At 38.8% G+C, this 144,179-nt stretch overlaps 1 pseudogene; it reads left to right on the forward strand.

Annotated features, from left to right (window-relative positions):
• The first annotated feature begins 23,324 nt into the window (after positions 1–23,324).
• On the forward strand, positions 23,325–107,352 carry LOC127677245 (40S ribosomal protein S9-like; annotated as a pseudogene).
• The last annotated feature ends 36,827 nt before the right edge of the window (positions 107,353–144,179 follow it).

The raw sequence follows: 144,179 nt of genomic DNA on the forward strand, positions 1-144,179 counted from the left end.
AGGAGATCCAGAGACAAAGTGTGGAGCAGAGATTGAAGGAAAGGCCATCCAGATACTGCCCCACCTGAGAATTCATGCCATATACTGTTACCAAACCCAAACACTATTGTGGATGCCAAGTGCTTGCTGATAGGAGGCTGATATATCTGTCTCCTGAGAGGTTCTGCTTATGTCTGACAAATACAGTGTTGGATGCTTGTAGCCATCCATTGGACTGAGCAAAGAATTCTCAAAAGAAAGGATTAAAGTAGCGGAAGGGGTATGCAGCCTGTCTTAGTGAGGGTTTCTATTCCTGCACAAACATCATGACCAAGAAGCAAGTTGGGGAGGAAAAGGTTTATTGAGCTTACACTTCCATGTTGCAGTTCTACACTAAAGGAAGTCAGGACTGGAACTCAAGCAGGTCAGGAAGCAGGAGCTGATGCAGAGGTCATGGAGGGATGTTTCTTACTGGCTTGCTTCCCCTGGCTTGCTCAGCCTGCTCTCTTAAAGAACCCAAGAATACCAGCCCAGGGATGGCACCACCCACAAGGGGCCCCCCTCCCTTGATCACTAATTGAGAAAATGCCCCACAGTTGGATCTCATGGAAGCACTTCCCCAACTGAAACTCCTTTCTCTGTGATAACTCCAGCCTGTGTCAAGTTGACACATGAAACTAGCCAGTAAAATTGACCCCTTGTCAACTTGACACACAAACACATCACTATTAAGATTCAACCCTTACTTTCTTATTTATCCCCAAGATCTAAATTACATTAAAAGTCCCACAGTCTTTACATATTAAAAGTTCAATCACCTTAAAATGTCCAATATCTTTAAAATTCAAAGTCTTTTAAAAATTCAAAGTCTTTTAACTATGGGCTCCACTAAAATACTTTCTTCCTTCAAGAGGGAAACATATCAAGGCACAGTCACAACCAAAAGCAAAACTCAAACTCCAATGGTTCAATGTCTGGGATCCAACTCACAAACTTCCAGGCTCCTCCAAGGGTGTAGGTAACTTCTCCAGCTCTGCCCTTTATATCACACAGCTTGTCTTCTAGGCTCCAGCTGCCTGTACTCCACTGCTGCTGCTATTCTTGGTGGTCATCACATGGTACTGGCATCTCCAAAATGCTGCTATCTTCCACTATAATTAGGGTTCAACAATAGCCTCTCATAGGCTCTCTTCATGGTGACAAGCCTCTGTTCCTATGCATGGCCCCTTCACATCCTGGGTCATCAATTGCAACTGAGGCTGCACCTTCACCAATGGCCTTCCATGGCCTTTCACTGTACCAAGAACCTCAGCTGCTCTTCGTGACCCCTTCATGCCTTCAAAACCAGTACCATCTGGGTGACTCTTACACAGTACCAAGTCCAGCCGCAGCACAAAATACAACTGTGGCTATCTCTGGAACACACTCTCTGTGCTCTCAGAAAACACTTCCAAGAAGATTTCATCTCAGTGATGCTGGTCTCTTCTTAATCTTAAGAGAATCTTAATCTTAAGAATCTCTGCTAAATTCTTAGCTCCAGCAAACCAGCATCAATAGTCCCAGTAACACAAAGGTTTGCTATAGTGGTTCTAGTATCTTGCTACTCACAGCTGATTCTTCAGTCAGTCCCAGCTAACCAAAACCACAGAATCTTCACAATCAAAACATGGCCACTGTAAGAGTCTTTAATCTTCCCTCTGAAATTTCACAAGCCAGGCCTCCATCTTTTGCGCTGTTCTTAACATTGTCTTCCAAGCTCCTATAGAACTTTCCACTGAGATCTTAATATTCTAATGGATTTTCTAGCTCAAAGTTCCAAAGTCCTTCCACAGTCCTCCCCAAAATATGGTCAGGTTGTCACACGAATACCCCACTATGCTGGCACCAATTTGTCTTAGTGAGGGTTTCTATTCCTGCACAAACATCATGACCAAGAAGCAAGTTGGGGAGGAAAGGGTTTATTGAGCTTACACTTCCATGTTGCAGTTCTACACTAAAGGAAGTCAAGACTGGAACTCAAGCAGGTCAGGAAGCAGGAGCTGATGCAGAGGCCATGGAGGGATGTTTCTTACTGGCTTGCTTCCCCTGGCTTGCTCAACCTGATCTCTTATAGAACCCAAGAATACCAGCCCAGGGATGGCACCACCCACAAGGGGCCCTCCCCCCTTGATCACTAATTGAGAAAATGCCCCACAGTTGGATCTCATGGAGGCACTTCCCCAACTGAAACTCCTTTCTCTGTGATAACTCCAGCCTGTGTCTAGTTGACACACAAAACTAACCAGTATACAGCCGCACAGAAGGAACAACAATATGAACCAACCTGTACCTTCAGAGCACCCAAGGACTAAACCATCAACCAAAGAGTTCAAATAGAGGGACTCATTGCTCCAGCCACATATATAGCAGAGGATGGCCTTGTTGGACATCAATGGGAGGAGAAGCCCTTGGTCCTGTGAAGGCTCAATGCCCCAGTGTAGGGAATGCCAGGACAGGGAAGGGGGTGTGTGGGTTGGTGAGCAGAGAGAGTGGGGATGGGATAGGGGGGGGATAGAGGGGAAACAAGGAAAGGGAATAATATTTGAAATGTAAATAAAGATAGTATCTAATTTAAAAGAAGAAAGAAGAGTGTTGTATTCCATAGGTGCCTGCAGCTATTAGGAACTGGGTTGCTGGAACAGAAGCTGAGGGATGGATGGGGAAGGGGCAAAAAGAAAGAAGGGCCAGGACAATGTTTCACTGATCGAGGCCAAAACTTTAATGTCAGTCAGACCTTTTAACATTTGGGCGAACCCTTCCGCCCAGACACCTGGTTGAGTTCCAGTGGAAGTTGTCTAGCTTCTCCTGGAGGTTCTTGTCTCTACCGCTCCGGCAGCTGGGTGGGTCACCTGCTTAATTCAGGAATTCCTAGATCTGGAGGAACAATGAGCTTAACCTCCACTGAGCTTCTCCAACCTAGGATAAAAATTCCTGCCTTAACCTACTTCCCTATTATGTCCAAGGGAAAATTCCTGCCCAAAGCCAGGGATTGTCCTTGACCAATGTCAAGTTCCTACCATGGGATATGACTCCCAAATATGGCTCTGTACAGAGGAGGAGGAGAAGGGGAAGGGGTAGGGGAAGGGGCGGAGAGGGGAAGGAGTAGGGGAAGGGGAGGGAGAGGGAGAGGGAGAGGGAGGGGGAGGGGGAGAGGGAGAGGGAGGGGGAGGGGGAGGGGGAGAGGGAGAGGGAGAGGGAGAGGGAGGGGGAGGGGGAGAGGGAGAGGGAGAGGGAGAGGGAGGGGGAGGGAGAGGGAGAGGGAGGGGGGAGGGAGAGGGGGAGGGAGAGGGGGAGGGAAGGGGGGAGGGGAGGGGGAGGGGGAGGGGGAGGGAGAGGGAGAGGGAGAGGGGGAGGGGGAGGGGGAGGGTGGGGGGGAAGGAGAGGGAGAAGAAGGGCTACTCCAGCTTGTTTCTTGGGGCCATTTGCTTCAAAAATTATTTTCCAGCCCTTTACTCTGAGGTAGTGTCTGTCTTTGTCACTGAGGTGCATTTCCTGTATGCAAGAAAATGCTGTGTTCTGTTTATAAATCCATCTGTTGGTTTATGTCTTTTTATTGAGAAATTGAGTCCATTGATGTTAAGAGAAATTAAGGAATAGTGATTGTTGTCTCCTGTTATTTTTGTTATTAGAGGTGGAATTATGTTTGTGTGACTATCTTCTTTTGGGTTTGTTAAAAGATTAGTTTCTTGCATTTTTCGAGGGTGTAGTTTCCATCCTTGTGTTGGAGTTTTCCATCTATTATCCTTTGTAGTACTGGACTTGTGGAAAGATGTTGTTTAAATTTGTTTTTGTCATGGAATATCTTGGTTTCTCCAACTATGTTAATGGAGAGGTTTGCTGGGTGCAGTATCCTGGCCTGGCATTTTTATTCTCTTAGGGTCTATATGACATCTGCCTGAGATCATCTGATTTTCATAGTCTCTGGTGAAGTCTGTTGGAATTCTGATAGGTCTGCCTTTATATGTTACTTATCCTTTTCCCCTTACTGCATTTAATATTCTTTCTTAGTTTTGTGCATTTGGTGTTTTGACTATTATATGACAGGAGGAATTTCTTTACTGATCCAATCTATTTGGAGCTCTGTATGCTTCTTGTATGTTTATGGGAATCTCTTTCTTTATGTTCTAAAATTTTGTTGATGATACTTACTGTCCCTTTTAGATGGGAATCTTCACTTTCTTTTACATCTATTATCCTTAGGTTTGGTATTCACATTGTGTTCTGGATTTCCTGGATGTTTTGGGTTAGGAGCTTTTTGCATTTTGCATTTTCTTTAACTGTTGTGTCAATGTTTTCTATGGTACCTTCTACACCTGAGATTCTCTCCTATCTCTTGTATTCTGTTGGTGATGCTTGCTTCTTTGAATCCTCATCTATTCCCTGGGTTTTCTATCTCTAGGGTTGTCTCCCTTTGTGATTTCTTTATTGTTTCTATTTCCATTTTTAGGTCTTGGATTTTTTTTTTAATTCCGTCACCTGTTTGGTTGTGTTTTCCTTTAATTCTTTAAGGGATTTTTGTGTTTCCTCTTTAAGGGCTGCTCCCTGTTTACCTGTTTTCTCCTGTATCACCTTTTGGGAGTTATTTACATCCTTCTTAAAGTCCTCTATCATTACCTTGAGATGTGATTTTAAATATGAATCTTGCTTTTCTGGTGAGTTAGGGTATCCAGGACTTGCTGTGGGGGGAGAACTGGGTTCTGATGATGCCAAGTAGCCTTGGTTTCTGTTCCTTATGTTCTTGTGCTTGCCTCTCACCATCAGGTTATCTCTGGTGTTGGTCTTGCTGTCTCTGACAGGAGGTTTTCCTTTCTGTGTGTCTGTGGGCCTGTGATTTGGGGTATGTTGTCAGCACTCTTCAAGAGACCAGCTCATTCCTGGCAGGATTTGTGCACAGAAGGTTGTGATATAGCCTGAGGTCCGAGTACAGATGGAAACTGGAAGGATCCTGTCCCTAGCTGCTCTGCTCTTCCTGTGCCCTGTGTGCTCCTAGTGGGGCATGCTTTGGGCAGTTATTAGGGAGAAAATGTTGATCAGGAGTGAGAGCACTCCTGGGAGACCAGTTCTCTTTTGTCAGCATTGTGCATGAAGGGCTGTGGGACAGCTTCAGGTCCAGAGTGCAGATTGAGACCAGAAGCCCACTTTAGCACTTTTATGGGAGTCCTGAGTGAGTGATCATGTATCTCTCTGTATCTTTATCTGCTTCTTGTACCTTTTCTTGGGTTGGTTTTCCTTCTGTTTGTCTGTTTTGTCATATTCCAATGTGGTAGTTTGCTCTATTATACATTACTCTGTATCATATCATATCATATCATGTCATATCATATCTTCATATTCCCAAGAAGCCCATTTGTTTTCTAATTATTGACAGAAATGGGTTGGATATAGAGAGGAGGGGAAGTTGGGAGTGACTGGAAGGAATAAAAGGAGGGGAAACTAATCATATGAGAAAAATACTTATTTTTAGTAAAAAGGAAAATTTTAAGAATGGAGAATAAGTCAAATATTGAGATTTTTACATAAACAAAAAGTTGATGAAACAATGAATTAAATGTTATCTGTATAACCATCCTATGGGTCAAAATCAGTTGAACAAAACCTGTTATCTAGACTGTAGTCTAGGATTATGTTATATTCTGAATTTTCATTTTCTTAAGTCATCATAACAATTCATGTAGGTATAATAATATCCTCATTTCAAATTACTTTAAATTTTCAGAGATGTTAGATACTTGAAAATGTTTATTTAGCAGGCCTAGCTATGATAAGTACATATGAGTCTCTATGTACTCTAATCTTATGAAGAAATCAATGTAGCATCCCATAAAATGTTTAATGACATTGATTTTCTAGTAACTTTAGATCAGAGTTGTAGCTGTATAGTTTCCAAGGATCATTTGCATGTCTAGGTGTCTGTGTGGGCTTGTACCCTTTTCATGGAGCTCACAGTGATCCCCTTCAGTTATATAGTGATGAAATCTCTGTCCCTGCTCTATTGTTTGGGACTCTTCTGCACATTTGCTGTTCTTACTTTTCCAGCCTTTACTGGAAAAGTTAAGGCTTCACATTATCTGGTAGAGCCTGTGTCTAAACTTTCTTTGTGTCAATTTCTCCTCAGTCTGATAAAAATAAAAATAAAGCCCTTATGCCCTAAAATAGATCCATCAGCAAACCCAATGTCATAAAATTTAAAACCATGGAGTGACATGAGAACAGGAAATGACAAAGTTGAATCATGGAGTCAGAATGGCCCCTGTCCTGGCTTCCTGACAGGTTCTCTTTCTATTGGATCTCAACCAGGGAGCCCTATCAGAATCCCCTATAAGGGAGCTGTCTGAGACAATTTATAGCTCACAACAATCAATCAGAAGTTTTTATTAAATGGAGCACAGGGCTTGTAAAGAATTCTTGTTGTTCTTGCAGAGAACCAGGTTTCAATTCTCAGTATCCACATAGTGGTTTACAGCTGTGAATAACATTAGTTCCAGAATGCACAGGATGCATAAATATACATACAAGAAAATGCTTATTTAAGTAAAAATAATTTAAATGAAGAACTATATTATCTATTTCACTTTTTTTTAAAAGTAAGTGTTGTGCATGTGGAGAAACATACAACTTGGTAAGTGCCAAAATAGTACTCACCTAGAAGTGTCTCCCCTAAACTATACAAAAAAGTTTAGTGCAGACTATGGGGGAAGGAATGGTAATTACAATCTCACCCAGCTGAGAACAGTCCTGGCAAAATATGCCCATGGATATAATAGTGAAACAAGCATTTTGGGTGGTAACCAACTGACTTTATTTGATTTAAGACCAGCAGCTCCCAATGGGATCCTGGCACTATGAATCTGGCCAAGAATACTTGGCTGGCAGCTCACAGATCCCAGAGTTGAACCTCCTGCACATGTATTGCTAAATCAACACTGCATCAAACTTTCTATTAAATTCATAAGTCTATATCCATAGGTTAATGTAAAAACTTGTCATAGAAAAAACATGAGCTTTCAATAAATGCACAGAACTAAATCTGTAGCATACCACTCCCCCACAAGACTCAAGGAACACTCTGAATGGCAGAGCAGAACCATGCCAAGAGCCAGTGACTGGAGAGGACTGACATGAGATAGCGTTTTCTGGACATGACAAGAAAACTGATCTCTAACTATTAGTATCAGCAGTGACTGCCTACAAAAGACTTGTACAAGATCAAACCAGTTAACATTCTGCCTTAATATAGGAGGGGGGCTCATAAGGAGCTATTGATAGTTGATGGCTGCTGGGGGAATGGGAAGAAGGAATGAGAATGAATACTATCAAAAGGTATGAAATATATATGATAATTCTAGAAGAATTAATCAAAATATTGTATTAATTCAAATTATATTATATTATATTATATTTATTATATTATATTATATTATATTATATTATATTATATTATATTATATTATATTATATTATATTATATTTTATATCACCTGTCCTAAAAAGATTGCAATCCAGTTGAAAGCTTAGAAATATTAGCTTATGAAAGCCTGGCCATTCACTGTCTCCCAATTCATACTATATGCCAAATATTTGGATAATTTTTTGTTGTTCCAAAGAGGTTCACTCTCTGTCAGACCATGTGGAAGATTTTGATTGTTTGTTTGTTGGTTGGTTGGTTGGTTGGTTTGGCATGTAATTTGTGAAATTTTGTATTTCTAACCCTGAAAGTTACATTTTATGTATCAATTACAGATGAACACAGAATATTTTAACAGAGAAATGGTGTAAGCAAAATTTTAACAACTTAAATGTGCCTACTTAAAGCATGTCTTCTAATGTATGTTTATAGAATGAGATAAAGAAAGTGTAAAGGACAGAAAAAAACAATTATAAGTATTGTGTGCTAACTATTTATAGCCTGGGATCCTTGTTGCTTCACAGTTAATTTCTGAATTTATTGCCATGATAAACATTCTAAATTTTGGGAGAAAGAATACAATAGCCCACTAACTCATATTCTACCCTCTAACAAGGAAATTCAATAAAAACTGTGTAGGGTTAAGCTAACAGCATAAACAAGACAAATAATGCATACACAGCCAAACCTAATGCTGATATCTACCTATCCTGTAATTTAACTAGAGCTGTTTATTTTGATGAATACCACAATACTGGTTTGAATCACATTTTCACATGTAAAAAGATGGAATAATACTGCAATAAACATTTGTTCTACTTTATATTCCCAGAGTTAATGACTTTGGTCTCCTATGTGTTTGATTGTATATTAAATGAGTTTATCTTGATTCTAAAGCATTAATCACTCAGATATTCCATATATGAATACAGGAAACTTCATGTAGAAATCACTTGTCATTTGCTGCATTATCAAAAGAGTCATTGCTATTTTGTAATCAGGCTGAGAAATAAATATACACTTAAATCATAACTTGTCAGAGGCATACTACACAAGCATTGAAACATTCTGTGGTCTTGGCACAACATGGTAGTTATTATTATTCCTCTGTTTAAGTGGGGGATTTCTAACCCAGACAAATGATTGTCCTACTCAGCATCCTCACTCCTTATTGCTTAGAGAAGCGGGTGCTTAGAATACAGAGTGTGCTTTTGGACTGCCTGAGACTGCTGCTAGCTATACCATCACCCATAATTCTTTCTAATTTTAATCATATTTTATTTAACTTTTTAAAAGTCCATAAGTTTACACAATGTATTTGAAATTATGTATCCACCATAACATCCTTCCATCGACAATAATACCCTAACCCTGTCTCTGCCAGCTTCAGGTTCTCCTATTTTTTTCTCATCATTAATAAATTCCTGAATTCAATTACTGCTGCCTATACGTGTATGGTAAAGGGCATCCACTTGGGCATGAGGAATCTACCAATGGCCATGCCTGCAAAGTATAGTGACTTTCCCTAACTTAAGAACCACCAAGTCCTTCCATGTGGAAAGGATGGCGTGACAAAGTTCCCACCCACGAGCAGAGCAAGCAGTGTGTGGGCCTCCACGAGTGTTGAGAATTGCTAAGCATAAGGCTTATTTGTACAATAATGTGCATATTTTCATGTTCCTTCTTTGGAAAATGTTCTCTCTGTTAAGGGTAATGACTCCATAATAATAAGAAACAGCATGAGTTTGCAAGGCAAGAATGTGTTCCTCTGTAAAATGGTGAACACTATGATCTTCAGAGGAGCCATTAAGGCTGTAGAAAAGACCTCTGAAAACATGAGTTCAAAAATATATACAATTTCTCAACTATACACACTGTAAGGATGCAATATGAATTTTATGAGAAGTTTCATGGACCCTAAAGAACAAGAATGAGACAGGAAAAGAAAAGGAATAGTTAAAAACAAGGCTCATGGTTCAAAATAAATATCAGGAAGTGAGGGAATGGTGATCTCAGAGCCAGCTCCCACACAGCTGCTTATTTTCTGTGATTACAAAAGCAGGAAGATTCCTGAGTTCAATATCAGCCTGGGACAGAGAGAGTTTAGAATCAGAAATAGTGAGAATGGTAATCTCAGGACATATTTACAATTTATTTTTTATTCTTAAAAAGGCAGGCAGATCCCTGAGTTCATTTGCTTTGTTTAAAAAATGTGCTTCCTGTCTTTTCTATGAATCAAGGGGATAACATTATAAAATACTGATTTGATAATCAAAAGGGAACCTGGTGTAATGACTGAATTGATAGGTAAATGAAAGACTTGGCTTTGGTCTGAGCTATCTACACATCTGTCTAGAGGGCCAGCTAATGTAGAACACAAAGCTGGCAGCTTATTCCCATGATTGACTTCAAGTCTTTTACTTTGCTGCTCACAAACACTCCTTCCTCAGGACACTCTCTCCAAGATGAGGCTGGTTCTTGGCAACCAACTACCAATAGCACCCCTGCCAAGAGAGAAACTACATGTGCCACTTCTCTATCAATAATGAAATTTCAATTGATTTGGTCTTATGCCGGTAACCACAGAATATATGAGTTAATGAGTGCAAACACCTATGTCATTTCTATAAGTCATCATTTCACAGCTTTCTTCTTCATTCTCTGTGCAGATTACAATACCTTCATGATGAAGTATGAGTTACCAATAAAGCATATGTGTCACACTGAAGAAATAAAGGCACTGCCTCTTCTAATCATTTAACCAAAATAGAGTTCATATTTGAATCCTCTATGTCATGCTCCTTATGCCTTCTATCCTCTCTATCTGTCCTGTGTCTGAATTGTGGCTTGCCTAAAGACTGATTTGTGAAAGTATGACCATGTATCTATGCCTATATGTATCTATTATATGAGCTCTTTGCGTGTTTGTGTGTGTGTGTGTGTGTGTGTGTGTGCACGCATGCGTGATGTCGGTCTATCTGAGAGTAATCTACAGTTTGTCCATGAACTTCAAAGAAAGTATTATATGCTAAGGAATTGGGTATTTACAGAAATCTTTGAATTTTACAAGAGATTAAGTCATTGATTCCAATTGATGCCAGCTAACAATTACATGTCTGGGATGAAGTGATCCCAAATAATAAAGATTATCATATATCAACCAATTGCCATAAATGTTTGCTTGAAACTTTACGGTAGATTTTTCAGAAGGTACTTTCAATTTTTGTATTTACTGCTTTTATCCAATGATACACATGCATTTCTCTAGGTCATAAGAATGGATAAATATGTAATTTAAGATTGAAGGTGGCCATCTTCTCCAGTGACTGAGCAGGCAGATACAGCCAGGAGCATAAGGAACACAGGAGTGGCAGAACAGCTGGGACAGGGTCAGTCCAGCCTCCACCTGCACCCAGGAGCTGGGTAGCACCTCAGCACTCTGTGCCAGGGAAGAGCCGATCACCTAGGGGTGCTGAGACAGGCTTTCAGGCACACAGGAGGAACAAGCACCAGCCAGAGACAGCAGGACCAGCTAACACCAGAGATAACCAGATGGTGAAAGGCAAGTGTAGGAAGGTTACTAACAGAAATCAAGGCAACATGGCACCATGTGAACACGATTCTCCCAAACAGCAAGTCCTGGATACTCCTACACACCAGAAAAGCAAGAATCGGATTTAAAACCACAGGTCATGATGCTGATAGAGGGCTACAAGAAGGACATAAATAACTCCTTTAAAGAAATACAGGAGAACACAGGTAAACAGGTAGAAGAACTTAAATTATTAGAGGAAAGCACAAGCAAACAGGTGAAGGAATTGAACAAAATCATCCAAGATTTAATAATGGAGGTAGAAACAATAAAGAAATCACAAAGCGAGGCAACTCTGGACATAGAAAACATAGGAAAGAAGCCAGGAATCACACATTAAAGCATCAACTACAGAATACAAGAGATAGAAGAGAGAATCTCAGATGCAGAAGATACCATAGGAAGCATTGAAACAACAGCAACAGAAAATGCAAACTGCAAAATCTCCTAACCCCAAACATGCAGGAAATCTAGGACAAAATGAGAAGACAAAACCTAGGGATAATAGGTACTTAAGAGAGTGGAGATTCCCAACTTAAAGGGCCAGAAAATGTCTTCCAAAAATTATAGAAGGAAATTTCACTAACCTAAAGAAAGAAATGCCCATGAACATACAAGAAGCCTATAGAACTCCAAATAGATTGGACCAGAAAAGAAATTCCTCCCATCACTTAATAATTAAAACACCAATCGTACTAAACAAAGAAAGAATATTAAAAACAGTAAGGGAAAAGGTCAAGTAATATATAAAGACAGACCTATCAGAATTACACCAGACTTCTCGCCCGAGACTATGAAAGCCAGAAGATCCTGGGCAGATGTCATACAGACCCTTAGAGAACACAAATGCCACCCCATGCTACAATACCCAGCAAAACTCTCAATTGCCATAGATGGAGAAACCAAGGTATTTTATGACAAAAAAATCTTTATATAATATCTTTCCATAAATCCAGCCTTTCAATGGATAATGAATGGAAAATACTAACAAGGAGGGAACTACATTCTAGAAAAAGGAAGAAATTAACCTTTTAACAAATCAAAAAGAAGAGAGACACCCAAACATAACTCTGCCACTAATAACAAAAATAACAGGAAGCAACAATTACTCTTCTTTAATATCTCCTAATATCAATGGACTCAATTCTCCAATAAAAAGACATAGACTAACAGACTGGATACATAAGCAGGACCCAACATTTTGCTGCATACAGGAAACTCACCTCAGGCACAAAGACAGACACTACCTCAGAGGAAAAGGCTGGAAAACAATTTCCAAGCAAATGGTCCCAAGAAACAAGCTGGTGTACCCATTCTAATATTGAATAAAATCAACTTTCAACCTAAAGTGATCAAAAAAGATAAGAAAGGACACTTCATACTCATCAATGGAAAAATCTACCAAAATCAACTCTCAATTCTGAACATATATGCTCCAAATAAAAGGGCACCCACATTCATAAAAGAAACTTTACTAAACCTCAAGCACACATAGAACCTTACACAATAATAGTTGAGACTTCAACAATGGACAGATCAGGGAAACAAACTAAACAGAGAAACAGTGAAACTAAGAGAAGTTATGAATCAAATGAATTTAACGGATATCTATAGAATATTTTGTCCTAAAACAAAAGAATATAACTTCTTCTTACCACCTCTCAGTACTCTCTCCAAAATTGACCATATACTTGGTCACAAAACAGTCCTCAGCAGATAGAAGAAGACTGAAATAATTCCATGCACCTTATCTGATCTCCATGGACTAAGGCTGATCTTCAACAGCAACAAAAAAGCAACAGAAAGCCCACATACAGATGGAAACTGAACAACATTCTACTCAATAAAAAATTGGTCAAGGAAGAAAGAAAGAAAGAAATTAAAGACATTTTAGAATTTAAAAAATAAAGGTATAACATACCCAAACTTACAGGAGACAATGAAAGCAGTGCTAAGAATAAAACTCACAGTTCTAAGTGCCTCCAAAAAGAAACTGGAAAGACCATACACTAAAAGATTAACAGCACAGCTGAAAACTCTAGAACAAAAGAAGTAAATATACCCAAGAGGAGTAGACAGCAGGAAATAATCAAACTCAGGACTGAAATCAATCCAGTAGAAACAAAAGAACTACACAAAGAATCAATCAAACCAGTAGGTGGCTCTTTGAAAAAACCAACAAGACAGATAAACCCTTAGCCAAACTAAGCAGAGGGCACAGAGACAGTATCCAAATCAGCAAAATCAGAAATGAATAGGGAGATATAACAACAGATACTGAGGAAAATCAAAACATCATCAGATCCTACTATAAAAGCCTATGCTCAACAAAACTGGAAAATCTAGATGAAATGGACACATATGTAGACAGATACCAGGTACCAAAGTTAAATGAGGATCATATAAATTATCTAAACAATCCCATAACCGCTAAAGAAACTGAAGCAGTCATTAATAGTTTCACAACCAAAAAAAGCCAAGGACCAGATGGATTGAATGCACAGTTCTATCAGACCTTCAAATAAGGCCTAATACCAATACTCTTCAAACTATTCCACAAAATAGAAACAGATGGAACACTACACAACTCATTTTATGAAGCTACAATTACTCTGATACCTAACCACACAAAGATCCAATAAAGAAAGAGAACTTTAGACTTATATCTCTTATGAATCGATGAAAAAATACTCAATATAATTGTTGCTAACTGAATCCAAGAACACATCAAAATGATCATCCAACATGATCAAGTAGGCTTCATCCCATGGATGCAGAGATGATTTAATATACAGATACCCATCAATATTATCCACTATATGAACAAACTTAAAGAAAAAAGCCACATGATAATTTCATTAGATATTGAAAAGCATTTGACAAAATCAAATGTCTCTTCATGATAAAAATCTTGGAAAGATCAGGAATTCAAGGCCCATACCTAAACATAGTAAAAGCAATATACAGAAAACCAGTAGCCAACATCAAACTAAATGGAGAGAAACTTGAAGCAATCCCACTGAAATCAGAGACTAGACAAGGCTTTCAACTCTCCCTACCTGTTCAATAAGGTACTTGAAGTCCTAGCCGGAGCAATTAGACAACAAAAGGAGGTCAAAGTAATTCAAATTAGAAAGGAAGAAGTCAAAGTATCACTATTTGCAGATGATATGATCGTATATTTAAGTGACTCCAAAAACTCATCAGAGTACTCCTAATGTGATAAACAATTTCCACAGAGTGGTTGGATATAAAATTAACTCAAACAAGTCCGTAGCCTTTCTATACTCAAAGGTTAAACAGGCTGAGAATAACAATTATGACAGTAGTCATAAATAATATAAAATACCTTGGTGTAACTCTAACCAAGCAAGTGAAAGATCTGTATGAAAAGAAATTCAAGTCCCTGATGAAAGAAATTGAAGAAGATCTCAGAAGATGAAAAGATCTCCCATGCTCATGGATTAGAAGGATTAATATAATAAAAATGACCATCTTGCCTAAAGCAATCTACAGATTCAATGCAATTCTTATCAAAATTCTAACTCAATTCTTCATAGAGATAGAAAGAGCAATTTCCAAATTTATCTGCAATAACAAAAAACCCAGGATAGTGAAAACTCTTCTCAACAATAAAAGAACTTCTGGCAGGATCAGTATCCCAGACCACCTGTAGTACTAAACAGCAATAGTGATAAAAACTGCATGGTATTGGTTCAAGTAGATCAATGGAATGGAACTAAAGACCCAGAAATGAACCCTCACACCTTTGGTCACTTGATTTTTGACAAAAGAGCTAAAACCATCCAGTGGAAAAAGGACAGCATTTTCAACAAATGGTGCTGGATCAACTGGCAGTTAGCATGCAAAAGAATGCAAATCTCTCCATTCTTATCTCCTTGTACAAAGCTCAAGACCAAGTAGATCAAGGACCTCCACATAAAACCAGATACACTGAAACTAATAGAAAAGAAACTGGGGAAGAGCCTCAAGAACATGGACACAGAAGAAATTTTCCTGAACAGAACACCAATAGCTTATGTTCTAAGATCAAAAATTGACAAGTAGGACCTCATAAAATTACAAATTTTCTGTAAGTCAAAGGAAACTGTCAACAGGACAAAAATGCAACCGACAAATTGGGAAAAGATTGTTACCAACCCTACATCCGACAGAGGGCTAATATCTAATATTTACAAAGAACTCAAGAAATTAGACTTCAGAGAACCAAATAACCCTATTAAAAATGGGCTACAGAGCTAAACAAAGAATTTTCAATTGCAGAATATCAAATGGCTGAGAAGCACCTAAAGAAATGTTCAACATCCTTAGTCATCAGAGATATGTAAATCAAAACAATCCTGAGATTTCACCTCACACAAGTCAGAATGGCTAAAATCAAAACCTCAGGAGACAGCAAGTACTGGTGAGGATGTAGAGAAAGAGGAACACTTCTCCACTGCTGGTGGGATTGCAAGCTACTACAATCAGTTTGAAAATCAGTTTGGCGGTTCCTCAGAAAACTTGGCATAATACTACCAGAGGACCCGGCTATACCACTCCTGGGCATATACCCAGAGGATTCCCCAGCCTGTAATAAGGACACATGCTCCACTATGTTCATACCAGCCTTACTTATGATAGCCAGATGCTGTAAAGAACCCAGATGTCCCTCAATGGCAGAATGGATACAGAAAATGTGGTACATTTGCACAATGGAGTACGACTCAGCTATTAAAAACAATGAATTCATGAAAGTCTTAAACAAATGAATGGAACTAGAAAATATCATCCTAAGTGAGGTAACCCATTCACAAAAGAACACAGAGGATATGCATTCATTTATAAGCGGATATTAGCCCAGAAGCTAATCACCCAAGACACAACTCACAGATCAAATGAAGCTCAAGAAGAAGGAAGAACAAAGTATGGTTACTTTGGTCCTTCTTAGAAGTGGGGAACAAAATACCAACCAGAGGAGAAACAGAGACCAAATGTGGAACAGAGACCAAAATGAGGGAAAGACCATCCAGAGACTGCCCCTTCTAGGGATCCATCCCATATACTGTTACAAAACCCAGACAGTATTGTGGATGCTAATAAGTGCTTGCTGACAGGAGCCTGATATAGCTGTCACCTGGCAGACTCTACCAGTGCATGACAAATACAGAGGGGGACACTCTCAGCCAACCATTGATCTGAGCACAGGGTCCCCAATGGAGGAGCTAGATAAAGGACCAAAGGAGATGAAGGGGTTTTCAGCACCAAAGGAAGACCAACAATTTGAACTATTCAGTACCTCCAGAGCTCTTAGGGACTAAACTACCAACCAAAGAGTACACATGGAGGGACCCATGGCGCGAGATGCATATACAGCAGAGGGTATTCTTGTTGGACATCAAAAGGAGGAGAGGCCCTTGGTCCTGAGAAAGCTAGATGCCCCTGTATAGGGGAATGTCAGGACAGGGAAGTGGGAGTGTGTGGAATGTTGAGCAGAGGGAGGAAGGATGGGCTAGGGGCTTGGGGGTGGGGGCGAAGAACCAGGAAAGGGCACAACTTTTGAAATGTAAATAAAGAACATATCTAATAAAAATGATCTTAAGTGACATCAGGATGTATTAATAACTCTGGCTTGAGGTCCAGCCAAAGTTCCAGTCTCTTAGAAGATAAAAGATATTTTTAGAATATTGGGATCACTACAAATCTTCAGCTCTTCCATTATTTCTAGCCCCTTGGATAGTGAGTGCTCAGGGACTAATTATAAGCTGTTAACTGTGGACAAGGCATCAGGGCTAGCTCAGTCCCAGGAACAGCCTTGAGGAGAAAGACTATTCTTTATATGTTTTCCTCTGGCTCTTCTCAAACAAATTACCCACAATGCATTCTATATGTGCCAGGCCTTGGATGAGAGAGAAAGGATCATATAGTTGTTGTCAGTGTTGTTTGTGAGGATTACTGGCTTCCATCATTTGGGTCAGAATTAACACCAAGTTACCTCCACTTTTTCATGAATGTTGTGATTTCTTAACCATGGATATATTCCAAGGAAAAAAGAGAAATTGTCCTCAATTTAATGTTACACTTTGAAATTCAGTACTAAAACAGACTTGAAGTAGAGTGGGCTCTTCTATGTTTATTCATATTTTTTGCTAAATCCCAAAATTTTTGCTAAATCCCAAAATTGTTCATCCTACTTCTAGGTTTGGAAAATGAAAATGCCATTGCATATTTTTTTTAAAAAAATGTCATACAGCGATTTAGTTTTCCTGAAGTACTAGAGGTTAAATCTAGGGCATTAAACATATTACACAAGCATTCTGCTACATACCCTGTATTCTTTGTATTCCAATACAGTCTCGGCTTACATTGCCCAGGCTACCTTGAACACAATTTGCAGCAGGGAAAGACCTTGGTCTTGCAATTCTAAGGAACAAGGATTGCAGGAATATACCATTAGACATTCTTGTTTTCACTTCTAAATATTCATAGTAGTCTGAAAGAGCCAATCCTACTTCCCAGTGAGTCATGTATACTGCAAGGCAGTAATGTAAAGCTGAGAGTGAGCCACTTGGTTTTAGAGAAGAAACTCCAAAATGTGCTTACTTGGATATTAAGGAAGATAGGTAAATATGTTTCATGGTATTTTTTAGACACTAGGCATTAAAGTGCAATTTTTAATGACAGTAATACATTTTTTTTCTGATACAGCATTCAGTCATGCATGTTGACATAAGAATTCATAGTGATAATATAGAAAACAGATGAAAACAAAACATTTATGTAAAAAAAAACTTACACCTAATATTTTCTTTCTTTTTTTTTGGAGTGGTACAACTTTAAACAAAAACTCAAAATAGAGTTGGAAGCAAAATACATGTATGTATATTGACATTTTAAGCTTCCCTTGCTCTTAAAAGATAGATATTTTCTTTTTATTCATATAAACTCCTATTTCTCCAACTCATTATAAATGCAAGAACAGAAAATATGAGGCCAAACTACCTGGAGCCTTCATTGCTTGAAAATTCACCCAAGGCTCTTATTTCAACTATATTTGTATATTAAGCCAGAAAGAAATCACAAAGAAATTTGGTTATAAAGTCCAGTAATGACAACCCACCACAAATTACCAAATGTGAAATTCATTCTTAGGGATAAAAAGGTAACAATTTTTACCATTAAGTCAGTCTTTGAAACCTAAAGAGTTTAGATGGAAGTAACTGAGCTTAAAATACCATAAGTATATCATATCCCAAACATTCAAATGAATTTTACACTATTAGCTTTTCCTCCTATGTCATTTTAATGTTTCAATATAGCTTTTGATATGTGATCCTTATTTGTTGCGGGAAATATTAAAAAGCATATCATCATCCCACACTATATACACCTACTCTCTGGCTCTGGTCTCACCATCTGTAGGCTAGCCCAGCCTGCAGTCTTCCCTTCTCAGTTTGCTCAGAGACACTTCTACCTTCTCAGCCATCTATCCCCTGTGGCTAGTTGTCACAAATCCCCTTAACCCAGTGAATCAAAATGCTAGAAGCTTATAATTAATCAGTCAGATTTATATATATCAATACATTCTCAATTCACACGATGCCCACACAATAATTTCAGAGCCAATTGATAATGATACAAGCTGCCCACCTAGATTAGACAAGTTATTCCAATTGTTCTATGCTTTTGTGATGACATTCATAGCTACCTGTGGCCACTTAAAGCCACACGGAATCTGAATCATCTTCCTCCATCTTCCTTCTCTTTCTTCTCCTTCTCTCTCCCCTCTCCTCTTTCTCCCCCGAACACCAAGTTCCCTCCCACTGCTCAATCACCAACTCTAGCCTTTATTTTACAAGTTAAGGTGGAACGGAGGTTCAAGAAGTTACCTGGGTACATTATTCACACCTTGTCTGCAGCCCCTCCTGCCCCTCCTAGGAAAGCAGAATTAGCATCAAAATACAAACAGCACCAGGACGATCCATGACACTTACTAATATTTATTATTTTTGTTTTAGCAAAGTCAGTTTATTTTGAGTGTGTAAAGGAACTGTGGAGTCAGGCTGAGATTATGTCTCAGAGAGTAGAGTATTTGCTATGTAAAGGTGAAGAACTGAGTGCCCATGCAAGTCAGGTGGAGCAGCACACACATCTGTTACCCCAGGCTTAGAGTAAAAAGTCTGGAGAATTCCTACAATCAATTGGCTAGGAAGTCTAGCTGAATCAGAATGCTCCAGGTTCAGTGATGTACTTTGTCTCAAAAAATATGGCAAAAGATGATTGTAGACATCCATAGATTCTGGCTTCCACACTCAAGTACTCACATACAAGAACACTGACACCTACACACAGAAAGAGAAAGAGAGAGGAGAGGGAGAGGGAGAGAGGAGAGGGGAAAGGGAGAGGGAAAGGGAGAGAAAGAGGGAGACGGAGAGAGAGAAATACAGAGTGATTGAGTGATCCAAGTAGAAGATAATTATCTTTTACTTTCTCTGATTTAGTACATTTTTCAGGTAAAATTCAAAAGTTTCAAACTTGCAGGGAAGAATCATTAAAAGGCTTTAATTGAAACCTGTCACCCGTAAGCATCTTCACAGTGTAGGTTAACAATGACCTAAATGCACTTTCATCTGAAAACTGTTTGGAATGTAAATTAAATTGCTGTTCACATCTTAGTTCATAATGAAAATGTATTTTCTCTTCAAAATTCTGTCACTTCCAATACTCCACATGAATTTAATGAGGATACAATAAAGTTACAGATTACATTTGCCTTTATATTTACAAGTTTTTATGCAGTATTAGAAGTATGGGCCGAGGAGCCACATATATTGACTTAACTGTTGCTGTGAACCCAAGTTGTCTGGATTTCACAAATTAGAGATTTTTTTCAAACAGCATCCATTTAACTGTGTGCTAGCTGACCACCAAGATGAACTCAAATGATCCTTCCTGCCCCTGGAACTCACACTGTTACGTATGAGCCTTATTTGTTGTCCAAGGACTGTTCTGTAAAATGACTATAATAAATGAGAAGACTTGATGAGTGGAAAGGCAGGCTCATTGCTCTCCATCACTCATGACAGTGAGCATGAGCTACTGCTTTGCAGGATGTCCAGATTACCTCGCAGAGACTTCTAAAGAACAAGAGACCCAAGGATACACTGAAGGGCCCTAACTCTGAATCATTTTGTACAATCCAGTATCTCTCTGATAAACCTGAAAGTCCTTGAGCCACAACAAATAATAGAAGCATGAGCCAATAGCTCCCTGACTCACATCAGCACAGCTACGCAATCTTATTTCAGAATTTGGAGACACAGTGAGTAGGCAAACTTGATGGTTCAGCAGGCAAAGATGCATTCAGTCAAGTCTAATAATCTGCTTTGCAACCTGGTACCCACTTAGAACTCTTAAGCCAGATCTCTCCGGTTGTCCTCTAACCTCTACACATTATCCTGTGGCATTTACTCTGTCCTTCCCACTCTCACAAACACTATATATAAATATAAAGAGAAGACGAAAAAGTGCAAGGTAACCTTTTAACTTCTAAGAATTGCAGTGTGATTTTGTCATTGGAAAGTGTAGTATAAACCCATTTTGATGTGTGCCAAACAGAAAATGTCAGAAGAACCAGAATTTTCCTTTATCTTAAAAGCAAAGCAAAAGAAAACAAAAACCTTAATGTGTAATATTCTAGAAATTTCTTTGCTCAGAAGTGAGCAGAAAGCAAGAAAGCAACATAAAGAGACTATCTGCACCATAATGCCAGGGATGGCTCGGATGGAAAAGTCTTCCCTATTCAATCCTACTGGCACGAGTTTGGATCCCCAAAATTCACATAAGAACAATATCTGGCAGGGAAAGCATTACAATTCCACTGCATGCCCTAATGGAAGAGTAGAGGCACAGGAGGTGGTGAAGAAGTTTACCAGACAATGAAGGTAAGAGAAAAATGCAAGCTGTGGCACAAATTCTCTCTCTCTCTTTCTCTCTCTCTCTCTCTTTCTCTCACTCTCTCAATCTATCTCTATCTCTATCTCTATCTCTATCTCTATCTCTATCTCTATCTCTATCTCTATCTCTGTCTCTCACACATATGCACATACACATACATCATACAAAGAAACATTTTAATGAAAAATATAAATAAACTTATGCCATAAATTTATTGAAATGTATTTGTATATCTAGAAATTTAAATAACTTTAATATTTAACAATATTAATACCTATTTTTTCACTATTTTCTCTCAAAAAAGCAATGTTGTCAGTGATTTTGAGAGTAGTTCAGTAATAATTGTATTACTTTAAAAAAAAAAAAAACAAGACTTGCAAGAATCAAGCAAAATAAAAGTGGTATGATCCCCTGTAAATTTTCACAATGATTCCTTTATGGGTATTTTTTAATTAGCATCTCATTTAAACTAGGTTTCAGGACCATACATAATCCAAAGAACTATTGAGAATTTAACACCTTTTAAAACATGCAATGGAGATGTTTCTCAAGTTTCTGGAATATAACTAAGTTGAAATATGCTTGTACATTATGGTAAACTGTCCAGTGATAAAAAAAAAAAACATTGGAGAGATATCTCAATCATTAAAAACTTACTGGGTGTGGGAAAGTGTTTGTCCTAAATGAGATGCCTTTACCACACCGCTTCTTTCAAGGTTCAGAAAGCTAAGAGAAGGTGGGGATGATAAGACTGTCAGAGACAGAGGTGGCGACCATCTTCAGGAAACAGCATTTTCCAGACAGATATGAACTCACAGAGACTATAACAGCATGTACAAGACTTTTATAAGTTGAAGCCAGGAAAACTCCAACATTGAGAAGGGAACCTATACACAAAGTTTCTCCCCTATCCAAGAAGCTATTTGCAACTGATAGATGCTGAGGCAGGAAAAGTCAGTGTTCTTTTTTTTTTTTTTGTATATATATATATATATATATATATATATATATATATATATATATATATATATATATATATAATTTTCTATATTCTTTGTTTACACTCCAAATAATTTCCCCTTTCCTAGTTCCCCCTCCCCATATGTCCCATAAGCCTTCTTCTCTCCACCCATTCTCCAATCACCTCCCTCCTTTTTCTCTGTCCTGGTTCTCCCCTACAATGCTAGATCAAGCCTTTCCTGTATCAAGGCCCTCTCCTTACTTCTTCATGGGAGTCATTTGTTATGCTAATTGTGCCTTGGTTTTCAGAGCTTCTGGGCTAATTAATATCCACTTATCAGAGATTGCATTCCATGTGTGTTCTTTTGTGATTGGGTTCCTCACATAGGATGATATTTTCCAGTTCCAACCATTTTGCCTAAAAATTTCATGAATTCATTGTTTTTAATTGCTGAATAATATTCCATTGTGTAAATGTACCACATTTTCCGTATCCATTCCTCCATTGAGGGACATCTGGATTCTTTCCAGCCTCTGGCTACTATAAATAAGGCTGCTATGAACATAATGGAGCATGTGTCCTTATTGCATGCCTGGGAATCTCTGGTTATATGCCCAGGAGAGGTATAGCAGGGTCCTCTGGAAGTGTCATGTCCAGTTTTCTGAGGAACCGCCAGACTGATTTCCATGGGGTTGTACCATCTTGCAATCCCTCCAGCAGTGGAGGAGTGTTCCTCTTTCTCCACATCCTTGCCAACACCTGCTGTCTCCTGAATTTTTAATCTTAGCCATTCTGACTGGTGTGAGATGAAATCTCAGGGTTGTTTTGATTTGCATTTCCCTAGTGACTAATGACTAATTGAGCATTTCTTAAGGTACTTCTCGGCCATCCAAATTTCTTCAGGCGAAAATTATTTTTTTTTAGACCTTTACCCCATTTTAATAGGGTTATTTGGTTCCCTGAGGTCTAACTTCTTGAGTTCTTTGTATATATTGAATATTAGCCCTCTATCGGATGTAGGGTTGGTGAAGATCTTTTCCCAATTTGTTGGTTGCAGCTTTGTTCTTTGGTCACTGTTTTTTGCCTATAGAGCAATAGTGTTAAAAACTGCATGGTATTGGCACGGTGACAGGCAAGTGGACCAATGGAATAGAGTTGAAGACCCGGAAATGAATCCACACACCTATGGTCACTTGATCTTCAACAAAGGAGCAGAAAACATCCAGTGGAAAAAAGATAGCCTTTTCAACAAATGGTGTTGGTTCAATTGGAGTTCAGCATGCAGAAGAATGTGAATGATCCATTCTTATCTCCTTGTACTAAGCACAAATCCAAGTGAATCAAGGACTTCCATGTAAAACCAGACACACTGAAATTAATAGAAAAGAAACATGGGGAAAACCATGTCCTTGAGGACATGGGCACAGGTAAAAAGTTCCTGAACAGAACACCAATAGCTTATGCTCTAAGATCAAGAATTGACAAATGGGATCTCATAAAATTACAAAGTAATTACAAAGTAAGTCAGTGTTCTTCAATGGAGCGACTCTGCATATCAACCACATTCAAGGATAGGCCCCATCAGGGAGAACTGATCAACATATAACAAAAGCTGTGTGTGTGTGTGTGTGTGTGTGTTCCGTTGTTGTTGTTTATTTGCTTTGTGTGGGTTTTGTGGGGGTTTTGGAGAGAAAGCATGAAGGTGGAAGGGTAGATATGTGGAAGATGATGTATTTGGGGTAATGGGGAGGAAAATACAGTATGGTGAAAATATATTTCATGCAATTCTCAAAAAAATTAAAAGGTAGTTTTTTAAATTAAAGTTTTTGTTTCTGAGTATAACACATTGTATTTGGTCACCAGATCTAGGTTGTTGTTTTTTGTTTTTTGTTTTAAGAAGAAAGAAGAAAAAGCTAATGCATGGTATGATCTTAGTGTGGGGAAAAGAAGCAGCAGGCTCACTGGCCAGTTAGCAGAGTTTACTTATTTACCTCCAGGACAGTAAAAGAAGCTGTCCTGGTAAATAAAATGGATATTTCCCAAGTAACAGCTCTTGAGGAATAGTCCTCTGGTTGCCACAATCAGGTGCACACACACATGCTCTACATAGATCACGCGCGCGCGCGCGCGCGCGCGCGCACACACACACACACACACACACACACACACACACACACATACCATTGTGAAAATAGCATCACAGGCCCACACACACATACACACATCCCACATATTCACACACACATATATGTACAATACCCTCATTTGCTCTCGTGCCCACAATGCCTCTACGTGCACACTCCCCACACACATGCATGCCCTCCTACATGCTCACATACTGCCAAAGACAAACCACTACACATGCACACTTAACCCCCACATGCACACATAAACACATGGACACATTAAAAAACATATACACACATTCCCTCCCACATGCACATATACCCTTCCACACCCACCTGCGCACACACAAAATAAGCACATGTGTATATACGGTAGTGCTGGTAATCTTTGGACTATACTTTTGCACTGAATGCTAAGCTTCAAAGCTCACAATATTCAAAAAATCGTGCATCTTCTATAATAATTTTAAATTCAGAAACAGGTGCAGTATAGTACTGTATATAATAATATAAACATGAATTTATTTTTAATGTATTTTGTAAAAAAAATGACAGTTATACCTAGTATTTCTTTTTTGCTTTATGTTTTGGGATTTTTCTCTCTGACTGGTATTCACATATCCTAATTATGGTGTTATTCTTCTATTTATTGTTTTAGTACACAATGAAACTTGACGTTCATGGTAATTTTGGAAAAGGGAAAACAAATTTAGAAACTGTAAAGAGCCCCCCCTTCAGAGCTGAATCTAGAAAAGCAGAACAAGATGAGGGTCAGGCTCCTCTGAAGACACCTCCCCACAGAGTTGCCAAGTGGCATGTGCAACCATTCCTGGCTCCAAAAAGTACTCTTGAGCTCAGTTTTATAAGAACAACAGAGCTGCTGCTGGAGAGGCCTGTGACAAATGTCATGGCTCTCATTGACTTGTCAGTGTTGAATAGCAGGATTCTTATCCCAAGCTTTATTGAATAGCATTCAAATATGCTTTATCAAATAACTTTCATCTCTAAATTTCATTAAGTTACATGAATTCAGATATTAATTAACCTTAAGACTGAGTATAATCTTATTTCTTAACTATTTACATTAGCTCTAATTCTCTTACATAATTTTGTCATGAATATTGAGTTCATTCATTTTTAGAAATTGACTTCATCACATATTAATTTCTCCAAATTTTTCTAGTTTTCATAGCTCATCTCTAGTAACATCAGTTTGTTGCTGGATGTAACAAATGATATGAGGGTCATCAATCCCACAAATCCATCATAAAAAACAAATTTTAAGTGCCATCAGGACCAACACCACAGAGTTAGCCAGGCCAGGTACAGGGTCTGCTCTCTTTAGTGCTAAGGCCAATGATGGGGCAGGGCTATCTCTCTAGCTCCCATGGCCCCAGGCAGGCTCTCCAGGCTATTACTCAAAATGGGCAGGAGTGGGGAGGATACCATCCCTGTGGCCACAGAATCTGGTACCAGGCAAGTGGCAGGACGAGCTCTCCTGCACTCTCACTCTCCTGGATGGCTCACTTGAGCCCCTTCAACCAGGGCCAGCAATGCTGTGGTACCCAGGCAAGCTGCAGGTACCATTCTCTAGAGTGCTACAACTGGTGAGAGGCAGGGCCAGCTTATCTGCTCTCAGGTCTCCAGGTCCAGCTTTCCCTACTACCTCAGGTGGCTAGGGGTGAGGGGGCAGAGGGCATCTCCCTTCTGCCTAGGCCACCTCCCACCAGATGAGTGGTGGGGCCAGCATACTCACGGGCACCACACACTCACACACACACACACACACACACACACACACACACACACCACCCCTGCCACCAGTGCCAGCTCCACAATACTGCCTAGAAAATATGCAGGGCCTGCTCTCTGTAATAGGGTGCTACAGCTGTCTAAGGGCAGGATCAACTCTGCCAATCTCATGACCCAGGGCTAACTTGCCTGACTGCTGCAGGTGGTGAGGAACAAAGGAGATACCAGATGAGTGATGAGTCAGATGAGTGTCAGGACTGGGTCTTACTCTTGGGCTCTGGGCTGGTTCACCTGTGCTGCTGCCATCAGGGTCAGCACTGCTACACTGCCCAAGCAAGGAGAAATTCCTGCCCCCCCCCCAAGTGTTGCAGTGTGTGTGTGTCAGTACTCACTCTCCTAAGCTCATGACCCTGTTGGGACCTTTCCCAACTGGAGAGGTAAAGGGGGTGTCACGTCTGCTCCTGTGCCTAAACATGGTAGATGAGTTCCAGGGTCAGCTCTCCCATTCTCACACCATTGAAGTCAACTCACACACACACACACACACACACACACACACCTCTGCCATGAGCCAGCTCTACTATTCTACCTGGACAAGGTGCAGGGCATGCCTACCCGAGTGCTATCACTGGTGAGAGAAGGGCTACTATCTTTTCTGCCCATGACTGATATAAGAACACCACCAATAACAAGGTATCTCTTTGCCCATCACCAGGGTGTATATGTTGGTAATATTAATGAGAACATTTATTGAAAGACACCTCCCTCCTTACATGGACCATTCTAGAAAGAGATCTCAAATCTGAGTCATAATCTTTCTCTTTTATTTATTCTCTGAGAGTTTTATATATGTATACAAAGAAGAGTTTTAAGAATTTGTTGTATGTGTATGGCTATATTTTCTCATTGATATCTGTGCATCTTACATGTCTGCAACCACCAGAGGCCAGAAAAGTTGGGTTAATCCCTTGACACAAATAACTGCAGCCATTTCAGCCTTTAAAGCACTTAAATAAAGAAAGTCTACAATATTGTTCAAGCCATAATATAGTTTATTTCTTTCAACTATGGGTCAGCTAAAATGCACAGCCTTGGGGGAATCTTTATCCACCTGATTTAATAAACTAAGAGGCAGGGTGGGAAAAGTCTTAAGTGTCTAATTCCTTAGAGGTATTATACTTTCAACTTTAACTAACCTTACAACTATTTTCAAGTACCCATTAGTTTTAGAAAAATATTACACTAAAAGAAAAAAGTGAATACACAGCATAGAGCTCATATTTACTCCCAGATTATCAACTGAAACACATGCAGAGATTTCATCTCTTACACTGGTATGTGCCCTTATTGCACCTGGGAGCCTCTATTGCTATATCATTACTAATGAGAGTGTTTTATTGAGAAGCCATTCACTCCTGCTGTGCATTCCATATTTAAGAAATGCATGATAGGTTTCTGCCCCAAAGTATCCCATGGATAGTTGCAAGTACAAACATTCCCTTTGCCGTGCTGCCTCATCCTCCTCATGACAACATCCATGACTGCAGACTGTCTTCATAGTTTTATCTATCTCAGAGTATAATGGACTTGGAAGGATACAGATGTAGCATTTCATGATTGACTTTTTGTTTTACTTGACAACTTTTAACGTTTCTAGGTGTCTAATCTCATCAGAGCACACTTCAATTCTAGTGCTAAGTAATATTCCATTATTTGAATACATCAGAGTTTATCTATTTAATCACTGTACAATATTGGTTTGGCATTCAAATGTTGGTAGTTACAAATAATTGTGTTGTGAATATTTATCTGTGTCTTCATGTTGACCTAATTTTTCAACTCTGTTAAGTAAATACTAAGAAAAATGATAATGAGTCAATAACATGGGAAGAAACAAAAGTATTTAGCACATTTCCTCATCATATCTGGGCCACTCTAGTGAAAATGTTACATCAGAAACATAGAGAAGCATGTTTATGTTGTGTGTGTGTGTGTCAGCTGTGGTAGGTGTGCTCCAAATCCTCCCTCAGATTGTCCAGGCACACACTGAACTGGAAGAATAAAGCAGAGCCCTAAAAGGGTGGGGTTTTCTGGATCCCAGTCAGTCTGGGAGAGTGTGCAGGGAGGGTTGGACTCAGGTGCTTTTCTTAGACGATCTTAGCTTGTGATCAAACACTTTATTTGAGGTGGGCTTGTACAGACTTATCTTATTCAGGATGACCAAGGCCTGTATATGAACCTTGGAAACTGAAAAGAAATATTCAGATGGACTGTAAATCATTGGTTAGAGTATAAAGTACTGGGCTTTCCCCCAAATCCCACGTGCTTGCTGGGATTCTTATTGGAAAAAAGAAGGTTGAACTTGTAGGTTTGCCAAGGACTATATGACATTCCTCAGGTAGATGATTTTGGGTTGTACTCCCCAAATCAGGAAGAAAGGAGGGACGCCCACTAAGAAAAGGGAGTCCTCAGAGTAGCTATCTGGACATGGTAAACTACAACCTTAAGTAGTAAGGTGCCAAATGCTTTCATCTTTCAGAATTTATTGGATGACAATAAATTTATAAGGGTCAGTGGTTCTACTGACAGAAAGTTGTTACAGAATGCCACCTACGCGAATATTTCTTTAACCTTAATTTAGAGTCTTTTATTCTGATCTTTTCTACTAATATGAATTTTCAGACTATGCATCACACAGTAAATATAGCTATATGCTTATGCATATAACTCATTTACAGTATAGATAAAGAATGTGAAGAGCGAGAGGTCCCAGGATTTAGCTGAGAGTTTGCATTAATAATATAACAAATTAGCCTAGTCGTCAGATTCAGCATCTCCCGGAGCTCAGGAATCTGGATTTGAAAGTGAATCTATATATCCAAGTGATGCAGGAAGGTAACTAACCATCCATCATCAGCACAGAGAGGACAGTCAGCACAGGTGAGACCTGCCCTGCAGCTCAGAGGATCCCATCCAGAACCCTCTGGCAGAAGCCCTCTGGTTTCTGTCTCCAGCTTGGGACCATCCTCTGCCACAGCACATCATACCCAAGTAGATCAGGGAGGTAGCTAACCACAGAGGAGTGGGGAGAGGCCTGACAACACAGATAGAACCACCCCCACAGCTCAAAGGACCCTGTCCGGAACCCTCTGGCAGAAGCCCTCCAGTTTCTGTCTCTGACTTAGGACTGTCCTCTGCCACAGTGCGCCATCTCCAAGTGGCACAGGAAAGTAGCTATCCACCCAGCAGTGCAGAGAGGGCAGTCAGCACAGGTGAGACCTGCCCTGCTGTTCACAAGAAACAGCCAGAAACCCTGAGGACACAAGAACCTAGAGAATTCTGGGACAGGACTCTTCTGTTCTCTGCCTGAGCCCAGAACTGATTGGGGCCACAGAGCTATATACCCAAAAACACCACAAGAGAGCAGGTCTCACAGGAGTACCTATATACCTATGTACCAGAGAGAATGGGTCTCCCAGGAGCACAGATACAAAGGCTTGCATGACAGACAAGCCACAATCAGAGACAGCAATACCAGCTAACACCAGAGATAACCAGATGGCAAAAAGCAAACACAAGAACAATACCAGAAGAAACCAAGGAAACATGGCACCATCTGAACTGAGTCCTCCCACAACAGCAAGTCCTAGTTACCCCAACACACCAGAAGAGCAAGATTTGGATGTAAAATTACATCCATTGGTGCTGATAGAGGATTTCAAGAAGGACATAAATAACTCCCTTAAAGTGGAGGCCCTAGGGAGTTTAGAGGTCTGGTGGGGTGGATGGTGGAGCCAGGGGGTGGGGAGGAGGTATGGGATGTGGAACAGTCAGAAGGTGGACCAGCGTTGTTAAAATATTTAGTGTATAAAAGTAAATTAATTAATTAATAAAAACAAAAAACCCCAACTGTTTCATATAATACTAAGAAACAGAGTAGCACTATACCCTTGTCTGAAAAACTTTGGAGCCCCACTAACAACTACATAAAGTTCCCGCTACTCTTTGTTTTTTTAGGCATCTGTGCCATTAAATGGCCCAGTTGAATTTTCTCACTCTAGCCTACATAGAGTATGTGGCTCATGCAATAATTCAGTCTCTTAATAATATGTGGTATGAGCCTCTTTCCATATATTTTTTGCTATCTATCTATTACTATCTATGACGAAAGTATGTAATATATTTTAATTAACTGTTTTTTCTTGTTGGGTTTAAGAATTCTATTTTTATTTTCAGTAACCATCTTTGTATCATACATTTTACAAATATCTTCTGTTGTTTCACTAGACTTTTTTAATTTAATACTTTTTCTTATTCTTTTAAAGAGAGTGTGAAATAGTTATTTGAGAATCATAGATTACTATGATATCTCAGTAATACATACATACATAGATATCTATGAGATCATAGATTATTATTTATCTCATTTATATTAAAACAAGTTAAGTTTTAGAAACCTGGGACTAGCACATAATGGCCTTTTTTAAACAAATTAACACTGCTGTAGTTGTCCCTTACATGCAGCTTTTACTGTTTACACTACATCAAAACATTTCACATAATATAATTCTCATGAGATGTAAGACAAATGAAATTTGATAAGTTTGTGTGACATAAACAAATCAAAAAGCACTAAAAAATGTAACATTGAGTTCAAATTAGAGAAATAACAGATGTCATCACATTAATGTAACAAAAATACCATTTCACTGACATTTAATAGCATAGTTAAGTTCTTGTATCATTTTATAAAGATAGAGCAGGAATCATTGCATTGACAATATGTTTAGAACAGGGAATCAATACATTGTTCAGAAGAGCCCAATTTTCCCTATTTCAGTTGTAACTGAACACAAAAAAATTCTATTTACTTTATAAAGGCCTTTTGCTTTATGAAGGCACTTCTGCTTTAGAAAAAAATCAGTTTTTTGTCATCTAAATGTTCATATTACAGTTCCTGAAGACCTCAACTTATTTCTGAATGCACCTATTAATGTGGATGTTCAAAAGAACGATATCAGGAAATATTTTTTTTTACTGTAGAAAATTACAGTGCCCTGCTCTGGAAAAGGACCAGAAAAATTAGATTCCTCAAGTACTTAGAAACCATCTCTGCAAAGGGTACTCACCCGTCCTTACCTGAAATGCTACGATAACAAAGCCCCTGAAGACATACTTTGTAACTTTGAATATATGCAATATTTTAATGTTTCCATACATTTTCTCTGAGATATTTTTCCACTCATTCTCTTAGTTTTGTAGAGTGAACAAGTGTCAACCACTACTCTAGAGCTACTTACCCAGCAGTGGATAGAGAGGAAAAAACTCTTTTTTTTTTTTTTTTTTTTTTTTTTTTTGCAGTTCTAGAAAACGTCAAGAAAAAATCAATTATCTTAAAACACATGAGGTTCAGTGTCAAGTGTTGCTATGAGGAATGGGTAGATCACACAGGATAAGAAACATGTGTGTCCACAGGAGGCAACGAGGAACATTGCATTTTCAATAAATTGCTTAAGGAATCCTTCAGGTATGGTAGCATTTGAATAAATGTCTGAGGGTGATTGTATGAATATGTAGAAGCAGAGGACTCCAGGAATTGGGAATACTAATATTAGAAGACCAGAGATGAGAGCCCTGGATGTTCAGATGCCAAGTTTAGAGTCTCCCTAAAAGCCCAAGCTTGCTTCAACTGACTTCAATTTTTGATCCCTCTACCTCAGCCTGCAAGTAATGGGACTGCAAATGAGCATGCCACCATTTCTGACTAAAAGCAGATGTAAAAATAAATGAATAAATAAGCAACCAAGACTAATAAACTAGAATTATTTCATGTTCTTTTTTCCTAAGTAAAGCTTTTTAGTATTGCACCATATTACCCACCCTCAAGTGTTACAAAAAGAACTAATGTATTTTGTGTTAGGCTGATCATTTCAAAGTATATCACCATAGTATAAATTCAGGGTAATAAAATATGACAATTGTCGGGGTAAACTATTATTTTTATTGTAAAGGACCAAATTTTTCTTGTTAAATATTATGTAAAGGATGAATATAGGTGGAATGAAATTAGACAGAAAATGATACTCTTATTTAGAAAGGCTACTTTAAATTTTTTGCTTATTTCCTTATGGTGTAGAATATATTAAACTGTCTCAGAGTAGAAGAATGTTACTCTGAAATATTTATGTTGTACAGAAAAAAAAGAAGAAATAGTAAAAATGGTTATAAAAGCTATCATCTTGTATGTAAGATAAGAATAGCTGATGGCTTTGTGTAAATATTTTATCAATTTACTTAAGAGAGATTTTCTATACATTTATTGCATAGTAAATTTTGCCATAAAAGAAGCTGGAGACAGTTATTTTGGTTCTCTTATTTTGTAGTCCAAGGCTGTGTAAGGAAAAGTTGGTGAGTACGCTTGTGAAAAACAAAACCCTTCTTAGAGTCTTGCCTTTAATTTTTTACATTTTAATCTTTCCTAGACTATTCGAAGTGCTCTTTGTCTTTTTTAAATTATGAGATGCTTTCTTTTTCTATTTAAAAAAATAAGAAAGCAAGCAATATAGGGTTTGTAAGCTTTATAGTCTCTGAGAAATTCTGCTTACTTAACAAGTGTGAAATGCAGATGGAAGATAAAGAAATAAGTGTGTGTTCCGATAAAACTATTTACAAAATTAGGGGAGGGTGTAGCATTGCTCCCTGGGCCACACTTTTCCGATTGTCATTTCTGACTCTAATTTCTTATCTTTTCATGACCAGTTTTAATCATTGAGACTAAGATTCTGGGACACATGACAAGACTGTCTCAGCATATGACAGAACTGGGCCAGCAGTATGTTTCTTTGAAACAGGAGTTCTAATATAATGTGATGGTATGGAAAACACCTCTGTGACTTTCTTTCTAAAGACCAATACAACCAGTTTACTCGTGTAAAAACAATCCAGGGTTGGAAATTCCGTTTCTGAGTTAAAACATGGAGCATTTTTTTAAATATAATAGTTTAACTTGCAAATGTTACTTTTAGGGGTCAAGGTCTTATGCAGCCCAAGATGACTTGTGTGATTGCTTCTGCTGTTGAATTCCTGAACTACTGACCTTTCTGTGTCCACCTACATGAGGAAAGGCATTATGGTAATGAACAGACAAACCTAAAGGTGATTTTCTCTTGCAAGATATCAGAAAACTTTCTGTTTATGTACTAAGTGAAGTTTCAGGAAGTGGAAGATATATGGATATATAGGATCTTCCACTGTGTGGTATGGTGAAACCATAGGAAACACTATCGAAAAACTTTTGAGATTCCATGTAAAGTCCCATGTTGTGTTATTTCCAAGAAACCCAGGCATTGACTTTAAAAAACATAGTCAAGGGAATAAGTGGCCATTTTTAGTTTTGAGAAATTGTTTATTTTTGCACTGGATGATTTGAGACAAGGTATTGCTGGGTAGATGATTCTAGCCTCAGGCTTGCCTTGAACTCGTAACCTTCTTTTCTTGGTCTTTCCACTTCTGGGATCATAGCATTATGCTACACGCACAGGTAGAAAACCAGTTTTGGAAAGCACCGTTGATGACACTGAACTCACGTGTCCTACTGAAGCCCACACTGGTAAAGACTGCCTTTAAAAAAACAAACAAAAACAAACAAACAAAAAACCAAAAAACACAAAAAAACAGAGGTGCTAGGAAAAAAATAAAGGTGAAAGTAGAGAATGAGAAATTAAGATGACTTCCTTCCTCTTTTTCCACCAGTAACTTAAAGTTTTATTGATATTAAAACCCAGTTGCAAGGATGAAATGGACAGCACAGTAAAGGGATGTAGAGAAAAGAGTTCTTGATCAAGAAAAAAAAAAGGCATGCTAAGAATACAGTGAGGTTGGATTTCCCTTTAGTAAAGTTGAATTTGCAGTTTTGGAGGCAAATGCAAACATGTTGTGAAAAGACTACTACCCAACTCTGAATATTTTCTGGGTAAGATTAAAAGCCAATAAATACTTTCTTTTTCTGCCAGCCAGAAACATCTTTAGTTATTTGATTTAAAAGGATATCTTAAACATCCATTTATTGAAAGTGCTAGAGATTATTCTATTATACTAACAAAGGGTTAAAAGATCCTCAACTACTAAATGGAGAAGAATATTAATACAGCGGCGCGGCTGCTCTGATCACATCCAAAGACCTTCCTGGTCGGTGTGATCTGGCTGAAATGCAGATCTGCTCTTAGTATGTGCTTTAATCCTTTTGGCCGGAATCCAAAAGTGCACCATTTTAATCTCAAACAATAACATCTAATTGAGGAGACAACGTGATGAATCAAAAAGGATTTGACATAATTCGTCAAAGATACGATATACCCAATTCTCATGTGAACAGCACTGTAAACAGAAGATGTTTAAGAGCAGTGTGAAGAGACAAGGAAAACCTGCCTCTGCACTCAATTAGAGTTCCCCTTCCCCATTTTCCTTTCCTAGATATCTATATTTGTCGAAGAGGAGGCAAACAGAGAAGCCCCAGCCTGGTGCCAGAATATTGCAATTCCCTTTTTCATGGTGGCATTCCCTTCCCCCTAACGTCTCCCCCGAAGGGGAGGCATATGCCAGCTTTGGGAACTGACAAAAAGCAACACACCCTAGCCTCTGTGTCTCTGAGACTAACGCCCACCTTGGTGGATAACCAACATTTCTCTGGTGCAGATGGCTCCTGCCTTTGATTAAGATCAAGGACTAAACAGCCTTGAAATGATAAGAGGCTCGCTCTTGGACCGTGAGGAAAAAGCAATTAAGGGTTCCCAGACCTCTGTGACCAGTTAGTAACCCCATAAAGTTACTTCCCAGGTCAGAAAGGTCCCCTCCCCAGCTGTACGCTTCTGCTCCACTCTCTGAACCAATGTTATCAGGTTTGAAGGATGGCCTTTCCTTGTCACCTCCCCAGTCACATAGCCCCAAAGTTCGAGGATCCCTGCTCGTGCATGTGTGCATGTGTATATACATATACTCCAAGCCCCTGGACACGGGCATTGCATCCTTATCCTGCGCAGTGGAAAAGCCTTGCGATCTGGGTCTGACTCGTGAAATACAGCCTCTCTTTGCTTTTTACATCGGACTTGCAATTCCTGATGTTCTTCTGGGGTTCCCGAGAACTTGGCATAACGCAGTGCAGGGAAAGAGTCAGTGAGGTGGGCGTGAGAGTAGCACCTGCAGTGCAGTGAAGTTAGGTTCCTTCGGGAGTTCATGCAGTTCAGTGCAGCTACTCAGGAGCAATGAAAGCCAGAGAATTGGAGCCAGCCGATTAGAGCAAAGTACCAGAGGCGATTTTGCCAAGCAGAACAATTCGATTTAGACAGAAGCCAGTTTGAATCAGTCAGAATTCAGAAAGAGCTAGAAAGGGTGAGCTTATTCAATAGTAAGTCTAAGATGACAGTTACGTCAGGTGAATAGAAGTTACTTTTACAATTAATGTTGTCTCAGAGACGGGAGATCAAAGCATTAGAAAAGTATGTGCACTATACTGATTTGACCAAGGAGATGGTTGGAAGAGTGAGAAGGAAAAAAATAAATCACAGATGCCTCTATGTGTCTAACATAGGCTACTGAATAAATCAATGGTGATGTTAGTTAATACAAATACCAAAATTAATTAAAATGCTCTAAAAAGCACAAATCTTAAAAACATTATTCACTATGAATTCAGGTAGTTATTTAGAATGCAAGCAAGCAATAATATATTTTTTGTATACTTTGGGCAGTACATGGAAACTGTCTTATATTTTAACTTATACATTGTAAGTACATTGAACCTATACATTGGTAAGTACAATCAATATTTGTGCATTGTAGTAATACTAATAAAATCATTAGTCAATACATACATGAAAAAATCTATTAAGATTATTTTGTTTCATCTCTTATAGCCAAATATTCTTAAATCTAACTATTTAGGACTTAAAGGCCACAATTTCCTCATTGGAATCACTGTTGAGCAAACATAGGTGACTTGCCCACCTGTCATATACAATATTTATTTCATGAGAACCAAGATCAAGCATTCTTTATGACTTACTGTCTATGTATAAGGTGTGTGAGGCACTGCTTCTACTTTCTCAGTATATCTTACAAGGATCATGGAAATCTGGTTTCAGCACATGCCTCAATGATTTTCTTATGTGTATTTTCACCATAGAAATTGCTCTTGAATAAAGAAGCGGTGTAATAGATCCTACGTTTGGAAGTGGCAGTTTAAAGTTGTAATTAAAGATTTTAAAGAATAATTCAAGATACTTTAGCTTATTTCTATTTTGATTCTTTAAATCTTTTTTGGCTTTTTTTTTCTTTTTATTGATATATTTTACATTTCAAATGATTTCCCCTTTTCTGGGTCCCCACTCCCCACAAGTCCCATAAGCCCTCTTCCCTCCCCCTGTTCCTCCATTTACCCCTTCCCGCTTCCCTGTTCTGGAATTCCCCTATACTCTTGCACTGAGTCTTTCCAGAACCAGGGGCCACTCCTCCATTCTTTTTGGACATCATTTAGTATGTGGATTATGTCATGGGTACTCAAAGTTTCTAGGCTAATATCCACTTATCAGTGATATTACTGATAAGTGATACCATGATTGATCTTTGGAGACTGGGTTACATCACTTAGTATGATGTTCTCCAGCTTCATCCATTTGTCTAAGAATTTCATGAATTCATTGTTTCTAATGGCTGAATAGTACTCCATTGTGTAAATATACCACATTTTTTGTATCCATTCCGCTGTTGAAGGACACCTGGGTTCTTTCCAGCTTCTGGCTACTACAAATAGGGCTGCTATGAACATAGTGGAGCATGTGTCCTTATTGCATGCTGAAGAATCCTCTGAGTATATGCCAAGGAGTGGTATAGCAGGGTCCTCAGGAAGTGTCATGCCCAGTTTTCTGAGGAACTATCAGACTGATTCCCAAAGTGGTTGCACTGTCTTGCAATCCCACCAGCAGTGGAGGAGTGTTCCTCTTTCTCCACATCCTTGCCAACACCTGCTGTCTCCTGAGTTTTTGATCTTAGCCATTCTGACTGGTGTGAGGTGAAATCTCAGGGTTGTTTTGATTTGCATTTCCCTAATGATTGATGATGTTGAACATTTCTTAAGGTGTTTCTCAGCCCTCGAAGTTCTTCATGTGAAAATTCTTTGTTTAGCTCCGTACCCCACTTTTTAATGGGGTTATTTGGTTCTCTGGGTTCTACCTTCTTGAGTTCTTTGTATATATTAGATATTAGCCCTCTGTCGGATTTAGGGTGGGTGAAGATCCTTTTCCAATCTGTTGGTTGACGTATTGTCCTTTTGACAGTGTCCTGTGCCTTACAGAAACTTTGTAGTTTTGTGAGGTCCCATTTGTCAATTCTTGCTCTTAGAGCGTAAGCTATTGGTGTTCTATTCAGGAATTTTTCCCCTGTGCCCATGTCCTCAAGGGTCTTCCCCAGTTTCTTTTCTATTAGTTTCAGTGTGTTAGGCTTTATGTGGAGGTCCTTGATCCATTTGGAGTTGAGCTTAGTACAAGGAGATAAGAATGGATCGATGCGCATTCTTCTGCATGCTGACCTCCAATTGAACCAACACCATTTGTTGAAAAGACTATCTTTTTTCCACTGGATGCTTTCAGCTCCTTTGTCGAGGATCAAGTGACCATAGGTGTGTGGGTTCATTTCTGGGTCTTCGATCCTATTCCATTGATCCGCTTGCCTGACATTGTACCAATACCATGCAGTTTTTATCACTATTGCTCTATAGTAAAGTTTAAAGTCTGGGATACTGAATCCCCCTGAAGTTCTTTTACTGTTGAAAATAGTTTTAGCTATTCTGAGTTTTTTGTTATTCCAGATGAATTTGAGAATTGCTCTTTCAAGCTCTATGAAGAACTGGGTTGGGATTTTTATGGGGATAGCATTGAATCTGTAGATTGCCTTTGGCAAGATGGCCATTTTAACTATATTAATCCTGCCAATCCACGAGCATGGGAAATTTTTCCATTTTCTGAGATCTTCTTCGATTTCTTGCAAATATTTCCATTATATAATTTCTGCAACTTACCTTTCCTTGACTCTACATGCTTCTTAGCATTCATTTTCAGTATGGGCTGCCTGAACCTTGATGCCAACTAGTGCTATGCCTCTTTGCTTCCAGAAATATTTCTCCAAAAAAAAAAAAAAGTTCAATCAGTCTCTTGCCTACTGAAGAGTGTGTCAAATTGGATAAACTGTGAAGAACTGGAGAAACTGAAGTCATTATCTTGCTATGACTCAGCTTTGAAATGTTTTCCTTAATAATAAAAAATGAGTAAATGCAATTCTCTTTTGCTATAACCAATGGTACATTGAGTAAGTAATAGCAGTGTCTATCCAACTCGCACTTTTCTGAGTAGTGGTTCATGATAAAAGAAGTGATGTGCAGAAGCATTGACTGAATCCTTGGTAGTTACTTAATTGATTTTCTATAAAACTGTGCATTTTTATCATTCCTCTGGAAGAAACCTGTGCCACTAAAGTAGAAAAGAAAAAAGTTGCTATGCAGTCATTGAGACTTCAATCCTGAGGATATTTCCCAACTGTAAGTTTTTGCACATTCTCTGAACAAGTACTCCTTTGCCATGGTTCATCAGAGCAGAAGTTAGGAGGCCTTAGCTGATAGAAGCCATCACTTTTCTCCGTTGCTTGGAGTATCTGCTGAAGCAATGAAGCCTCTAGTATCTTCCCTGTGGACTACATGGTCATTTCAAAGACCTGCTGTGAAGGCCTTTGCCTCGGGGACTTAAACAATCAGACTTTATTCTCCTATCAATCATATTTTACAACTGAAGTTGCACTGCAAATAAATTAGTTAAAACCTGATTGATTTAAATGACTGAACACTTATTTCAATAAAATGTTAAATATATTCTTTATAAGATTTTTAACTTTTCCTGCTTGTAAATGAAAACTGCTGTTAGATTTAACAGACAATTTCGAATGATAATGAAATTTAATAAAAGTCTTAGTATATAAGTCATATGAGAAAAATATTGCAAATTTGAACTGCAATGAAATAGCAGCTAAGTGATAATATTGGGTTGATCTTTTAATATAGTATCACCAGGGTATAGTCAGGACCTTAGAAAGAAAATGAAAAAAAAATTGTCACCTTTGTATAAATACATGCACTTTCACCTTTAAAATTATGCCATATTCTGTTTACTGCACTATGCATAAGAGAAAACACAATTATCTTTTAGTAAGAAAAAATGAAGAACCATTAAAGAAATACTTTTAGGGAGAGATCAGATTTAAGAATAAACTAGAAACTTAAGTATGTTCCTGTAAGCAAGGATTATATGCTCAAAATGAAACCTAACAGATACAGCCAGGATAAATCTTTCTTCTTTGATGCTAAAATGTGAGAATGAACTCCTCCTTAATAATAGTTATAGGGCACATGTGTTTTAGAAGAATTAAGAAAACCATAGCCAAAAATTCATGAAGATTATCATTCCCAGAAAAACTGTGAGGCATCAGCAATTTTTCTCATAAATATCTGGAATTTGGCAGAAGAAATGCAGAATTAGGGCTGTATGACCATTATTTTGTAATGAATATTCACTTTTGAACAGATGATAGTGATTACATCATACAAGAATACAGTAGAAAAGTAAGCGAACTTTTCTCATATTGAAAATTTTCTTGACATTTATTCTGAAAAATGAGAACTGAGGGCTCTGCTTCTTAGTAAATTTGAGGAATTCCAAGAAGTTCTCCACTAGAGAGCATTTTTAGCATGCTTAATATTCTAAAATGTTTTAAATCTCACACAGTTTCCTACACTGTCCTTTTAAAAAATCATTTATTTTTTAAGAGAATAGCTTTTTTGAGATTACCATAGAATTATCTAAAACATGAATTGTACAGAACATTGACAAGTACTGTCAACAAATTACTTATCTTAGAAACATTTGAAAGATCAAAATTGTTGCCAATGTCAGTGATGGATTTATTTTATTTCTCATAGATTGCTTTTAGTAGGATTGGCATGTTAGCTACATTAATCATACAAATTCATGAGTATGGGGGAATCTTTCCATCTTCTATTATCTTCCTCAGTCTCTTTCTTTATTGTCTTAAATATTTTATCATACAAGTCTTTTATTTGCATGCATGATTAGAGTCATCTCAAAATATTTTTTTGAGGTGACAATGAAAGGGATTGTGCTCCTGGTTTCTCAGTCTGCATGTTCTTTGTATATAGGAAATCTACTGGTTTTTGTGAATTAACTTTGTATCCTGCTGCTTTGTTGAAAGTGCTAATGAGCTATAACAGTTTGCTGATGGGATTTTTAGAATCATTAGTGAATATTGTATTATTTGTGAATAAGAATACTTTGGCTTCTTTCTTTCTATTTGTAATCCCTTGACCTCCCAGTTGTCTTATATTGATCTAACCTAAGGCTTCAAGTATACTATAATAAATAGATATGAGAAGAGTGGACATTCTTGTATTGTTCCTTATTTTAGAGGAAACCCTTTGAGTTTATCTTCATTAGGTTGATGCTGATGGTGGACTTTCTGTAAATTGCCACTTTATTTTTCAGTATGTCCCTAATATCTCCAGGGCAGATATCACGAATGAGTATTGGATTGTGTCAAAGTCCTTACCTGCATCTAATAAGTTGATCATGTGGGTTTTTTATTGTATATTTTGTGTAAATGGTGGACTACTTTTATTGATTTTCATGAATGTCCATGCACCTCTTGAGATGAACATGTGGATTCTGATTATATGGTGGGGTACGTTTATTGACTTATGAAGTGTGCTGAGCCATCATCCCTGTATCTCTGGTATGAAGCTAAATGATGTGCACTTGGAATATGTTCGTAAACATTTTAATGAGAGCCCTTGTATTTATATTGATAAAATGAATGGTTTATAAATCTCTTTGTTATATTTTCCTATGATTTACTTTTCAGGGTAACTGTGGCCTCATGAAATAAATATTTGGGATATTGAGGCAATTGGAATATTTCCCATAAAATTGGCAAATCTTCCTTCTGTTTCCAATTTGTGAAATAATTTGGAAAGTATTGGCATTAAGTCTTCCTTGAAAATCTGATAGAACTAAAACCATCTGTCTCCGGGATTTTCGCTGTTGCTATTGAGAGTATTCTTTGCTGGTGCACTAGGATTTTAAATATCTTCAAATTACTTAACATATTGTTATTTAAGTTTTTATTTGTTTGCTTGTGTGTTTGTTTGTTGTTTGCTTGGTTGGTTTGTTAGATTTTTCCACTTTGGTCCCAGCACTCTGAGTTCGAGTCCAGTCTGGTCTACAGAGTGAGTTTCAGGACTGCAAGAGCTATACAGAGAAACCCTGTCTCAAAAAACCCAAATCCAAAAAAAAAAAAAAAAAAAAAAAAACAAAGCAAAACAAAACAAAACAAAAAGATTTTTCCAGTTTGGTAAAGTACGGATTTTAAAGTATGTATGTTCTTATGATATTAGTTTTCTTGGGTGTGGTTAACCTTCTCAGGCTTCTTACTAGAGTATTCTGTAAAGTTGGATTTGTGGATAGATATTGATTAAATTTGCTTTAACTGTGGAATGACTTTCTTTATTTGCCTATTAGGATTGAAAGTTTTGCTGAGTATGTGGTTCTAGGATGGTATCTGTGGTTTCACAGCATCTGTAGAACATCTGTTTTTGCCCATCTGATTTTTAGAATCTCTGTTAAAATTTCAGATGTTGTATCAATAACTCTGCCTTTATATGTTATTTAGTCTTTTTCCCATGTAGTTTTTAATATTTTAATATTTAATATTCCTTCCATTCCATGACTGTACCTTTGGTGTTATTTGTCATGGCAAATTTCTTTTGTGGTTCAGTTCATTTGGTGTTCTATATGCTTTTTTAAATATTAATGCATTCAGTTTTCCAGTCATAAGACACTTGCCATCTGAATGTATTAAGGAACAAAATCCATCTATTGAAACTCTGATATACAGATGGACACTAACTTTAAGTGGAAAGATGGAAAGAATTATTCCATCAAAACAGGGTCAGAAAGCAAATAGCTGCTTCTATACTAATATCTGATAAAAGAGACTTCAAACTAATACTAATCAGAAGATACAAAGAAGGGCACTTTGTACTCATTAGAGGATCAATTATTCAAGAAAATAATACAATACTAAACATGTACATCAAAATATGGTACAATGATTTTTTTGAGAAAAATGCCTTTTTAAAGACTTATTTATTGTTATATCTAAGTACACTGTAGCTGTCCTCAGATGCACCAGAAGAGGGCGTCAGATTTCATTGTAGATGATTGTGAGCCACATGTGATTGCTGGGATTTGAACTCAGGACCTTTGGAAGAACAGTCAGTGCTCTTAAGTGCTGAGCCATCTCTCCAGCCCCTGGTACAATGATTTTAATTTCATTAAAATCATATTAGTGGAAATAATGACACAGATTAAGGCAAACCTGATAGTAATTTTTAAATATGTCCTTTCTCCAATAGATGATTCATTAGAATAAAAAGAAAAAAAGTGCGGGAAGCCAGCTATACACCCAGAGGCCAGCTAGGAAGAGGCAGCTTACACTGGTGATTCCGGCCCTGCAGAGCAGAAGATTCAGTCCAGAGGCCTCTGGCAAGAGCCTTCAGGTCTCTGCCTCTGGATCAGGAACAGCCTCAGCCACAGTGCGCCACCTCCAAACAGTGCAGGAAGCCAGGTATACACCCAGCAGACAGCTAGGAAGAGGCAGCCTGCACAGGTGAGGCAGGCCCTGCAGAGCAGAGGATCCGCCTGCACAGCCTGCATCCAGAGCTGATCGGGGCCACAGAGGTACATACCTGAATACAACTACAAGAGAGTGGGTGTCGGCTGTCATCTTTGATTCTGTGACTGTGCAGCCCATTGGTAGGCAGGTTCCACCAGAGTAGAGGATCACTTGGGACACATCACACCAGGACTCCACCTGCACCCAGGAACTCTGCAGCACCACAGCAATTTGTGCCAGGAGAAAGCAGCTCACCCAAGGTTGCTGAGATAGGCCTACAGGCACATACACAGGAGTGGCAAGCTCCTGCCAGTGACAGCAGGCCCAACTAACAACAGAGATAACCTAATGGCAAAAGGCAAATGTGGAAACGTTGCCAACAGAAATCAAGGCAATATGGGATCATCCGAACCCAATTCTCCCACAGCAGCAAGTCCTGGATACCCCAACACACCAGGAAAACAAGATTTGGATTTACAATCACAGGTCATGATGCTGATGGAGGGCATCATGGAGGGCTTCAAGAAGGACATAAATAACTCCCTTAAAGAAATGCAAGAGAACATATGTAAACAGCAAGAAGCCCTTGAAGAATTAAAGGAAAACACAACAAAACAGGTGAAGGAATTAAACAAAGCCATCCAGGATCTAAAGAAGGAGGTAGAAACAATAACAAAATCACAAAGGGAGACAACTCGGGTCATAGAAAACCTAGAAAAGAAGTCAAGAGTTATGGATCCAAGCATCAACAACAGAATATAAGAGATAGAAGAGATAATCTCAGATGCAGAAGATACCATAGAAAGCATTGATACAATAGTCAAAGTAAATGAAAAATGCAAAAGGCTCCTGACCCAAATATCCAGGAAATCCAGGACAAAATGAGAAGACCAAACCTAAGGATTATAGGCATAGAAGAGAGTGAAGATATCCAAATGAAAGGGCCAGTAAATGTCAACAAAATTATAGAAGAAAACTTTCCGAAACTAAAGAAAGAGATGGCCATGAACATACAAAAAGCCTACAGAACTCCAAATAGATTTGACCAGAAAAGAAATTCATCCCGTCATTAAAATACCAAGTGTACTAAACAAAGAAAGGATATTAAAAGCAGTAAGGGGAAAATGTCAAGTAACATATAAAGATAGACCTATCAGAATTACACCAGATTTCTCACCACAGACTATTAAAGCCAGAAGAGCCTAGGCAGACATCATGCAGACCCTAAAGGAACACAAATACCCACCCAAACTGCTATAACCAGCAAATATTTCAATTACCATAAATGGAGAGACCAAGGTTTTTCATGACAAAAACAAATTTACACAGTATCTTTCCAAAAACCCAGCCCTTCAAAGGATAATGAATGGGAAACACCAACAAAGGGAGGTAAACTACACACAAGAAAAAGCAAGAAAGTAATCTCCTTTCAGCAAACCCAAAAGAAGATAACCACACAAACATAAAAATTACATCAAAACCAGCAGGAAGCAACAATCACTAATCCTTAATATCTCTTAGCATCAATAGACTCAATTCTCCAATAAAAAGACATAAACTAACAGACTGGATTCATAAACAAGACCCAACATTTTGCTGCATACAGGAAACGCATCTCAGTGTCAAAGACAAACACTACCTCAGAGTAAAAGGCTGGAAAACAGTTCTCCAAGCAAATGGTCCCAGGAAACAAGCTGGAGTAACTATTCTAATATCAGATAAAATTGGCTTTCAACCAAAGTCATCTAAAAAGATACAGAAGGTCACTTTATACTCATCAAAGTAAAAATCTACCAGGAAGAACTCTCGATTTTGAACATCTATGCCCCAAATACAAGGGCACCTGTATTCGTACTGGAAATCTTACTAAAGCTTAAAGCATACATTGCACCCCACACAATAATTGTGGGGGACTTAAACACCCCACTCTCTCCAATGGACATATCAGGGAAACCAAACTGAACAGAGTCACAGTGAAACTAACAGAAGTTTTGGACCAAATGGACTTAATAAATATCTATAGAACATTTCATACTAAATCAAAAGGATATACTTTCTTCTCAACACTGCATGGTACCTTCTTCAAAATTGACCATATAATTGGTCACAAAACAGACCTCAACAGATATAAGACAATCTAACTAATTCCATGCCTCCTATCAGATCACTATGGAATAAGGGTCATCTTCAACAGCAACAAAAACAACAAAAAGCCCACATACACATGGAAGCTTAACAATTCTCTACTCAATGATAGCTTGGTCAAGGAAGAAATAAAGAAAGAAATCAAAGACCTTTTAGAACATAATGAAAATGAAGGCACAACATAGCCAAACTTATGGGACACAATGCAAGCAGTGCTAAGAGGAAAACTCATAGCTCTGAGTGCCTACAAAAAGAAGCTGGAGAGAGATACATTAGCAGTTTAACAGAATCCCTGAAAGCTTTAGAACAAAAAGAATACACCCTAGAGGAGTAGAAGGCAGGAAATCATGAAACTCAGGACTGAAATCAACCAAGTTGAAACAAAAAGAACTATATAAAGAATCAACAAAAGTAGGAGCTGGTTCTTTGAGAAAATCAACAAGATAGATAAACCTTTAGCCAGACTAACCAGAGGGCACAGAGACAGTACCCAAATTAACAAAATCAGAAATGAAAAGGGTGATATAACAACAGAAACTGAGGAAAACCAAAACATTATCATATCCTACTACAAAAGTCTGTACTCAAGAAAACTGGAAAATCTGGATGAAATGGACAATTTCCTAGACAGATACCAATTACCAAAATTTAATCAGGATCACATAGACCATTTAAATGGACCCATAACCCCTAAATAAATAGAAGTGTTCATTGACAGTCTCCCAACCAAAAAAAGCACAGGACCAGACAGCTTAAGTGCAGAATTCTATCAGACATTCAAAGGAGACCAAATGCCAATACTATTCAAACTATTCCACAAAATAGAAACAGAAGGAAGATTACCTAATTCATTCTATGAAGCCACAATTTCACTGATACCAAAACCACACAAAGATCCAACAAAAAAAGAGAACCTTAGACAATTTCCCTTATGAATATTGATGCAAAAATCCTCCATAAAATTCTTGCCAACCGAATCCAAGAACACATCAAAACAATCATTCACCACGATCAAGTAGCCTTCATCCCAGGGATGCAGGGATAATTCAATATACATAAATCCATCAATGTAATCTACTACATAACCAAACTCAAAGAAAAGAACACATGGTTATTTCATTAGATGCTGAAAAATCATTTGATAAAATTCAGCATCTGTTCATGTTAAAGGTTTTGGAAAGAACAGGAATTCAAGGCTGATACCTAAACATAATAAAAGCAATATACATCAAACCAGTAGCCAACATCAAACTAAATGGAGAGAAAATTGAAGCAATTCCACTAAAATCGGGGACTAGACAAGGCTGCCCTCTCTCTCCATATTTATTCAATATGGTGCTTGAAGTTCTAGCTAGAGCAATTAGACAACACAAGAAGGTCAAGGGATAGAAACTGGAAAGGAAGTAGTCAAACTATCACTATTTGCAGATGATATGATAGTATACTTAAATGATCCAAAAAAACTCCACCAGAGAACTCCTATAAACAACTTCAGCAAGGTGGCTGGTTATAAAATTAACTCAAGCAAATCAGTAGTCTTCCTATACTCAAAGGATAAACAGGCTGAAAAAGAAATTAGGGAAATGACACAATTCACAATAGCCACAAACAATATAAAGTATCTTGCTGTGACTCTAACCAAACAAGTGAAATATTTGTATGACAGGAACTTCAAGTCTTTGAAGAAAGAAATTGAAAAATACCTCAGAAGATAGAAAAATCTTACTTCCTCTTGGATTGGCAGGATTAATATAGTAAAAATGGCCATCTTGCCAAAAGCAATCTACAGATTCAGTAAAATAACCATCCAAATCCCAACTCAATTCATCATAGACTTAGAAAGAACAATTCTCAAATTCATCTGGAATAACAAAAAACCCAGGATCGCTAAAACTGTTCTCAATAGTAAAAGAACTTCTGGGGGAATCAGTATCCCTGACCTCAAGCAGTACTACAGAGCAATTGTGTTAAAAACTGCATGGTATTGGCACAGGGACAGGCAAGTAGATCAATGGAATAGAATTGAAGATCTGGAAATGAACCCACAGAATTACGGCCACTTGATCTTTGATAAAGGAACGGAAAACATCCAGTGGAAAAAAGATAGCCTCTTCAACAAATGGTGCTGGTCCAACTAGAGGTCAGAATGCAAAGGATTGCAAATTGATCCATTCTTATCTCCTTGTACTAAGCTCATGTCCAAGTGGATCAAGAACCTCAACATAAGACCAGACACACTGAAACTAATAGAAAAGAAACTGGGGAAGACCTTGAGGAAATGGGCACAGGGGAAAATTTTCTCAACAGAACATCAATAGCTTATGCACTGAGATCAAGAATTGACAAATGGGACCTCATAAAACTGCAAAGTTTCTCTAAGGCAAAGGACATCGTCAAAAGGACAAAATGGCAACCAACAAATTGGAAAAAGATCTTTACCAACACTACATCTGACAGAGGGCTTATATCCAAGATATGCAAAGAACTCAAGAAGGTAGACTCCAGAGAGCCAAATATAGCCCTTAAAAATGGGGTACAAAGCTAAACAAAGAATTCTCACCTGAGGAATATCGAATGGCTGAGAATCACCTAAAGAAATGTTCAACATCCTTAGTCATCAGGGAAATGCAAATCAAAACACCCTTGAGATTTCACTACACACCAGTCAGAATGGTTAGGATCAAAAGTTCAGGAGGAAACAAGTGCTGGCAAGGATGTAGAGAAAGAGCAACACTCCTCCACTCCTGGTGGGGTTGCAAGCTGGTACTACCACTCTGGAAGTCAGTCTGGCAGTTCCTTAGAAAACTGGCAATGATACTTCCAGAGGACCCTGCTATAACACTCCTGGGGTTATACCCAGAGGATTCCCCAGAATGTAATAAGGATACATGCTCCACTATGTTCATAGCAGCCCTATTTATAATAGCCAGAACCTAGAAAGAACCCAGATGTCCCTCACCAGAGGAATGGATACAGAAAATGTGGTATATGTACACAATGGAGTACTATTCAGCCATTAGAAACGATTAATTCATGAAATTCTTAGACAAATGGTTGGAACTGGATAACATCATCCTAAGTGAGATAACCCAGTCTCAAAAGAACACTCATGTTATGGACTCACTGATAAATGGATATTAGCCTAGAAGCTTGGAATACCCAAGACACAATGCACATATCAAATGATGCCCAAGAAGAAGAAAGGAGTGGCCCCTGGTCTTGGAAAAGCTCAGTGCAGCAGTGTAGGGGAATACCAGAACAGGGAAGTGGGAAGGGTTGGATTGGGGAACAGGGAGAGGGAAGAGGGCTTATGGGACTTTCGAGAAGGGGGGATCCAGGAAAGGGAAAATCACTTGAAATGTAAATAAAGAATATATCGAATAAAAAAAATTCTATTAAAAAAAAATCTCACTTTGCCCTTGTGACTGCACTAGACCACAAGGCAAATCTTTAGAACCACATCGTGATTGCAATGCCATACTTAGTGAAAACATACAGAGACACAACAATCTCCAACCTAACCGGCTTATTTCCAAATTGAGACATTACAGAAAAGCACTGAATCAAGAAAAAGAAAAAAGAAAAAACTCAGAATTCATTGACATCTTATATCAATCTTACATCAAATACAACTAACTGATATCTACCAAAAATTCTTACCAAACATCAAGGAATATGCACTCTCTGTTAAAACAAAGAAGCTTCTCTTATACAGACTGTATACTGGGGCACAAAACAAACTAGTAAAAATTAAAACTGCAAAAGAATGAAACTATAAAAATAATGAAATAATTCAATGTATCAAATTTGATCATTATGCAAGAAAACTTAAAATTCACAGCAAATATAACTCTTGTAGATTTATATACTCATATAGAATAAATAATCACTATTAAATGATGCCTGAGTAAAGAAGAAATGCAAAACATTAAATATTCCTGAAACTAAATAGAAACAAAAGGCACCATACAATGAAAATTCACATACACACCAAAAACAGTTCTAAGAAGGAAAATTATAGTCCTAAGTTCCAACATTAAAATTTCAGAAAAGGTATAAAAATTATTTAATTATGCAACTCATAAATTTGTTAAAAAGTGAACAAATGTAACTCAAACCTGACTGATGATAAGATACAATAATTATTTTAAAATGTCCAAGCAGAAATTAATTGAATAGAAACAAACAAAAGAATACAAGAAATCCATGAATCTAAAATGTGATTCTATGAGAAGACAAACAAGATCAACATATCCTTAATCCAAATAGTCCAGAGGGGGGGAAAAATCCACAATCAACAGAATAAATGATCAAAGAAACATAAAATACACACCAAAGAAATACAAAATGTTATAAAGGAATAGTTTAAAAACCCATGTTCCACTAAACTTGGACAACTAAAAGAAATGGATTTATGACACTTCTAAATTATCAAAGGAGTTAACAAGATTAGGAAGAAAATTTCAACCTAACCTAACTTATAACAAAAGAAAGTAGGAGATGGAAACAATTAAAAAGCCTTCTAACTGATTTCCAGAGTGGTTGTACCAATTTGCAACCCCACCAGCAGTGGAGGAGTGTTCCTCTTTCTCCACATCCTCACCAACACCTGCTGTCTCCTGAATTTTAATCTTAGCCATTCTGACTGGTGTAAGGTGAAATCTCAGGGTTGTTTTCATTTGCATTTCCCTAACGACTATGAAGTTGAACATTTTTTAAGATGCTTCTCCGCCATCCGAAATTCTTCAGGTGAAAATTCTTTGTTTAACTCTGTACCCCATTTTTAATAGGGTTATTTGTTTTTCTGGGGTCTAACTTCTTGAGTTCCTTGTATATATTGGATATTAGCCCTCTATCTGATATAGAGTTGGTGAAGATCTTTTCCCAATTTGTTGGTTGCCGATTTGTCCTTTTGATGGTGTCCATTGCCTTATAGAAACTTTGTAATTTTATGAGGTCCCATTTGTCAATTCTTGCTCTTAGAGCATACGCTATTGGTGATCTGTTCAGAAATTTTCCCCCTGTACTGATGTCCTCAAGGGTCTTCCCCAGTTTCCTTTCTATTAGCCTCAGAGTGTCTGGCTTTATGTGTAGGTCCTTGATCCATTTGGAGTTGAGCTTAGTACAAGGAGATAAGAATGGATCAATTTGAATTCTTCTGAAGCTGACCTCCAATTGAACCAGCACCATTTGCTGAAAAGCGGTTCCTCAGAAAACTGGGCGCATCACTTCCAGAAGATCCTGCTATACCACTCCTGGGCATATACCCAGAGGATTCGCAGCATGTAATAAGAATACATGCTCCACTATGTTCATAGCAGCCCTATTTATAATAGCCTGAAGATGGAAAGAACCCAGGTATACCTCAGCAGAAGAATGGATGCAAAAAATGTGGTACATATACACAATGGAGTACTATTCAGCCATTAGAAAGAACGAATTCATGAAATTCTTAGGCAAATAGATGGAGCTGGAGAACATCATACTAAGTGAGGTAACCCAGTCTCAAAAGATCAATCATGGTATGCACTCACTAATAAGTGGATATTCACCTAGAGAACTGGAATACCCAAAACATAATCCACATATCAAATGAGGTACGATAAGAACAGAGGAGTGGCCCCTGGTTCTGGAAAGACTCAGTGTAGCAGTATAAGGTAAAACCAGAACAGAGAAGTGGGAAAGGGTGGGTGGGAGAAGAGGGCGAAGGAAGGGGGCTTATGGGGCTTTTGGGGAGTGGGGGGCCAGAAAAGGGGAAATCATTTGAAATGTAAATAAAAAATATATCGAATAAATAAAAAAAAAAAGGAAAAAAAAAAAGCCTTCTAACTAAAAGTTTCAAGTCCAGATTACTAGGATTAGAAATCCCAGGACTTGATTAGATGTAATTAGTAGGATTAGAAGGACTATACTTCAATGTAATAAAGACCATATATGACTAACCCATCACCAGCATTAGTCTACCTGGAAACAAATGCAAAACAATCACCCTTAAATCAGGCTCGTTTCACTATTGTGCTAGAAGCACTAGCTGGAGCAATATGGCAAGAGAAGGAAAGTAAAGGGATATGAATAGTAAAGGAAGTCAGATTGTTGCTATGATATGATATACAGAGGAGATCCCACAAATTCCTCCAGAAAATTTCTAAAAATAATCAACAACTTTAGTCAAGTGGAAGAGTATAAATTCAACTGAGAAAAATCAATAGCCTTTCTATACATCAGCACCTAACGCACTGGGAAAGGAATCATGCACACAATTTCATTTCAGATAGCATCCAAGTCAACATAATGAATTTAACCAAAGAGGAAATGGAACACTTCGATGCAAATCACCAAACTCTGAAGAATACGACTGAGATAGTCACTAAAAATTGCAGACACACTGGGTTCATGGATTGGTAAAACCAATATTGTGATAATGAAAATCTACAAAGCTGTTTACAGATTAAATGTAACCTCAAAGTACCCACAATGTTTTTTAACAGGAAAAAAAATTTCGAATTTCATCTAGAACCAGGAAAAAGATAGGGGGCAGGGGGAGGTGACTAACTAAAACAAAACTGAGCATAATCATCATCATCATCATCATCATCATCATCATCATCCTGAAAAATTTCTATTCTAGCTTTTGAAATATATTAGCGAGCTATACTAATACTAATGAGAACAATGTGAATGGCATAAAAACCAGATAAGCCAAAGGAACAAAATAGAAGAGCTGAACATCAGCACTCATAGCTATAGATATCTGATATTGGATGAAGAGGCACTAAAATATTCAGGAAAAAAGGCAGTATCTTGAACAAATGGTGTTAGTTAAAACTGGATATTCATGTGTGAAAGAATTAAATTACAACTACATCTACCAATCTACATAAAAATAGTTCCAAGTGGCTCAAAAACTTCATTTGAAATCTGAAACACTAAAACTTTTAGAAGGAACTGTAAGAACTGCCCTCCAAGATTCAGATGTAGGAAAGTACTTTCTGATTCCATTGACCTGGAGTGAAGGACAACAATACATAAACAGGATCTCATAACACACACACTCACACACACACACACACAAAGCATCTGTACAACTATGAAAACAATCTGGTGAAACAAAACAGCTTACAGTGTATTAATATGCAGAATGTACAAAGAACACACAAACAAGAGTTAAAGAAATAAATAACAGCATTAAAAATGTGCTAGGGATCTAAACAGGGAGTTCTCAAAAGAGGAATAAAGTTATCAAAAATATTTTATCAACCTTAGTAAAGAGGGAAATAAAAATTGAAACTACTTTAGTAGTGCCCAGAGCTGATCCTGTGCTACAGCACTCCATACACAAATCCTACCAGGAGAGATCTGGCTTCCCAGGAGTGCAGACATGCCTGTGAGCACAAGTAAGATCACCACTTCTGCTCAGAGAGACCCTCCCAGAACCATCAGGAAACAGCAAACAAGGAGCAGCCTGGGACAGGATTCTTCAGGTTTACTTCATTCTGTGCTCAGAACTCATCCTTTGCCACAAGTCTCCATAAACACATACCCCTGGGAGAGAGCTGGTCTCCCACTAGTACTGACACAGAGCCTTGTAGGAAGGACAAGCCACAGTCAGAGACAGCAAGATGAGCTAATGCTAGAGATAACCAGATGACAAGATGCAAGGGGAAGAACATGAGCAACAGAGACCAAGGATACTTGGCATCGTCAAAACCCAGTTCTCCCACCACAGCGAGCCCTGGATACCTTAACACACCAGAAAAGCAAGATTTTGATTTAAAATCATGGCTCACAGTGATGATAGAGGACTTTTAGAAGGACACAAATAAATCCCTTAAAGAAATACAGGAGAACAGAGGTAAAAAGGTAGAGCCCTTAAACAGGAAACACAAAAATCCCTTAAACAATTATAGGAAAATACAACCAAACAGGTGAAAAAAATTGAACAAAATTGTCCAGGATCTAAAAATGGAAATAGAAACAATAGAGAAGTCAGAGATGGAGACAACTCTGGAGATAGAAAACCTAGGAAAGAGATCAAGAAGTATAGAGGTAACCATTACCAACAAAATACAAGAGATAGAACAGAGAATCTCAGGTACAGAAGATAACAGAAAACATTGACACAACAGTCAAAGAAAATGCAAAATTCATAAAACTCCTAACCCAAAACATCCAGGCAATACAGAAGGAAATGAGAAGACCAAACCTCAGGATTATAGGTATAAAGAGAATGAAGATTCCCAACTTAAATGGCCAGTGAATGTCTTCAACAAAATTATAGAAGAAAACTTCCCTAGCCTAAAGAAAGAGATGCCAATAAGCATACAAGAAGCCTATAAAAATTGAAATAAACTGTATGAGAAAAGAAATTTTTTCTGTCACATCAAAACACCAAATGCACAGAACAAAGAAAGAATATTAAAAGCAGAAAGGGGAAAATGTCAAGTAACATATAAGGGCAGGTCTATCAGAATTACTCCAGACTTATCACCAGAGACTACAAAAGCTAGAAGATGCTTATGTCGTACAGACTTGAAGAGAACACTAATGCTGGCCCAGGCTACTATACCCAGCAAAACTTTCAATTAACATAGATAGAAAAACCAAGATATTCCAAATTTACACAATATCAATATCTTTCCACAAATCTATCCATACAATGGATAATAGATGGAAAACTCAAACACAGGGAAACTACCTCCCCCAAAAAACAAATTATTAATTTTTCAAAAAAAAAAAACAAAAGGAAAATAGCCACACAAACATAATTGCACTTTGAACAACAAAACCAACAGAAAGCAACAGTCACTATTCCATTGTATCTCTAAATGCCAATGGACTCAACTCCCCAATAAAAAGACATAGACCTCTTAGATGTGGACTGGATACACAAACAGTACTCAGCATTTTACTGCATACAAGAAATGCATCTTACTGTCAATCATACATACTACCTCAGAGTAAAGGACAAGAAAACAATAGTCTAAGCAAGTAGTCCCAAGAAACAAGCTGGAGTAGTCATTCTAACATCGAATAAAATCTACTTTCAATCAACATTATCAAAAGGATAAAGAAGGGCACTTCATACTCATCAAGGAAAAACTACCAAGAAGAACTCTCAATTCTGAACATCTATACTCCAAATGAAAGAGCACTCACATTCATAAAAGAAACATTACTTAAGTTGAAAGCACACATTGTACCTCACACAGTAATACTGGGAGACTTAAACATCCCACCTCTCATCAATGGACAGATCAGGGAAACAGAAAAAAAATCATAGACACAGTGAAACTAACAGAAGCTATGGACCAAATGGATTTAATAAATATCTATAGAACAATCCATCCCAAATCAAAAGAATATATCTTCTTCTCAGCACCTCATGGTAACTTTTCCAAAACTGATCATATAATCAGACACAAAACAGGCCTCAACCGATATAAGATTGAAATAATCCAGTGTATCCTATCAGATCACCGTGGATTAACCCTAGTCTTCAATAGCATTAAAAACATCAGAAAGCCCACATACACATGGAAGATGAACAATGCCAACTGGATAAAATCTTGGTCAAGGAAGAAATAAAGAAATTAAAGGCTGAAAAACCGAGGATTGGGCGGCGGCAGCAGCAGCAGTGGCTGCTCCAGCTGAAGGGCCATCAGCAGTGGAACCAAGGCGTCACAGGGACCAGTTAGGCCCTGCGCCCACGACCACTGACCTTCGCTGACCAGCCGGACAGCAAGCAGCTGCAGTTGTGCGGCGCCTTTCCTGCACGGAGGCCACTTCAGAACTCGGCCTCCCACCAGTCAGGAGAGGAGCATCCATCTTGGTTCCGTACTCCAGGAATCGGACAGACTGAGGTACACAAACATAATCCGAGGCCAACACCGCGGTGGTCTGAGCCCGACGGGCGTTGGCCTGCACCCAGGCCCTGGGCGGGTCGGGGGGCCATCGGGGTGCCAACCCAACCAGGAGGTTTTTTGCCCAGGCCTGCGAGCGCGCCGCCGCCATTTTGCCTGCAGGACGACAGAGAGCTCAGGCGGGCAGACCTGTAACAGGCATAGCCTAAGGCTAACAAAGCGGGGGTCCAGGCCCCAAAAGGCACAGGACTGACCCCAAGAACTGGGCGGCTTGGTGGGCCATCTGTGAGTCAACCCGGCCAGGTGATTGTTAGCAAAGCAGACTCTCCCGGCGCTTTCAGGGAGCGCGGGCGCACACGCCCGCCATCCTAGTCACCTGGCAAACCCAATTAACAGTCAAAGCCGAAGGGGAACTTTGCTCGGACCTTGGCCTCCCAGGCTTTTGCCTGGACTCAGGGACTGGGCGGCCAGGCTAACCTTGTGTGCGACAGCCCGGTTGGCAGATCGGCTGCCCAGCGGAGTGAGCGGAACACAGGGGAGGTCACAGTAGCATACACCGTCGGCACTCCCTGGGAGTGCACACGGGCTCCATCTGCTCCACAGACACAATCTGGGGCAAGGCCTCAGGCAGAAGCCCTTAGCTCTACTCTCTCCGCTTCCGGATCCAGATCAGTCTGGGCGGCAGCATTACATCTCCAAGTCCTGCAAGTGGCTAGCTGGGCTTCCGGGTGGCCAGCTGGGAGAAGTCAGTGTGCTCCAGTGAATCCAGCGGGCCCCAGCGGGAGCCTTCGGGTGCCTGCTTTGGGATCTGAACAGCCTGGGCAGCAGCACACTGTCTACAAGCAGTGCAGGAGGTAAGCTGTGCACCAGAGGCCAACTGGGAAGGGGCAGCTTGCACTGGTGAGTCCAGCACTGACAAGATAAACTAACACCAGTGAGATCTAGATGGCAAAAGGCAAACGCAGGAACGTCACTAACAGAAATCAAGGCAATATGGCAACATCTGAACCCAATTCTCCTCTACCAACATGTCCTGGATACCCCATCACACCAGTAAAACAAGATTTGGATTTAAAATCACTGGTCATGATGCTGGTACAGGAACACATGAAGGTCATACATAAAGAAATTCAGGAGACAATGGATCAAAAGTTAGAAGCCCTTGCAAGGGAAACACAAAAATCATTGAAAGAAATCCAGGAGAATACAAAAGCCAACAAGGAGGAAATGCAAAAAACACTTAAAGAAATACAGGAGAACTTTGCTCAACAGGCTGAGGTCATGAAAGACGAAACACAAAAATCTCTTAAAGAAATACAGGAGAACTTTGGTCAACAGGCTGAGCTCATGAAAGAGAAAACACAAAAATCTCTTAAAGAATTACAGGAAAACACAAACATGCAAGTGAAGGAGCTAAGCAAAACCATCCAGGATCTAAAATCAGAAGTAGAAACAACTAAGAAAACTCAAAGGGAGACAACTTTGGAGATAGAAAGCCTTGGGAAGAAATCAGGGGACAGAGATACAAATATCAACAACAGAATACAAGAGATAGAAGAAAGAATCTCAGATGCTGAAGATTCCATAGAAACCATGGACTCAACAGTTAAAGAAAATGCAAAATGCAAAAAGCTTGTAACCCAAAATATCCAGGAAATCCAGGACACAATGAGAAGACCAAACCTAAGGATTATAGGCATAGAGGAGAGTGAAGATTTACAACTTAAAGGGCCAGCAAATATCTTCAATAAAATTATGGAAGAAAACTTCCCTAACCTAAAGAGAGAGATGCCCATGAATATACAAGAAGCCTACAGAACTCCAAACAGACTGGACCAGAACAGAAATACCTCCCGTCACATAATAATCAAAACACCAAATGTTCTAAACAAAGAAAGAATACTAAAGGCAGTAAGAGAAAAAGGCCAAGTAACATATAAAGGAAGACCTATCAGAATCACAGCAGACTTTTCACCTGAGACTATGAAGGCTAGAAGGTCCTGGGCAGATCTCATGCAGACTCTAAGAGAACACAAATGCCAACCAAAACTACTATATCCAGCAAAACTCTCAATCACCATAGATGGAGAAACTAAGATATTTCATGACAAAACCAAGTTTACCCAATATCTATCCACAAACCCGGCCCTAAAAAGGATAATAGGAGGACAACACCAATACAAGGAGGGAAACTTCACCCTGGAAAAAGCAAGATAGTAACCTTTCATCAAACCCAAAAGAAGTTAAGCATTCAAATTTAAAAAATAACGTCAAAAATGATAGGAAGTAACAATCACTATTCCTTAATATCTCTTAACATCAATGGACTTAATGCCCCAATAAAAAGACACAGACTAACTGAATGGATACGTAAACAGGACCCTACATTTTGCTGCTTACAGGAAACACACCTCAGGGTCAAAGACAAACACTACCTTAGAGTAAAAGGCTGGAAGACAATTTTACAAGCAAATGGTCTCAGGAAACAAGCTGGAGTAGCCATTTTAATATCAGATAAAATTGACTTTCAACCCAAAGTCATCAAAAGAGACCCTGAGGGACACTTCTTGCTGGTCAAAGGAAAAATACAAAAAGAAGAACTGACAATCCTGAACATCTATGCCCCAAATGTAAGGGCACCCTCTTTTGTAAAAGAAACTTTATTAAAACTAAAAGCACACATTGCACCTAACACAATAATTGTGGGTGACTTCAACACTGCACTTTCCTCAATGGACCGATCAGGAAAACAGAAACTAAACAGGGACACAATGAAACTAATTGAAGCTTTGGACCAATTAGATTTAACAGATATATATAGAACATTCTATCCTAAAACAAAAGAATATACCTTTTTCTCAGCACCTCATGGTACCTTCTCCAAAATCGACCATATAATTGGTCACAAGACAGACCTCAACAAATATAAGAAGATCGAACTAATCCCATGCCTCCTATCTGATCACTATGGAGTAAAAGTGGTCTTCAATAGCAACAGAAACAACAGAAAGCCCACATACACGTGGAAACTGAACAATACTCTACTCAATGATACCTTGGTCAAGGAAGAAATAAAGAAAGAAATTAAAGACTTTTTAGAACACAATGAAAATGAAAACACAACATACCCAAATCTATGGGACACAATGAAAGCAGTGCTAAGAGGAAAACTCATAGCCCTGAGTGCCTCCAAAAAGAAAATGGAGAGAGCATACATTACCAGCTTAATGACACACCTGAAAGCCCTGGAACAAAAAGAAGCTATTTCGCCCAGGAGGAGTAGAAGGCAGGAAATCATCAAACTCAGGGCCGAAATCAATCAAGTAGAAACAAAGAGAACCATACAAAAAATCAACAATACCAGGAGCTGGTTCTTTGAGAAAATCAACAAGATAGATAAACCCTTAGCCAGAATGACCAAAGGGCACAGAGAAAGTATCCAAATTAACAAACTTAGAAATGAAAAGGGAGATATAACAATGGAAACTGAGGAAATCCAAAAAATCATCAGATCCTACTACAAGAGCCTATACTCAACACAACTGGAGAATCTGGAGGAAATGGACAATTTCCTTGACAGATACCAAATACCAAAATTAAATCAGGACCAACTAGACCATCTAAACAGTCCCATAATGCCTAAAGAAATAGAAGGAGTCATAGAAAGTCTTCCAACCAAAAAAAGCACAGGACCAGATGGCTTCAGTGCAGAATTCTACCAGACCTTCAAAGAAGAGTTAACACCAATACTCTTCAAACTATTCCACAAAATAGAAACAGAAGGAACACTACCCAATTCCTTCTACGAAGCCACAATTACGCTGATACCAAAGTCACACAAAGATCCAACAAAGAAAGAGAACTTCAGACCAATTTCCCTTATGAACATCGATGCAAAAATACTCAATAAAATTCTTGCCAACCGAATCCAAGAACACATCAAAACGATCATCCACCATGATCAAGTAGGCTTTATCCCGGGAATGCAGGGTTGGTTCAATATACGGAAATCCATCAATACAATCCACTACATAAACAAACTCAAAGAACAAAACCACATGGTCATCTCATTGGATGCTGAAAAAGCATTTGACAAAATTCAGCATCCCTTCATGCTTAAAGTCTTGGAGAGAACAGGAATTCAAGGCCCATACCTAAACATAGTAAAAGCAATATACAGCAAACCGGTAGCCAGCATCAAACTAAATGGAGAGAAACTTGAAGCAATCCCACTGAAATCAGGGACCAGACAAGGCTGCCCCCTTTCTCCTTATCTTTTCAATATTGTACTTGAGGTACTAGCTCGGGCAATTCGACAACATAAGGAGATCAAAGGGATACAAATTGGAAAGGAAGAAGTCAAACTATCATTATTTGCAGACGACATGATCGTCTACCTAAGTGACCCAAAGAACTCCACTAGAGAGCTCCTACAGCTGATAAACAACTTCAGCAAAGTGGCAGGTTATAAAGTCAACTCAAGCAAATCAGTGGCCTTCCTATACTCAAAGGATAAGCAGGCTGAGAAAGAAATTAGGGAAATGACCCCCTTCACAATAGCCACAAACAGTATAAAGTATCTTGGGGTGACTCTTACCAAACATGTGAAAGATCTGTATGACAAGAACTTCAAGACTCTGAAGAAGGAAATGGAAGAAGACCTCAAAAAATGGGAAAACCTCCCATGCTCATGGATTGGCAGAATCAATATAGTTAAAATGGCCATTTTGCCTAAAGCACTATACAGATTCAATGCAATACCCATCAAAATCCCAACTCAATTCTTCACAGAGTTAGAAAGAGCAATTATCAAATTCATCTGGAACAACAAAAAACCCAGGATAGCTAAAACTATTCTCAGCAACAAAAGGAAATCTGGGGGAATCAGTATCCCTGACCTCAAGCAATACTACAGAGCAATAGTGTTAAAAACTGCATGGTATTGGTACAGTGACAGGCAGGAGGATCAATGGAACAGGATTGAAGATCCAGAAATGAACCCACACACCTATGGCCACTTGATCCTCGACAAAGAGGCTGAAAACATCCAATGGAAAAAAGATAGCCTTTTCAACAAATGGTGCTGGTTCAACTGGAGGTCAGCATGCAGAAGAATGCGAATTGATCCATCCTTGTCTCCTTGTACTAAGCTCAAATCCAAATGGATCAAGGACCTCCACATAAAGCCAGACACTCTGAAGCTAATAGAAAAAAAACTGGGGAAGACCCTTGAGGACATCGGTACAGGGAGAAAGTTTCTGAACAGAACACCAATAGCGTATGCTCTAAGAGCAAGAATTGACAAATGGGACCTCATAAAATTACAAAGTTTCTGTAAGGCAAAGGACACCATCAAGAGGACAAATCGGCAACCAACAAATTGGGAAAAGATCTTCACCAATCCTACATCAGATAGAGGGCTAATATCCAATATATATAAAGAACTCAAGAAGTTAGACTCCAGAAAACCAAACAACCCTATTAAAAAATGGGGTACAGAGTTAAACAAAGAATTCTCACCTGAAGAACTTCGGATGGCGGAGAAGCATCTTAAAAAATGCTCAACTTCATTAGTCATTAGGGAAATGCAAATCAAAACAACCCTAAGATTTCATCTTACACCAGTCAGAATGGCTAAGATTAAAAATTCAGGAGACAGCAGGTGTTGGAGAGGGTGTGGAGAAAGAGGAACACTCCTCCACTGCTGGTGGGGTTGCAAATTGGTACAACCACTCTGGAAATCAGTCTGGCGGTTCCTCCGAAAACTGGGCACCTTACTTCCAGAAGATCCTGCTATACCACTCCTGGGCATATACCCAGAAGACTCCCCACCATGTAATAAGGATACATGTTCTACTATGTTCATAGCAGCCCTATTTGTAATTGCCAGATGCTGGAAAGAACCCAGGTATCCCTCAACAGAAGAGTGGATGCAAAAAATGTGGTATATCTACACAATGGAGTACTATTCAGCCATTAGAAACAATGAATTCATGAAATTCTTAGGCAAATGGATGGAGCTAGAGAATATCATACTAAGTGAGGTAACCCAGACTCAAAAGGTGAATCATGGTATGCACTCACTAATAAGTGGATATTAACCTAGAAAACTGGAATACCCAAAACATAATCCACACATCAAATGAGGTACAAGAAGAAAGGAGGAGTGGCCCCTGGTTCTGGAAAGACTCAGTGAAACAGTATTCAGCAAAACCAGAACGGGGAAGTGGGAAGGGGTGGGTGGGAGGACAGGGGAAGAGAAGGGGGCTTGCGGGACTTTCGGGGAGTGGGGGGGCTAGAAAAGGGGAAATCATTTGAAATGTAAATAAATTATATCGAATAATAAAAAAAAAAAAAAAAAAAAAAAGAAATTAAAGGCTTTGTGGAATTTAATGAAAATGAAGTTACAACATACTCAAAAATATGCGACACAATGAAGCAGTGCTAAGAGGAAATCTCGTAGCTCTGAGTGCCTCCAAAAAGAAACTGAAGAGTACAAATGCTACCAGCTAAACAGCATGCCTCGAAGCTCTAGAACAAAAAGAAGCAAATACAGCCAAGAGGAGTACATGGAAGAAAATAATCAAATTCAGGGCTTCAAGCAAGTAGAAACAAAAAGAACTACACAAAGAATCAACCAAGTCAGGAGTTGGTTGGTTCTTTGAGAAAAGCAACAAGATTGACAAACCCTTAGCCAGACTAACCAGAAGGCACAGAGACAGTATCAAATTAACAAACTCAGAAATGAAAAGGGAGTAAGAACAACAGAAATCAAGTAAATTCAAAAAAAAACAATCCTATTGCAAAAGTTTATATCAACAAGACTAGAAAATCTGGATGAAATGGATGATTTTCTAGACAGATAACAGGGACCAAAGTTAAATCAGGGTCAGATAAACCATCTAAACAAACCTACAAACCCCAAAGAAATAGATGCAGTCATTAAAAGTTTCACAACCAAAAAAAAAAAAAAAAATGCTCAGGGCCAGATGGTTTTTTGTGCAGAATTCTATCATACCTTCAAAGAAGATCCAAGACCAATACTCTTCAAACTATTCCACAAAATAGAAGCAGAAGGAACACTATTCAATTTGTTCTATGAAGCCAGAGTTACACTGATAACAAAAACCACAAAAAGACTTAACAAAGAAAGGGACCCTCAGACCAATTTCCCTTATGAATATTGATGCAAAACTACTCCATAAAATTCTTGCCAACAGAATGCAAGAACACATCAAAAAAATCATTCACCATGATCAAGTAGGCTTCATCCCAGGGAGGCAAAGACAGTTCAATATACAGATACCCATCCTCATAATCCACTATATAAACTAAAAGAAAAAAAACATGATCATTCCATTAGTTGCTGAAAAAGATTGACAAAATTCAACATCACTTCATGTTAAAAGTCTTGGAGGCGGCGGCAGCAGCAGCAGCAGCAGCAGCAGCAGCGGCTGGTCCAGAGGAAGGGCCATCAGCAGTAGAACCAAGCGGACAGGGTCCAGGCAGACCCAGCGCCCACGACCACTGGCCATCGCTGGCCAGCCAGGCTGCAAGCAGCGGCGGATTTACGGTGCCTTTCACCACACAGAAGCCACATCAGAACTCTGCCTCCCGCCAGTCAGTTACCAGGGCTCCATATTGGTTCTCGGTCGCCAGAGAAATCAGACTGAGGTACGCAAATATAACCCGAGACCAACATCGCGGGGGTCTAAGCCCGACGGGCGTTGGCCTGCACCCAGGCCCTGGGCTGATCGGGGGTCCACCGGGGTGCAAACCCAGCCAGGAGGTTTTTTTCCTCCCGGGCCAGCGCGCGCACCACCACCATTTTGCCTAAGGGAAGCCAGGGAGACCTAGCAGGCAAAACCAAACCTGCTAACAGGCATTGCCCGAGGCGGACATAGCAGGGGTCTCAGACGGTCAGGCCCCGGACTGCCCCCAGGTCCTGGGCTGCTCGGCGGGCCATCTGTGTGCCAACCCAGCCAGGAGCTTGTTTGCCTGGGCCGGCGAGCACCGCTGCCATTTTGCCTACGGGAAGCCAGAGAGACCTAGCAGGCAAAACCAAACCAGCTAACAGGCATAGCCCAAGGCGGACATAGCAGGGGTCTCAGACAGTCAGGCCCTGGACTGCCCCCAGGCCCAGGACTGCTCGGTGGGCCATCTGTGTGCTGACCCAGCCAGGAGGTTGTTTATCGGGGCCGTTTGCATACCACCGCCATTTTGCCTACGGGAAGCCAGAGAGACCTAGCAGGCAAAACCAAACCAGCTAACAGGCATAGCCCGAGGCGGACATAGCAGGGGTCTCAGACGGTCAGGCCCTGGGCTGCTCGGTGGGCCATCTGTGTACCGACCCAGCCAGGAGCTTGTCTGCCCGGGCCGGCGCGCACCGCCGCCATTTTGCCTACGGGAAGCCAGAGAGACTAGCAGACAAAACCAAACCAGCTAACAGGCATAGCCCAAGGCGGACATAGCAGGGGTCTCAGACGGTCAGGCCCTGGACTGCCCCCAGGCCCTGGGCTGCTCGGTGGGCCATCTGTGTGCCAACCCGGCCAGGAGGTTGTTTATCCGGGCCAGTTTGTGCACCACCGCCATTTTGACTACGGGAAGCCAGAGAGACCTAGCAGGCAAAACCAAACCAGCTAACAGGCATAGCCCAAGGAGGACATAGCAGGGGTCTCAGACGGTCAGGCCCTGGACTGCCCCCAGGCCCTGGGCTGCTCGTTGGGCCATCTGTGTGCTGACCCAGCCAGGAGGTTGTTAGCCCAGCAGACTCTCCCAGCACTCTCAGGGAACTCGCGCATGCCACCATCCTAGCCACCTGACACACCCAATTAACACCCACAGCTGAGGGGAGCTTTGCACCAACATTGGCCTGCCAGGCTTTTGCCTAGACTCAGGGCCTGAGCAGCTAGGCTAGCCTTGTGTGCACCAACCCGGTTGGGAGTTCAGCTGCCCAGATCAGCCTGGGCGGCAGCACCACATCTCCAAGTCCTGCAAGTGGCTAGCTGGGTTTCCGGGCGGCCAGCTGGGAGAAGTCAGTGTGCTCCAGTGAATCCAGCGGGCCCCAGCGGGAGCCTTTGGGTGCCTGCTTTGGGATCTGAACAGCCTGGGCAGCAGCACCCTGTCTACAAGCAGCGCAGGAGGTAAGCTGTGCACCAGAGGCCAACTGGGAAGGGGCAGCTTACACTGGTGAGTCCAGCACTGACAAGAAAAACTAACACCAGTGAGAACTAGATGGCAAAAGGCAAACGCAGGAACGTCACTAACAGAAATCAAGGCAATATGGCAACATCTGAACCCAATTCTCCTCTACCAACATGTCCTGGATACCCCATCACACCAGTAAAACAAGATTTGGATTTAAAATCACTGGTCATGATGCTGGTACAGGAACACATGAAGGACACACTTAAAGAAATTCAGGAGAAAATGGATCAAAAGTTAGAAGCCCTTGCAAGGGAAACATAAAAATCATTGAAAGAAATCCAGGAGAATACAAAAGCCAACAAGGAGGAAATGCAAAAAACACTTAAAGAAATACAGGAGAACTTTGCTCAACAGGCTGAGGTCATGAAAGACGAAACACAAAAATCTCTTAAAGAAATACAGGAGAACTTTGGTCAACAGGCTGAGCTCATGAAAGAGGAAACACAAAAATCTCTTAAAGAATTACAGGAAAACACAAACATGCAAGTGAAGGAGCTAAGCAAAACCATCCAGGATCTAAAATCAGAAGTAGAAACAACTAAGAAAACTCAAAGGGAGACAACTTTGGAGATAGAAAGCCTTGGGAAGAAATCAGGGGACAGAGATACAAATATCAACAACAGAATACAAGAGATAGAAGAAAGAATCTCAGATGCTGAAGATTCCATAGAAACCATGGACTCAACAGTTAAAGAAAATGCAAAATGCAAAAAGCTTGTAACCCAAAATATCCAGGAAATCCAGGACACAATGAGAAGACCAAACCTAAGGATTATAGGCATAGATGAGAGTGAAGATTTACAACTTAAAGGGCCAGCAAATATCTTCAATAAAATTATGGAAGAAAACTTCCCTAACCTAAAGAGAGAGATGCCCATGAATATACAAGAAGCCTACAGAACTCCAAACAGACTGGACCAGAACAGAAATACTTCCCGTCACATAATAATCAAAACACCAAATGTTCTAAACAAAGAAAGAATACTAAAGGCAGTAAGAGAAAAAGGCCAAGTAACATATAAAGGAAGACCTACCAGAATCATAGCAGACTTCTCACCTGAGACTATGAAGGCTAGAAGGTCCTGGGCAGATCTCATGCAGACTCTAAGAGAACACAAATGCCAACCAAAACTACTATATCCAGCAAAACTCTCAATCACCATAGATGGAGAAACTAAGATATTTCATGACAAAACCAAGTTTACCCAATATCTATCCACAAACCCAGCCCTAAAAAGGATAATAGGAGGACAACACCAATACAAGGAGGGAAACTTCACCCTGGAAAAAGCAAGATAGTAACCTTTCATCAAACCCAAAAGAAGTTAAGCATTCAAATTTAAAAAATAACGTCAAAAATGATAGGAAGTAACAATCACTATTCCTTAATATCTCTTAGCATCAATGGACTTAATGCCCCAATAAAAAGACACAGACTAACTGAATGAATATGTAAACAGGACCCTACATTTTGCTGCTTACAGGAAACACACCTCAGGGTCAAAGACAAACACTACCTTAGAGTAAAAGGCTGGAAGACAATTTTACAAGCAAATGGTCTCAGGAAACAAGCTGGAGTAGCCATTTTAATATCAGATAAAATTGACTTTCAACCCAAAGTCATCAAAAGAGACCCTGAGGGACACTTCTTGCTGGTCAAAGGAAAAATACAAAAAGAAGAACTGTCAATCCTGAACATCTATGCCCCAAATGCAAGGGCACACTCTTTCGTAAAAGAAACTTTATTAAAACTAAAAGCACACGTTGAACCTAACACAATAATTGTGGGTGACTTCAACACTGCACTTTCCTCAATGGACCGATCAGGAAAACAGAAACTAAACAGGGACACAATGAAACTAATTGAAGCTTTGGACCAATTAGATTTAACAGATATATATAGAACATTCTATCCTAAAACAAAAGAATATACCTTTTTCTCAGCACCTCATGGTACCTTCTCCAAAATCGACCATATAATTGGTCACAAGACAGACCTCAACAAATATAAGAAGATAGAACTAATCCCATGCCTCCTATCTGATCACTATGGAGTAAAAGTGGTCTTCAATAGCAACAGAAACAACAGAAAACCCACATACACGTGGAAACTTAACAATACTCTACTCAATGATACCTTGGTCAAGGAAGAAATAAAGAAAGAAATTAAAGACTTTTTAGAACACAATGAAAATGAAAACACAACATACCCAAATCTATGGGACACAATGAAAGCAGTGCTAAGAGGAAAACTCATATCCCTGAGTGCCTCCAAAAAGAAAATGGAGAGAGCATACATTACCAGCTTAATGACACACCTGAAAGTCCTAGAACAAAAAGAAGCTACTTCGCCCAGGAGGAGTAGAAGGCAGGAAATCATCAAACTCAGGGCCGAAATCAATCAAGTAGAAACAAAGAGAACCATACAAAAAATCAACAAAACCAGGAGCTGGTTCTTTGAGAAAATCAACAAGATAGATAAACCCTTAGCCAGACTGACCAAAGGGCACAGAGAAAGTATCCAAATTAACAAACTTAGAAATGAAAAGGGAGATATAACAACGGAAACTGAGGAAATCCAAAAAATCATCAGATCCTACTACAAGAGCCTGTACTCAACACAACTGGAGAATCTGGAGGAAATGGACAATTTCCTTGACAGATACCAGATACCAAAATTAAATCAGGACCAACTAGACCATCTAAACAGTCCCATAATGCCTAAAGAAATAGAAGGAGTCATAGAAAGTCTTCCAACCAAAAAAAGCACAGGACCAGAGGCTTCAGTGCAGAATTCTACCAGACCTTCAAAGAAGAGTTAACACCAATACTCTTCAAACTATTCCACAAAATAGAAACAGAAGGAACACTACCCAATTCCTTCTATGAAGCCACAATTACGCTGATACCAAAGCCACAAAAAGATCCAACAAAGAAAGAGAACTTCAGACCAATTTCCCTTATGAACATCGATGCAAAAATACTCAATAAAATTCTTGCCAACCGAATCCAAGAACACATCAAAACGATCATCCACCATGATCAAGTAGGCTTTATCCCGGGAATGCAGGGTTGGTTCAATATACGGAAATCCATCAATACAATCCACTACATAAACAAACTCAAAGAACAAAACCACATGGTCATTTCATTGGATGCTGAAAAAGCATTTGACAAAATTCAGCATCCCTTCATGCTTAAAGTCTTGGAGAGAACAGGAATTCAAGGCCCATACCTAAACATAGTAAAAGCAATATACAGCAAACCGGTAGCCAGCATCAAACTAAATGGAGAGAAACTTGAAGCAATCCCACTGAAATCAGGGACCAGACAAGGCTGCCCCCTTTCTCCTTATCTTTTCAATATTGTACTTGAGGTACTAGCTCGGGCAATTCGACAACATAAGGAGGTCAAAGGGATACAAATTGGAAAGGAAGAAGTCAAACTATCATTATTTGCAGACGACATGATAGTCTACCTAAGTGACCCAAAGAACTCCACTAGAGAGCTCCTACAGCTGATAAACAACTTCAGCAAAGTGGCAGGTTATAAAATCAACTCAAGCAAATCAGTGGCCTTCCTATACTCAAAGGATAAGCAGGCTGAGAAAGAAATTAGGGAAATGACCCCTTTCACAATAGCCTCAAACAGTATAAAGTATCTTGGGGTGACTCTTACCAAACATGTGAAAGATCTGTATGACAAGAACTTCAAGACTCTGAAGAAGGAAATGGAAGAAGACCTCAAAAAATGGGAAAACCTCCCATGCTCATGGATCGGTAGAATCAATATAGTTAAAATGGCCATTTTGCCTAAAGCACTATACAGATTCAATGCAATACCCATCAAAATCCCAACTCAATTCTTCACAGAGTTAGAAAGAGCAATTATCAAATTCATCTGGAACAACAAAAAACCCAGGATAGCTAAAACTATTCTCAGCAACAAAAGAAAATCTGGGGGAATCAGTATCCCTGACCTCAAGCAATACTACAGAGCAATAGTGTTAAAAACTGCATGGTATTGGTACAGTGACAGACAGGAGGATCAATGGAACAGGATTGAAGATTCAGAAATGAACCCACACACCTATGGCCACTTGATCCTCGACAAAGAGGCTGAAAACATCCAATGGAAAAAAGATAGCCTTTTCAACAAATGGTGCTGGTTCAACTGGAGGTCAGCATGCAGAAGAATGCGAATTGATCCATCCTTGTCTCCTTGTACTAAGCTCAAATCCAAATGGATCAAGGACCTCCACATAAAGCCAGACACTCTGAAGCTAATAGAAAAGAAACTGGGGAAGACCCTTGAAGACATCGGTACAGGGAGAAAGTTTCTGAACAGAACACCAATAGCGTATGCTCTAAGAGCAAAAATTGACAAATGGGACCTCATAAAATTACAAAGTTTCTGTAAGGCAAAGGACACCATCAAGAGGACAAATCGGCAACCAACAAATTGGGAAAAGATCTTCACCAATCCTACATCAGATAGAGGGCTAATATCCAATATATATAAAGAACTCAAGAAGTTAGACTCCAGAAAACCAAACAACCCTATTAAAAAATGGGGTACAGAGTTAAACAAAGAATTCTCACCTGAAGAACTTCGGATGGCGGAGAAGCATCTTAAAAAATGCTCAACTTCATTAGTCATTAGGGAAATGCAAATCAAAACAACCCTAAGATTTCATCTTACACCAGTCAGAATGGCTAAGATTAAAAATTCAGGAGACAGCAGGTGTTGGAGAGGGTGTGGAGAAAGAGGAACATTCCTCCACTGCTGGTGGGGTTGCAAATTGGTACAACCACTCTGGAAATCAGTCTGGCGGTTCCTCCGAAAACTGGGCACCTCACTTCCAGAAGATCCTGCTATACCACTCCTGGGCATATACCCAGAAGACTCCCCACCATGTAATAAGGATACATGTTCTACTATGTTCATAGCAGCCCTATTTATAATTGCCAGATGCTGGAAAGAACCCAGGTATCCCTCAACAGAAGAGTGGATGCAAAAAATGTGGTATATCTACACAATGGAGTACTATTCAGCCATTAGAAACAATGAATTCATGAAATTCTTAGGCAAATGGATGGAGCTAGAGAATATCATACTCAGTGAGGTAACCCAGACTCAAAAGGTGAATCATGGTATGCACTCACTAATAAGTGGATATTAACCTAGAAAACTGGAATACCCAAAACATAATCCACACATCAAATGAGGTACAAGAAGAAAGGAGGAGTGGCCCCTGGTTCTGGAAAGACTCAGTGAAACAGTATTCAGCAAAACCAGAACAGGGAAGTGGGAAGGGGTGGGTGGGAGGACAGGGGAAGGGAAGGGGGCTTACGGAACTTTCGGGGAGTGGGGGGCTAGAAAAGGGGAAATCATTTGAAATGTAAATAAATTATATCGAATAAAAAATTCAAGGCCCATAACTAAACATGGTAAAAGCAATATACAGCAAACAGTAGCCAACATCAAACTAAATGGGGATAAACTTGAAGCAATTCCTCTGAATTTAGGGACAACTCTTCCTATCTATTCAATATAGTACCTGAAATTCTAGCTAGAGCAATTAGACAACAAAAGGAAGTCAGAGTGATACAAATTGGAAAGGAAGAAATCATAATATCACTATTTGCAGATGATATAGTAGTATACTTACATGACCCCAAAAATTCCACCAGAGAACTCCTACAGATAATAAATTCAGCAAAGTGTCCAGATATAAAATTAACTCAAATCAGGAACCTTCTTATACTCAAAGGATCAATGGGTTGAGAAAGAAATTATGAAAATGATACTCTTCACAATAGTCACAAACATAAAATCTTGTTGTGACTCTAGCCAAACAAATGAAAGATCTGTATGACAAGAACTTCAAGCCTCTGAAGAAATAACTCAAAGAAGACTTCAGAAGATGGAAAGACCCATGCTCATGGATTGGCAGGATTAGTATAGTAAAAATTGCCATCTTGTCAAAAACAAGCTAGAGATTCAATGCAATCCCCATCAAAATTCCAACTCAATTATTCACAGAATAAGAAAAGGCAATTCTCAAACTCATTTGGAATTAAAAAAAAAAAAAAAAACAGGACAGCAAAAACTATTCTCAGCAATAAAAGAACTTCTGAGCCAGGCGGTGGTGGTGGTAGTGCACACCTTTAATCCAAGCACTTGGGAGCCAGAGACAGGTGGATTTCTGAGTTCAAGTCCAACCTGGTCTACAGAGTGAGTTTCAGGACAGCCAGGGCTATACAGAGAAACCCTGTCTCGAAAAAATCGAAAGAACTTCTGGAGGAAATCACCATCCTTGACCTCAAGCTACAGAGCAATAGTGATAAAATTTGCATGGCTTTGGTACAGTGACAGGCAGATAGGTCACCTGAATAGAATTGAAGTCCCAGAAATTAACCCAAACACCTATGGTCACTTGATCTTTGCCAAAGAAGCTAAAATGATCCAGTGGGAACACGGCAGCATTTTCAACAAAGGTGCTGGTTCAAGTAGAGGTTTACACATAGAAGAATGCAAATTGATTCATTTTTGCCTCCCTGTAGAAAACTCAAGTCCCAGTGGATCAAGGATCTCCACATAACACCAGATACACTGACACTAATAGAAGTGATAATGGCGAAAAGTGTAGAACACATGGGCACACGGGAAAAGTTCCTGAACCAAACACCAACGGCTTGTGCTGTAAGATCAAGAATTTACAAATTGGACCTCATAAAATTGCAAAGCTTCTGTAAGGCAAAGGATATTTTCAACAGGACAAAATGGCAAACAACAGATTAGAAAAAAATCTTTATCAGTCCTACATCTGATAGAGGGCTAATATCCGATACATTGAAAGAACTCAAGGAGTTAGACTCCAGAGAACCAAATAACCTTATTAAAAATGGGGGCGAGAGATAAACAGAGAATTTTCAACTGAGGAAACTCAAATGGCAGAGAAGCATCCAAAGAAACGTTCAATATCCTTAGTCATTAGGGAAATCCAAATCAAAACAACCCTGAGATTCCATTTCACACCAGTCAGAATAGCTCAGATAAAAAAACTCAGGTGACTGCAGATGCTGGTGATGATGTGGAGAAGGATGAACACTCCTCCATTGCTGATAGGATTGCAAGCTGGTACAACCACGCTGGAAATTAGTCTAGTGGTTCCTCAGAAAATTGGACACAGTACTATCTGATGACCCAGTGAAACCACCCCTGGGCATCTATCCAGAAGATGCTCCAACATGTAATAAAGATGCATACTCCACTATGCTCATAGCAGCCATATTTATAACAGTCAGAAGCTGGAAAGAACCCAGATGTCCCTCAACAGAGAAGTGGATACAGAAAATGTGGTATATTTACACTCAGCTATTAACAACAATGAATTCATGAAATTTTTAGGTAAATGGATGGAACTAGAAAATATTCTGAGCGAGGTAACCTAATAACAAAAGAATACACATGGTATATACTCACTGATAAGTGGATATTAGTCCAGAAGTTAAGAATACCCAAGATACAATTCACAGGCCACATGAAGCTTAAGAAGAAGGAAGATGAAAGCATGGATACCACGGTCCTTCTTAGAAGGGCATCAAAATATCCATGGGAGGAGATATAGAGACAAAGTATGAACAAAACAAAGACTGCCCCACCTAGGGATCCATCCTATATAAAGTTACCAATTCCATACACTATTGTGGATGCCAACAAGTGCTTCCTGAGAGGAGCCTGATAAAGCTGTCTCCTGAAAGGATCTGCCAGTGCCTGACATAAACAGAGGTGGATGCTCTCAGCCAATCATTGGACGAAACATAGGGTCCCCAATAGAGGAGCTAGAGAAAGGACCCAAGGAGCTAAAGGGGTTTGCAGCCCCATAGGAGGAACAACAATATTAACCAACCAGTACCCCAGAACTCCCAGGGACTAAACTACCAACCAAAGAGTATACATGGACGGACCCATGGCTCTAACCGCAAATGTAGCAAAGGTTGCCTTGTGGGACAAGAATGAGAGGACAGGTCCTAAGAAGGCTCGATGCCCAGTATAGGGGAATGCCAGGACAGGGAAGCGGGAGTGGGTGGGTGACTGAGCAGGGGGAGGGGAGATGTGATGGGGGTTCAGAGGGAAAACAAGGCAAGGGCATAACATTTGAAATGTAAAAAGAAAATATCTAAGACAAAAAGAAAAAAAAAAAGATATACATCATAAAATAAGATCCAAAAATGGAGGTGTGTATATTTGGATGTGTGGCAAAAATTCAACATACCAATAAAATGAAAAAAAAAAGTTTATAGCGCAGTTCATTGTAAATTTTCTTATCACAGAAATATCATTGATATTTCTATGATGGCAAAATTTCCTAACATTTATCTCCTATGCTCTGGAATGTTCCTCAGTTTCACATGTTAAATAAAGTCATGTCCACAGCTTGACAGTTTGGGAGATGTTGGAATCATTAAGAGGTTGGACCTAGTGGTAGCTCTTTAGATTATTGGGACTCTAGCCTCTTTTTATTTTGTTTTTTATCTTCTTGGCCATGTGGAGGGTGGGTTTTCTTTGCTGTGTTCTCACAATGGTGATAGTCTCTGGACTGGCAGTGAGTGGACTGACAATGGACTGAAGTTTCTATAACTATGGGCCAAAATCACCCTGTTATTTTATAAATTTGTTATCTCAAGGACATATGACAGTAAGAAATGAGGACTAGGATACTCTCTGAAGAAAAGAGTTGAATAGTTGGATCCTGTCTTCATCAGACAAATACCAATTGCAGATTAAATAGATACTTAAGTGTAAAAGGGCAAGAGATTACAATTCATTGCAAAACACTAAAACTTAAAAGTGGATGACAATGCTATTATTCACACATAAGTGTCCTTCCTATTTCCATTAGGTGTATAAAGTGGAACACTCAAGACTGCCTGGATCTGAATGGTGTTCCTATTTCATAATAACACACTTTCCTTCCTAACCTTTAATACTAGCAAGATGAGCTCTGGCCAGTTTCAATCAACTACCAGAGGGTCCCTGAGGCAGGAGAGAAATGTAGAAGGAATTTGATATATATATGAAAAGGCAAAGATAAACCCTCACCCTAGAAGCCAGTTGAAGACTTCCCAGTTAAAAAGCAAGAACTACAGGACAGTTAATTATTGAAGTTCTTTCTTTTCCCTCAGCTGGAAGCTTGCAATTTGCTAGGAATCTGACCCAAACTCCATTTAAAGAAAAAGGACACAAAACAATTGCCTATGCAAATCTAAAGGCTCTCAGTTGTGCCTTGTCAGATTAGAATTCTATTCAAGGTATCCAGAGCCCCTGCAATCTCACTCATCAAAAATGAAAGAAAAAGGCTTAATAGGACAATTTTGAAATGCAATTGGAAAGCAAGAAAGTGGTCAATTGCTAAGTGGATGATTGCTAAGACATTCATTTGTGGCCTACCCCTGGAAGAGCCGGTGCCCATCTTTTCTCATCTCTTACTTTCTGAGACTCTTCTTCAGGTAAGCACAACCCCCAATAAGCGTACGCTTTTACTTTCTTATGAGAGCCTTTCTTTCCCTTAACCCTCATATTTATGTTCCTATTAAACTATCTTGAATAAAGCTAGCCGTGAATTTCTTTTTAACATTGAAGCTAGAAACTTGATTTTAATATAATTTGGGCAGTCCCTAAACCCTTAGGAGCACTCCATAGGTGACTGAGATTAGTCCACCATGATGCTGTATCTTTGCTCTGAATCTCAAGAAAGTGCAGCTGGCCCAGGATCTTTGATTTAAATAAGATTATCCATTGGCCCATCCCTCTGAGACAAAGGATGAATATGATCAGATCATGCTTAGGAACACTGGAATGTCTCCAAATAGTTCTCATGTTACTGAAAAATAAATCAGGGCTAACAGCTGTGAAGCCTCACCTCACTCCTCCTCCCCTTGCCTGGGGAGCAGAGGCTTTATCTCAGGCAGCTTGTAGATATATCTCCTTTCTTAATCACTGATAGGAATATATTTATGCTGATCCACCTGAGCTTGGCTGAGTAGCAGAAGTAAGAATAATGAGCAGAGAAATCGTCAACATATGTCTGTGGCTGGCTAACACGTAAAAATGTCCACTTTAGAAAAATTTGGATAGAAACATGAAAAATATCAAAAAGTTTTTAAACACCTAGAATTATACATGTGTTTTTTGAGAAAATGACACGTGATCATCTAGCTTTAGTCAATTCAAAGCTCTTATTAATGAGCGATTTCCTAAGAGCATGACGGAGTGCATTTGTTTCATTAGGAAATCACGTTAAAACAAAGACTGATGCTGTTTTCTCATTAAAACACAGAGTAGACATAAAGAGTCAGACAAAAGGTTTTGAAAAATGGCTCTCTGTAAATTAATACTGAGGATGATTGCTTGGGCTGCTGTAAACACACAGAATGAATGATGAGGACATCTGAGCACTTCGCTGAACTTAGTGAAACATTTGTGGGTGCAGCAGGGCTCCTCAGAGCTGGAATGGGCAGAAGAGTCAGAGGAGCTCAGCTCATTCCTCTCCTACCCGACACCCCAAATTTGACCACACACACACTCCAGAGGATGCACCGGCAAATGTGGCAAGCAACCAAAGCTCCTTACCCCTTGGTGTATGTTAACTATTCATTCAGCATTGGTACGCTACCTGGATTATTGTGTGCCAGCTTGGCTAACTTTGAAGAATATGGCTTATTGAGATATTTTTTTTTATCCAGTCCTCCATTGAGGGATATCTGGGTTCTTTCCAGCTTCTGGCTATTATTTTTTTAATATTTTTATTTTCTATATTCTTTGTTTACATTCCAAATGATTTCCCCTTTCCCGGATCTCCCCTCCCCATATGTTCCATAAACCTTCTTCTCTCCATCCCTTCTCCAATCACCTCCCTCCTTTTTCTCTGTCCTTATATTCCCTTCCAATGCTAGATCAATCCTTTCCAGGATAAGGACCCTCTCCATACTTCTTCATGGGAGTCATTTGTTATGCAATTTGTACCTTGGGTATTCAGGGCTTCTGGGCTAATTAATATCCACTTATCAGAGATTGCATTCCCTGTGTATTCTTTTGTGATTGGGTTACCTCACTTAGGATGATATTTTCCAGATCAAACCATTTGCCTAAAAATTTTGTGAATTCATTGTTTCTAATTGCTGAGTAGTATTCCATTGTGTAAATATATCACATTTTCTGTATCCATTCCTCCTTTGAGGGGCATCTGGGTTCTTTCCAGCTTCTGGCTATTATAAATAAGGCTGCTATGAACATAATGGAGCATGTGTCTTTATTGCATGCCGGGGAATCCTTTGAGTATATGCCCAGGAGAGGTATAGCAGGGTCCTCTGGAAGTCTCATGTCCAGTTTTCTGAGGAACCTCCAGACTGATTTCCACAGTGGTTGTACCATCTTACAGCCCCACCAGCAATGGAGGAGTGTTCCTCTTTCTCCACATCCTCGCCAACACCTGTTGTCTCCTGAGATTTTGACCTTAGCCATTCTGACAGGTGTAAGGTGAAATCTCAGGGTTGTTTTGATCTGCATTTCCCTAATGACTAATGATGTTGAACACTTCTTAAGGTGCCTCTCGGCCATCCAAATTTCTTCAGGTGAAAATTCTGTTAAGTCTGTACCCCATTTTTTAATAGGGTTATTTGGTTCCCTGAGGTCTAACTTCTTGAGTTCTTTGTATATATTGGATATTAGCCCTCTATCAGATGTGGGGTTGGTGAATATCCTTTCCTAATTTGATGGTAGCCGTTTCATCCTTTTAACGGTGTCCTTTGCCTTACAGAAACTTTGTAATTTTATGAGGTCCCATTTGTCAATTCTTTTTTTTTTTTTTTTTTTTTTTCCATTTGTCAATTCTTGATCGTAAAGCATAAGCTATTGGTGATCTGTTCAGGAACTTTTCCCCTGTGCCCATGTCCTCAAGTGTCTTCCCCAGTTTCTTTTTTATTAGTTTCAGTGTGTCTGGTTTTACATGGAGGTCCTTGATCCACTTGGAGTGAAGTTTAGTACTTGGAGATAAGGATGGATCAATTCTCATTCTTCTGCATGCTGACCTTCAATTGGTCCAGCACCATTTATTGAAAAGGCTATCTTTTTCCCACTGGATGTTTTTGGCTCCTTTGTAGAAGATCAAGTGACCATAGGTGTGTGGATTCATTTCTGGATCTTCAATTCTATTCCATTGGTCCACTTGTCTGTCACTGTGCCAATACCATGCAGTTTTTAACACTATTGCTCTGTAGTATTGCTTGAAGTCAGGGATACTGATACCCCCAGAATTTCTTTTGTTGTTGAGAATAGTTTTAGCAATCCTGGGTTTCTTGTTATTCCAGATGAATTTGAGAATTGCTATTTCTAACTCTGTGAAGAACTGAGTTGGGATTTTGATGGGGATTGCATTGAATCTGTAGATAGCTTTTGGCAAGATGGCCATTTTAACTATATTAATCCTGCCAATCCACAAGCATGTCAGATTTTTCCATTTTCTGAGGTCTTCTTCGATTTCCTTCTTCAGAGACCTGAAGTTCTTGTCATATAGGTCTTTCACTTGTTTGGTTAGAGTCACACCAAGATACTTTATATTGTTTGTGGCTATTTTGAAGGGTGTTGTTTCCCTAACTTCTTTCTCAGCCTGCTTATCCTTTGAGTATAGGAAGGCAACTGATTTGCTTGAGTTGATTTTATAACCAGCAACTTTGCTGAAGTTGTTTATCAGCTGTAGGAGTTCTCTGGTGGAGGTTTTCGGGTCACTTAAGTAGACTATCATAAAGAACCATCAGAAATAAGAGCATTTGATCTCTACTACTTAGACAAGTTAAAGTGCCGTTATTTTCTGCTTGCTAGATGTTTCAAAGCTGACATTCTAATCGAGAGGCATTGTAGGGGCCGTGGTGTTTGAACCTAGGGTTCTGTTTCAGTTTAGAATTTTTGCAAAGTTAAATCCATCTCTCAATAATGAGTGGCAGTTCCACCTCTCCTTTGGGTGGAGAATCTATCACAGGTTACCAGAAATGGTGAGCAATGAATGAACTTTTAGATTTGTATTCTAAGAAAATAGTTACTATTTCTTTTGACTAATACAAGTTCATTATAAAATATCAAGTAACATAAAATATGATAATCGTTATCAATATTCTAGCAACTGTCCTTTCTAACATCCCTTTAATACCTGTGCATATCTAGAGACCTATGAATAATTTTGTGAGCATGGGAACATTGATTTTGTTTGCCCTTCAGCAGGCAACAAAAATTCCACTGCTTATAACCTTCCATTGTATTATATGTTCAAAAGAGCTGTACATTCTTAATTTTAATAGATAGTTATGTTCTTAAAAGCTTGTAACAATTTATTTTCCCATCCCAGTGCTCACTATAACATGTCCTTAGGTTTCTAGTTATCCTTCCTATAAAAATGAGATGTCAGAGCTCATAGCATTTCTATGATTTTCTCTTTCTTTGTATTTGACAATAAACTGTCTTTTCATAAATATGTTCATTGGTAGATTTAATTTACTTAAATTGCAGACCCATTGCTTACTTTTTCTAATTTTACAATGTATTTTTGAATAAAATTTTATCAATTATCAATACCCTTGAGCCAGTCAACTCCTCCTCTCTTTGTAAGACAAGAATCCTCCACGGGTTGCATATGTTTGAAGTATTTTAATCAATCTAGTGTTAGTAATTTTATATTACATTTTGTCAATAAAATATTTTCATGACTTTGAAGGTTTTTTCCCTAAATCTAAATCACCATACCTCATCCTAAATCTTTGAAACTATACAAAATCTTAGAGATATCAAACAAAGCAGTCTAGCAACTTAAATACAACCATAAGGTAATTCTCTACCCTCTGTTCCTTTTATTTTTGTCAAAATTACACTTTGTTTTTTAAGGCAGATAGTTCCTGAATTAATTCTTTAATTTATGTGACCAGTTGTCTTTTGACCAATATGCTCTATGGGTACCAGCTTCTGCCACGCCCTCAGTCTCCCTTTTCCCTTGCTTAAACAATCACCTCCTTATCCAGGGTCCAGTGTGCTCACACAGGACAAAAGAGGAGTCTCCTTGATGCTCAGGCCAGCCCTGCCTGTGACTGGAAATATTTAATTTGCTTGCCTTGTGGTTTTATATCTTTTTAATTTTATTGGTAAATTTTGTTTTTTTCACAAGCTTATGCATGTACACTGAGCATTTCGGTTGCCCTGTCTTCAACTCTTTCCTATTTCCCTTCCACCCTTTGCCAGATTTCATAACCATGCAAATCTGTTTCTCCTCTTTACTAGTTCTGTATTTGTTTAGTGTCCCACAAAGTTTAACTAGTTTTCATTTGGAAAATGCCACTCAATTTGGAGATCTCTTCTTAACTAGAGCTGTGGTGGGACCAAGCATTTCAAATTCCTGCTGCCTTTGCTTCCCAGTTGTGATGGTCTATAACACAACTGTGAGTCAGTCTCCTCCTTAAATTGGTTTTTTGGGGTTCTTTTATCGCAGCAAATAGAAAGGAAACTAGGATAGTATATAAATTCAGTTGTGATAAGTTAAAATATGGGCATTGCCTCAACATGAAACTCATGTTCCAGGCTGGCTCAATGGTTAAGAGCATTGATTGCTCTTCTAGAGGACCCAGGTTCAATTACCAGCAACCACATGGCAGCTTACAACTGTAACTCCAGATACAGTAAAGCTGATAGCCTCGTACCAACATACATTGAGGCAAAATAGGCATACATGCAGGCAAAATGCCAATGCACATAAAATAAATATAAGTGTTATTTAAAAAGGTCTTGTTTCTTAAAACTTAATACTTACTTCATTGATGTTTTTCAAGACAATGTCTCACCATCTATCCTGTGCTGACCTTCAGTGGTGATTCTTCCTGCCTATATCTCCTGTATTCTGGGATAAAAGGCCCTTACCACCACACCCAGACTAATTCCTTCTTATTAACATGAAAATTATTAGCATTAAAGGTGGTATAATCGATGAGAAATTAAAAACTTTTTTCTAATAGGCAACAATAACGATGAGGCCTTTATTGTATATCAGTGCTTTCTCCAAGTCATTTAGTATTTTTAAATTGTTTCAAAAAAGATTTCTTACATTGTGTGTGTGTGTGTGTGTGTGTGTGTGTGTGTGTGTGTGTGTGTGTTGGTGGATATGTGGTCGTGCTTGTGAATATGTCAATCTGGGTGCTCAAAGGCCAGAAGAGGACATTGGATGCTGTGGAATTACAATTACAAGTGGTTGTAAGCTGGACAATGTAAGTGTCGTGAAACAAACTCAGGCCCTCTGTCAGATTACTAAGTCTCTTAACCTCTTAGAGTCTCTTTAGGCCAGCATGCTTTATGTTTTAAGTATAAGAAAATTTTACTAATCATGCCCAACTCAGAGTAGATATTCAAATAAATAAATCACAGAAATACGATCTTCTAACATTCTTTTATAAATATTCACCCTTTTGTAAATTATTTTTTCCTGTACTTTTTATATGAACACAAAACCTTAAATCTCACAACCAAATATTCTGTTAAGATAATAGAATATGGAATATATAAATGGCAATAAAAATAGTGAGGTAACCACATTTTAATTTACCAGTCATCGACATAATTACTAAATCAGAACTATGGAAACAGTGAAAAAATAAAACCACAGCAGTCACATTTTAAAGGTGACACTACAGTAGCAAAGTCTCAAGTCAAAGTTATTTTATGTTTCAGTTGCTATGGAAATAAATTTCTTTGTTTTTTTTTCCAGAGTAATATCACAGCACTCATTTAAATGTTTAGCCATTTTCTATACAATATCCAAACATTATCCTTCATCATAATTACACTTTCTAGATATACATTAAAAATTTTGTCAGCCAAAGATTTTCTGTAATTAAAAACAAATATAATATTTCACAGTAAACAGGATTACTTATAGATATTGCTTATAGATATTGCATGCAGCATACAGATACATGTAGTAATTTAAATGAAAATGTTATGACAGAATGAGGTTTATTAAATGCACAATCCTCATGGTTTTAAATTTTTTGAAGATAAAATAAATCTTTAATGGGCTAGACAGTTCTAGGAAAATAATAATCTCATTATAACAAACAGCTGATGAGCTATAAACATGTGCTAAGTACTCTGTTTATTTTTGTTTTGTAAGATATGTGTGAGTGTATATGTTTTGGTTTATTTGGATTTTTGTTATTTTTTTCTTTTATTATTATTAACCATTCCATTTGTTTACATATCAAATGATATCTCACTTCCCGGGTACCAACCTTCCACCAACTCCTCATTCCATGATACCCCACTTCCATTACCCCTCCACCACCCTCCTCCCACATCTGCCCTCCCCCTTCCCTTTCACCTGTCTGATTGTGCACCACCACCGACCCACACTCTCCCGCCTGACAGCTCCAGCATCTCCCTACTCTGGAGCATCAAACCTCCCCAGGACCAAGGACCTCCACTTTCCTTGTTGTCAGGCAAGGACATCCTCTGCTACATATATATTGGGAGCTATGCATCGCTCTAGGCAAACTCCTTGATTCGTGGTTTAGTCTCTAGGAGAACTTGGTGGTCAGCCCAGACTGTTGTTCTTCCACTTCTCCGGTCCTTCCAGCAGCTCCCCCACCAGATTCCCTGATTTCAGCATTATGGTTGGCTCCAAGCATCCACTTCTGCATTGGTCAGTTGCTGGCAGGACCTCCCCAGAAACTGCCACACTTGGTTCCTGTCCACACGCCCCTCACCCAGGTCCATGCCTGGATACTGGCGGTGGTCGCCACATGCTTTATCTCCCCCTCCTCTGTACATTATGGCTAAAGTCAGTGCGGATGGATCCTGGGAGCCTCACGTTTCTCTGGTGTCTGGGACACTGCAATGGCTATCCCCAGTTCCTCATACCTCCTGCTACCTATTTGTACTCGATTTTCTAACCCTCTGTACCTCTCTCACATCTCCAGATTTCCTTCTCCTCCTTTCTCTCTTCCTTGTACCCCTCTCCTTCTACTTCCCACAACTGTCCTGATTCTCCCTCAATGCAGTACTGAAACATCCTATCCCTGTTCTTCCTTCTTTCTATGCTCCATATGGTCTGTAGGTTGTATGCTAGGCATTGTGAGCTTTTGGGTTAGTATCCAATTTTAAATGTATACATGCTATGTGTGTTCTTTTTTGTCTGGGTTACCTTACTCAGGATCATATTTTCTAGTTCTATCCATTTGCCTGTTAATTTCATAAAGTCATTGTTTTTAATCACTGCATAGTACTCCATTGTGTAAATATATCACATTTTCTGTATTCATTCTTCTGCAGAGGGACATATGGGTTGTTTCCAGCTTCTGGCTATTATAAATAAGGCTGCTATGAATATAGAGGAGCATGTGTCTTTGTTATATGATGGAGTAACTTTTGGGTATATGCTCAGGAGTGGTATAGCCAGGTCTTCAGGAAGAACTATCTCCAGTTTTCTCAGGAACTGCCACCCAGAGACTGCCCTACCTGGAAATTCATCCTATAAACAGTCACTAAACACCCCAACACTATTATGGTCAAAAGGAAGTGCATACCAAAAGAAGCAAGCCATGGTTGTCTCCAGAGGGGCCCTGCCAGTGCCTTACACATACAGAGGCAGATGCTAGCAGCCATTCATTGTCTGGACATGGGATCCCCCAGTGGAGGAGCTGGAGGGTGGTTCAAAGGAGCTGAAGGTATTTATAGTCACATGAGAAGAACAGCAATGTCAGCCACCCAGATGCCCTAGGACTCCCAGGGACTAAGCCAACAACCAAGGGGTACAAAGGGTTCCAGCCAAAAAATGTGGCAGAGAATGCCTTGTCAGGCATCAGTGGGAGGAGTGGTCCTTGGTCAGGTGAAGGCTCAATAGATGCTCTAACAAAGGGAAATTGAGGAGGGGAGGTGGGAGTGGGTCTGGTGGAGGGATTCATACCTGGAGGCAGAGGGTGGGAGGAGGGGTTGGGGATTTTGGGGGAGGAGGGAAACTGGGAAATATTTTACCATCTGAAATGTAAATGAAGATTATATTCAATAAAAAATTCTCTATCATCTTCATAAATGAGAGTTTAGATCTCTATCTTGTTTTAGGTTGTGTTTGGGTATCCAGGACTTGCTGTGGTGTGAGAACTGGGTTCTGATGTTACGAGGTCAAACTGGTTTCTGTTGTGTATGTTCTTATGCTTGCCTCTTGCCATCTTGTTATCTCTGTTATTACCTGGCCTCCCTGCCTCTGGCTGGAGCCTGCCCTTCCTGTGGTGCTGTGATCCCCGGGGAACTGAGCTGCAACTGGTATGTGGGCTGTGTGGGATAGGGTCCCATGCTGAGGCTCTACTCCAAGTCTGCACAGATAGAAACCAGAATGCTCCTCTGGCAGGGGTAGGAAATCTGCTTCCCTGGGTCCTGATACAGTGGGTATCTGGGTGGAGTTTAAGGTTCTCCTGTAATGCTGGATGTGTCTGAATACCTGTGGAGTTAAGCTGCAACTGGGGTGTGGGCTGAGATCATGGGATCAGGTCTCTGCTCTCTGTTGACTTCCTTGTGGTTTCAAATGAGTACACAGCATTAATTAGTTTCTGATTCTTCTATGACAAGAATAGAAGTTGTATTTTATTATATTTGGGGAAAATGACACACCATTCTGTTCTAGCACCTTAAGAAACTATAAGATAGGGACTTTTAAATCAGAAAACTAAGGTTCTAAGTTCTTTTTGACAGGTGTGTGTAAATTTTCCAATACATTGTCAAGACTGTTTCAAAAATGTGCCACTAAATGGAAGTACTTACAAGATTAGCAAATTTTGGTTACTGAAGAGATTAGTGTATAGTTCTTTGGACTTTAAAATCTCTTTAAAACATTTAAAAATTATTGTTTTTATATGCATGTTTGGCTGTTTACTGGTATAGAATTTTAGAGAGTGTAGATAAAAAGGTGACCATAGATAGGGAATAATTAATTTTTTACCAAAATTCTGAACCATTAATGTATCTAATTTACTTCAGTGTATAATTATATCTTTAAGAAAAATTTCAAAAGTTTTGAGCTTATTAATGAAGCATGAGATACACAACACAAAGGCCAGAGACTCAATGGGCAAATAGATTGTCAGCATGTATGAAGTCCTGGGTTCCATCATCAACACAAATATGTAAGAGCCAGAACAAAAAATACATAGCCTAAATAAGGAATGAGATCAAAGCTATAATCAAGAGTGCTCCTAATAAATAATTCCTGGATGAGATGAATTCACTGCTGGATTCTGTCATAGTTTTAACGAAAATCTAATGCCAACACTTGTCAAATTGTTCTACAAAATAAAAGGGAAGTTAAAACTAGCAAATACCTTCTATGAAGCCAGTACTATCATAGAAGCATTCAGTATTATAAAGTCTGTATTATTTTGATGCTAAAACTGGAATAAGGACAATGTAAGAAATTTGCAGAACAATTTTCCTAATTAATATGGACACAAAAATTTCCAACAAAATGTTCATAAACTGAATCCAAGGACACATTAAGAAAACCATACATCATGCCAAGTGAGTTTCATCCCAGATGTAAGGTTGGTGCAACCTGTACAAATCAATGTGATGAATTATATAAATAAACTTAAGTGCACAAGGCAAGTAATCATCTCTATAGATGCTAAAACGACAATTGTCAGATCTCATCATGCTTTCCTGACAAAAAAAACCCTGAGAAGTGATCAAAGAAACCTTAAGATAATATTTAATATGATGTAAAATCCTGATAACTTGTAAGGGTTTATTCAATATTATACTAAATGGAGAAACTGAAACCAGTTGTTGTAATAGCAGATAATTTGAAAACAATGCCCTGTATTTTCTTTCTTATTCAACATAGAGCTTTTAAGTCTTAGCAAGAACAATAAGACAAGAGAAATACACAAAGAGATTTAGAAATAAGAAATGAAGAAGTCAAGCTCTATTTTTATACCTAAAAACATTATAGACCCCAATATGCTTAGTTCTAATAAATAACATTCAGCAATGTTACAGGATGCAAAGCCAGTAGTCATCATATATATCAACAATAAACACACAGAGGAAGAAATTGGAAAAAATTAGCAGAGGTCTTAGGCTCAGTTTGCAGTTTGTTTTCCATTCATAATAGCTCCAAATAAAGCAATGCTTAGATATAAACCAAATGAAGGAAGTAAATAACATCTACAATGCAAGAAATAAAGTCATTGCAAAGGATACCAGAGGAGACAGCAGACAGTGCTACTGCATTGGCAGAATTAATATGAATATAGATATGTGAGTGAAAATAATATATCTGGAAGTGTCATGCCCAGATTTCTGAGGAACCACCAGTCTGATTTCCAGAGTGGTTGAACCAGGTTGATATCCCACCAGCAGTGGAGGAGTATTCCTCTTTATCCACATCCTAGCCAGCATCTGCTGTCTCCTGAATTTTTGATCTTAGCCATTCTGACTGGTGTGAGGTGAAATCTCAGGGTTGTTTTGATTTGTTTTTCCCTAATGACTAATGATGTTGAACATTTCTTAAGGTGCTTCTCAGCCATTCAAAATTCTTCAGGTGAAAATTATTTATTTAGCTCTGCACCCCATTTAGTTATTTGGCTCTCTGGAGTTTATTGGATATTAGCCCTCTGTCAGATGTAGGATTGATGAAGATCTTTTCCCAATTTGTTAGTTGCCGTTTTGTCTGACTGAGTGTCCTTTGCCTTATAGAAACTTGCAATTTTATGTGGTTCTACTTGTCAATTCTTGATCGTAGAGCATAAAGTTATTGGTGTTCTGTTCAGGAAATTTTCCATTGTGCTCATGTCCTCAAGGGTCTTCCCCAGTTTCTTTGTGTCTGGTTTTATGTGGAGGTCCTTGATCCACTTGGACTTGAGCTTAGTACAAGGATATAATGGATTGATTTGCATTCTTCTGCGAGCTAGCTGCCAGTTGACTCAGCACCATTTGTTGAAGAGGCTATCTTTTTTCCACTGGATGGTTTTAGCTCCTTTGTGGAAGATCAAGTGACGATAAGTGTGTACGTTCATTCCTGGGTCTTCGGAGGACCCTGTTATACCATTCCTAAGTATATAACCAGGGAATTCCCTAGCATGCAATAAGGACACATGTTCCACTACAATTTATAACAGCCTTATTTATAATAGCCAGAAGCTGGAAAGAACCCAGATGTCCCTCAATGGAGGAATGGATACAGAAAATGTGGTATATTTTACACAGTGGAATACTACTTAGCAATTACAAACAATGAATTCATGAAATTCTTAGGCAAGTGGATGGAACTGGAAAATATCATCTTAAGTGAGGTAACCCAATCACAAAAGAACATACATGGAATGTAGTTACTGATAAGTGGATATTAGCCCAGAAGCTCTGAATACCCAAGACACAATTCACATATCAAATGATTCCCAAAAAGAAGGAAGGAGAGGGCCCTGTTCTTGGAAAGGCTTGATGCAGCATTGTAGGGGATTACCAGGACAGAGAAGTGGGAGCAGGTTGATTGGGGAATGGGTGGAGGCAAGAGGGCTTATGGGACTCATGGGGAGGGGGGGAACTGGGAAAGGGGAAATCATTTGGAATGTAAACAAAAAATATAGAAAATAAAAAAATATATTCACTGTAATTCTTACCAGTTTTCCCATGTCATTTCTGATAGAACTAGAAAAATTAATTTGTGAATTTTAGTGGAATTATAAAACACAATGGATAGCCAAAGTTATCCAAAAGAGAAAGAAAACATCTGGAGGCACCATAATACCTGACCTCAGATTATAGCACGGATCTCTGAACACAATCAAAGCCTAGCACTAGTATAAAAAGGTAGGATAACCAAAATAAAATAATTGTGTTGGCAAACTGAATGTCCATCTACAAGAGAATGAATTGTACCCATGTATCTTACCCTATACAAAACCAGTGTGATAAAAACAAGTCAAATATCTCAATTTTAAATTTGAAATGCTTAACCAGTTAAAAGAAAATAGAGACTGCAGTTGAATGGGGTATAAACAGGAACTTTTGAATGGGAATCCAACAGCACAGGAACTAGCCCCAACAAGTGGGGATACATAAAATTAAAAGTTCTTGCTTAGCTGCAGGCACTATCCTCAGAGCAAATAATCTGTTAAAAGGGAGAAAAACCTTTGTCAGGTATCATTTAAAGAGCTAACAGGCATGTTGATCAATAGAATTTAATTGAACCCTCAAACATAGCTCCACACACCGATAAATATACAATTGTTGACCATTAATATACATTAATATACAGCACATAATATCCATTCATTGAATTATCCATTAAGTATATTAATATCCATTAATATACAGTACAAAAAGGACAGCTTCTTTCATAAGTTCTGTTGGTTAAAGAAGATAGCCGCATGGAAAAGAATGGAAATAGAACTATATGTATCACCCAACATAAAATTCAAAGGCAAATGCACCAAAGACCTCAAAGTAAGGCCAGATAAACTGAGTCAGATAGACAAGAAAGTGAAGAATAGGGGCTGGAGAGATGGCTCAGTGGGTAAGAGTACCGACTGCTCTTCTGAAGGTCATGAGTTCAAATCCTAGCCCACAACCATCTGTAAGGAGATCTGACACCCTCTTCTGGTGTCTGAAGACAGCTACAGTGCACTTACATATAATAAATAAAAATATATATATATATATAAAAATTAAAAAAAAAGAAAGTGAAGAATAGTCTTAAACTTTCTGAACAAAGAATCAGTAGCTTAGGCACTAAGAACCACAATAAAAGAGAAAACCTACTCTATAGCGAAAAAACAACATAACTCAGACAAAGTAGCAGGCTACAGAATGCGAAGATTTTTGCCGAATATGAATGATGACCCATGCATGCAAGAATACGGAATAAGAGGAACACTCATGCATTACTGGTGGGAGTGACAACCCTGTCAATCACTAAATAAATCAGCATGGCAGTTCAGGAACATGTTACTAGATTTACCTAAAGATTCAGCTATACCACTCGTGGGCATATACCAAAGCACACTTCACCCTACTACAAAGACTTTTGCTCAACAATGTCTATTGCTGCTCTATTCATAATATGCTGAAGTTATCAGTTCATCGATAAATGGGAAAATGTGATGCATTTACACAATGGAGTCTTAACACAGCTTATCCACTGGGAATGATGAAAGTCTTAAAGCTGGCACAGCTGTTTTGACACAGTTGCATCCAAGCTCAGCCAAATGCTGGCATCTGGGATCGCTGTCATTCTGTCTGTCACTTTTAAGTTTTGGTCTCTCTGTGTTGTGTGCTTGGGGACTTTCTGCATTATGATTCATTTTATGTCTTTTTGCCCAAGAAAATTATGTCTGGGTCTCTCTAGGGAAGTCCTAAACTTACTTTCCCTTCTTCTTTTAGAGAAATATATTTTTCTGGTCTCTTTGGAACTCTTCATTATGCCGTGGAGGTTATGATAAGCATAGATAAGCACAAAGCTAAGAATATCTAAATAAGGCCATGAGACCAGGAATCTTCTTAGGGCATCCACCCTTAAGGAAACTCAAACAGATTAATCAGAACTGGGCAAACCTAGGAATACTTGACAAACTCTGACTGTCCAGGGAAACTGGGAATAGATACAAGGCCTCTTATAATATGCTTAGAACTCTCTGAAAATGTAATTTAAAGATAAGGGATCATATGGGATAAGGTCCTAAAGGAATAAATTCAGTAATAACATAGATTGACTAAAATAACTTTTCCAACTTTATAGCATAGATGATGGAAAGCACAATAAAATAAGTTAATTATCAGTATTTGCTCTTCATAAAAGACCTGCTCAGACATTTTCTATTTGTCTGGCATACTTTAAAACCGAAAATTGTGCCAGGCTAAAAGCAGACGGTCATATATTGAATATGTTTGCTTGGGGGAAGCATTCTTTAAATTCTTTGGAGTTGTAGGCTTGAAAATAAAAACTAAGATCTGTTCTTTTTGTATTTTCTAATTGTGACTGAACTTGTGACCCTGGATACTTAATTAAAAACCAAATACATGTCCAGACACAAAATGCCATAATCTCAACTTCTTGCATAATCATTAGTTTGTTTTTGTTCTATGAAACCTGTATAAATAAAGCACCTGATTGCTTTTAAGTCAGTGCTGCAAAATTCCCCTGTCCACCATGCCTGACTCACTCCTCCCTTAGCTGACTCCTTATCTCCTCTTAGGCCATCCTGTCAATGGCTTGGGCTGGCCCAATAAGTATTAATCAGCTTTCTTTATTACAAGTCATGAAATCTACAAAAATCATATATAGAGCTAGAAAAATATCTTCCAGAGTGAGATAATACAAGCCCATAAATAAAAGTATGGTGTGTATATGCTTATATGCTGGGTATATGTATATTAGCTGTTAAGCATTTGGTAAGGAGGATACAATCTGTATATCCACTGAAATTACATATAGAGTAAAGAAGTTGGGGTGATAAGACTATAATGGGAATATTAAATGGGGACAGCAAGAGAAAACAGGGAAGAAAGAATGAATATGGGAAGGAACACATAAACTCATCTTTATTTCCAGGGTCTTATGGAACCCTAATAGAGTAGAAGGTTCCAAAAACATATATAGTTACAATTGCAATCTAAATGAAACCAAAAAATTACAGAGGAAACAGGACTCCAACTAGACATCCATAGTCTCCAAATGTAGCACCCAGTACTGGAAATGGGCTACATATAGTAGAGTGTTTGTCAAAGAGGCATCATGGGAATTCCCCCCAAATCCTATGTGATTGGGTAACTTATTTTTTGCTCTCAACAAACTGATGGTAAGGCCCTATGGCTGCAGACAACTACTCAACATGTTGAACATGAGAAAGTCAAGTTGCTGCCTACATAGAGCCTTCACTTCTAGGGACTAGTGTTCATGGTATGGGGCAGTACTTTCCATGCCACCAAAAGAAAAAGATAAGCAGCAACCCCTCTACAAACCTTCCATTTACCATGATGACTTTCTTGCAATATGCTCTAGTGCAATGGTGACACAAAGCTTTGGTGATAACCAACTAATATCTAACTGAGTGATGGATTAAACCGTAAAATGGAAACCATATTCAAACCTTCTAGGGTAGCCTAGGTTGTTAAAAGAAAAACAAATATTACTGTCCTTCAAAGGAACATAGATGTAAAATGACTAATAATGACATTCTGCAATACTCAAAGAACGGTGCCTTGCCTACCATCATCTCCTGTAGTCGATAGGAACAAACACAGAGACCCATAGCCAGACAATGTACAGAAAATGAGAGACCTCGGACCACTCAGCCTGGCTGAGTGTTAAACTGGATGGCTCTAACAAATCTATTTCTTTGGGGCTCGGGGAACCCTGCAGAAGAGCAGGCAGAAAGACTGGAAGAGCCAGAGAGCATGGAGGACACCAAGAAAATAAAGCCTTCTAAACACACTAGGACTAATGCATATATAAACTCACAAAGACTATGGCAGCAGTCAAAGGCCTGAACAGATCTGTACCAGACTGGGTCCCAGGACTGAGAGAAGTAGACACATGCCCCAGCCCTAACCCAGAAGCTATCTCCAATTGTTAGCCACTCCCACATGAAAAAGTAGTTTTTTCCAATTGAATTTTACTAGTGATACAATCCCCATGCCAAACCACAGATGATCAAGAGAAAAAACATAATAGTATCTTTGGAGTTTATTTCATATTTTCAGGAATTTTTCTTTTTCCCTTTTTCTTTTCTATTACTGTGTTTAATTTAATTATTTGTTTATCTATTTTTCTTACATTGAAAATAGATTCTTTTCTTTTTCTTTTTTTCCCTTTTTCTTTTCCTAACATACCTTCATGTATATATAATAGATTCAGGTATTGTGTAGTTATGGGATGGATCCCTGTGTGTCCAAATGTGTGTGCCTCTGGGTCTACGTGTTTCTTTTGCTGCTGTTGCTTCTCCTCCTTTTGTCCTATTTCAATTTATATGCTTTTGTTTTATCTTATCTGATTTTATTATTATGCCTTAGATTTTTTTTCTAACAGAAAGGGTATGGGTTCTGATGGGAAGAGAGCCTGAGAAGATCTCAGAGGAGTTGGGGGGCAGGGAAATCACAATGAGAATATACTCTACAAAAAAATCTATTTTCAATGTAAGAAAAATAGATAAACAAATAATTAAATTAAACACAGTAATATATTGCATAGACAGGCAGAGAATCTGACAGCTCTTTGAAAGATAAATTGACAGCTTCTCTTAAAAGTATTCTTTTTCTTATTACTCATGGCAATTATAACATACTATATTTAGAACTTTTTTTTCATTCTGATTTGTTTTCGATTTTTTTTCCAAGATGGAGTTTCTCTCTCTAGCACTGACTGTCCTGGTACTCACTCTGTAGACCAGGCTGGCTCACAGATACCTACCTGTATTTGTCTCCTGGGTGCTAAGATTAAAACCTGGCTACATAGAGCTTTTTGTTTAAAATTGGTATGATATTTTTGCAGAGTTCCCAGAGCCCTGAGAGGAAGGCTTTGATAGAGACATCCCTTTTACGGCTCTGTGTTCTAAGGTTTCTTGGCATAATGTCTGCCTGCCAGTCTTTGTATTTGTTAGTATGTGCTAGAGAAGGAGGAAGAAGCTTCTATGATGATTTCTAAGCCAGGCACTGAACTATGAATATAACAGAATATCATTAGGCGTCATCATATTGCTGCTTTAAGAAAGTGTTTAATATGTTTAGAAGAGTATTTGGTTTCCCCAGGTGTGTAGGCTATCCATTCTCAGGCTCTTGGACACCCAAGCAGTGGTAGGTATAAGTTTTCTCTTGTGAAGTGGGCCTTAAGTCACATTAGATATAGGTTGGTTTTTACCACAAATTTTGTGCTACCATTGCACTAGCATATCTTGCAGGTAGGACAGCATTGCATTCCAAAGGGTTAGTGTCTGAGTAAGTGTTTACATTAAGGTTTTAGTGCTTTACAAAGTACCTTCCTATACCAAAGATACTACCACATCTTGGTGAAGGCTCTGTATAGACCCAAGCTCCACTTCTCCATATACAATGAGTTGTATAGTTATTATCTTCATCAGTGAGAGTTTTCTATCACAGTGTGGAGAACAACCTTTGGTTTTGGCAATCTCTTAATCTGAGTTTCTCATGGGGTCCCTTTGGTAAACAACTCAATTAGATGCAATCCAATCCTGGCCCTGAAAGCTTCATTTGGTGACTGTGGTGGCCAGTAAGAACAGAAGACACTATAAAACAAGGCCCTCTTAATTCAACAAGATCAAGACATAGGAAATCATAGAAACTGAGTCAGCATGTGCAGAGCCTACATGGGTCTATAGGAGAAGGGGCCATACTAAGGAAGGAAAATGTGGACACATACCCCCATCTTTAGCCCAGAAGCAATCTTCAATTGATACTTGCGAGTGAAGACTTAGTTTCCTCCTAAATAGTCTAACTGGGGAACCTGTTCTTAAGAGTAGGGTGAATGCCCAGCAGAAATGGTCTACAGAAAGCTAACTCATTTGCATCTATGGAGGTTCCTAGTCTCCTGTCTGTCCTATCAAGCGTCTTTATTATTATTTTAGATTTTGTCTTTCTCTTCTCATTTTATTTATATACACTTTTTATTCTCTGTTTAGGCACTTTGCATATATAATTTGATTTCCATTAGAGTGGGTTTGGGGGATTCTTGAGTGTGACAATGAGTGTATCTCTGTTTTACTTTTTGATTCTTTTCCTTATGTTTGTTTGTCTTGGTCAACTCTAATGTGTTAGTTTTTATTTTATATTATTATACTTTATTTTACCATTCTCCAATAATAGCTTGATTGTTTTCTAATGAAGAAACAGAGGGGATGGATTTAGTTGGAAGGTGAGGTGCATTAGAGAGAGCAAATACTATGTGAGGAAAAAAATCTACTTTCAATTAAAGGAAAAATAACAGTTTTCAGACTAGTTTATCTTTTTGGTGCTTAGCAAGATTTGGAAGTTGTGTGTGTTCTTGTGTGTAACTTGTGTGTCTTTTATTGAGGTTTGTTTGGGTTGTTTGCCTGTTGGTTTTCTAAAGAGACAAAATGAAATCGTGTGCATTTGGGTGTGTAGGGAGGTGGCAAAAATCTATGGGAAGATGGACAGATATACTGTAAAAAATATTTTTCAAAACAAAAACAAATATTTAGCCATATTATCAAAAAGTATATATGATTGCAATAATTTTGTTGGGTTTGGGTTTTACTCATCTATGTTTTTGGTTGTACTTTTCATTTCAGTAAATAATAGCTTTATTTTTTCCTTCTTTTCAATTCAAGATATTTCTTTTAATGTTATGCTCAGGACTTGTCTTTATTCAATATAATTTTTAGGCTGTTTCATGAATTCATGGACAGGGTTTCTTTCTCCTTCAGCAATGGCAGATAGCTTTACTGAGTACAACAGTCTAGGTTTTCAGTCATGGTCTTTTAGAATTTGCAGAGCATTGCTTCAAGCTCTTCCAGCTTTTGGCTTATGGTGTTCCTTTATTTGTAGCATGTGTTGTCTTTTCTGTTGCAGAATTCAATGTTGTTTTTGCATACTTAATATTATAACCATGACAAGCTGTGGACCTTACTATATCTTATGAATATATCTTAATGTTTATCTCATAAATACATAATATTTATAAGAATGGCTTAAATGGATGTGGTCTGCCTAGTCCAATAATGGCTGTTTCCCAAGAGAAAGTCCAAAAATCCAGTAATTGTTCAGTTCTCAAAGCTGGATGTCTCAGCTGATCTTCAGTATATGCCAGGATCCAGAAGAATTAGACTCCAACTCCAAATGAAGAAATAGACTTGTTAATGACAGGGACATGAAGTAGACAAAATGGGTGAGCTTTCTTCTTCTAGGTCCTTTATAAAGCCTGCAATCAGAAATTGTAGCCCTTAAAGATGGTTATTCCTACCTCAAAATTCCAGATTGTAGTTGGATCTTCCTACTTCAAATGATTTAGTGAAGAAAAAATATCCCCCACAGATACTCCCAGCCATTTGATTTTTATGTTTGATCTTTTGATAATTCTCTACATTTCCTGTATGTTCCTTTCCTGTGGCATTTTAAATTTTTAATATTCTTTGCTTATTTTGTCTAGATCCTCTACTTTATCTTCCAGTCCCTATATTCTCTTTTCTGCATTGTTTTATTCCATTTCATAGGCTTTTCAATTATTTTTCTAAATTGGCTGTTGTTGTTTTTTTCAATTCTAGCTTCCTTTCAGTGTTCCTTTTCATTGTATCAGTTTCTTTATTGAATTCTTTACTGAACTCCAATTCTTCTGAATTTCATTCAGTCATGTATTTGTATTTTCATGGAGATTACTCTATCATTTATTACCTTCTTAGAGCTTAATGAATTGTATCCAAACCTTCATTAAATTTAAATTTCATAAATTAAATAATTATTCTTTTAAATTCTGTGTCCTGGTGTTCACCTATCATTTCTATAGGACTATTGAGTTTGGTAGAAGTCATGCCATTTTAGCCACTCATGTTGATTTTGCAATTTTACCTGCATAATGTATACCTCTTTCTTTGACTGTATGTCTGGTATGATAATCAGATTTTCTTAGAGTAGGCCAGTACAGGAACTGTGAGACTTGAGCTGGGTCTGAAAAAGTTGGTTAGAGAGCTGTTTAACTAGGCCAGGATTCTTAATCATAAGTCTAGAAGTAAGTTTCAGAGATGGAAGTAGGTATAGAAAAAGATAAGAGAGGGAAAGATGGCCTCCTTAGTCAAAGGTGGCTCTTGAACAAAGCAGGCTTGAAGACCACTGATCTTGACCTAATTCTACTGATATGGAGAGGGCCACAGGCCTGGAGGATCATCTTGTGTGGTTGGTAAATTGGAAGAAATAACTCACCTGGCAAAGGTGGCTCACAGACAATGAAGTGTTATGGGTCTTGCATGTAGAATTAGGTTTAGCAAATTTTATCAATATCAAACATTGTGAATAATTCTGAAAAAGAAGTAAGTTTAACATAATAAAATATTCATTGAGTCCAAAATGTTTTGGTGCTAAAATGCTAAGTTTTCATGAGATTAAGCTGGAAAAATTCTTAGAACAAAATAACATTAATGTGAAGTGCCATGGACAAAGAATCTCAGACACTAACCAACATACCATATCAAAGATTGTGTTTGACATATCATAATGTGTACAGATATTGGCTAGGGAGTGATCTTGTTTCTTTTCAATTAAGAAATTTCTATTTTCCTATGTGTAAATTGCAAAGAATGCATCTGTTTTTTCTTTCATTTCTATGGACATGTCTCATATAGCCCAAGCTGTCCTGAAATTCATTACTGAATGGGGGCTGCCCTTGACTTTCTCATCCTCCCAAGATCTGGGGTTATAGGTATGCACAACCTCACAAGGCTTGAAAATGTTATTTTCTGCTTCACAGTTCCTCAGAGGTATAGGCAAACTTTTAACAGTAGTAATTAATGAGTTTCATTCATTAATAATCCCCCAAATGCCAAGCACTATGCCTGAAATATGAGGTACTCCATAAATTTTTTAAATGAGTGGAGGCATGAATATTTTTATGTTCCTCTTTTATCACCAAGGGGAAATGGCTCCTAGGACAGCTGGTCTGCATAGCACTAAAGCTCCTGGAAAAAAATGTTTCTCTGAATAACAATAAGTTCCTCGAGCCTGTGTTTATATGGATCTTGGGCTGAGGATGATATTCTTTCTTCCATTCTGATTGCCTTAATGCCCCAATCTGAAACTCCCTTTAGTAATTAGATACATAATACATTTTGAATAATTGAGCATATATATACATATGCATGTGTATGTATATAAATAAATGAAGAAGAGAATGAAAAACAAAAATTGTGTTCAAGTCACCTGCTAATTAAACCACACTAAGTAGGGCATTGTTTGTATTCTTTCAGAGCTATAATCACACCACGAATTATTTTAAAGAATGAATCAAAATTGTTAATATGTCATAGCTACTAAATATCCAACAAAATTTCCTGAGTATGAAGGGGCCTTGGTAGGACAAAGTGAGATCTCCTGGCGCAGAGCTTTCCTCCCTAGATGAGATGTTCAAGGATCATGGAGTAGGTTTCTAAAATGAAGATTGTAGGGATGCCATATAAAACTGGAAAGAAAACCTGACCCTTATGTCATTAAGCCAAGTGTGGGTCTGGTTTACTCAGAAGAGCATTGATCTATCCTGTAATGATCTATAGGAGTCTAGTCTAAAAAACGGAAGTTAACAGCTCTTTATAACAGCACAGAAAATATAGTAACAGAAACAAAGATCTATGTTTTAATTAATCTTTCTACTGGAATCTCATAGGGAGAAAATTATTTTTCTTGCCTTGCATTCTCAAAAGAGCACACAAAACCATAATCAAACGTTATCACTCTATACTCACATGTTGCTTCTGACATATTTGGTGTGACTTTCACCATTTCACTTTCCAGAAGAACTGGTATCTATATTCTTTACACACACACACACACACACTCACTCACTTACACACACAGCATCATACAAAGTTCTAAGTCAGTGGCATGAAAAGGTAAGAACAGAAAAATAGGAGCATGATACAATGGAAGCTGTGCATTCAGCTGAGCTCATAAAAGTTAACTATATTGGAAGTGGAAAGTATAGTAAGATTGATTACAATATTTTTCTTAGTTATTTATAATTATAACCAGGTTGAGTATATATTACATAAACAGAATAAGTACACTGTTAGAATGGTCTCATAGTTCACTATTACCTTAGGTTTGTTTTTGGTGAAAGCCTGACTTGTAAAGACAAATTGCAAATAGCACATCCAGAAAAAAAAAAAAAAAAAACACTCCTATGGTTGGCAAGGGGAGCAGGGGCAATACCACCATCATCAGCACGTAATGCCAAGCACTAAATCTGTGCCCATTCTTCCTTGTGCCTTCCTTCTTTTTAACTAAAATGTGTAGACTATCTGGAGAGAGAGAGAGAGAGAGAGAGAGAGAGAGAGAGAGAGAGAGAGAGAGAGAGAGAGAGAGAGAGAGAGAGAGAAAGAGAGAGAGAGAGAGAGAGAGAGAGAGAAAATAGCAAAAACGAATGAGTTAATAATTTTCTTAACTGAGGTCTGAGTTAGGAATATTTGACTGTAATCTAAAAGAAATAAATTCTCTGCTAATATATAAAGTTTACATTTTTCTGCCGTTGTAAGTGACACTATAATTTTCAAAAATATTCATACTAGGCCAATGGAAGGATTGAGTATATATGAAGACTGATAGACTCTATAATTGAGTATATGTGTAGTTGCAATTTACAACTATTTTATGTGGTTATAAGTATATTTTTAAACAACTGTACATAAAAAGAATCTCACTGGCCTTTGGCTTAAAAGTCCTAAATGTCTGTTATAAAATCTTCAATACATAATCCTGATTTATTCATGTGTTAAAATATGAATATTAGCTTAAAATATCTGATATATAAAAATTTAGACTTTTCTATTATTGTGAGACAGTTCATTTATATCAGAGTTTACAAAGGTGGAACAGAAATTCATTCCTAGACATGTTCCACATCCAACCCATGGACAAGAGTTATGAGTTTGAAAAAATTATGAAATTATAAATTTAATTTTAAAATGTTAAGAGATGTTTGTAAGGCTGAAGAGAAATTAAGAGCAATTAAGAGTACTAATTGCGCTTCCAGATGTCTTGAGTTCAATTCACAGCAACCACATGGTGTCTCACAACTATCTATAATGGGATTTGATGCCCTCTTCTGGCGTGTCTGAAGACAGTGACAATTTACTCACATACATAAAGTGAATAAATCTTTTTTGAAAAAAATAGGAAAGAGAATTGGATTTTTTTGTTATGTTTAAGCATAAGTGGTGAAATTATGTTCCAACTTCAGAAGTTTGGACAGCCACAGAAGCAATGCCATTTTTATTCTTCTTTCTCCAGTTTGAGAGTGGACTCTGGTAGATTCTAGAATAGACTAAATAGTTTGTTATTGAATACAGAGTAATAGGTGTATGAACAGAAACCTATGATGGATGAACATGACTATTCCTCTTCTATTATCCCTGGTCTGATGTGCTTATAAACAGCCAAACCCTGGCCATCACCACTTCTCTTGCCCTGGAAGAAATAACGTCTATAGCGATAGAAATAGTGAACAGTGGTCAACAAATAAAATTCTTGAGCAGCTTGGGGAATCTGAAGGCTTTTTGCACCAAAAGTGTTTTGCTGATCCTCACTCGTTCCTCAGAAACCAGGACTCAGTCACTTCCCTCAGAGCATATCCAGTGGAAATGTTTGCCCAGAGCATCAAGGCTTTGAATGATACTGATATTAGAATTTGGATAAATTTCTGATATTAGAAAAAGGTTAATATTGATTTTCTTTTCCTTTCTGTCTTTGTTCATATATTAATACTGTATTGCCAGAAAAATCTCTATTGTAACTTATCAATATTTCCCACATACATTTATTTACCTATAGTCACAGCATATCACACATATATAAAATTTAGGAAATAATAGCTTTATGAAGTCAGATTTTAAAAAAGGCTAGTTAAAATTTAATTTGAATAAATTTTAAGGGAAAGTACAAACTGGGATACCTTGCTATGCTTATACATTAAACTGGCTTATTACTAAGTTTTATATTATTCCTTTCTGACTAGGTCATATATTCTCATAATTGTTGAGTACACATAGTAAAAAATGGGAAAGCCATTTTGTTTGGAATAATTAATAATTTCTCACACAGAAATAACAAGATGCACCTTGTCATAATCATACACGTATGTGGTTAAGTGTTTCAAGAATTGTATACTTCTGTAAAGTATTTTATGTAGCTCAGCGTGCATAGAATCAAAACAAGCATAAAATTCTATCTAAACTAAAAGTTAACAATATATGTATATTTGCTAAAATGCATTTATTCATTAGATGTTAGCAATTTCTTTGGGTTTTATAAAGTATCAGGATTGCATGATATTGGTACAGCGTCAGGCAGGTAGATCAATGGAATAGAATTGAAGATGGAGAAATGAACCCACACACCTATGGTCACTTGATCTTTGACAAAGAAGCTAAAACCATCCAGTGGAAAAAAGATAGCCTCTTCAAAAAATGGTGCTGAGTCAACTGGTGGCTAGCACGCAGAAGAATGCAAATTGATCCATTCTTATCTCCTGTACTAAGCTCAAGTCCAAGTGGATCAAGTACCTCCACATAAAACCAGATACACTGAAACTAATAGAAAAGAAACTGAGGAAGAGCCTTGAGCACATGGTCACAGGCGAAAATGTCCTGAACAGATCACCAATAGCTTATGCTCTAAGATCAAGAATTGACAAATGGGACCTTATAAAATTACAAAGTTTCTGTAAGGGAAAGGACACTGTCAATAGGACAAAACAGCAACCAACGAATTGGGAAAAGATCTTTACCAACCCTTCATCCAACAGAGGGCTAATAGCCAATATATACAAAGAACTCAAGAAGTTAGATCCCAGAAAACCAAATAACCCTATTACAAATATGAGGTACAGAGCTAAAAAAAGAATTTTCACCTGAGGAATATCGAATGGCTGAGAAGCACCTAAAGAAATGTTCAACATCCTTAGTCATCGGGGAAATGCAAATCAAAACAACCCTGAGATTTCACCTCTTACCAGTCAGAATGGCTAAGATCAAAAACTCAGGAGACAGCAGGTGCTAGAGAGGATGTGGAGAAAGAGGAACACCCCTCCACTGCTGGTGTGATTGCAAGCTGGTACAACCACTCTGGAAATCAGTCTGGTGGTTCCTCAGAAAATTAGGCATAATGCTCCCAGAGGACCCTGTTATACCACTCCTGGGCATATACCCAGAGGATTCTCTGGCATGTCATAAGGACACATGCTCCATTATGTTCATAGCATCCTTATTTATAATAACCAGAAGGTGGAAAGAACTCAAATGTCCCTCAATGGAGGAATGGATACAGAAAATGTGATATATTTGCACAATGGAATACTTCTCAGCTATTAAAAACCGTGAATTCATGAAATTCTTAGGCAAATGGGTGGAACTGGAAAATATCATCCTAAGTGAGGTGATCCAGTCACAAAAGAACACACATGGTGCACTCACTGATAAGTGAATATTAGCACAGAAGCTTGGAATACCCAAGACACATTTCACATATCAAATGATGCCCAAGAAGAAGGAAGAACAAAGTATGGATACTCTGGTCCTTCTTAGAAGGGAAAACAAAATACCCACAGAAGGAGATACGGATGAAGTGTGAAGCAGAGTCTGAGGGAATTACCATCCAGAGACAACCCCACCTAGTGATCCGTCCCATATAGAGCTACAAAGCGCAGACAGTTTTCGATGCCCACAAGTACTTGCAGTCTAGAGCCAGATATAGCTGTCACCTCGGAGATTCTGCTAGTGCATGACAAATGCAGAGGGGAACACTCAGCCGACCATTAAACTGAACACAGGGTCCCCAATGGGGGAGCTAGAGAAAGGCCCCAAGGAGCTGAAGGGGTTTGCAGTGCCATGGAGGAACAGCAATATGAGCCACCTAGTATTCCCAGAGCTCCCAGGGACAAAAGCATCAACCAGATAGTACACATGGTGTTACCCATGGCTCCAGACACATCGACAGCAGAGGATGGCCTTGTTGGACATCAAAGGGTGGAGAGGCCCCTGGTCCTAGAAAAACTCTATGCAGCAGTGTAGGGGAATGCCAGGACAGGGAAGAGGGAGAGGTTTTTATTGGGGAACAGGGGTAGGGGAGAGGGCTTATGGGACTTTGGGGGGAGGGGACCAGGAAAGGGGAAATCATTTGAAATGTAAATAAAGAATATATCTAATAAAAGAAGATTTAAAAAAGATAAAGTATCAGGATACTACTTTACATTATTTTGTCATTAAAGCTATATTGAAATATTAGCTCTTTTATGTTAAAGATCATGGACAAGCAAGAAGGTTCAATCAGACTTCTGTAACATACTCATGAGCTATTTGAAGTGGATCTAAACTTATCAACAAGACTAATATGCAATTATCACTTGAATGTTACCATATGTTTTGACTCATTTGTATGGTAGACTACAAAATCCAGTGTGCTGTTAAGATGGCTCAATGTACAGAGGCATTTACCAAACAGCAGGCCTGTGAACCTGAGTGCTGTCCCTAGAACTGACATGGCCGAAGAAAATAACTGACTTTTTCATCTTGTCCTCTAACACATGACCCTCTCACATACACACATACAACAAACAAACAAGTAAATAATGAAGTTAATGATCACAACGCCTCTTTTGAAAGAGGAATTTATCTGCTCCACATTCATCAGCCAGTGACTAGAGGAATGGTATTGATACAATGTGAGGACCCACCTGCTTCCTCTCTGTTCCATCGCATTAGAACTGCATAGTTTGAAATTCTAAGACAACCAAAATGAGGGAGTGACAGCTTCAGCACTTAGGCAATATGACCACGAACAAGCTCTACTTAGAAACCTGTTACTATACAATGAAGATTAAGAAAATAGTATGTCCTATTATTTAATTATAAATTTAAAAACTTTTTTTGGACAAAAGGATACATGGATGTGTGTTATTAGAATTTATATGTTTGGAGGGTGGGTGGGAGGACAGGGGAAGAGAAGGGGGCTTACGGGACTTTCGGGGAGTGGGGCGCTAGAAAGGGGGAAATCAAATTTACATTTATTTTGAAATGTAAATAAATTATATCGAATAAAAAAATAGAATTTATATGTTTGGAGACTGAGGCTTGTTAGTTTCCCCAATAGTTTAACTATAACAAGGGGTATTTGATACACATTTAACTAAGGAATCAATCTCAGTTACATTAGTCTTTCTAAGGCTCATTAACAGGGGCCAAAAAAGGCTAAAATAGAAGAAATAAGCTACCACATTATACTTCAACTTGCAATCGTGGCAAATGCTTAACTGGCTAATGATTGTTCCTGTATTCGTTTATGTTTGATATTTAGGTATTTATTGATCTAAGCCAATAATAAGAGAAAAATTAATATCACTCACCTTGGTTATTAGCTTCTTGGTATATGCTACACACTGACTGCTATTTTTCACTTGCAACATTCTAATAAACATTATAAAATATGTGTTAATTTAATGTGCATCATCGTATTCTACCTTAAATCCACAGGGAGTAGAAACCATGCATTAAAAACACTATAATAATGAGAGAGATCATGGGGAGAGAAAAGAGGAGAGTGGATGGTGGGGAGGGTAAGGGAGAAGAGTTGGTGAGGATCTTTTGTTGATCCTGCTGTATAACCTTCAAATGCTTCTGTTACACTAGGTCATTCCCCAGACTGAATACTGCTCAGGCAGCATCAATTCTTAAACAGGGTTGCTGTGTATGTTCCTTCAATAATAAGTATTGATATTTAATAATGAAAGCTAGACAAATTATCCCTTGTTGCCTGTGACAGGCATGATGAAATAAGAATTACCACAGCTATTTAGTACTTTTAAAAGCAGAGTTGTAGGAAATGAAGCTACTCAATAGAAGCCTTGATCAACAGTACCTCGTAAAAGTGTCCGTTGGAATGCCTGAAATAATTCTTCCCAAATGCATTTATGCTAATGTTTTTTTGTAAAGTGTAAAACTTTTATCCTTTCACTATGTGGAAAATTTCGGTGTTTTATTGAATGCATTTCTATGATCTACAAGTCTTTGGCATGAAAGTAATTTTCTTCTGCTTTTCTGAACTTGGCTTACATAATCAACATAAAAATTGAGGAAAAGTACTAATCAATGATCTGATTTGTGGTGTTCATTAGGAAAAAAAAGAGGCATCATAATCCAACTTTCTTAGGAAACACAAAGTTATAGTACAGAAATTATAGTGAATAGCAAAAGCAATATTCAGCTGATTTATATATTTTGAGGAAGGAGGCCAAAAATAATGAGTACATTAAATCATATGGAATGAAATGGGAAATGGTCCAACTGGTATAACACTAGCCATGAAAACCTAACCACCTGAGTTAGTTAACCCAAACTCAGGTGAAAAATGCCTGATTTGGTGGCACATACCTGTAATCCCACCCAGAGGTTCATGGGCCAGCTACTCTGGAGTCTGTAAAACAGGAAAATCTATGAGAAAGACTAGGTGGAAGATAGGAACATATGTGCAAAAGTCACCCCTTCACCTTTAAATGCACACCGGGGCATTCTTGTGCTCAGGGTGGTCTGCGTTCTCATACATTAATTGAGAATTGAAACATTTTACCATACAATGTGATTGGATCTCAGTAAGTCTGCACTTGTGTTTCCTTCTTCCTAGGTGACCTTAAGTCTGTGTCAGGTTCATAGATGAGGCTAACTATGGCAAAATGCCAGCCTAAGCAATTTAGTAAGACCATGTCTTAAATTTAAATAAATAAATAAATAACTTCTTAAAAGGCTTGGGTGTTTAGCTCAATGGCATAGCACTTGCCTAGCATATGAAAGTCAAAGGGCTCTATCTCCAGTAATGAAAAATATAGAATAATATACCCCCAGCTTAATAAAAATTGATTTTTGTGTATTTTTTCATTCCGCAGAGGTCACCTGAACACTTACTATACGATAGGTTGTGAATTTTATAAATACTAGAATGAAATAAATATATGGTAGAAAATTCAAGAAATTAGACCATGACCACATGGTCTAAGAAATTCAAATTGCCACCAACAGAAGATTTACAGATTGTGAGAAAAGCACGTTAGGGTGAGAAGGACAAGGAGCTCCTCTTTAGATATGCAGAATTTAAGGTGTATTTTAGGTATCTAGGTGAGAATTTCCATTCAGAATTTATATTTAGAGGCCAACGGGATGGCTCAGCAGGTAAAGGCGCTTCTCCCCAGGAGTCCCAAGGTGGGCGAAGAGAAATGGCTCTCTCAAGGTGTCCTCTGACCTCCATATGCTAACCATGCATGCACTCCATGTGTGTGCACATACACGCGCATACACATACACCACACACACACACACACACACACACACACACACACAGCGAGAGAATATACAAACAATTTTTAAAGAATTTGAGTGTAGGCATCTAGCGGGAAGTTGTGTCAGTTGACGATAAAAATGTGGTCCTTATCAACGTTATGTGATGTTTAAAGCTGACACAACAACTTCTTAAGAGCTTCTTTGCTCTGTAGGATAGCAATTGCAGTGGGCCTTAGAGACTATGAATGGCAAAGCCCAGTGGCTATAGCTGCAACACCTGAACCCTAAGAGTTGAGGCTTCAAACTCCTTAACCTTCAGCAGTTCTCTTGAATGTCTCTAGTATCTGATGGGCATTTTCTCTCCCTCAGTGACAGATTAGGCCCGATTAAACCAGACAAAAACAGATAAAGGCAGGTTTACTAGGAGGAAGCTCTTTAGGTTGGGTTCACCAATCTGACAGGTAGAGGTCAGTGAAGTCGCACATCTAGGCTAAATCAAGGATGTTGTGTAAAGGTTAGGCAAGAGTGACTGGGAACTGGGATTGTGCCCACACATGCTCAAAAACTGAGCCACTTGGAGAGCATTCTTGGGTTGGTTACCAGAAAGGAGACCAGAAAGAGTGATGATGTGTTAACCCAGAGTTTTCTCCAAGAGAGCAGGAATTTTCTCTGTGCAGTAGGGTAAGGGGAAGGAAGACCAATGGGGTTTCCCAGCTTTTGTAGGGACTGAGCAGGGGTTCCAGCCTAACAGTATTCATGATTCAAAGTCCTCATAGCCTCAGCTCCAATCCTCAAGTGTTTACAACCTCAGATTCTACATCTTTTCTTCCCTTTGATTTCATCCTTCAACTATACAACAATCTCCTGATGTTATAGTCCAGAATTTGGGCCTTTAAGGAGTTAGTTCTCCATATCAGGACAAATGATACGGCTTCAGTGACTCACTGAAACTCTTCAACCATCTACATAATCTGAGGGACATGCCTATTCATTGCGAAACCAGGTCACCCTGCACTACATATGATAAAGATCACATTTAGCCAAGACAGCACACAGGAGAAGCCTTTGCTAGGGCCGCATGTTGATACTATGGAGAAATGTACAGGAAACGTCTCCCAAGCTAAGTCAATAAACCAGGAATTGTGTCTGTTTATACCATTTAGAAAGGAGCATGGCATATTTGGGCTTAGCTGGCAGTTCCACAATCACAATACAACTTCTAAGTCTAGAATTACAGACCTCATATCAAGACCCACATAGGCAAGTAAATGAGGTGATCTGGAGATCTCTGTGGTTGGTCATGAATAATGTTTTCTGGGACTCATAGAGGCTGAAGCAGCTGTAGCTGCAACAAGACCTTGTTAAGCAGAAGCTGTGACTTTAGTAACAGCTGGGCTTACAGGGTGGAATGCATTTTCATCAAGGAATCCATGTTTGTAGCAGCTGTGATACCACCATGAAGGCTTGGTGTCTCCGGGTAAGGGGCAGTCCTCATCCCAACTTCCTATCAAACACAGGAGACAAAGCTGAAGGCTGTCAATGAATCACATGAACTATTCTCAGCATCTGAGTGCTCTTAAAGAGAGGAAACTCCAAAGAAGCTTAGACTAAAGATCTGTTTTTAACATTAGCTTTCTTAAAGTGCTTAATTCTCCTGCCCCAAAATCTTCTGGTGAGTCAGCTTCCTCAGATTTGATTTGCCTCAAAGTCATGTTCTTAAGACAAGCTTATCAAAGACACACATCTTTGGGTTATAAAAATAAATTAGAATAAAGTACTGAAAGACAAATATTCAATAAGAAAAAGAAGACCCATTCAGAAGTATGTACTTCCCTGAAAGATAAATTTAAAATATATGCATAATTTTTAAATTTAAAAACAATTGCTTATTTTGGGTGTATGAATATTTGCCTGCATGTATGTATGTGCACTATATAAATGTCTGGTGTATACAGAGGTCAGAAGGCATTGTGTCCTCCGGAACTGTAGTTACAGATGGTTGAAAGATACTATGCTGGGATCCAAACTTGTATGGTCCACAAGAGGAACAAAGGCTCCTAACTATTGAGCCATCTCTCCACCCTGGAATTTAAATATGTTTTAGGAAGAATAGATTGGATCTTTGCTCATAAATATGAAGGCTGAGTATCACCTCCTGGTTTTTTAAAAGTCTGGAGAACATTTGAAGACTGTTGGATTTATTAATTCAACTGGAATTATTTTTTAACAGAATAGAAACACAGCAGTATAGCTTGCCCATGGATACTGTGAAAACATGTAGTTCATGAACTTGGCTGAGGAGTAAGGGAGTTCTGTGGTTTTGTTGGTGTCTACTGACAGAAATACTGATGCCTCCTTCTTGGGAGTCACTTTATATGTGAATTGTGTCTTGGGTATTCAGAGTTTCTAAGCTAATATCCACTTATCAATGACTGTATTCCATGTGTGTTCTTTTGTGATTGGGTTACCTCACTTAGGATGATATTTTCCAGATCCAACCATTTGCCTAAGAATTTCATGAATTCATTGTTTTTAATTGCTGAGTAGTATTCCATTGTGTAAATATACCACATTTTCTGTATCCATTCCTCCACCGAGGGACCTGGTCCTGAAAAGACTTGTTCCAGCATTGTAGGGGAATACCAGGACAGAGAAGTAAGAGGGTGTTGGTAGGAGAATAGGCAGAGGGAAGAGGGCTTGGGGAACTTACAGGGAGGGGGGAACTGGGAAAGGGAAAATCATTTTGAATGTAAACAAAGAATATTGAAAATAAAAAATTATAAATAAAAAAAGAAATACTGATGCCTTTGGAGACTGATAGAAATCAATGAATAGAGGTGACAAGGAATGATACAATTCAGCCTCAGTAATTAAGAAGAAGGGTTGGTATAAAAGCAAATGTGTTACAGAAATGTAAGATTCTCTTATTATTACTTTAAATTCCTCGATGAAATTAAAAGCCACAGATTCAAATAGGAGAGCTCTAAACAAGGCTGAAATATCTATAGGTGAGGGAATGAGCTAAAGCAATGGAGAGGATGAAAGAGTCAGCAAAAGGGTGCTTTAGGGTTTCTATTGCTGTGAGGAGACACCCTGGCCAAGGCAAGTCTTATAAGGAAAACTTTTAATTAGGGCTGCCTTGCAGTTTCAGAAGTTCAATCCATTATCATCATAACAGGAAGTACGGCAGCATACAGGCAGATATGGTGCTGGAGAAGGAGCTGAGAGTTCTGCATTTTGATCCAAAGGCAGCCAGGAGAAGACTGACTCCTCAAGGAGTTAGGAGAAGGAACTCAAAGCCCACTCCCACAGTGGGACACTTCTTCCAACAATGCCACCCCGACTCAACCAAGGATATACCTCTTAATAATGCCACTCCCTATGGGCCAAGCATTTACACACATAGGTCTATGGGGGCCAAATTTATTCAAACTAGCATATTGTCCAATGAACAATGTGAATCCCACTGTGTATTTCTCCCCAGCTGTGTCTAACTTCCGGAATGCAATGAAGAACAGTTTGACTTGATTCATCTTATTTCTCAGAGTATGAAAACACTCATGTGGAGGTAGGAGGCATAAAGGGAGTAACAGCAATTGAGCATAGAATTTCAGCCATGGATAAAGCAAAGAAAACAAGAGGAGACAACAGATAGTAGATTTCATATGAAACGTGATTTTGTTTTGTGGGGGAATTTTAATGTTAATGGAATTTTCTGGAAAAAAGGAGTTCTGGCATGAAGGACTCACTTATGTTGATTTAGGTCTCACATCACCACAGCACTGATTGCTATATGCCATTGTAAATGAAGTGACTGAAATTTTAAGTACATAATAAAACATCAAGAACAAGGTTTAAGTTTTGGGCCTAAGTTCATAGGCACAGCAGGTCTAGTGAAGCCAGAAGCTGGGTTTGTCACAAAACCTATGTGGCCCCACAGAGACCTTTTGAGAAATCGCATCTCTACCTGGAGCTGAAGTTGATTGGAGAGTATGGACTCTGGAACAAACATGAGGTGTAGAGGGTGAATCTTACCCTGGTCAAGATCTGTAAGGTGGCCCAGGAGCTGTTGACACTGGACAAGAAGTACCCTAGGAGTCTGTTGGAAGGCAACGCTCTACTGAGGACACTTGTTCACATTGCAGTGCTGGGTGAGGACAAGATGAAGCGGGATTCCCTCCTGGGCCTGAAGATTGAGGATTTCTTGGAAAGGCAGCTACAGACCCAGGTCTTTAAGCTGGGCCTGGCCAAATCCACTCACCATGACCGTGTGCTCATTGTCCAATACCACATCAGGGTTTGCAAGCAAGTGGTGAACACCCCATCCTTCATTGTTCATCTGGACTCCCAGAAGCACATTGACTTCTTCCTCCATTATCCTCACGGAGGTGGCAGTTCAAGAAGAGGAAGAGTACCAAGAAAGGCCAGGGCGGCCCTGGAGCTGGTGATGATGAAGAAGAGGATTAATTAATACCTTGCTGCACTGGAAGACTGTCTATCTAGTTTTCCAGTTGAAAAATTAAAAAAAAAATCATACTTGGAAAAAACAAACAAGGTTTAATAAAAATAAGGATAGTTTGCATAAAGATGGTGCATAACTGATTAGGGAAATGGATAATCGACATCAAGAGAACATTGGGGTGACTAAGAATTAAGTCAGAAGTAGTGTTGGAAAGAGTAACACTGAACCTCAGTTCAAAATACCAAGAAATGAGGACATTGTTGAGGTCAATAATAAAACAACAATAAGGGTAGAGGACAGAAGGTAAAATTCTTATCTAGGAAATAAGAAAGGAGGAGAAAGCAAGGGAATGTCCTGAAAAGGTCACTGAAGGTCAGGCAGACACTCCAGGGACTTTTTCCAGGCTCCTCCGTAGTCCTCAGTGTATAAGAAATCAGTGTTTAAGCTTGTCACTGAAAAGGCAGTAAAGGGAGTCCAGAGGACAGGAAGGAAAGAGCAGCAGTATATACAACACGATACAATATCAGAACTGAGAACAGGGTGAGTAGACTCAGGAGGATGAAGGAGTCGCTAAGATACCAGGATCAGGACCTGAGCACTGAGGCAACATTGATCAGGAAAGAGACAATAGCCAAACTGGAGCACAGTGAAAATTTGGAAATATGTTATTATTAATTTTTTTTCAAAAATAAGGTGTTTTTAAATGTACTAGTTTTTTTTCCTCCTAACACTGTGAGAGATTTAAAGAAAAAATGTTAGACATTCTTGAATCTATATCATGATAATTAGGACCAAACAAGGTTATGGAATTTAAAATCTCATGCATTTGCAAAATAATTCAAGATGCTTTGTCACCAAACTACTTGTTTGCAGGTAAAATTATCTCTTTTACTCAGTGCATTGTGTGATGAAGTAGAGGATCCATTTCTACTAAAATCTGCAGAGCTATCAGCTGCCAAATGGGAAAGCACTTAGAGTGCATAATTAAGAGCTGCACTGAGAGGTGGGTGGAGGACACTCTCACGGCCATTGTTTTTATGTACATGCTATGCAAATTAAGCATCCAAGAGTTTATATTCCTTTTCTTGTAAAAAAAAAATAAAAAACAGTATTTTCTTACTTTCTTTTGTAAAACTAAGTTTATAGTTCAGAGACCTGAGAACTGGTTCAGCAGTTGAGAACATCTGCTGCTTTTGCAGAAGACCCAGGTTTGGTTCTCAGCACCCAGGTCAGGCAGTTCATGACCTGACCTGGGTGCTGAGTACAGCAAGTTTCAGGAAATCCGACACTCACCTCTAGCCTCCATAAGGAGCTACAGGACTCAGGCACATGCATGCATATTAAATACTACATCAATCTCTGCTAAAACCGAATCTCTTCACAAACAACTGAGCAATCTGAGAAGTCATCCTTCTGCAAATTACATGTATATTAATAACAAGATACAGCTTTATAATCTTATAGAGGGCTGCAAACTCAGTGAGATCTGTTTTAAAAGTTCCATTCTGCAATGTAAATGGAAACTTTCAGTGTGGCAGCCAGGGGTTTTGCCACCAATTAACGATTCATAATAACTGAATTTTTAAATGGAAATTCCTGCACTGTGCTAAAACTTTCATTGAATGTCTTCTCGTGCAGACAGGCTTCTCAGGACAAAGGCTCCAGATCTCTGGGAGTCCAGTGCTCCAGGCCTTACAGGTCGGTACTGTGTACAGCAGCTCCACTCAGCAAGCTTCTGCTCTTTGTGTTGGAGAGAATTTGAAAATCAGAGTCCCATTTTCTTTATTTTATGAATGCAATCTATACTTTATCTAGCTACTTCAGAGCATAAATGCTGCAACACTGAGACAATACTCATCTTCAATTGTTGAATTTATGATGATTTATTTATAATGTGGGGTAATACATTTTTAATAATAAAAACATATTCCTTCCAGGATTGTAAGATGCATTGGTTATCACCCTATAGATCTAGCAGCAAGCACCACAAAAATATGCAAACACATAACCCCATATATTGTATTAGCCATTCTATGCCTTATGCATAAGAGACAAACTCTGCTCCGTAGAGTGTGCTCTAATGGAAAGTTTTAAAGACATCTTAAGAAAACCTAAGGAAAAGCATGATTTTATACAACATTAGTAACACTGAAAGACTTTGTATCCAGTAGAAACTGTTTTAGGGACCATGCTTAATCACTGGCTTAAATTACTCATTAGTATAGTCAACAAGATTACTTTGAAACTACTGTGTTAGAAAAGAAAGGTGCAGACACGTACAATGTCCAGAAGGCAGTGCTAGGAGATGTAAAACAGAAACAGTACAACACAGTCCTTACAAAAGCAGTGTTGGATTGGGGAAGGAGTGGTGATTATCTTCAAGTAGGTCAATGGTTCTCAACCTGTGCATCTTGAATTTTTTGAAGATACATCAACCTTTCACAGGAGTTGGTCACATATCAAATATCATGCATATCAGATATTTACATTATAATTCATAACAGTAGCAAAAGTACAGTATGAAATATCAATGCAATAACTGTATGATTGTGGGCTACCACAACATGGAAAGTCACTCATGTTAAAATTTGCACCATTAGGAAGTGATGGAAACAGGGAGTAGTTAATCACAAATGGAAAATGGGCATCGTAAAGACACAAAAGACATGGAAAAGACATTCCACCAGCAAATAGCATGCATGAGTCTTACTATGTAACAGCAATTGGAGAAACTCTTGCCTAGCAATAGAAATGAAGCTTCAATATAACTGAAATCAGGAGGTTCAAAGCTATGAGATGTGAAGATGCTAAAATTATAGCACCAATAATGTTTTAGTATATTATTTGGCACTTATTAACAATCAATGTTCCTTATAGAAACATTTTACACATATCTTTAACATTAGCAGGATAAGTAGATAGTTTCAACCAACCTATATAATAGCTGAAACCTTCTATTTTAAAACATCCTGACTTAGCCAACACTAAAAGAAGCACCCTGGATGACTAGGGATATGTGTGATGGAATAGGAGGCTGGGGATTTCTTGATTTTAATGTCAGCCCTTTCTAGTATATCAAAATTCTTCTATCTTTTATATACATTTATTTTCTGTTTAAACTTCAAGATGTCTGGGAGACAAGAAAAAAATGAGTTTAATGACAAAAGTAAAATCTTTACCTTGGAATTCGTTATAAACCCTCCAATCAATTTCAAAAGATGGTCCTTGGAACAGGTATAGGTTTGGAAAAGTTTGGGTTGTATAATTTCAGCTCAAACTGAGCCCTGATAACTGGCCATACAATAACCTGTAATTTTTGTCTAAGAAGAGAAGTTCCATGCTGGAAAGCAGTGGTTACGAGAAGTACATCCTTGGAGGCTTTCTTCATCTTCTCCCATGAACCAATTTGGTTATCAATCAGTCTTGAAAGCATTCTCTTCACAGGGTTAGAACGCTTCAAGTTGCAGAATGAAATTCAAAAATCATAAAGTCTAAAGATTAACTTGATAGTCCATGATATACTCTACAACAAGGCTTCAGAGCTGAGTGTTGAGAGCGCCATCTTGTGAGCCAGCTTGGAGGAGAATTGTGGAGGAAGCAACACAACTGGGCAGTATCAGGAAGCAACAGGAATATGGGGATGGTCTAACTAGGTTATTTTCCTTATGTCCAGGAGTGTTTCACATGTGATAGAGTTTCACATGTGATAGAGTTCACTATATTGTGCAATACTCTGCCATGTAGAGTTTCAATAAACATGAATTTATCATACCTCACCGAAAGGACATTGTGTAGTAACATGACACCTAAATTCATCCAATCAATTGTGAACTGCCCCAGTTTTCTGGAGTTTCTCAGATCACATCAGAAATGGAATGAGCAAGAGTGATTCAGCAGATTGTTTGGCTTGCAAGGTCCCTTTTAAAATTAAACACTAAAACTATATTTTTTGCTTAATTTTTATTTATTAAATTAATTTATTTATTTACTTTGTGTCCTGAATGCAGTTTCCCTTCCCCCTCTCCTACCAATCTTTCTCCCCTCACAACCCAACCATTCACTCTTCCCTTTGCCTTCAGAAATAGGGAGTCCTCCCACTAATATCAAGCAGCCTTGCCACATCAAGTTGCAGTAAGACTATGCATATCTTTTCCTATTAAGGCTAGATAAGGCAGCCTAGTAGGAGGAAAGGGACCCAAAGGCAGGCAACAGATCAGAGACAGCTCCTTGTCCTGCTGTTAGGGGTCTCACACAATGACCAAGCTGCACAATTGTTACATTTGTGCAGAGGTCTGGATCAGTGCTATGCATGCTGTATGGTTAGTGATTCAGTCTCTAGGAGCCCTTCTGGGTTACTTGACTCTCTAAGTTTCCTTGTGGTGTTCTATCTACTCTGCCTCCTTTAATCCCGCCTCCCTCTTTTCAGCAGGATTCCCCATGCTCCGCTTAATGTTCGGCCATGAGTCTCCGCATCCATTTCTATCAATTCCTGGATGAAGCGTCTTCAATGATGGTTATGCTGGACTCCTATCTGCAAACACAGCAGTATATCAATAAGAGTATCAGGGATGGGTAGTTCTAATGGTATAGGTCTCAAGCAGGATCAATCATTGTTTGGCCTAAAACTATATTTTTTAAGACAGGGACACTTGTAGCTTAGTCTATCCTCAAAGTTACTATGCAACTCCAAAAGACCTTGAACCTGTGATTCTTCTGCCTATGCCTACTTTAGTGTTCCCCAATACAGGCATGGACTACCATGCCAGGTTGTATGAGGTGCTGACAATCATAAACAAGCACTATATTAACTGAGCTGCATCTCTAGCTCCTGGTGATGAAAGAAAGAAAGAAAAGAAAGAAAGAAAGAAAGAAAGAAAGAAAGAAAGAAAGAGAGAGAGAGAGAGAGAGAGAGAGAGAGAGAGAGAGAGAGAGAGAGAGAGAGAGAGAGAGAGAGAAAGGAAGGAAGGAAGGAAGGAAGGAAGGAAAGAAAGAAAGAAAGAAAGAAAGAAAGAAAGAAAGAAAGAAAGAAAGAAAGAAAGAAAGAAAGAAAGAAAGAAAGAAAGAAAGAAAGAAAGAGGAAAATTTAAAACCAGTTAAAAGTGTATCATGATTCAATTCAACTCAGGAGAAATAACTCCCAAGAGAGCTTCTAGGACAAACTGGATGTAGGAAGATTTGACTCACATAACAAGACTGAGATTACTTTGATAGTGCTTAAGATCAATCACTCAATGAATAAGTTTGGCTTGGGTAGCTGCTGACAAGCTTTGCCTTTCTATTAAAAGGTAAGTGCTTTCATTAGTTTGTTGATTCAGCTATGGAGGAAAGCTGTATTAACTACTTACTAAGTAACTGTCAACCTGATAAATACTGGAAATACTAAGAAAAATAAAACATAGCTCATTATTTATTGAGTTTATAGCTGAGTAACAAAACAGGGATGTAGGGTCAGTTATTGTCTCTAAATTAGCAGATAAATAGTCTCTAATTTAGTCAGCTAATCTCTAATTAGTGCCCCAAGAAAGAACTCACCCAGACAAGAAAAGCCCACCCAGCCTAGATGGTCAGGGCATTTTCCTGGAAATTAATCTGAGCCTTGTAGAATTAGCTAGTAAGCATTCTCCAGCAAGAGGAGGAAAAGAGTTCTATTCCAGATGCCATAGAAAAGTGCTAATACTCCAGCAGTAGCAGCATTGAAATTTGATGTTGGTAAGTAATGTGCATGTCCATTTGCAAACAGGCAAAAGTTCACAATTGATGTTGTTGCTTTGAAAACAAGAAATTAACTACAAAGATGGATAATATACTAACTTAGAATCAGCTTTCAAAGACTGATTTCAAGCTTACTTGTAATAGCATTCACTGGAGAAAGCTTTGGTGTTATACAATGAGGGTAATCTGAAACAACCACATTACATTCATGTTTCTATAAATGTAAGCTATCCAAGAAATGCATACCTAAAATTATTTAAAAGTTGACATTAAAGTATAAACATTTTTTAAAGTCTAATCAGTTCATTTGCTGAGTATTTTGGGCAATATGTTTTACAGATATATTTTGCCAACTCCATTGGTAGTGACTAGTGCTTTGGAATAAATAAGAGGACTGTGACAGAATTTCCCAGTCAGGATCTAGCACTTAAAAGCATAATGGCATATCTAATCACCCAGAATATCAGAACAACAACCCTGCCTTTGCTTTTGTCCCATGCTTGCATTCTCTGCTGAACAATTCTTCCTATTTCCTTCGAAACTAAGACAAATTGCAGTGGATGTTATTTCTATTCTGAACAAATGGTAGTATTTCCTTGTCACTAGTTCAGATAACAAGTTTGGGGCTTCAACTATCTGAAGGCATTGATTGTATTTGTTAATTACTTGCACTGAATCTTATCATCCCAATTGTGTTGAGCATATTCAAACTACTTTGTTCTCACTTTAAAAGATTTTTTTAATATTAATGTATCTTTAAAATAAAAATGTGTTGAAAATAAACTCAATTTTGGCTACTTCTTAAAAGTAACAAGGTCCAAAAATGTGGTAGGATTCTATCTTTAGGAAAGCCTGGTCTACATAACAAGTTCTATGAGAGCCAGAGATACATAATATAAACCCAGTCTCAAAAGTGTGGGAGAGGGAGAAAGGGAGAGAGAGAGAGAGAAGAAAGAGAGAAGAAGAGGAAGAGGAAGGAGAAGAAGATAGACATCTGCTTGGTAACCTGAGAGCTCTACTTTCATTTACATTTAAATTTTTCCAAGTGGTAAATGCACAGAAATGTCCTCCTGGCAGCAGAATAGTGAATATGATAGTTTCCACAATTTTCTTGGCTGGTAATAGCAAAAGTTCAATTGTGGAGGACACTAAAAACATTTGAGATAATGGGACATTGAAATAAAATGCCTAGTTAAATTAAAATTGTGGTTATCAGCAAGATGTAATTGAACCAATGTGACCATTATCATAAAAATTGACCAAACACATTTTTCCATCTTTGTTAGGCTTCATGGGTACTCTGAATCTTCTCCTATTAGATAACAGTAAGAAAAAGAAGACTATCCAAAGACTCCAACGCCGTTAACCAAAACTAAGCAGAAGCTAGAGACAAGAGAGACCAAAGGCCTAGAGGCCAGTGAGGAAGAGATTGTATATCCCATTAATAACTTGTCTATAGGCCAAAGCTGATTCAAAGGACTTCTGTAGGTACTAGTGCCTTTTGTTGATTAAATTTACATTCACCAATCAGGAGAGGTCTCATTTAAAAATTTTATTTTGGATTTTTGTTTTCAAAAACTTCAGAGGTTTGGGTATGTGGGTGGAACCTTTGCCAGGATACATGTTTATTCCCAAGCCTACACTTTCAGTGTACCATGGCACATCAACAGGGGGCCATGACCTGGGAGAGCTTCAAGTCCTTCTCATTGCCTGTAACTACTATATTCAAGTACACATCGAGACCTTGAATATAGGGTATGATTTGTCCTTTCAATGGCCTGGATATGGGAAGTATTCAAACAGTCTTTTTTAAAGCAATGGTACTTTGCTATATGGACATGTCTTAAGTTCAGATGAAACAGTACCTGTCTAAAGAAATGTACAGCTTGTTTGACCTGAAAAAATATCTCTCACAACAAATGCTCATGAAAATACTGGCAAACTCAACTGTTGACAATTTCCAAAAGTAATAAGAAATTAAATACCTCTCCCAACTTATACAAAACTAACCACCTAACTCTCACATGCAAGTGAGTAATTTCCCTCTGAAAGCTTCGTTCTAGAAGGATGAAAATTTATGTTTGCAAAAGAGCTGCATGGAAATGTTCATATTTCTTTTATTCATAATAATCCCAAGCCAAAAACAGTCAAAATACTCTTCAACTGGAGAATGGGTAAGTGAACTGGTATATCAACACAATGAAAACTAGAATAATGTAAAAAGAAGCAATATATTGATGTAAACAATCATTTAGATGATTCCTGAAGGAGTCATATTGCACAAAAAAACAGTCACCATAGGCTATATTATGAATGTTTCCATTTGTATAATATAAAATAGCAAAATCAGAGGTATGGAAAACAAGTTTGTGGTTGCTATAGGTTAGAGATAAGAGGTTATAGCTGCACACTGACAGCGCCAGGGAGCCTTGTAGTAATCAGAGTCTGGCCTGTGATTGTGGAGGAGGTAACATGAGCCTGCACAGATGGATTTTTTTTGCAGGATGATGACACATGAGCCCAGGTATAAGCACTAATGACTTGAGGATGTAAAACTGATAACAGCTGAGTAAATTGTGTGGCTTATGATAATGTCAGATTCCTCGTGTTGTTGTTTTAAAATTAGCATTACATAAAACCTGGCAGAACACACGCAGGACTGACTGTATATTTTATGCAGTTCCCTAAAATTACAATTATTTCAATACAAACTGCATGAGGCAATATTAAACTACAAAAGGCATGTTAAAAATAGTACCTTTGAAGACTGTGCAAGATGTTTTAGTCATTTCCTTCCTTTGTAGGACTGAGAGACATTGGGAGTTTAGAAGAACATTTTTATTTTTTAATTGTAGCCTGAGAAACCAATGAAAGGGAGGGAAATTATAGAGACATATTCATCCAAGATGTTTTCATGGTTTATGGCTATCCTGGTAGAAAATCTACACCAGGTTGTATACACATAACCATCAAATGGAGATGAGTTCTGGGAAGCTCACCTGGACATCATACTGCAGGGGATTCTGAATAGCACATACTAACACTCCGAATGATTCATGGAACGTGGGAACAACTGAAGTGGTAATGCTCCTCAGTAGAGGCAAGACAATAGTGTTCAAATATTTACTACATAATAGCTGGTGATAAAGTCCATATCAAGCACAAAGAGCTTGTTTTGTTAACCTTTTCATATACCCATTACAGAATGATTAGTTTATTATCCGTGTTTGCTTTGCCAACAATTTTATAGCTATAATATCAGCACAGATTTATAGTCTATTAAAACCCTATATGACTTTATTTTCCAATATTTTTTAAAAGCCTTAAAACTCAAAAGATCTGCTGTTGCCCAAAACTGAGAGGGGAATTTAATATGAAAGAAGAAGTATATCAACACCAGCCCACCTGGTGACAGTCGACATTGCTCAGAGAGGGTGTAGGCTCCACCATGATTACTTCTTGATTATTCACACAAATTAACTAAGAATTTAAATATTTGAATACTTTCACATTCCTACTCATCATGCTGCTGGCAATATTTCTATCCCATTTGCATGTTACTCTCTATGGTCTTTGGTCTTAAATCTCCTCTGTAACTTAAAGAAGTTACAGAAATACAGTTTTTATAACTCCAGAATAGCTTAGTAAGTGCAAGGAAGTAGTAGCTAAATGAGGGTGCAGACCACTAGTTTGCACATGGGTTAGTTAAAGGTCATATAATACAGAGCGAATTTGGTTCTTAGACTTCACAGTGAGGCCAATCTGAAGCATTGTGAAAGCTTGGGATATATTTCAATGGTAAGTATAATGCCCAGAATTAACATGTAAGTCCCACCTGCCCAAGAACCAGGTAACTTCTTGGAGTACTGGGAATTATAATTTTCGAAAAAATAGCAAACCTCCAAGGGAAAGTACTATGGCCTATGAGTTTGTCCTTACAAACCCATGCGATATGTGGCCATTCTTGGCTGGGAAATTCCTGGAAATGGTCCTGAGCAAAATCTATGTCTTAGTCAGTATTTAATATTTTACAAAGTTTGCTTAAAATTTGGCCCAAAATGGTGGAATTACATTTCCTCTGGCTAATCTCTGGATTAACATAAATTCTTCCATAACCTGCACAAGGCCAGGTGTTGTGTCTCTAAGATGATAGGTCTATGATAGGTAGATGAGAGATAGATAGATAGATAGATAGATAGATAGATGATAGATAGATAGACAGATAGACTATGTCAGCTGACTATAGATCACTTAGAATCTTATGTGATTAGAAAGGGCTGTTATACAAGTACCTTTTATTTATCTCATTTTAATTGTTATCTAGGACGCTTACTGCTGAATAAGCTTACTAGCTCTTTCTGAACTCTGGCTGGCTATAGCAGCTCAGCTGCTCTGGCTCAAACTCCCCTCCAAACTGACTAATTCAAACTGGCTTTTCTCTGAATTGCTCTGTTTGGCAAAACTGGCTCTGTCAATTTGTTCTAGTCTTCTAGATCCTTATTTTATAGCTTCAACTGCCTCTGCAGTCCTGCACTAAACTGGGTGAATTCATGAAAGAACTCAACTCCATTGTACTGCACTCATTGCACTGGCCAAGGTACATGAAGCTAAACAGGGACCAGATGAGTCACTTGCAGCCTTTCTAGAGTGTCTAATGGAGGCAGTCCGCCAATATACACCCTATGACCCCAATAGCAAGGAGCATAAAACTACTGTGACAATGGCTTTTATAGACCAGGCTAGCAGACATATCAGGAAAAAGGTTCAGAGGCTAGAAAGACAGGATAAGCTGTTGGATTTAGTTCAGGTTGCTGAGAAAGTCTACCATAACAGGGAGAGAGAGAAGGAGAAAGAGCAGAGAAACAGAAAGAAAAGTGACAGGGAAGGAATCTACAGAGAGTCCTGGCTACATGACTTAGGGAAAGCAGAGGAGAGAGACAGAAAAGGACTAGCACTCATACAGCAAGGAGAGAGGCCACTGGGCTCTACCAAGAGTGCCCTAACAAATGGAAGCTGGGAGCAAGAAATTCCAGGTCTTGGGAAAAGGGCCCCCAAATGGCAAAGGTGTTAGCTCTGGGTGAAGACAATGATTAGAGAGATGGGGTTTGGATCCCCTCCCCAAACCCAGGGTAACTCTGTGTCTTAGTCAGGGTTTCTATTCCTGCACAAACATCATGACCAAGAAGCAAGTTGGGGAGGAAAGGGTTTATTGAGCTTACACTTCCATGTTGCAGTTCATCACTAAAGGAAGTCAGGACTAGAACTCAAGCAGGTCAGGAAACAGGAGCTGATGCAGAGGCCATGGAGGGATGTTTCTTACTGGCTTGCTTCCCCTGGCTTGCTCAGCCTGCTCTCTTATAGAACCCAAGAGTACCAGCCCAAAGGTGGTGCCACCCCCAAGGGGCTCTCCCCACTTGATCACCAATTGAGAAAATGCTCCACAGCTGGATCTCATGGAGGCACTTCCCCAACTGAAGCTCCCTTCTCTGTGATAACTCCAGCCTGTGTCAAGTTGACACACAAAACCAACCAGTACACTCTGAGAGTGGAGGGGAAACCCACTTAATTCTTGGTGGACACAAGGGCTCAACACTAGGTCCTGCAAGTCCCATTTCCAAGAAAAGATCTTAGGTCCAAGAATTCACTGGCAACAAAATATATTCATAGGCTATCCAAAGAACTGTGGACCTAGGAATGGGCTGGGTATCCCATTCATTTAGGGTCACCCCAGACTGTCCCTACCGTCTGTTGGGGCAAGACATCCTCTCCAAAATGGGGGCCCAGATATACTTCCTGCCCTAAGGGCCTCAACTAACTGGACCAAAAGGAGAGGCCTCTCCAACTGAACCCTGCTGAAAGCTGAAGTTACCTGATTTACAGACAGGAGTAGTTTTCTCCATGAAGGTCAGAGATGAGCAGAATCTGTTATGATGGGTGGCATAGATGTTATCTGAATGGAACCTCTACCCCCACCTCCCTACGCTCCTGGTACATGTACCCCCTGGCATGTCAAAGCATAAAGTGGAGCTTATTGCCCTCACCAAAGCCTTGGAACTTGGAGCCAGCAAGAAAATTAACATCCACACAGATACTAGGTATGACTTTGCCATAGCCCATGTCCAAAGGGCTAGATTCCAAGAGAGAGGACTGCTCACATCAGAGGAACCAAGCAGGAAATAATCTTGGATTTGTTGAAGCCAGAAACTGTGAGTATTATTCATTGCCCAAGACATCAGAAGGGAAGAGACTCAGTGGCCCGGTGCAATAACCAGGTACATCAAGTGGCTCAAGAAGTGGCTATGCAGGAGACTATCCAGTGATGGGCCTGCAAGAGACGCCTGCTGGGAAATGAGACTAGGCTAAGGGATGGCCTCACTTAGAATATACTGAAGAAGAAAGGACTCAGATTGCAGGCCACCCTACTAACTGCTATCAAGAGAATAAGGAAAATGGCATACAGAAGAAGGGAGAACTATATATCCCAGAAAGTGAGCAAAAGACTTACTAGGCCAATGCACAGATGGACTACAGGGAAAAATATCTAGGGGAGAAGGGTCTGGAGTATATTGAGAGGTCGATTTTACAGAAGTTATGCCAGGAAAATATGGTTACAAATACCTTCTAATGTTTGTAGATGATTTCTCTGGATGGGTTGAGATATTCCCCACCAAGTAGGAAATAGCTACCTTGGTAGCTAAGAAGACATTAGAAGAAAGTCTCTCAAGGTTCTGAGTGCCCAAGGATATTGAATTGGACAATGGTCATGCTTTTGTCTCTTAAGAAATTCAGGGACTGGCAGAGATTTTGGGGACTAATTGGAAGCTCCCTTGTGCATACCATGCCCAGAGCTCAGGGCAGACAGAGAAAATGAACAGAACTCTACGAGAGGCCTTAACTAAATTGACCTTGGAGACTGGCTCAGACTGAGTGGTGCCACTCCCCCTTGGCCCTGTTCCGAACCCAGAACACCCCCTACCATTTTAACCTGACCCCTTTTGAAATCCTGTATGGAACACCCACTCCCTTGATCCCCGACCCCCAGAGTGACTTTTCAGGCTAACAAGGATCTTATGGTTCGATTGCAAGCATTCCATATCAGCTATCAGGAACTGTGGCCTAAACTCAGTTCCCTGTAGGTATCCCAGAGGTTCCACACAAGTACCAAATTGGAGATTAGACATATGTTAAGAAGCATTGTGCTGAAAACTTGGAAGCAAAGTGGAGAGAGATGTTCCTGGTGTAATTGACCCCAACATCAATTAAAGTGGATGGAGTAACTGCCTGGGTTCACATCAAACCAGTACCTATGCCTGACACCAACTAGATAGCAGCCAGACACTCAAGCAACCCCCTTCTGTAAGGCCATAGAAACCATGAGATGGCTACGGTGTATCTTCTGGTACTGAGCCTCAGCAGCTCCCACGACCCTACCAGGGTGACTTGGCAGGTACTCTTAGCCACTGGGGATGTGGCTTGGTTCACTACCCACATTTTATCTGTGGCTAGACCCTGTCTTTGAGCTCTGTGATTTGGCAGTGAGCCTTGACTTCTTGGGTGTCCCTGCCCTGGAGACACAGGGGGAGGGATTGCCTGAATGTGGGGAATGAGGGACTTGTAAATCTAAACCATGTCCCAGAAGTGGCCCTGGAGGGTAAGGCATAGAGTGTGGACACCCAAAGTTGAGAAGTGTCCTGGGTGAAAACCTGATATATATGTGCCCCCGAGATAGGAGAAGCCAGGAACAGGCTCATCAGTGTTAGGGGCCAACCAATTTTTCTGAAGACCATTCTGGGGTAGATAGAGATTCAATGGTCAAGGTGAGAGAAAGGCTAGCCAGTGGAAGAGAGAATGAGAACAGAGTCAGGGTTGGTTTGAGACTTGGTTTAACTCCTCTCCTTGGTTAACCTACCATGTTAGGACCCCTAATAGTTCTCCTGCTATTGTTGTTTTTGGCCCTTGCATTTTGAACTGCTTGGTTGCTTTTGTAAGGAACACATAAGTACAGTACAGCTAATGAACTTAAAGAAATACAGAGAACTAGATAGAGAAGACCAGAAGTAGTAGCTATCAGAATACCACCAATAGCTTCAAGATCAAAGCATGCACAAAGAAAAGGGGGGAATGAAGAGGTCAACTCAGGAATTTTGGAAAACTCCACCAGACCCCCCAACCCAGAAGGGAACACTTGGGCACCTTTCCCCTCTGGAAGGGAGAGGCTAATTAACATTCCTCAGACCACAGGGGCCAGGGGTGGGAACCTTGTTGGCCACTTCCCGGTGGAGAAAGCCCAGAGCACATAGATACATTCTGCAGAACTGACAGACCATTGGCCACCTACAGACAAGGGAAGTCCATGCCACTTCATTCCCTAAAGACAAATCAGTTTAAAAGTCACACTGCTCTGCCAATCACATTGTGTCTAAAGGTTGCTGCCCTGAAAATTGTATAAAGCTCACCAGAATGAGCTGTGCAGAGTTGCCACCTCTCCTTTGGGTTTAGGACAATAAATTCCTTTTACTTTTTGCACCAATTCCCAATTAAAAGTTGTTCACTAAGGGGGTCCCCGGTAAACTAAGGCTCACCAGTCATATAGGAACTTAGAAATCAAGAGAACAGCTTAGAAATTTAGAGAGCAGCTTAAAAGTTTAGAGACCATATGACCTTATGGAGTTCCCCCTTTATACTTTTTCTTAAAAATAAAGAATAGAATCTTTTTTGAAGTGTTCCCCCACCCATCTTCCTGAGAGGTAAATAAGCTCTCAGCTCTAGGGTTGGGTGTGCAGAGGGCCTGTAGAGAAAAGAACAAACCCTTGATTTAATCCCTGACACTGCTGTTAAGTTACAGGTGTTAATTCAAGCAGAGGCCTGCAGCTTCTGACTTCAGAGTGACTTAAAATCATGATAGATAAATGTTTTTATTATTATAATAAAAGCAGACCACCTAATCACTGGCAAGACACAAATGTTCTTTCCCCTTGGTTACCTTTAAGGGAAAACAACAACTGTGGAATTAACTTCTGAGATGACAAATTTTTCTCCAATTCATTACTCTGTCTGCCCCTCAATTAGACATCACTTTCAAGCTTTCCTGCTTCCCTCTACAAACAAATTTTGCCTTATAGATGTGTTCTAAGGTCATGTCTGTTTCTACTCCAGCTAAGGAACCAAAGCTCGTTCCAGCTAGATCACACAGACCTAGAACATCTTTGGATATCATCACTTGCCAAAACAACCACGTTGCTAGATTAAACTTCTTTGGTTGGTCAATTAAAAATTTCAACTAATTTTCATTTTGTGTTAAGTTTTGAGTCTAAGTCTAGACATTTATGATTAATGTGCAAATTGTCAAGATTTTCCAATGGAATTCTAGCTGTAAAACAAGAGTGTGCTGAATTGAAAGATTATCTTACTATAAGAAATAAGGTATCCTAAGAAGAAAGCAATCTTTTTTTTTAAGGATAAAAAAAAGCATGAGTCAATGAAGGAAGCCAAGATGCATATAATCTCTTATATCACTATTGATCTGTATTCATCAAGGCTGATTGGCTAGACTTATTTTCTTTTCTGACTTTTCATGAGAGAACACAGTCCTTAGGTTATTCTATAATGAGTCTCATCCTTTTCCCAGAATTTTAGTTGTTTATTTTATGAAAAATTAGTCCTCAGTCCCTCTGTTACCACTCTTCATACTTAAAAGTGCTGTCCTGATCCAGACACGAATGGTGTTTGTATGCTTACAGTCTGTAAATTATGTCTCCTGCTCTGGCCTTTGTATCCTATGATTGCATAATTGTTCTTAACATATCTTCCATCTTTCTGGCCTGTCCTTTATACCATTCTCTTCCTTAAATATTCTATCTTGTCTGACAGGATCCCAAACATAGTTTTCAATTACTGGGTTGTCTGCCCTCTTTACAGAGTCATAGCTGCTTGCACTGAGGAACTTTACTAGAACCCAGTTTCTCAGAATAGTCTCCCTGCAATCCCTCTGTGTCTAAGAATCTTAGATTCTCTTCCCAAAGAAAGGCATAAGTAGCTTTTTAGAATCACTCTGTTTCTTCAACTACATTATTCACATAATTTATGGCAACAAGAGCAAAGTGCGCTGGTTTTCTGTCTTAGTGTAGAACTCAATTTTTTATTAATAATAAACTAATACATGATATTAAACACTTGTCCACCTTTATGCCATGCAGGCCATGAATTCTGTAGTGAAAATTTATTTCCTTAGCGAAACTTGGTATATCTACAGTCTTTTCACTCAGTCTGACTCACAAACTGACAGCCTTGATATTTTTAGACAGTTGCTAGAAATGCAAACTTGCAGGCCCTACCTTTGGAGCCATGATCTGCATTTTATCTAGAGTCCAAGAAGATTCACAAGTACATAGAATTCTAAGCTCTTATCCTTTATATCTTTATATTTATGCAATTAGCAATTTAAAACATTATTCCTTTCAAGATAGTATATATGATAGAGATTGCTACAAGCTGAGCAAGAGTGTTGGTATCTGCCCCATCACCTTCCCACTGATAATCCATCTAAGAAAATTTTCAGGCCAAGTCTAGCCACCTCATGATCTGATCAAGCTAAAAAACAAACCATCCAAAACCTTCAACATAAAATCAACAGAGGAAGCTGATGACAGTCTCTGAGTGTTAAGTTCGGCTGCAAGCCCATTTTAGAAAATGGTCTGTAATAAAAGCTACTTGTTTGTAGGCTGTCATGACGTACAGATAACTGTGAAGCAGACAATCCTGAAAAACATTTTCCTTTAATGACTGAGGTGTTATGTTCAACTGTAGTTACTGGGAGTAATTTCTAATTATACTTAGGTTCCTCTGGTAAATTCCCAAAGAGAAGTGTAATTTACCTTATGGTCTGCTGATACACTGGCAGTCACAAGCCATCTTCAGGTACAGTTAATCTGCAGACAGATGTTCTGTTTGTCCAGACATGCTGGAACAACCAGTGATTAGCTTCATTGAATAAATTAGTTAACTTTATTAGCCACTACAAATTCTAATGTAGATAATTTCCTGTGATTCAAATGAATATTTATCCTTGAATATGTATCCCAGAAAACTGATTTTAAGTGCAATCTGCCTTTGAAATTTATACCAATGACTAGCAATGAAATACCAGCATAGGACTTTGTTGGCTTTGTCTGAGATTTGAGCCCCTCTTTGCCCAGTGTTATTCATGCTGTTTTTGTTAAATTTTACAGACTATTTTGTTAGCCTCACTGAGAAAGTCATCAATTCTCCGCTCAGGGCTTCATGTCTAAGCCTGTCCTAAGCTGGTCAGAGGCAGACTGCAGCAGATGCATATTCCCAACCTCCTAGAAACTCTGTGGCAGGATTTCTTTTTCATTTGTCATGATATACACAGGAATGTTGATCACTATCATAATGGACAGAGTAGGTAACAATGACTGTGCTCAGAATGCCCCTCCAAACCCAAGGGACAGACTCTACATGTGGTCATTTACTGAAAATACCACTGTTTGAATGTAGAGATCATTTCCATTCCACCATTCCCGAGAAGTGCTGGTCACCCAGGATTATCTCCCCTGTGATATTCTTTGTCTTCTATTGTCTTTCTTTTCCCCAAACAAGCAATATAGATGAGTCAATAGAAACTGAGTCTGTTCTTTTAGACTAGGCATACCTCCTTAATCTATGTTGTTTCTCTAGAAATCGCCTCAAATCACTAGCATTTGCTCATAATTCTACTATCCTCTAAAGTGAATACAAGAAAAATGGATAATTTGAGGGATATTTGAGTAATTTTCAATCCTCAAGCACCTAAATTTTGTCCCATTTTGAATATATGTTGCTATGATAATAGAATATAACTCTAAGCTCCTTGCAAAACATTCCCAGTAATAGAAGTAATTTTCAGAAATTTGGTATATATCTCATTTGTACAGAATATGGAATTGTTTCAAAAGATACTAAGACAATTTCCTTTCAGTATGTCCTGCTAATGCTTACTCATAGAGACAAGCAACTATAACTTGCCCACTGCCTGGACGGAACCATGCAATAGGGTACAATCCTCCATGTTCCTATGACTTGGAGCCACAAAGAAGTGAGAATGTATCCTAGGACAAACTGCTCACTCTGGAGACCTTGTTTCACACCCTGTTGTGGAGATCGGATATCCTTACAAAACATTCATCAGGCTTAATTAAGAAAAAATCTATTAAAATGTCAATGCAATTGCTTGCCTGGTTAAACGTCTCAATAAAATGTATATTCATTGTTAATTAGACATATGAGAAACAAAAATAATTGTATTCACTCATATCAAAACAAGTCTACATTTCTCATTTCTTCATAAATGACTTTTGGTCAGTGGGCCTAAATAATGATTTATTTAATGACAACAACAACAACAACAAACAGGTAAAAGTTACTTCCAGAAGCAAAAAACAAAACAAATAAAAGAAAACAAAAAACAAAAATAAACAAAAGAAAACAAAAACAAAAAATAAAGTAAAGAAAAGTAACCCACTTGTATAAAATTAAGGCTTCTGAGACACATCAGAACTTCATGATTCTGTTGAGTGATGCTATAGGAATCTTAAATAGCAAACAAATTGTATTGGGCTTTTGGATCTATGAGTTCTATTTCTAAAATAAAGGTATATTAAACAGAATATTTAATAGATTCTATTTCAGAAAAATGTTCTTCTATAAAAAGAGCTTATATGATTTTTTAATCCAAATACTGGTCAGTGAACTGAAATGTAAATTAATAATTTTATAATTGTACTTGGAAAAAGGATTGCCACAGATGTGCCTCTAAACATGTTTATGTGTAGCCAAACCATCCAGACAGGAGCATTTCATTTGTCGCAAGTGACAATACTCCAAAGCTAAAACACCTAAATTTCCTCTATTTTCACTAGTATCTTGTATCCATTTCTGGCTATCCATGTATTTGCTAACATGTTTTTTTTTCTTTTCTAAATCAGCATATAATGTTGATAAATGAGTGTTATAGATCTGAACAGTTTTGTTCAAAATGAACTACTGAATCATCAACAGGTTTCTTTTTTTTCTTTTTTTTCTTTTTTTCTTATATTAATGATTTTTTATTTGATATATTTTTTATTTACATTTCAAATGATTTCCCTTTGTCTAGCCCCCCACTCCCCGAAAGTCCCATGAGCCCCCTTCTCTCCCCCTGTCTTCCCACCCACCACTTCCCACTTCCCCGTTCTAGATTTGCCGAATACTGCTTCACTGAGTCTTTCCAGAACAAGGGGCCACTCCTCCTTTCTTCTTGTACCTCATTTGATGTGTGGATTATGTTTTGGGTATTCCAGTTTTCTAGGTTAGTATCCACTTATTAGTGAGAGCATACCATGATTCACCTTTTGAGTTTGGGTTACCTCACTGAGTATGATGTTCTCTAGCTCCATCCATTTGCCTAAGAATTTCATGAATTCATTGTTTCTAATGGCTGAATAGTACTCGATTGTGTAGATATACCACATTTTTTGCATCCACTCTTCTGTTGAGGGATATCTGGGTTCTTTCCAGCTTCTGGCAATTATAAATAGGGCTGCTATGAACATAGTAGAGCATGTATCCTTATTACATGGTGGGGAATCCTCTGGGTATATACCCAGGAGTGGTATAGCAGGATCTTCTGGAAGTGAGGTACCCAGTTTTCAGAGGAACCACCAGACTGATTTCCAGAGTGGTTGTACTAATTTGCAACCCCACCAGCAGTGGAGGAGTGTTCCTCTTTCTCCACATCCTTGCCAACACCTGCTGTCTCCTGAATTTTTAATCTTAGCCATTCTGACTGGTGTAAGGTGAAATCTCAGGGTTGTTTTGATTTGCATTTCCCTAATGACTAATGAAGTTGAGCATTTTTTTATTCGATATAATTTTTTATTTACATTTCAAATGATTTCCCCTTTTCTAGCCCCCCACTCCCCGAAAGTCCCATAAGCCCCCTTCTCTTCCCTTGTCCTCCCACCCACCCCTTCCCACTTCCCCGTTTTGGTTTTGCCGAATACTGCTTCACTGAGTCTTTCCAGAACAAGGGGCCACTCCTCCTTTCTGCTTGTACCTCATTTGATGTGTGGATTATGTTTTGGGTATTCCAGTTTTCTAGGTTATTATCCACTTATTAGTGAGTGCATATCATGATTCACCTTTTAAGTCTGGGTTACCTTACTTAGTATGATGTTCTCTAGCTCCATCCATTTGCCTAAGAATTTCATGAATTCATTGTTTCTAAAGGCTGAATAGTACTCCATTGTGTAGATATACCACATTTTTTGCATCCACTCTTCTGTTGACTGGAGGTCAGCATGCAGAAGAATGCGAATTGATCCATCCTTGTCTCCTTGTACTAAGCTCAACTCCAAATGGATCAAGGACCTCCACATAAAGCCAGACACTCTGAAGCTAATAGAAAAGAAACTGTGGAAGACCCTTGAGGATATCGGTACAGGGAGAAAGTTTCTGAACAGAACACCAATGGCATATGCTCTAAGAGCAAGAATTGACAAATGGGACCTCATAAAATTACAAAGCTTCTGTAAGGCAAAGGACACCATTAAGAGGACAAATCGGCAACCAACAAATTGGGAAAAGATCTTCACCAATCCTACATCAGATAGAGGGCTAATATCCAATATATATAAAGAACTCAAGAAGTTAGACTCCAGAAAACCAAACAGCCCTATTAAAAAAATGGGGTACAGAATTAAACAAAGAATTCTCACCTGAAGAACTTCGGATGGCAGAGAAGCATCTTAAAAAATGCTCAACTTCATTAGTCATTAGGGAAATGCAAATCAAAACAATCCTGAGATTTCACCTTACACCAGTCAGAATGGCTAAGATTAAAAATTCAGGAGACAGCAGGTGTTGGAGAGGGTGTGGAGAAAGAGGAACACTCCTCCACTGCTGGTGGGGTTGCAAATTGGTACAACCACTCTGGAAATCAGTCTGGCGGTTCCTCTGAAAACTGGGCACCTCACTTCCAGAAGATCTTGCTATACCACTCCTGGGCATATACCCAGAGGATTCCCTACCATGTAATAAGGATACATGCTCTACTATGTTCATAGCAGCCCTATTTATAATTGCCAGATGCTGGAAGTTGAGCATTTTTTAAGATGCTTCTCTGCCATCCGAAGTTCTTGAGGTGAGAATTCTTTGTTTAACTCTGTACCCCATTTTTTAATAGGGTTGTTTGGTTTCCTGGAGTCTAACTTCTTGAGTTCTTTATATATATTGGATATTAGCCCTGTATCTGATGTAGGATTGGTGAAGATCTTTTCCCAATTTGTTGGTTGCTGATTTGTCCTTTTGATGGTGTCCTTTGCCTTACAGAAACTTTGTAATTTTATGAGGTCCCATTTGTCAATTCTTGCTCTTAGAGCATACGCTATTGGTGTTCTGTTCAGAAACTTTCTCCCTGTACCGATATCCTCACGGGTCTTCCCCAGTTTCTTTTCTATTAGCTTCAGAGTGTCTGGCTTTATGTGGAGGTCCTTGATCCATTTGGAGTTGAGCTTAGTACAAGGAGACAAGGAAAGATCAATTCGCATTCTTCTGCATGCTGACCTCCAGTTGAACCAGCACCATTTGTTGAAAAGGCTATCTTTTTTCCATTGGATGTTTTCAGCCCCTTTGTCCAGGATCAAGTGGCCATAGGTATGTGGGTTCATTTCTGCATCTTCAATCCTGTTCCATTGATCTGCCTGCCTGTCACTGCACCAATACCATGCAGTTTTTAACACTATTGCTCATCAACAGGTTTCTTAACTTTCCTCTAATGAGACTCCATTTTCTTCCTGATCCAAAAATAAAATAATGTAAATGAAGTTTACATTCAAGAGATGTAGGTCAGTATTTTAACTTTTCCTGCATGCTTTGGGGCCATTCAAAACCAGTGACATTTATTCTGGGCACCTGTGGAAAATATCTAGAAAGCTTGTTCTTCCTGTCCTAATAATTGCTGAAAAGTACAAATGAAAATTTTCGTGTATATGTAGCATTTTCGTGGTGGTGGCTGGATGAAGGATGCTCTAGGAAGAATAGTGGCCAGAGGTACTTAGAATCCACTGTAGCGGGGAGGTTCTGATACTAATATCTGATTCCCTAGTTGGTTCTTGATTTGGTCAATAAAGAAGCCAGGAGCCAATTGCTCGGCAAAGGATATGGTTGGGACTTCTGGGCCCAGGAGGAAAAAGAAATGCAAGGGAGCTTTGGAAGGAGAAGCATGAAACAACCATATAAGATCGTGGAGAACCATCGCCTAACCAAGGTTGTCAGTGGAGGCCAGCTGGTGTAGGCTAGTTGGTAATGGTTGGGGCAGGAGATTCTGAGCCCAGCAATTGTGCTATCTGGCAAATTCTAAAACAATAATGCTGTCTGAGTGTTTTTCATTCAAGGAGCAAAGTCGGGCAGAGAAAGAGAGAAGTGAGGTCATTGAAGGCAGCTTGGTGGAGTCAAGTCAGGAAGTATGGGCAAACTAGAAGTAGAGCTGGTGGAAGCACATCTCATAGCTAAGCTGGGAGGAGCCAGAGCTCACGCTGTGCTCCCAAGAAAGTTGCCCAGCAAGTCAGAGACTGAAGTAAAGGCCAGAGACTGCCCTACCTGGGGATTCATCCTATAAACTGTCAACAAACCCTGACACTACTATGGATGATAAGAAGTGTATACTAAAAGGAGCATGCCATGGTTGTTTCTGGAGGGGCCCTGCCAGAGCCTTACAAATACAGACGCAGATGCTAACAACCAGCTATTGGACTAGGCATGGGGTCCCCAATGGAGGAGCTGGAGGATGGTCCAGAGGAGCTGAAGCGGTTTATAGCTCCATGGGAAGAACAATGATTTCAGACACCCAGATGCCCCAAGACTCCCACAGACTTAATCATCAGCCAAGGGGCACACATGGTTCCAGCCAAAAATGTGGCAGACGAAGGCCTTGTTGAACATCAGTGGGAGGAATGGTCCTTGGTCAGGTAAAGGCTCAACAGAGGCCCCAACAAAGGGAAACCAAGGGGGGGGGGGAGGTTGGAGTGTGTTGGGTGGAGGGGCATATACGTGGAGGCAGGGGGAGGAAAGAGGGGTTGGGAGTCTTTGCGGACAGGGGACATTGGGAAAGGTTTTACCATTGGCAATGTAAATGAAGACGATATTCAATAAAAAAATAAATTAAAAAAAAATTACATAGAGCAATCCATCCCCAAATAATCAGTGGGTTTTATAAAGAGGCCAGACTCAACATCTTTGTTTCCTGGTTTCTTTCATCTTCAAAATGATTTTATTTCCTTTAAGATGTTTTTGCCTTAATCTCACATACTTAAAATAATTTGCTTTATTGGTTTATTTTGTTAAAGCATGAGATAATGGTTAATGGTTAAAATAATTCTTTCAAACAGCTGAACATCATACCAATATTTTCCAATGGCTAGTTAAACAGTTTTTTTTTAATTCAACTTCTAATATGTTTTTAAAGCTATGACTTACAGTATATTTTATATAAATAATATTCAGTTACTCTTAAAGGAATTTAAATTTGCTTAGTTTTTGTTTGCTTGTTTCTTTCTCCTCTTCCTCCAACTTCTCTTCTTTTTCTTTCCTTCTTGTCTTTTTTAGGACTAATTACACGGATGTCCATAGGAGGAAGGGCTAACATCCCACTTCCCCCACTCTAGAAGTAGGAAAGGATCAGCCACAACATTTGGCTTTTAAAGTGACAATAGCTTCATTTTTAACAGTGTTCATAGAATCTATAACATGTTTTCTTGTTTCAACCAAACAGTTTAATTTTACTCAGACTCTCTAAGTGTAAGCTACTATGATGTTGAAATAAAAATTACATTTGCGAAGGGGGGTTCCGGGCAGCCAGCAGGGAGAAGTCAGTGTGCTCCAGTGAATCCAGCAGGCCCCAGCAGGAGCCTTCAGGTGCCTGCTTTGGGATCTGAAAAGGCTGGGCCACAGCACTTGGTCTCCAGGAAGTGCAGGAGACCTGGTGTGCACCCAGAGGCAGTCTGGGAGCTCACAGCACAGCTTGCTCCTGTGGCACAGAGCTTAGGCTCCAGTCCAGAGGCCCCTGGCTGTAGCCCTCAGACATCTCCGCTTCTGGATCCAGATCAGCCTGGGTGGCAACACCACATCTCCAGGTCCTGCAAGAGGCAAGAGGGGCTTCTGGGCGGCCAGTGGGGAGAAGTCGGTGTGCTCCAGTGAATCCAGCAGGCCCCAGCAGGAGCCTTCAGGAGTCTGCTTCAGGATCTGAACAGCCTGGGCAACAACACCCTGTCTTCAGGCAGTGTAGGAGGTAAGCTGTGCACCAGAGGCCACCAGGGAAGGGGCAGCTTGCACTGGTGAGTCCAGCATTGACAAGACAAACTAACACCAGTGAGAACTAGATGGCAAAAGGCAAACGCAGGAACGTCACTAACAGAAATCAAGGCAATATGGCAACATCTGAACCCAATTCTCCTTTACCAGCATGTCCTGGATACCCCATCACACCAGTAAAACAAGATTTGGATTTAAAATCACTGGTCATGATGCTGGTACAGGAACACATGAAGGACATACTTAAAGAAATTCAGGAGAAAATGGATCAAAAGTTAGAAGCCCTTGCAAGGAAAACACAAAAATCATTGAAAGAAATCCAGGAGAATACGAAAGCCAATAATGAGGAAATGCAAAAAGCACTTAAAGAAATACAGGAGAACTTTGGTCAACAGGCTGAGGTCATGAAAGAGGAAACACAAAAATCTCTTAAAGAATTACAGGAAAGCGCAAACAAACAAGTGAAGGAGCTAAGCAAAACTATCCAGGATCTAAAATCAGAAGTAGAAACAACTAAGAAAACTTAAAGGGAGACAACTTTGGAGATAGAAAGCCTTGGGAAGAAATCAGAGGACATAGATGCAAATATCAACAACAGAATACAAGAGATAGAAGAAAGAATCTCAGATGCTGAAGATACCATAGAAACCATGGACTCAACAGTTAAAGAAAATGCAAAATGCAAAAAGCTTGTAACCCAAAATGTCCAGGAAATCCAGGACACAATAAGAAGACCAAACCTAAGGATTATAGGCATAGATGAGAGTGAAGATTTACAACTTAAAGGGCCAGCAAATATCTTCAATAAAATTATGGAAGAAAACTTCCCTAACCTAAAGAGAGAGATGCCCTTGAATATACAAGAAGCCTACAGAACTCCAAACAGACTGGACCAGAACAGAAATACTTCCTGTCACATAATAATCAAAACACCAAATGTACTAAACAAAGAAAGAATACTAAAGGCAGTAAGAGAAAAAGGCCAAATAACACATAAAGGAAGACCTATCAGAATCACAGCAGACTTTTCACCTGAGACTATGAAGGCTAGAAAATCCTGGGCAGATCTCATGCAGACTCTAAGAGAACACAAATGCCAGCCAAAACTACTATATCCAGTAAAACTCTCAATCACCATAGATGGAGAAACTAAGATATCCCATGACAAAACCAAGTTTACCCAATATCTATCCACAAACCCAGCCCTACAAAGGATAATAGGAGGAAAACACCTATACAAGGAGGGAAACTTCACCCTGGAAAAAGCAAGATAGTAACCTTTCATCTAATCCAAAAGAGGTTAACCAATCAAATTTAAAAAATAATGTCAAAAATGACAGGAAGTAACAATCACTATTCCTTAATATCTCTTAACATCAATGGATTCAGTGCCCCAATAAAAAGACATAGACTAACTGACTGGATACGTAAACAGGACCCTACATTTTGCTGCTTACAGGAAACACACCTAATGGTCAAAAACAAACACTACCTTAGAGTAAAAGGTTGGAAGACAAATTTACAAGCAAATGGTCTCAGGAAACAAACTGGAGTAGCCATTTTAATATCAGATAAAATTGACTTTCAACCCAAAGTCATCAAAAGAGACTCTGAGGGACACTTCTTGCTGGTCAAAGGAAAAATACAACAAGAAGTACTCTCAATCCTGAACATCTATGCTCCAAATGCAAGGGCACCCTCTTTCGCAAAAGAAACTTTATTAAAACTCAAAGCACACATTGCACCTAACACAATAATTGTGGGTGACTTCAACACTGCAGTTCCTTCAATGGACCGATCAGGAAAACAGAAGCTAAACAGGGACACAATGAAACTAATTGAAGCTTTGGACCAATTAGATTTAACAGATATATATAGAACATTCTATCCTAAAGCAAACAAATATACCTTTTCCTCAGCACCTCATGGTACCTTCTTTAAGATCGACCATATAATTGGTCACAAGGCAGACCTCAATAAATATAAAAAGATCGAACTAATCCCATGCCTCCTATCAGATCACTATGGAGTAAAAGTGGTCTTCAATAGCAACAAAAACAACAGAAAACCCACATAAATGTGGAAACTGAACAATATTCTACTCAATGATAGCTTGGTCAAGAAAGAAATAAAGAAAGAAATTAAAGACTTTTTAGAACGCAATGAAAATGAAGACACAACATACCCAAATCTTTGGGACACAATGAAAGCAGTGCTAAGAGGAAAACTCATAGCCCTGAGTGCCTCCAAAAAGAAAATGGAGAGAGCATACATTACCAGCTTAATGACACACCTGAAAGCCCTGGAACAAAAAGAAGCTATTTCACCCAGGAGGAGTAGAAGGCAGGAAATCATCAAGTAGAAACAAAGCGAACCATACAAAGAATCAACAAAACCAGGAGCTGGTTCTTTGAGAAAATCAACAAGATAGATAAACCCTTAGCCAGACTGACCAAAGGGCACAGAGAAAGTATCCAAATTAACAAACTTAGAAATGAAAAGGGAGATATAACAACAGAAACTGAGGAAAATCCAAAAAAATCATCAGATCCTACTACAAGAGACTGTACTCAACACAATTGGAGAATCTAGAGGAAATGGACAATTTCCTTGAGAGATAACAAATACCAAAATTATATCAAGACCAAATAGATCATCTAAACAGTCCCATAATGCCTAAAGAAATAGAAGGAGTCATAGAAAGTCTTCCAACCAAAAAGAGCACAGGACCAGATGGTTTCAGTGCAGAATTCTATCAGACCTTCAAAGAAGAGTTAACACCAATACTCTTCAAACTATTCCACAAAATAGAAACAGAAGGAACACTACCCAATTCCTTCTACGAAGCCACAATTATGCTGATACCAAAGCCACACAAAGATCCAACAAAGAAAGAGAACTTCAGACCAATTTCCCTTATGAACATTGATGCAAAAATACTCAATAAAATTCTTGCCAACCGAATGCAAGAACACATCAAAACGATCATCCACCATGATCAACTAGGCTTTATCCCGGGAATGCAGGGTTGGTTCAATATACGGAAATCCACCAATGCAATCCACTACATAAACAAACTCAAAGAAAAAAACCACATGGTCATTTCATTGGATGCTGAAAAAGCATTTGACAAAATTCAGCATCCTTTCATGCTTAAAGTCTTGGAAAGAACAGGAATTCAAGGCCCATACCTAAACATAGTAAAAGCAATATACAGCAAACCGGTAGCCAGCATCAAACTAAATGGAGAGAAACTTGAAGCAATCCCACTAAAATCAAGGACTAGACAGGGCTGCCCCCTCTCTCCTTATCTTTTCAATATTGTACTTGAGGTACTAGCTCGGGCAATTCGACAACATAAGGAGGTCAAAGGGATACAAATTGGAAAGGAAGAAGTCAAACTATCATTATTTGCAGATGACATGATAGTCTACCTAAGTGACCCAAAAAACTCCACTAGAGAGCTCCTACAGCTGATAAACAACTTCAGCAAAGTGGCAGGTTATAAAATCAACTCAAGCAAATCAGTGGCCTTCCTATACTCAAAGGATAAGCAGGCTGAGAAAGAAAATAGGGAAATGACCCCCTTCACAATAGCCACAAACAGTATAAAGTATCTTGGGGTGACTCTTACCAAACATGTGAAAGATCTGTATGACAAGAACTTGAAGACTCTGAAGAAGGAAATGGAAGAAGACCTCAAAAAATGGGAAAACCTCCCATGCTCATGGATCGGTAGAATCAATATAGTTAAAATGGCCATTTTGCCAAAAGCAATATACAGATTCAATGCAATACCCATCAAAATCCCATCTCAGTTCTTCACAGAGTTAGAAAGAGTAATTATCAAATTCATCTGGAATAACAAAAAACCCAGGATAGCTAAAACTATTCTCAGCAACAAAAGAAAATCTGGGGGAATCAGTATCCCTGACCTCAAGCAATACTACAGAGCAATAGTGTTAAAAACTGCATGGTATTGGTACAGTGACAGGCAGGAGGATCAATGGAACAGGATTGAAGATTCAGAAATGAACCCACACACCTATGGCCACTTGATCCTCGACAAAGAGGCTGAAAACATCCAATGGAAAAAAGATAGCCTTTTCAACAAATGGTGCTGGTTCAACTGGAGGTCAGCATGCAGAAGAATGCGAATTGATCCATCCTTGTCTCCTTGTACTAAGCTCAAATCCAAATGGATCAAGGACCTCCACATAAAGCCAGACACTCTGAAGCTAATAGAAAAGAAACTGGGGAAGACCCGTGAGGATATCGGTACAGGGAGAAAGTTTCTGAACAGAACACCGATAGCGTATGCTCTTAGATCAAGAATTGACAAATGGGACCTCATAAAATTACAAAGTTTCTGTAAGGCAAAGGACACCATCAAGAAGACAAATTGGCAACCAACAAATTGGGAAAAGATCTTAACCAATCCTACATCAGATAGAGGGCTAATATCTAATATATATAAAGAACTCAAGAAGTTAGACTCCAGAAAACCAAACAACCCTATTAAAAAATGGGGTACAGAGTTAAACAAAGAATTCTCACCTGAAGAACTTCAGATGGCGGAGAAGCATCTTAAAAAATGCTCAACTTCATTAGTCATTAGGGAAATGCAAATCAAAACAACCCTGAGATTTCACCTTACACCAATCAGAATGGCTAAGATTAAAAATTCAAGAGACAGCAGGTGTTGGAGAGGGTGTGGAGAAAGAGGAACACTCCTCCACTGCTGGTGGGGTTGCAAATTGGTACAACCACTCTGGAAATCAGTCTGGCGGTTCCTCTGAAAACTGGGCACCTCACTTCCAGAAGATCCTGCTATACCACTCCTGGGCATATACCCAGAGGATTCCCCACCATGTAATAAGGATACATGCTCTACTATGTTCGTAGCAGCCCTATTTATAATTGCCAGATGCTGGAAAGAACCCAGGTATCCCTCAACAGAAGAGTGGATGCAAAAAATGTGGTATATCTACACAATGGAGTACTATTCAGCCATTAGAAACAATGAATTCATGAAATTCATAGGCAAATGGATGGAGCTAGAGAACATCATACTAAGTGAGGTAACCCTGACTCAAAAGGTGAATCATGGTATGCACTCACTAATTAGTGGATATTAACCTAGAAAACTGGAATACCCAAAACATAATCCACACATCAAATGAGGTACAAGAAGGAAGAGTGGGCCCCTGTTCTGGAAAGACTCAGTGAAGCAGTATTTGGCAAAACCAGAACGGGGAAGTGGAAAGGGGTGGGTGGGGGGACAGGGGGAGAGAAGGGGGCTTGCAGGACTTTTGGGGAGTGGGGAGATACAAAGGGGGAAATCATTTGAAATGTAAATAAAAAATATATCAAATAAAAAAAATAAATTCAAAAAAAATTACATTTGCATGGATAAGAGAAGTAGCTCACCTGCAAGAGTACTTGGTGGGCTGGCAAAATGTTTCACCCCCAGCATCACAAAAAATGTGCTTTCTCATGAGCAACTGTAGACCCTAAATTCAAAAAGGCATGCAGCATGGATTTTAGATGTTCATCCTGGGCTACACAGAAGAGGGAAGGCTGACTTAGGCTACATGAGACCATGTTTATAAATAAATAAATAAATAAATAAATAAATAAATAAATAAATAAATAAATAAAACTTTTCAAACTGTCAGTATTCCCAAGCCAAATTTATGTCAATGCCTTTGATAGTATTAATATTTAAGGGGCTGTAGAGATGACTCAGCAGTTAAGAGTACTGACTGCATTTTCAAAGATCCTGAGTTCAAATCCTGACCACCACATGGTGGCTCACAACCATCTGTAATGGAATCTGACACCCTTTTCTGGAGTGGCTAACAACAGCTACAGTGTACTTACATATAACAAATAAATAAATAAATAAATAAATAAATAAATAAATAAATAAATAAATAAATCTTTAAAGATAAAGAATATTTAAAGAAGACTCTCTCTGTTGGTTTTCTTATGGTACGACAAAGGATTGTGTATCTTTTGATCTTTGTTGTTTCTTAAGTCCCAGCAATAGAAGTTTGATTTGTATGTCCTTTCTTCCTTCTTCTTCTTCATTACTTTTTGGTGTGTGTTCATTCAGACTGGGTGTTTTAGGTTTTGCTTTTTTTTTTTTCATGTTGGAGACTAACCCAGGGCCTTCTTGCATGCAGGCTGGCAAATCACCATAAGCGGAATCCACATCCCAGAAGTGTGATTTTTGTCTCCAGCAATTCATACAGACGAATTTACATACAATGAACACAACTAGCTTCCTCCATTTGTTGACATACAATAAATAAGCCTGCCAAGAAGGCCAAAATGGAGAACTGACCCCTTTGGATCACAACTTCTGGGAAAACTACATGATGCCAAATTATAATGCAAAGATTGTTTGATGATTATGCAACCATAGCAAGATAAGTTACTATATGATTTATAGGTTTAGTGTCATGACTAGCTATAACAGCAAAAACTACCATATAGAGTTCTCTTTCAGTTTCCCCAGAGCTGTGTCTTCTGGAAGAGCAGGTTTGTATAACTGGACCTCTGTCCACTATGACTCTACTGTCTAATGCAGCCATCCTTACTGCTTCTCCTGCTTGCTCTTATCTGTAAGGTCGGTCTTTGCTTTACCAGTTGTTTTCTTGACTGTTTATACCACCAAGCACTCCCTGTAAACCATTTTAGAGTGAGTGCCACTTCTACTTTCTTTCTATCAACTTCTTAAAGGAAGAAACCTTACTGAAGTGGAAATTTCTGGTTTTATGTTTTCAAGTCACTTATGTCAAAGGATGCTTTCCTGAAGTGGACACATATGAAAGGATGTTTTGCTAGAGCACACACATGAAATGACACATGATGTTAAGAAGGACCCAACAAACTGTGGACGACACTGCTGACACTGTCGACAGCAATAGGTATGCCTTGTCATTCCTTAATGGTCATCATCTGTAGTGACTTTATAGAAAGAAACACACCAAAAACTTCTGGTGGAATTCTGGTGGCTTCTTGATGCTTTTGCAGACTCAGATCAATTACCAGAGTGATGTCAGCTGATACAGACTCATGTGCAGTTTTCCTAAGACTCACACAGTGTTTTGTTGAGGCATGTGTGTGAGAGAGGGCATGCAATGCTTGGAAAGAGTATTAATGGAACTCAATGGACAATGACAGGGATTGCACATCACTGGTCTCTCATCTTTTCTGACCTTCACTTCATCGAGAAAGGCAGGGCAGAGAGCTTCTCCTGTCTTCTCTGCTGGTCCTGGTTGTTCCTGCAGACTCATATGATTCGGCAGAGGCCTGACTGTTTCTGATAGACTGTGCCACCACTACTGACTCATGCTCGCTACCCTGACACTAAGGAACTGGACTGCTGGTGTACATCCTGACAGTGCAGATTGGATTTTCTCCAAAGAACTGTTTCTAAATCTGTCCACTTCTCTTATATTCTAATAACCTTTCTTTTCTACTACCTCTTGTGGGTGGTGGACGAGAAGGAAGGTTAAAGCATTTTAGAACCCTTATTAAAGTTAGGTTTTGAAAAATCTAAGCCTACACCTTACATTTGACCAATTACCTACAACAGACCCACAAAATCACAATCACAAAATTAATTCATCTTTGAAATGAACAAATGATAAATTCCAAAAAATACCATGGAATTAAATTAGTTATTTTCAGTGTGTCATTTCATGTGATGAAAAAAATAACCTTATTTTTTAAGTTGGGGGAACCTTATGAACAAAAAAAAGAACCATTAACAGTGGTCATTGTAATAGCAGAATTCAAAGAAAGAAACCACATTGTATTGTGTTTCTTCTGTTTTAACTGTGCACTTACAGAAATTAAATTTAAAGTAAAGGCACATTTATAAATTCTCTGATACATTGTTCTTTCTACCATAAAGAAAATGATAGAATTGTCTCAGACCTTTTGGCTCTGCTTTTCATTTTAAGTTTTATTGTGTTTTAAAATGTGGCAACCACAGACAAAGCAATCACTTGATAAAGAATATTACCTTTAGAATTCTCTAGGAGGGAATTACAGCACCAAGCAGTAGGCACTGCACTGTGAGGAAGAGTAATGCTGTGGAATTGGCAATCTACACGAGGCACTTCTATTTCATTTCAGAGAAAGTATAGCAGAACAATTATGAAAACGTGAGAAGCATTGCTTGGGAAAGGGAGCAGCGTTAGTAGAGCAGAGGTTGCTGTGAAGGGAAATGTGCCACCCATCAGTTAGACAGCCACTCAAAGCTCTCTGACAATCATGCAGTGTCTTGTCATGGGTACAACACCTACAGGGACTCTGCTGCATACTTCCTCTATTAAGTAAGACAGCTTGGTTCCATCAGGGTGTGGTCCATTTCCACATGAACAGGAGAAGCAATTCTGATAACTTCATCTTACTCCGCCCCTATCTAGAGACTGCATGATAACTCCTCCCATGACCCCACATACCTTGTACTCTCTACTAAAATTCTGGCCTGTCCCCATTCTCTTACTAGAGACTTCAACTCAGGTGTTCTGTTAAAAATTGTTCCTTACCCTTTCCAAACCCTGCTTCTCTGATCCACATGCAGCCCTGATTACTCTGACACTTTCTGTCAGTTAATTGTGTCCTCATGGAGCCTTTCAGCCCTTTGATTCAATAAATGCTGTTAGCACCTAATCTATGTGTATTGGCTCAGCACTCAGCTGCCGAACAAACCCACTGCTGCATATTGCCTACACCAGAAACCTCTCTCACATTTTATCTCTGTTCTCTACAATGCTGCCACTGACTTTGTGTATTTATTAAAGATGTCTGTCTTCTTTGTTTTTTAAATTTATTTTTATTATATATATTCTTTATCTACATTTCAAATGATTTCATCTTTCCTGGATCCCCTCCTCCCTGAAAGTCCCATAAGCCCCCTTCCCCAATCAATGTCATCCCGGTTCCCTGTCCTGGTATTCCCCTACATTGCTGCATTGAGTCTTTCCAGACCAGGGGCCTCTCCTTCCTTCTTCTTGGGCATCATTTGATATGTGAATTGTTTCTTGAGTATTCTGAGATTCTGGGCAATATCCACTTATCAGTGAGTGCATACCATGTGTGTTCTTTTGTGAATGGGTTACCTCACTTAGGATGATAGTTTCCAGTTCCACTCACTTGCCTAAGAATTTTATGAATTCATTGTTTTTAATAGCTGAGTAGTATTTCATAGTGTAAATATACCACATTTTTTGTATCCATTCCTCCTTTGAGAGATATCTGGATTCTTTCCAGCTTCTGGCTATTAAAAATAGGGCTGCTATGAACATAGTGGAGCATGTGTCCTTATTATATGCTGGGGAATCAGTGTTAAAAACTGCATGGTATTGGTATAATGACAGGCAGGTTGATCAATGGAATAGAATTGAAGACCTAGAAATGAACCCACACACCTATGGTCACTAGATCTCTGACAAAGGAACTACAACGATCCAGTGGAAAAAAGATAGCCTTTTCAATAAATCGTGCTGAGTCAACTGGCAACTAACATACAGAAGAATGCAAATCTATCCATTCTTATCTCCTCTTATCTAAACTCAAGTCCAAGTGGACAAAGGAATTCCATGTAAAACCAGACACACTGAAACTAATAGAAAAGAAATTGGGGAAGAGCCTTGAGCACATGGGCACAGGAGAAAATTTCCTCAACAGAATACCAATAGCTTATGCTCAAAGATCAAGAGTTGACAAATGGGACCTCATAAAATTACAAAGTTTCTGTAAGGCAAAGGATACTGTCAAAAGGACAAAATGGCAACCAACAAATTGGGAAAAGATCTTTAACCTACATCCAATAGAGGGCTAATATCTAAGATTATACAAAGAACTCAAGAAGGTAGACTCCACAGAGGCAAATAACCCTATTAAAAAATGGGGTACAGTGCTAAACAAAGAATTTTCACCTGAGACATATCAAAAGCCTGAGAAGCACCTAAAGAAATGTTCAACATCCTTAGTCATCAGGGAAATGCAAATCAAAACAACCCTGAGATTTCACTTCATACCAGTCAGAATGACTAAGGTCAAAAACTCAGGAGACAGCAGGTGTTGGAGAGGATGTGGAGAAAGAGGAACACTCCTCCCCTCCACTGCTGGTGGGATTGCAAGCTTGTATAATCACTCTGGAAATCAGTCTGGCGGTTCCTCAGAAAACTGGGCATGATACTACAGGAGGACACGGTTATACCATTCCTGGGCATATCCTGAGGAATATCCAGAGGATTCCCCAGCATGTAATAAGGACTTCTGTCTTCTAACTTCCCTTCAACCTTGTCTATATTAGAGCCTTTTCCCACTCTAATATAGCCTTCATGATATTATACCTGGAGTATGTCCTAAGCTAAAAAGCTAATGGTGAGAATCCTCAACCTGATAAAATCAGCAGTTTTCAGTCGGAGGACCTTTTAGGCCTGTGGCAAAGACTAGTCATTTGTTCTAGCTTCCTGAATAGACAGTAATACTATACGGCTAAACCTTCCTTTCACTTAAACACAGTGAGGTAATTGACTAAATTTATAAAAATGTGAGCAAATAAATTATATATGTTATATTAAATATAAATATGTTTAACATATATTTATTACATATTTAACATATATTTATTAATATAAATATATTCAAATATAATTATTTTAATATAAGATATATATATATATTTATATGTTAAATTTATATAATATAGATTATATTCATATATTCATAATATATTAAATATATTTACACACATTTATTTTATATGTAAAACAATTATATATTGTATTTTAATTATATAATATAGTAACTGTTATATACTAATGCTATGTTATGATATATAATGTTATATATACTATAAAAAATATATAAATATTATATATTTATATATAGCTTTATATATATGTATATAGTATATACTGAGACATCTCTGCTTTCCAGATTCTGATAAGGCACACACATTACCAGTTGTTGTATGACCACAGTTCTGTGCGCAGTCATTTTATAGGATAATTCTTAAATAAGCATAAAATCCACATTATGAATTTATACAGAAATAGTGTCCTGCTATTTTCTTTTAATTTATTAAATGAATAAATAAATTATGTTCTAAAACCAGACATTGGTAACTAAATAAAATCCAGAAATTAGTTTCTGTCTTCTAGGAACAGCTGGAGCTCTAGTAGATTTTCCTTGCATATTTCTTCAATTTTCTAATTCTTAAACCCATAGAGTTTAATGTGTGTGTGTGTGTGTGTGTGTGCGTGTGCACGTGCGCACAACTGAGTGAGAGAGAGAGAGAAAGAGAGAGAGAGAGAGAGAGAGAGAGAGAGAGAGAGAGTGCTATACCAAGCAGTATAAAGCAGAAAGATGTAGAAAGTAGGTCAGGTTTCTGACCTGAGAATTCTGCTTCAGTTGTATTTTCACACAAAGGCATTGGCAGATATTTAAAATGCAGACATAGAAGAGAAGACACAGTGGCAACGCAGAATTCCTCTGTTTGAATCTTCTTGTTCTCTCGGCAGGATGATTTGAACGATGTGTAGTATATAAGACAAATAAAATAACCTAAAATTCTGCTCCTGGCTAGAGCGTTGGATAAAAATGGTTTCATATAAACGCATAACTCCAAGTCTAAGATATTTTAGTTTTCTTTCCCACTGAGAATCAACTAAGCAATTACATGAAATACAACGTCCATTCAGATGCTAGGAGGCTTTCTTTCAAATAATCAGAAATATATGGGAAACATAATGCCATTAAATAATGTCAATAGACATTAGGTTTTGGAATTATCATTTAGTTATGTACTCTCCATGGAAACACGTCATTAAAATCCTAAACTGCCCTTTCGGCCAGAATGGGAAGTAATGGTGATTAATTTTGATTGACAGCATGATCTGAAGACACATCTCAAGAATTAATAAAACACCCTCCTCCACTCTTTCTGGTCTATAAGGACGTCTCATGTTCAGCAGTATCCAGAGAAAATGAATAATTTGTGTGTGTGTGTGTGTGTGTGTGTGTGTGTAATTATAACGGTAGCAGACAGTTGTGACATGGCTTTCCCTTGGAACTATGACTTGCACTGACCACTTCTGGCATACCTTTTCCATATACTGTTAGCCTAAGAGTGGACGGCTCTCCTTGGCCACACACATATACCACCATAATGTGTTTTGTTTTGTTTTACCCCAAGTACAAGGAGAAAAGCAATGACAGATTGAGCCCTCTAAACTTGTGTTCTGAAAAATGCACCTGTCCTTCCTTTTGTTCATTCTCTTAGGAATGTAGTCATACCAGTGGGGAGAGTAAGGGGTCTTAATCAGGGTTTCTATTGCTGTGATGAAACATGACCAAAAGCAACTTAAAGATGAAAGGGTATATTCGACTTACACTTCCATATCACTGTTCATCATCAAAATCAGGACAGGAACTCGAACAGGGCAGAAACCTGGAACTCATCAGCCATGGAAAGTTGCTGCCTATTGACTCCATGGCTGGCTCAGCCTGGTTTCTTATAACAGCCAAAACTACCAGCCCAGTCAGCTGGTCCCTCCTACATCAATTATTAATTAATTACACATTTTCTCTACAGCATAATCTTATGGGGACATTTTCTCAATTGATGTTCTCTCCTGTGAGATGACTATAGCTCATCTCAAGTTGACATAAACCTAGTCAGCACTGTAATGAATAGAGATACTATGCCCATCATGATTTGCTCAACATTACCAAATAGCTGCAC

This window comes from Apodemus sylvaticus, chromosome 2 (genome assembly GCF_947179515.1).
Source record: "Apodemus sylvaticus chromosome 2, mApoSyl1.1, whole genome shotgun sequence".
In the NCBI taxonomy this organism is placed as follows: Eukaryota; Metazoa; Chordata; class Mammalia; order Rodentia; family Muridae; genus Apodemus; species Apodemus sylvaticus.